Here is a 144,179-nt window from a genome sequence, read left to right as displayed (position 1 = left end):
AAAGACAGCCTCTTCAATAAATGGTGCTGGGAAAATTGGACAGCCACATGCAGAAAAATGAAATTGGACCATTTCCTTACACCACACACAAAAATAGACTCAAAATGGATGAAGGACCTCAATGTACGAAAGGAATCCATCAAAATCCTTGAGAACACAGGCAGCAACCTCTTCGACCTCTGCCGCAGCAACATCTTCCTAGGAACAACGCAAAAGGCAAGGGAAGCAAGGGAAAAAATGAACTATTGGGATTTTCATCAAGATCAAAAGCTTTTGCACAGCAAAGGAAACAGTTAACAAAATCAAAAGACAACTGACAGAATGGGAGAAGATATTTGCAAACGACATATCAGATAAAGGACTAGTGTCCAGAATCTATAAAGAACTTAGCAAACTCAACACCCAAAGAACAAATAATCCAATCAAGAAATGGGCAGAGGACATGAACAGACATTTCTGCAAAGAAGACATCCAGATGGCCAACAGACACATGAAAAAGTGCTCCATATCACTCGGCATCAGGGAAATACAAATCAAAACCACAATGAGATATCACCTCACACCAGTCAGAATGGCTAAAATCAACAAGTCAGGAAATGACAGATGCTGGCGAGGATGCGGAGAAAGGGGAACCCTCCTACACTGTTGGTGGGAATGCAAGCTGGTGCAGCCACTCTGGAAAACAGCATGGAGGTTCCTCAGAATGTTGAAAATAGAACTGCCCTATGACCCAGCAATTGCACTACTGGGTATTTACCCTAAAGATACAAATGTAGTGATCCAAAGGGGCACATGCACCCGAATGTTTATAGCAGCAATGTCCACAATAGCCAAACTATGGAAAGAACCTAGATGTCCATCCACAGATGAATGGATCAAGAAGATGTGGTATATATACACAATGGAATACTATGCAGCCATCAAAAGAAATGAAATCTTGCCATTTGCGACAACATGGATGGAACTAGAGCGTATCATGCTTAGCGAAATAAGTCAAGCAGAGAAAGACAACTATCATATGATCTCCCTGATATGAGGAAGTGGTGATGCAACATGGAGGCTTAAGTGGGTAGGAGAAGAATAAATGAAACAAGATGGGATTGGGAGGGAGACAAACCATAAGTGACTCTTAATCTCACAAAACAAACTGAGGGTTGCTGGGGGGAGGGGGTTTGGGAGAAGGGGGTGGGATTATGGACATTGGGGAGGGTATGTGCTTTGGTGAGTGCTGTGAAGTGTGTAAACCTGGTGATTCACAGACCTGTATCCCTGGGGAGAAAAATATATGTTTATAAAAAATAAAAAGTTAAAAGTTAAAAAAAAAAAAATACATACCCCTAGCTTTTTATAAGTTATCACAGAGGAGGAGAAGAAATTCCTTTCTGGAGAGCATCTGGTGGAGGAAGGGAAAAATAAAGACGAGTGAGAAAAATAAAGTATATTTTAGAATCTCTCCTAACATTTATAAATATAAATCTCTCTTGACAATTACTGAAGTTCTAGGACATGTATTTGAAAATAAAAGACAATTACACCCAAGAAGAGTTCTCAATAATAATCACATGACATTAATGAAAAACATTGCAAATACAGTTTTTTAAAGTTACTTCTCTTAGATTCATTTAGGTATCCTCTTTCATATATATAAATTCACTACTAATTAAAAACAGGTTTTTTTAATATAACTTTCTGTACATGTCATCTTTAAAATTTTTCACAGGTGTTTATATTTTTAACTCTCAAGATTAAGTAAACTATCCACTTTCTACGAATTAAAAGGAGACATGATATAATCTACGTTGTCTTCTTACCTCAATACAAAAAGAGACCACTTATTTTCTAATTATTTCTCTTTTTTTAAGATTTTATTTATTTCTTAGAGAGAGAGAGAGCAGAGAGAGCAAGCAGGGGGAGAGGCAGAGGGAGAGGGAGAAGCAGGCTCCCCACTGAACAGGGAGCCAGAAGAAGGACTCCTCCCAAGACCCTGAGATTGTGATTTGGGCCAAAGGCAGACGATTAACCAACTGAGCCACCCAGGTGCCCTAAGACAGCTTATTTTCTAAATGAGAAAAAAAAATCTGTCAAGTGAGAGATGTACTAGTGTTAAAGTTTTAAAACATGGGTTTAAAGTGAATGCCTATTAATTTCTTCTGTATTTAATCTGCCTAGATATCCAGTTGCTTTCCTATAAACAGTTAATGGGTACCTTTTCTGCAGCCTTGTTATAGATTTTTTTTTAATTTTTATTGTTTATAAACATATATTTTTATCCCCAGAGGTACAGGTCTGTGAATCACCAGGTTTACACACTTCACAGCACTCACCAAAGCACACACCCTCCCCAATGTCCATAATCCCACCCCCTTCTCCCAAACCCCCTCCCCTCAGCAACCCTCAGTTTGTTTTGTGAGATTAAGAGTCACTTATGGTTTGTCTCCCTCCCAATCCCATCTTGTTTCATTGATTCTTCTCCTACCCACTTAAGCCCCCATGTTGCATCACCACTTCCTCATATCAGGGAGATCATATGATAGTTGTCTTTCTCTGCTTGACTTATTTCGCTAAGCATGATACGCTCTAGTTCCATCCATGTTGTCGCAAAAGGCAAGATTTCATTTCTTTTGATGGCTGCATAGTATTCCATTGTGTATATATACCACTTCTTCTCGATCCATTCATCTGTTGATGGACATCTAGGTTCTTTCCATAGTTTGGCTATTGTGGACATTGCTGCTATAAACATTCGGGTGCACGTGCCCCTTTGGATCACTACGTTTTTATCTATAGGGTAAATACCCAATAGTGCAATTGCTGGGTCATAGGGCAGTTCTATTTTCAACATTTTGAGGAACCTCCATGCTGTTTTCCAGAGTGGCTGCACCAGCTTGCATTCCCACCAACAGTGTAGGAGGGTTCCCCTTTCTCCGCATCCTCGCCAGCATCTGCCATTTTCTGACTTGTTTATTTTAGCCATTCTGACTGGTGTGAGGTGATATCTCATTGTGGTTTTGATTTGTATTTCCCTGATGCCAAGTGATATGGAGCACTTTTTCATGTGTCTGTTGGCCATCTGGATGTCTTCTTTGCAGAAATGTCTGTTCATGTCCTCTGCCCATTTCTTGATTGGATTATTTGTTCTTTGGGTGTTGAGTTTGAGAAGTTCTTTATAGACTTTGGATACTAGCCCTTTATCTGATATGTCATTTGCAAATATCTTCTCCCATTCTGTCAGTTGTCTTTTGAATTTGTTAACTGTTTCCTTTGCTGTGCAAAAGCTTTTTGATCTTGATGAAATCCCAATAGTTCATTTTTGCCCTTGCTTCCCTTGCCTTTGGCATTGTTCCTAGAAAGATGTTGCTGCGGCTGAGGTCAAAGAGATTGCTGCCTGTGATCTCCTCAAGGATTTTGATGGATTCCTTTCGCACATTGAGGTCCTTCATCCATTTTGAGTCTATTTTTGTGTGTGGTGTAAGGAAATGGTCCAATTTCATTTTTCTGCATGTGGCTGTCCAATTTTCCCAGCACTATTTATTGAAGAAGCTGTCTTTTTTCCATTGGACATTCTTTCCTGCTTTGTCAAAGATTAGTTGACTGTAGAGTTGAGGGTCTATTTCTGGGGACTCTATTCTGTTCCATTGATCTATGTGTCTGTTTTTGTGCCAGTACCATGCTGTTTTGATGATGACAGCTTTGTAATAGAGCTTGAAGTCCGGAATTGTGATGCCACCAACTTTGGCTTTCTTTTTCAATATCCCTTTGGCTATTCGAGGTCTTTTCTGGTTCCATATAAATTTTAGAATTATTTGTTCCATTTCTTTGAAAAAGATGGGTGGTACTTTGATAGGAATTGCATTAAATGTGTAGATTGCTTTAGGTAGCATAGACATTTTCACAATATTTATTCTTCCAATACAGGAGCATGGAACATTTTTCCATTTCTTTGTGTCTTCCTCAATTTCTTTCATGAGTACTTTATAGTTTTCTGAGTATAGATTCTGTGCCTCTTTGGTTAGGTTTATTCCTAGGTATCTTATGGTCTTGGGTGCAATTGTAAATGGGATTGACTCTTTAATTTCTCTTTCTTCTGTCTTGCTGTTGGTGTAGAGAAATGCAACTGATTTCTGTGCATTGATTTTATATCCTGACACTTTACTGAATTCCTGTACAAGTTCTAGCAGTTTTGGAGTGGAGTCTTTTGGGTTTTCCACATATAGTATCATATCATCTGCGAAGAGTGATAATTTGACTTCTCCTTTGCCGATTTGGATGCCTTTAATTTCCTTTTGTTGTCTGATTGCTGAGGCTAGGACCTCTAGTACTATGTTGAATAGCAGTGGTGATAATGGACATCCCTGCCGTGTTCCTGACCTTAGCGGAAAAGCTTTCAGTTTTTCTCCATTGAGAATGATATTTGCGGTGGGTTTTTCATAGATGGCTTTGATGATATTGAGGTATGTGCCCTCTATCCCTACACTTTGAAGAGTTTTGATCAGGAAGGGATGCTGTACTTTGTCAAATGCTTTTTCAGCATCTATTGAGAGTATCATATGGTTCTTGTTCTTTCTTTTATTGATGTGTTGTATCACATTGACTGATTTGCGGATGTTGAACCAACCTTGCAGCCCTGGAATAAATCCCACTTGGTCGTGGTGAATAATCTTTTTAATGTACTGTTGAATCCTATTAGCTAGTATTTTGTTGAGTATTTTCGCATCTGTGTTCATCAAGGATATTGGTCTATAGCTCTCTTTTTTGATGGGATCCTTGTCTGGTTTTGGGATCAAGGTGATGCTGGCCTCATAAAATGAGTTTGGAAGTTTTCCTTCCATTTCTATTTTTTGGAACAGTTTCAGGAGAATAGGAATTAGTTCTTCTTTAAATGTTTGGTAGAATTCCCCTGGGAAGTCATCTGGCCCTGGGCTTTTGTTTGTTTGGAGATTTTTAATGACTGTTTCAATCTCCTTATTGGTTATGTGTCTGTTCAGGCTTTCTATTTCTTCCTGGTTCAGTTGTGGTAGTTTATATGTTTCTAGGAATGCATCCATTTCTTCCAGATTGTCAAATTTATTGGCGTAGAGTTGATCATAGTATGTTCTTATAATAGTTTGTATTTCTTTTGTGTTCGTTGTGATCTCTCCTCTTTCATTCATGATTTTATTTATTTGGGTCCTTTCTCTTTTCTTTTTGATAAGTCGGGCCAGGGGTTTATCAATTTTATTAATTCTTTCAAAGAACCAGCTCCTACTTTCATTGATTTGTTCTATTGTTTTTTTGGTTTCTATTTCATTGATTTCTGCTCTGATCTTTATGATTTCTCTTCTCCTGCTGGGCTTAGGGTTTCTTTCTTGTTCTTTCTCCAGCTCCTTTAGGTGTAGGGTTAGGTTGTGTACCTGAGACCTTTCTTGTTTCTTGAGAAAGGCTTGTACCACTATATATTTTCCTCTCAGGACTGCCTTTGTTGTGTCCCACAGATTATGAACTGTTGTATTTTCATTATCATTTGTTTCCATGATTTTTTTCAATTCTTTAATTTCCCGGTTGACCCATTCATTCTTTAGAAGGATGCTGTTTAGTCTCCATGTATTTGGGTTCTTTTCAAACTTCCTTTTGTGGTTGAGTTCTAGCTTTAGAGCATTGTGGTCTGAAAATATGCAGGGAATGATCCCAATCTTTTGATACCTGTTGAGTCCTGATTTAGGACCGAGGATGTGATCTATTCTGGAGAATGTTCCATGTGCACTAGAGAAGAACGTGTATTCTGTTGCTTTGGGATGAAATGTTCTGAATATATTTGTGATGTCCATCTGGTCCAGTGTGTCATTTAAGGCCTTTATTTCCTTGCTGATCTTTTGCTCGGATGATCTGTCCATTTCAGTGAGGGGAGTGTTAAAGTCCCCTACTATTATTGTATTATTGTTGATGTGTTTCTTTGATTTTGTTATTAATTGGTTTATATAGTTGGCTGCTCCCACGTTGGGGGCATAGATATTTAAAATTGTTAAATCTTCTTAGACCCTTTGAGTATGATATAGTGTCCTTCCTCATCTCTTATTATAGTCTTTGGCTTATAATCTAATTGATCTGATATAAGGATTGTCACTCCTGCTTTCTTCTGATGTCCATTAGCATGGTAAATTCTTTTCCACCCCCTCACTTTAAATCTGGAGGTGTCTTCGGGCTTAAAATGAGTTTCTTGGAGGCAACATATAGATGGGTTTTGTTTTTTTATCCATTCTGATACCCTGTGTCTTTTGACAGGGGCATTTAGCCCATTCACATTCAGGGTAACTATTGAGAGATATGAATTTAGTGCCATTGTATTGCCTGTAAGGTGATTGTTACTGTATATGGTCTCTGTTCCTTTCTGATCTACCACTTGTAGGCTCTCTCTTTGCTTAGAGGACCCCTTTCAAGATTTCCTGTAGGGCTGGTTTGGTGTTTGCAAATTCTTTCAGTTTTTGTTTGTCCTGGAAGCTTTTAATCTCTCCTTCTATTTTCAATGATAGCCTAGCTGGATATAGTATTCTTGGCTGCATGTTTTTCTTGTTTAGTGCTCTGAAAATATCATGCCAGCTCTTTCTGGCCTGCCAGGTCTCTGTGGATAAGTCAGCTGCCAATCTAATATTTTTACCATTGTATGTTACAGACTTCTTTTGCCGGGCTGCTTTCAGGATTTTCTCTTTGTCACTGAGACTTGTAAATTTTACTATTAGGTGACGGGATGTGGGCCTATTCTTATTGATGTTGAGGGGCGTTCTCTGAATCTCCTGAATTTTGATGCTCGTTCCCTTTGCCATATTGGGGAAATTCTCCCCAATAATTCTCTCCAGTATACCTTCTGCTCCCCTCTCTCTTTCTTCTTCTTCTGGAATCCCAATTATTCTAATGTTGTTTCGTCTTATGGTGTCACTTAATTCTCGAATTCTCCCCTCGTGGTCCAGTAGCTGTTTGTCCCTCTTTTGCTCAGCTTCTTTATTCTCTGTCATTTGGTCTTCTATATCACTAATTCTTTCTTCTGCCTCATTTATCCTAGCAGTGAGAGCCTCCATTTTTGATTGCACCTCATTAATAGCTTTTTTGATTTCAACTTGGTTAGATTTTAGTTCTTTTATTTCTCCAGAAAGGGCTTTTATATCTCTCGAGAGGGTTTCTCTAATATCTTCCATGCCTTTTTCGAGCCCGGCTAGAACCTTGAGAATTGTCATTCTGAACTCTAGATCTGACATATTACCGATGTCTGTATTGATTAGGTCCCTAGCCTTCGGTACTGCCTCTTGTTCTTTTTTTTCTGTTGAATTTTTCCGTCTTGTCATTTTGTCCAGATAAGAGTATATGAAGGAGCAAGTAAAATACTAAAAGGGTGGCAACAACCCCAGGAAAATATGCTTTAACCAAATTAGAAGAGATCCAAAATCGTGAGGGGGGAGAAAGGGGATAAAAAGAGGATCAAAAAGGAAGAAAGAAAAAAGAAAAAAGAAAAGAATTTAAGAAAAAGAAAACACATAAGAAAAATATAAGAAAGAAAAAATATATATATTAGATAAACTAGTTAAAAAACGTTAAAAAAGAAAAAGGTAAAAGTTAAAAAAAAATTTTACCCGAAGGCGAGAAAAAAAAAAACAAAAAATGAAAAAGAAAAAAATTAAATTAACTGCAAGACTAAAAAAAATCACAGGGAAAAAGCCATGAGTTCCGTGCTTGGCTTTCTCCTCCTCTGGAATTCTGCTGCTCTCCTTGGTATTGAGACCGCACTCCTTGGTAGGTGAACTTGGCCTTGGCTGGATTTCTTGTTGATCTTCTGGGGGAGGGGCCTGTTGTAGTGATTCTCAAGTGTCTTTGCTCCAGGCAGAATTACACCGCCCTTACATGGGCCGGGGTGAGTAATCCGCTCTGGTTTGCTTTCAGGAGCTTTTGTTCCCTGAGTGCTTTCTGTAGAGTTCCGGAGGACGGGAATACAAATGGCGGCCTCCTGGTCTCCGGCCCGGAGGAGCCCAGAGCCCAGGGCCCCACTCCTCAGTGCGCCCTCAGAGAACAGCGCCCAGTTACTCCCGTCTGCCTGACCTCCGGCCGCGCTCCGAGCTCACCGAGCCTGCGACCGGTTCAAGGTAACACCAAGCTGCGAGCTTACTGTCGGCTCTGTCTCTGTAGCCGGCTTTCCGGTTCCAATACCCGCAAGCTCTGTCACACTCAAACACCCCCGATCCTTCTATGACCCTGCGGGACCTGAGGCCACGCTGACCCCGCGTGGGCTTCGCCCTGGGTAGCCTCTGGAGCGATGTCCCTCAGCGGAGCAGACTTTTAGAAGTCCTGATTTTGTGCTCCGTTGCTCCGCCGCTTGCCAGGAGCCGGCCCCTCCCCCCGGGGTCTATCTTCCCGTCGCGTTGGATTCACTTCTCCGCCGGTCCTACCTTTCAGAAAGTGGTTGTTTTTCTGTTTCCAGAATTGCTGTTCTTCTTCTCTTCGATCTGCCGATGGATTTTCAGGTGTTTGCAATCTTTAGATAAGCTATCTAGCTGATCTCCGGCTAGCTGAAGTAGTCTCAGCCTGCTACTTCTCCACCATCTTGACTCCTCCCTCCTCCTGTTATAGATATTTTTAAAAAATTGTCTTGTAAAAAAATACTTTGAAGATAACATTATGAATATAGATAGTACAATTATAATACAGGTCATAAGGATCTAATTTATCAGAGTAAAGAAATTTCTTAGAGAATCAGAAGGTACATTTGGAATGCGGTAAAGAAAGCAGAAGGGGCATACGAAAGAAATTTTTTTGTTCAATCTATTCTCTTCATCTAGAGTTCTCTCTGTCTTCAATGGTTTATAGTAAAGCACATCTTCATACATTTCTCTACAGTTATTTTCTTGCTGTCTCTCCACTATACTTTTATAACTCCAAAACTGCAGTACATATGAAAGTAATATACTTGGGGTGCCTGGGTGGCTCAGTCATTAGGGTCTGTCTTTGGCCTAGGTCACAATCCCAGAGTCCTGGGATCAAGTCCCGCCTCAGGCTCCCTCCTCAGCAGGAAGCCTGCTTCTCCGTATTCCACTCCCCCCATTGGTGTTCCCTCACTCACTGTGTCTCTCCGAGTCAAATCAATCAATCAATCAATCAATCTTGAAAAAAAAAAAGAATATACTCAGTGCTATTAATCATCAGGAAAATGAAAATAAAAACCACAATAAGATATCACCTCACACTTATGAAGATGACTGTTATCAAAAGAAGAGACAACAAGTGTTTGGCAAGAACATGGAGAAATTGGAACCCTTGTACACTGCTGGTGGAAATGGAAAATGGTGAGCCTGCCATGGAGAACAGTATGAAGTCTCCTCAGAAATTAAAAACAGAACAACAAAATGATCCAGCATTTCCAGTTCTGAATATTTATGCAACAGAATTTAAATCAGGACCTCAAAGAGATATCAGCACTTCTATGTTTATTGCTGTACTATTCACAACACTTAGGATGTGAAAACAAATGTCCATCTATGGATGAATGTTAAAAGAAAACAAAAGGTGGTATATACATCAATTGAATACTATTTACCCTTAAAAAGGAGGAAATTCTGCCATATGTAACAACGTGGGATGAACTTGCAAGACATTATGCTAAGTGAAATAAACCAGTCACAGAACAAATACCGCATGATCTCATCTATATGGGATAGCTAAAACAGTCAACTCAGTGGAGAAAGGAACAGTGGTTACCAGCAGTGGAGATGGAGGGAAATGGGAAGTTCCTAATCAAAAGGTTTAAAGTTACAGTTATACAAGATGAACTAAGTTCTAGAAATCTGTGCTAAAACACTGTGCCTATAGTTAACAGCAGTGTATTATACACTTAAAAGTTTGTTAAGAGGGTAGGTCTCCTGTTAAGTGTTCTTACCACAATAAAACAAACATTTTTAAAAAGTCAGTTTATCTTATCTTGGAAGTATTTATGAAATGGACTATCTTTTCTCTTAGATTGTGAGTCTTGAGTAACTTGGGCCATAATTCTTCAACTTTCCCACAAGGTCTAGCACTGTGCTTTACATGTTAAGTAGTGAATGAGTATACATTTAATTAAAGAATAAACTTATACTGACTTTTTGCATTCTAGTGGGGAATGAAGGCACAGTTTACTGTGACCTTACAAAAGTTGGTAGGGAAGATATATATACCGTGTGTGTGTCTCTGTGTGTGTATACATACACACAATGGATATGGAAATATATATATATTTATATATATATATTCACCATGTTTGTTCAGCATATAGATGACATGTGAGGCCTGAGTTAGCCTAGAAAAATTGAGACATAGACTAAGTCTTGAAGAATGATCAAGATAAAGAGGAAGATACTACAGAGAGACAAGCAGACTATTTCTTGAATGAGAGAAAGAACAGGAGCACTAACATCTCCTGCCCCCATCCACACACACAACTGGTCTGGGGACAACTGAACTGTGCCTGTGTGACACTGCCTGTGTCCTGGCAGATGTCTGAGTAGTAAAGTCACTCTGGAGGGTAGTGTCATGTAGGTGGGGGGAGAAAAAAAAGCTACTTTTAGCCTTGGATTTTTTCACCCTACAGCTTCTCGAGCAGTCGGTGTTTTGCCAGTTCTTAATTCTGGGTACTTGGGTTGTGTATTTTGCCATCTCCTCATTCACCAACACTTGTTTTTCGTACTTAAAATATTAACTACCTCATGGTTCTCTCTACTTTGATCTACACCTTTTAAAAATAATTCTAGTTCTTGATGCCTATCCTTGTATCCACTGTAAGACCAAAAAGAAGATGAAAAGGCCAGAATCAGCCACCAGGAGGATCAATTAAGAACAATGAACTTTCATGTAAATGGTCTTTAATTCTAAGACATATACACTTTCGAAAGAACTCTAAAATCTGGTCTCTTTGGCAAAAGTAAAGCTGAGCATGGAGGCCATCATCTACAGTAATTTTTGCAACTGTTCTCTTTTGCATACATATTTGGTTATAGCATCTATCAGAAGTGTAGGGGAACCACACTGCAGGAAGAACAGCAGTAGCTCTTCTGAGAAGCTCCTTGCACAACTCCACAACTAAAACCTCTCCTGCTTTGGGGAAAGATTTTGGAGAGCCTTTTCAGAATCCTGCAATGTGCAGTGAAAAGTTAAAATTTGTTGAAAGAATCCTCCTCCGATGAGAGAAAAGAGAGAGGAGGAGACCAAGGAAAGGGAAAGAATGTGAATGCAGATCAGGAATGCTAGCTTCAGAATCCTTGTTCCCAGTCTGGAACGCCTCAGCTTTCACACTGTCAGCAGTAAGCAAAAAGAAAGGGCCATTGTATTAGGCAGCTCAGGCTACCATAACAGAGTATCATAGATTAGGTGACTTAAGTTACAGAAAGTTATTTGCACACAGTTCAGGAGGCTGGGACATCCATGATCAAGGTACATCCTGGTGTGGGCTGTCTTTGGACTTGCAGAGGGTCATTGTCTTGTGTTTTCAGATGATCAAGAGAGAAGTCAGAACAAGCTCCCAGGTGTCTTTTTTTTTTAACAAGAGAACTCATCCCATTATGAAGTTCCACCCTCATGACCTCTTCTAAACCCAATTAACTCTCAAAGACCTCAGCTCTAAATATCCTATCACCATGGTTATTGCTTCAACACAAACACTGTGTGTGTGTGTGTGTGTGTGTGTGTGTGTGTGTGTGTGTGATGGTACAACATTGATTTCATAGTAATTCTGAACTAAATAAAAGATGTGCATTTAGTTATGCTGCCACTAATAATTTGACTCCGAACAGATCCCTTTATCAATGTAATTCTGTTGACTCCTCTGTGAAATGACAATGAAAATGCATGATTGCCTGTAACTGCAGAATGTCAAAATAGCTTGACTTCATCAATCTATCTGCAGGGGACAATCAAAGTGGGCACTTAAACAATAATTAGAAACTGTAGAGATTATAAATTTCCTCTCAGAGACTGACAAATGACTGGCTTCTTTTAAGAGCTGTTTGATGTTTTGTTTTGTTTTTTTTTTTCCCAGTCATGACGGCTAATTTAATAGCAAGCTGGATTTAAAGTGGATTAAATATCTTATCTGACTATTAGCATCTACTACCTTCTCGTGCTACAGGTTGCTTTTCTACTTCTTCAGTAACACCAGCAGTTCTTACCTTCATGGCCTCCACAAAAGTGTTTCTGGGTTTCATTGGTGATGGACACAAGTTGGTACTTTGCAGCTGATTTCAAGCTATACTTTCCTCCTGGATTATGTCCAGATGTTCCTTTGAAGATATCAACATATGTGGATAAACTGTCAAATATCTGTATTGGGAAATGAGTTAGGAAGAGGTATGCGTGACAGAACTTCAAACTCTTTATGGAGGAGACAACGTCCTCATTCTTAAACCTTTCTTAGGATCTCACTCCCCTGACCCTAGAAGTCCAGCATCTCAGGGTTGGGCCTAAAATTTCAAAACAACTTATTTACTTCTGTGACACATCACCGAAATCACCTTGGTTCGTCAGCTCATTACCTGACCCATAAAATGTAGTAATAATACCTAAATTATCAATATAAAACATAATAGATGAATTTACTCAGTATAATTTCTGTGTTCAACAAACAGTAACTGGTATCATCATCATCATCATCATTATTACTATTGTGTCATCACTGTCATCACACATCCTCTCTGGAGGATTCATAAGCTCACAAATCACAAGGAAGCTCTATTAACACTCTGAGACATTATAACATAGGAACAAGTATTTGAATTTGTGTGCAAGTTAAAGCATGTTGACTAAAATGAATGAGACTGGCATTTTCACCTCAGAGAAGTAATTTAATTTTCTAGGTATAAACCTTTCTTTTACAAGAAAAAAAAAAAGGTTATCTAAATATGCAAACCCAATATCTCATTTTCTTTTTTAGGGGGGGGGGGCTGTTCTTAATTTTTTAGTAAGGGTTATCTTAAAGGTGAAGTTCAACTATTACAAATCCTCATTTATTAACAGTAGACCAGACCACAATATTGTCTCATACAGCTTATATTAATTTATCTTGCTAATATTAGGACCAGAGGCTGAGATTCTATAGATTTGCAAAAAAAGCCACACTTCAACTAGCATAAGATTAGGAATTGTCTCAGGGATTGAGAACAGGGAAATTTTAAGACCAGTTTACTACTCAATAAATATGAAAAAGTCAACCCTACTGTCTTAGAATAAAGTGAATGTTCTCAAATTTACTTGTTTATTTCCTTTACCCGTAACTCATGTTTCTTGATGCTTATCTAAAAGTTTAGTCTATAGCTCCTGTCTAGACCAGTATTGAGGTGGTTAAGCCCTTCTCAACTAATTCTAAAGAAGTGAACATTGCCACTTTTTATTCATCAGCTGCCTCTGACCTGTGAGTACACAAGTACTGATTATCACACCTTACCTCATTCTTGCAACTTGAGCTTCAACTCATGCTCTAGTTGTTTTAACAGCCTTTTTCCCCCCTCAAATGCTTGAGGTTCTGTCTTTATATAGCACCCAAATTTGTCTTTAGTATCCACTTTCTGATGGTTGTCTTTAGTATCCAGGTTCTGATGGTTCCTCAAGAACTGCTTAAAATTGCCAGAATACTAACTGCTTATCTCCATCCTGAAAGGTCAAGATTCTTCAATCTGATTAGATGTCTAGACAAACCACTCCCTTTTGTAGATCTCTCATATATGACCAAATCCTGTGATTCGTAAATCACTCCTTGTGCTGTCATTCTTCCTACACCTTCAGCCTTGTCTAGCTCCCTGTGCCATGTTCTCCTCCATGTATATGTGTGTTTCCACTTTCCAACCACTGCCAATCCACCCCATTCTCCTGCACTTAACAAAATCTTGCCTTAAATAGCCATGCTCTGAGGTATAAATGTACTTCATATACATTTTCTGCTGAGCTTATTTTGAAACAGAAACTTGGGATGTGTTTGTGATGGGGTAGAGAAATTTGTGTTAAATTTAGGGTGGACTAAGGAAGAGAAACTTATACTGTATCTTGGCTTATGGAGCTCCAGACTAGAATTATTCTTGTTTAACTCTAGGTACCAGAGTCTCTGCCATTCCCTACTTAGGGATGTATACGTAGCATGATATACTGCTGAGAACATGATTCTGTGTCCCTTTATGGCAGCCCATAATTATATTAATCACAAAGAATGTGTCTGAATATCGTCTGGGCCTTCAAAACTCATATTCTGATCCTGGTGAATGGGGTGAATAATTAATGAGTCAAGATGACTCATTACTTGTAAATTAAACCAAGAGGTAGTAGAGAACAGAGTGACCTACTGAGCAATTTTTTTTTTTTTAGATTAACTCTTAATCTTGTCCCTTTGATTCTCCCTCATTCTTCACTTTAAGACAAGAAAGTGATTGATAAGACCCCTTCTTTCTAATGCTGCCGAACTGAATTGAACCTTTTCTTGGACCTCTCCCTCCTCCAGGAAACTCTCAGACCCAACAACTACAAGCTTGTCAAAGGAAAGAAAACACACATGAAGAAAAGCATTTAAAGGGAAATGGAAGGTTATTTTTTCATTTATAAATACTGAATTCTAAAATTTTTACTTAGTGTGGTGTCGTCATTTCTTTTTCCTGATATCTCTACTCAGGCACTGATTATATATCAGAACTTCTCCTACATTAGGGTGGGTTTGTAGATCATCATGTACCAAATTAACATCATGTGACAACTATGTATAGAGTTACTGGGAAGAGAAAACAAATATTAAAAATTTTCTAACATCAAGTAGTTTACTTCCAGGGATTTACTTTACTTTCATGTCTCACGAACTGATCTTGCTGCACACACAATTGAGATTCAAGTGCCTTCTCATTTTCCTCCTCTGATATACAAAAAAGTGGTCAAAAACAAATATAGTGTCTGAGATAACTTTTTTCACTCTAAATATCTTTCTTCCTAATAATGGCTACTTATCACCTCCTTACTTCCCATGAATGCTAGCCTAAGTCCAACTGCCATGTAATCTTGATATCAGCCAGTACCTAATCTATACCTTCCTGACAAATAGTGGTTTTACATACCATCTTAGACCAGTGCAGAAACAATCTCACATCACATTTATATTTATATATATATTCACATTTGTATTACTATATTTTAATCACCTTTTAACTTGTCTCCCTAAAATGATTATAAACTGCAAGACAGCAGGACTGACTATAAGCCAGCATTGTATGTCTGCTCTGTTGTGACAGATGAAGTTATTGTTCTCAATTTACCAGTCTATTGTAGGAGTTAGGTACATGCTCACCTCATACTTTGCCATGGTCTTCCCATGACTTGGTGATTGATCATATCACTTGCTTTGACCAACATAATGTTAAAAGACAAGACATGGGTAGACTTTTGAAATGTGTATGTAGGTTGATCTTGTGCCCTTCTCTAACATTTTGCCATTTAGAAGAACTACCTTGTCTTTCCCCTAATCCAAGGATGATGAGTGATACTTGAAGTAGACCTAGAACAGAATCAGAGTAGGCCTAGAATAGAATAAATCTAGCCTAGATCAGCTGCACCTGAGATGATGTGCAGACATGTGACAGAGAAATAAATGCTTACTGTGTATCATTGAGATTTTCTAGTGGTTTATTTTATAGCATTATATTTACAATGTAAATTTGCGATTTATAATAATTCAATGTTTAAAACATAGTAGGTACTTAAATGTTTGCTGAGCATAAATTATGACTATTATTTAAATACTCTAATGACTACTGACTATTATTTAAAATGACCTATCAAATACACATATGCATACATATACTTTGGCTTCTGCATTCTGTTACCATGACCAGATGTGGGAGTTTTTCAGAAAACCAATAAATTCATCATTATTCTCCATCAGTTGGCAAGTATTAACTAAAATTATTAAATAGAGAAGATGGAGAAATGAAGAATTTGGAATGAAAGAAGCAAAATGCTGAAATAGCACTTTTAAAACTGGAGGCTGTAGGTCAGAGAAGTAGAGAAGGAGTCAATCTAGACAGAGAGAGGAACATAAAAGAAAGGTGTACATGCAGTAGAGAGTGGCCTATTGTGGTGGGGGGGGAGTTATAATGGAGAGTGGATCAAAACCAAAGGAAGATAAATTTATATAATTCTAGTACAATTAGACAGTGGGGGACACTAAAGGCCAACTAGGAGTCTGATAATGATCTATAAGGAAAAAGGGTTTGGAAATCTTGGGTCACAGAGTGAGCAATGTTGTGAAAGAAAACTTGTTCTAGCAGGAGTACTAGAGTTGTTTGAAAAGGAGAAAATTTAGTCATAGAACCAAAGTAGTAAGTGGTGACCCTCTGTAAAGCCTGGCCTCATAACCTTGGATTTCATTTTATACTGCTGAAGAAAATGTGTGTGTTTTCCAAAGTTATCACTTTCTGTATTATGCAAATTTTGAAGTGAGTTTAGAAAGTCAAGCAGCAGGACACCAAATTATTAAGAAAGAACAATCATTTGGTACATCTTGACTTTCAGCCAGATTCTTTTCTCTAAATTTATTCATTATTTGAGTCACTGATTTTAAAGACCACATTGCCCAATGGATGTGCAAAGGAAAGAGTTCATTTAAGCTATTTTTCAAGGAAATTGAAAAAGAGTTTTTTATTGGCATGCAGTAGGAGCTGGGAGTTGCTACTTTAGTGCTTTTTACTCATTTCTAAAGGATGACTGTCAGTTGAGATTCTGGAGGTTATAATTCAAATATAAATATTAAAACTTACACAGTTATCCATGCTGGTAACATGAAAGTGATACAGCTATTGTCAGCAAATTAGGGATCATCAAATTGCTGAAAAAAAAAAAAAACACATAAGAACTAGAGTTGATTCAATTATTTTCTATATGTGCATGCTTATAAATGCGATGTAAAAATGTTAGAACTTGACAGAGGGACATTCTCCAACCTATTACCAATGCCTATGTCTATGCATTCATTATATTTCTGGTAACTTGCCTCAGTTACTTTTAATTTCAAATCTATTTTTATAATATACAGAATTTTAAAGCTGGAAGGGACTCAGAGGAACCTCATCTCATCCTGTCATTTTCTGAAGTGGAAATAGTTGTCTCAGTAGTGACTGCCACAATGGGGGTGGTGTGGAGTGCTAATTTCAGTGTTTCTTATTCATGGTGCCACTGTGTCCACCTATCACTCAAAGACTCACAATCATCCCAGCTTTTCCCTCTCTCTCATTCTCACCTGCTATTGATTCTAAGACTGAAATACCCATTATTTCTGATTCTTTCTTTAAATTCCTTTTGAATTTAAACCTCCAATTAAATTCCTTTTGAATTTAAACCTCTAATTTAAACCTCCATTACTGGGGTGCCTGGGTGGCTCAGTCAGCTAAGCAGCTGCCTTTGGTGCAGGTACTGATCACCAAGCCCTGGGGTCCTGGGATCAAGCCCTGCATCAGGCTCCTTGCTCAGGGGGGAGCCTGCTTCTCCCTCTGCCCCTTCCCCCTGGTCATGCTCTTTCTTACTGGCACACTTGCTCTCTCTCTCACTCACTCTCTCTCTCTCAAGTAAATAAATAAAAATCACAAGAAAAAATAAATCCCCATTACCTCTTACCTGGACGATTTTAATAACCTCACAATATATTTCTCTGACTATTTTTCCCTTTTCTATCCATCTTACGTGCTGTACTTCCTGAAAGTCATCCCTTATTATATAACTCCTGATTAAAAATAAAAACTCTAAATGCCATTACATGTCAAATAAAATTCAAAATTCTTAATAGTCACAACAGCACTATTTGATATGACCTCAATCCACTTCTCCAATGTTATTTCTAATATATACAGAGAATTAACTATGAGCAAGATACTGCTTGTTATTGAAAAAATATGCCTATTTGCCAATTTATATAATATCTTATGGCACTGGAACAAATACTTATAATTCTAACTCTGAACAATAAAAATAGCCTCATTTATATTTAATACCATCTGGGATAGAAGAACTATACACACACACACACATACACACACTCACATACACAAATATGTGTGTATATGTGTAACCTGATAGAAAAGATTGCCATCATAAATCATTCTAATTTATAACATTTTGATATTTTGAAAATTAATTTGAATAGAATGCTTCAAAATTTTAAAATGGTAGTTACTATAATTACACCATTCCAAATGTTGCTTTCTTTACATTAAACATTTATCTGTTTTTAATACTAATTTTGATGGTGAGTTTCAAAATTTTCTCAAATTTCAATTAATATTTCATTGCCTACATTCTATCACAATGATGTATTTCCTTTGAGAAGCAAATTTCTTTCTATAAGCTAGTTAATATTTATCAAACAATCCCACAGAACTGCTGCTTCTTACTCATGAGCTTTTGCTCAAACATGACAAGTAGGCCACTGTCATGGTTAAGAGCTTTGACTCCACAGGTAGACTGTATATATAAATTGTAAACACTGCTCTCCCTCAGCAGTTTCATGAATTTAGCAAACTATGTAACTTCTCGATGCATCAGTTTTTCATATAAAATGGGAATGATATCCCATAAGGTTTTTGTGAAGATTAATTAAGACTATACAGGGATGCCTGGGTGGCTCAGTTGGTTAAGTGTCTGCCTTCGGCTCAGGTCATGATCCCAGGGTCCTGGGGTCAAGTCCTGCATTGCTGGGCTGAGAGCCTGCTTCTCCATTTGCCTGCTGCTCTCCCTGCTTGTGCTCTCTCTCTCTCTCTCTGAGAAATAAATAAAATCTTAAAAAAAAAAAAAAGACTATACATATATGGGTCTTCAAGAAGAATCTGATTTACAAAAATCATTCAATAAATACTACCTATTATTCACAACAACCTGGGCTAAAACTTTACATTAACTGTCAAATAGTCCCTTGAGCAAGCTCTATTTGAAAATCATAACGTTTACCAGAAACTTTACTAAAGACCTTCTGCATTACATTTTAGTTAAATGGAATGGGATTTACTAGAAACAAAATAATATCATGCTATTTTAATAATAGTAGGTCAAGTTAGTAACTGCTGTAAGAATAAAACAATTGCTTTGGATTCTTGAAAGTGAGAGTTAATGCCTCTAGGAGCAGATTTCTTAATATTAGAGTCTGTTGAAAAATTTTGACCTACTAATCTTAAAGATAGATCTCCTACCTAGCTAGGACTTTGAATGATTTTAAGAAATCAGAGGCTTTTGACAATTCATATAAAGATACTGATACTGATATTGGAGATTATATTTTTGTAGTGTACATACAGTCTACCCAAGCTGCTTGTCCTGGTTGATAGAAAAAGAAAGATGCCTTTGCCAGCTCTACTTCAGTGATTATTAAATGTTACTATACATCAGAATCACCAAGGGCTTATTAAAATAATAAATTACTCTGATTCAGTATTTTTTGAGTGAAGCTAAAGAATCTTCACTTCTAAGAAATGCCTACATGATGTTGATACTGCTATCCGGGAAGCACATTTTGAGAACAACCACTCTACTTCGTTCAAACTTGTCTTAAACTTTCATGTCGCTATCATTATTATTTTCTTTATGGCTACATTTTTGTTGCTCCCTCTGCTTAGGAAAGAGTCTGGGCTTCCACTGCACACATTCAACAAAAGGTACTAGAATTTATTGACAACTAGCATGCCTCAGACACAGAAAAATCAGATACAATTTAGAGTAATACTTTTCCCAGGCAGAGTTATTTTCCGACTACTAATCCTCTCCACTCCCTTGATTATGTATTCTCTGGCTAGTCGATGTTGTTTTGATTTTCTTCCCTCCTTAACTCACAGTCTAGTACTCACTAGCTCATTGTCATTATTCACTGTTACTTCCTCAGGGGTACTTTTTTCTGCATGATCTGATTACTAACCTTTTTGAGAGTAGAGGACTTTGTCTTCTATCTCTTCTATTTCAGCATTATCCTTAGCAAGTAGATTTACTTTTCTATATGCACTGGTTTGTTATCAAGATTCTTCTGATAGAGTTTTTCATGAGATCACGAATGCAGAGGCAAAATGTATGGCAACACATGAATGGGTAGGACTGCCAGATTTTGTAAATAAAAATACAGGATTCAAGTTAAGTTTGAAATTTACATAAACAAAAATAAGTTTTAGCCTAAGTATGTCTCATGCAATATTTGGGACCTATGTATAGTAAAAGATTATTCTGTTTTCTGAAATTTAAATTTAATTGAACAGGCTATATTTTTATTTTATTTTGTATTTTATTTTATTTTATATTTTATTTGGCAACCCTTTTCATAGACCTTCAGAATTTCATTTTTCAAAACCTTATTTATAGGGTCATCTGAACATATCTTGCTGCAAGAAAGAGCTCTACTATAGTTTTCACCATATCTTAGCAATGTGATTTTGTGCAAAATAGCTTATCTCTCCAAGCTTTACTCAACTCATCTAATGAATGGAGATCATGGTTATAACTGCTTAAGTAGGCAAATCATAATTTCTCCAGTATTTTAATGTAAATACTTAGTAGTATTATACACAAATGGTGACCATTAATACACTTATGAACTGGTCATCTAGAAAACTATTATAATTCAAATATGTACATATCATATAATATTGTAGGCCTATGGTGGATATTGTTAAGGCATATTTCTGCCCCCAGGAAGCTTAATTAAGTGGTAAGCTCTTAAATGCCTAAGAGATAGTCTAAGAAATATGTCATTAATAATCTCAGAGCTCCTGGACCTACTAGCCACAGAGTTTGGAGCCAAGTCAGCTGGTAAAGAGGAGCAGTAAAAAGCCAGACCTTGGGCATTTCCTTGGATTAGGCTCCTTCTGACCCAGACAGGTCCCAGTACTCTGTTTTTCATGCTCCCATCTCCATGACCACATAGCTGCAGCTAATCAAATTAGACTGGTGTCAATTGTCTAAGCTGGTCTCACTGGCAGAGAACAAGGAATGTGGGCAAGGTATAGTCTGAGAGTTTTAGTTTCCCCAAATCTTATATTAAAATAGCTAACTAATGTTCTGAGGCTAAAACTTACTCATTAGTTAACAAGTATCGGCCAGCAGAAGTCAGTCTTCATAAAAATTGCACTTTAAAAGATTTGTGGAGAGATTCTAGGGGAATCAATAAAATTAATGCATAAGCACCAAAGACAAAACTTGCTATCCATCACTGTTTTTTCAAGGCTCTCTGTCCCAGAAATATGGCCAATCATTTGTTAAATCTTAGGAGAAAAGATGGAAAGTTCAACAACTCTAACCCGTTGTTTTTGACTTGATGTCCACATACTGACTTAAATTTGCTTTCAGTTTCTGAATTTCATGTCTGTGTCTGAAAATATGAACTCTACCATTTTGGTATATTTGACCCTTCTTTAAAGGAGTAATGATTCTAGTTTGTCCTTTACTTGTCTTGCAAGGAGACCTGTAAATGTTTAAAGGTCTGAAAAGTATCCCAGGTTTATACTGTGATGCTTTAGTAAATAATGAGGATTTCTTACCTATTTGCAATTATTTTACAGTCTAGAGAAAGTTTTTGGTTAATTTCTTAGGGTTTGCAAGTTTCTTCATACTTCTTTAAATCACATATTTATTCTCTGTTAGTGAACTAGCCATTATTTTATTCATTTTTTTTTAAGATTTTATTTATTTGACAGACAGAGATCACAAGTAGGCAGAGAGGCAGGCAGAGAGAGGAGGAAGCAGGCTCTCTTCTGAGCAGAGAGCCCAATGCAGAGCTCAATCCCGGGACCCTGAGATCATAACCCAAGCCAAAGACAGAGGCTTAACCCACTGAGCCACTCAGGTGCCCCATATTTTATTCATTTTTTATTCCTGATGTCATATGTGCTTCTCAGTTGGGCTGTACTTGTTAACTACCTTTCATGTTATCTTTCCAAATGTGTGTACTTGTTAATGTAAAATTATTTGCTCTCCAAGTGTGTTCTGCCTTCTCTTCTCTCTCACCACATTTTTAAGACTTTTTGTGTTACAAAACTATACCAAGTCAAGCAATAGATATTCCCATGCCTTCTCATTTAAGAAATGGTTACCTGCAAGTATAACTACATTTGTTTACAGCAAAAACTTGGCTTTTTCCCACCCATTCCTTAAACTGAAAGTAGCTCCAAAGTTGGTGTTTTGAAAATGAAGGAAAAAAAAAAAAAAAAAAAAAAGATTCTTAACTCCTAGCAATTAAGAAAGTATGAAATAAAAGAGAATGCAAAAGAGTAAAGCGTGTGTTGCCAATAAAGGAGAAAGATTTAACTTGACACATACCAATAGCCCTAAATGACAAAGACCAAATAAACACCTATAGAATTTCAAAAAATAATTTTACAGGGGTGTAGTTTACATACAATAAAATCCACCCATTTTAACAAGTATGGAAGAGGATGTGGAGGAAAGAGAATCCTTGTGTACTATTGGTGGGAATGTAATTTGGTGCAACCAATGTGGAAAACAGTACAGAGGTTCCTCAAAAAGTTAAAAATGGAAATACCATACAATCCAGTAATGCCACTACTGGATATTTATCCAAAGAAAATGAAAATATCTATTTGAAAGGATACATGCACCCCAATATTTATTGCAGCATCATTTAAATAGCTAAGGTATGGAAACAACCTAAGTGTTCATTGATAGGTAAATGGATAAAGAAGATGTGTTATCTATACAATGGAATATTAGCCAAAAAAAGAAAGATCCTGCCAATTGCAACAACATGGATGGACCTTACGGGCATTATGCTAAGTGAAATAAATCAGACAGGGAATGAGAGATACCATATAATTTCATTTATATGTGGAACCAAAACCAAATGAGCAATATATATATATATATATATATATATATATATATATATATATACAATACGAAAATAGAATCATCAGTACAGAGAACAAAATGGTGGTTGCCAGAATGGTGGGGGTTTAGAGGGTAGCTAAAGGGTTTAGAAATAGCTAAAGGAGATTAAGAGATACAAACTTCCAATTATAAAATGAGTAATTCATGGGGATTAAAAGTACGGCATAGATTATATAGTCAATAATATTGTAATAACATTGTATAGTCACAGCTACAGTATTGTGAGCATTGCATAATGTATATAGAATTACTGAATCACTATATTGCACACCTGAAACTTATATAACATTATAGGTCACCTATACTTCAATAAAAATAAATCCACCCATTTTAAATGTAAAGTTAGATAAATTTTGAAAAAAAAATGTGTACAGTCAAGTAACTATACTCAATATATGGAATACTGCTATCATTCCCTAAATATCCCTTTTGACCCTTTGTGGTCATTCTCCTTGCACCATGATCCCAAGCAATAATTGATCTGCTTTCTTTCAATGTAGTTTTTTGACATTTATTTGATGGCAGATTATGTTAAGATTCTTTTCATGTATGACTTTGCAACTGGAATATTTTCACTGATAAATATCTTCTCAAATTGTTTGCCCATTTAAAAAAATGGTTTGTTTGCATAATTATTTTTCTTGTAAGAATTTTGCTCTTTTTCTTTAAAAGAAAGATTTTTTAAATTTATTTGAGAGACAGAGTGAGAGAACATGAGAAGGGGGGAGGGCCAGAGGGAGAAGCAGACTCTCCGCTGAGCAGGGAGTCTGATGCAGGACTTGATTCAAGGACCCTGGGATCATGACCGGAGCTGAAGGCAGCTGCTTAACCAACTGAGTCATGCAGGTGCCCAAGAACTTCTTTTCTAAAAAGTAGATTTTGGATATGAATTCTCTGAGTAATACATATTTTGCAAATATTTTCTCTTATGTCTTGACTTAACATTTTTGTAACAGTATCTTTCAGGGTGAAGTATTTTAACCTCAAGGAAAAGTCTAAGACTTTTCTTGTATATTTTCTGAGTGCTTTCTGTTCATTTTAATTTTTGTGTATCATGTGAAGTAACACTTGAGGTTCTTTTTCCTTCCAATATACATATCTCTTGTTCTGGCAACATTTGTTGAAAAGAATATTTTTTTCTCGAGTTTAGTTAAAATCAATTATTCACATAATGTGAGTGTATTTCTGTTTCATTGGTTCGTCTTCATGCCAATGCCATGCTGTGTTGATTATTGTAGTTTTATAGCAAATCTTGAAATCAGGGATACAAACTTCATTCTTTTTTCTCAAAACTGATGTGGCTCTTTTAGGTTTTGCATTTTCATACATATTTGATATTCAGCTTCTCAATTTCTTCAACATGCTGCTAGAAATTTGGATTACATCCTAATTTATACATCAATTTGAGAACTGCCATTTTAGCATGCAAGTCAGTCTTTAATGTTTCTTAGCAAAGTTTTCTGTTCTGTAGGTTTTGTATTTCTATGTATATTTCATGTTTTTGGTATAAATGTAAAAGATATTTTGAAAATTTAATTTACAATTTCCTTGCTAGTATATAGAAACACTATTACTACATATTGATTGTAAATCTTGTAAGTATACTAAGCTCCTATCAGTTCTGGTAGCATTGTTATAAACACTAGGATTTTCTATTTATATTTGCAAGTAAAGAAGGTTTTACTTGCTGTACTCTTTTCATTTTTCTTTTTTTGCATGTGTCTTATTGATTAAAACTCCCATACAATCTTGAATAGAAATGTTAAGAAGGCAACTTCCTGCTTTGTTCCAGTAAGCTCTGTAGTAAAGTCCTCTATTTCATTTCTGATATCAACTATTTGTTTCTTCTTCTTTTTTTTTTTTAAATCAGTCTATCTAAAGATTTTTCAGTTTTTACTGGTCTTTTCAAATGAGTCCCTGATTTCATAGATACCCTACATTACTCTGTTCTCTATTTAATTAATTTCTACTTTTAATCTTCAATATTTTCTTTCTGCTTCATTTGGGATGAAGTTATTCATCTTTTTCTTTGTTCTTTATTTCTTTCTTCTTTTTAAATTTATTCATTTTTTTTCTTGAGAGACAGAGAGAGAGCAAGAAGGTTTGAGCAGGGGCAGAGGGAGAGAGAGAGAGAGAGAATCTTGAGCAGACTCTACACCCAGTGTGGAGCCTGACATGAGGCTTTATCGCAAAATCCTAAGATCATGACCTTGAGCCTAAATCAAGACTCAGACACTTAACCAACTAAGCCATCAAGGTGCCCCTTTTTCTACGTTCTTAAGTTAAAATCTTAAATAATTGATTTTAGATCTTTATTTTTTTTCTAATATACTGTGGATATAAATTTCCCTCTAAGCACCACTTAAGTTGCATCATACATATTTTCCTATTTTGTGTTTTCATTTATTTTTTAATTTCAAATTATTTTATGATTTTCCTCATGAATTTGTCTTTTAATCATAGATTAGGTAGCTATGTGCTGTTTAATTTTGAAATTTTAGGAATTTTACAGATTTTTTCTATGATTAATTCTAGTTTAATCCCATTGTAGTAAAGGAAAATGTTTTTTAAAGAATATTTTTAAACTTAAGACATTTTTATGGCATAGGCTATGTCTTTCTTGATGAGTTTTTCATGTGAACTAAAAAAGAATGTGCCCTATGTTATTATCTTTAAATGGCAATTAAGTAAAATTGTTCAATAGTGTTGTTCCAGTCTTTTAGATACATACTGATTTTCTGTCCACTTGTTCAATCAATAACTACAAGAGTAGTGTTTAAATTTTAAACTATACTTGTGGTTTGGTCATTTTCCTCTGTTATATTAGTGTTTTTGTGCTGTGATGATAAATGCATAAACATTTAAGATTGGTATATATTTTAGATTAATTGCCCCTTTATCATTACAAAATATTCTTTGTCTTTCCTGAACCTTTCCTTATTGTCAAGTCTACTCTGACTCATAGTAATATAGTCACTCATATTTTCCTTAGGATACTGCTTTTAAGTTATAAATTTTCCAATTATTTTAATATTAAGAAAGCTATATTTTTATATTTTAGTGTATTCCTTGGTGAATACCGTATATTCTGGTCTTGCTATTTTTATGTTAAGTCTATATTTTTTAAATGTATTTAAGTAATTTACATTTAATAAAATTTTTTATATGGTTGGGTTTTTATTTTACATCTTGCTCCTAGATTCTTATTTGTCCCAAATACTCTTTGTTGCTTTTTTTCCTGAAAACTTTTGAATGACATATATTTTATATTTCCATCTTTACTATTGGCTAGTTGGTTAAAGTCTTATTTTTAGGGGATGTTATGGGGTTTCTGGCTACATTTTAAGCTTATAACTATCTTAATATTATACCACTTCCTATATTATATAAAAACCTGGAAACAATATATTTCTAGCTCTTCCTTCTAACACTTTTCTTAATATCTGAATCAAAAGGCTTAGTTACCAGGTAGTCTACTTTTTTTTCCAAAGTTTCCCACCTTACCTCTTCTTGATACCTTCTGGGGTTACCTACATTAATCCTGAGTCCCTTATTCTTGTTATTAAACAGGTACGCTGTTTGGAGTCCACGATAACTATTGGGACTTTGGGAGAAAAATCACTTATTTGCTGTTTTTTAACCTGTGATGGTACCTTAAGTTTTACAAGTCAGTGAAGTTCTGATAATGCAAACAGGTGTGTCATATCCTAGTATTTTCATTGCATCAGTCCTTTATCCTGTTGCTATTAGTTTAGTTTTTATTTAATAAGTAATTTTTAAATTTGAGAAATAACTCACACATTATAAAATTGACCATTTTCAAGTGCACAGTGGGTTTTAGTATATTTAAAATGTTGTTCGCTGATGGCCATTTGCTAATCCTTGAATATTTTGATTACTCTTCTCCCCCATAAGGCCTCATACCTATTAGCAGTAATTATCCTTACCCATCTCCATTCAGACTTTGACAACCACGAATCCACCTTCTGTCTCTATGGATTCTGTACAGTTTGTATAAATGAAATCATACCATGTGTGGCATTTTTTAACTAGCTCATATCATGTAGCATGATGTTTTCTAGGTTTGTTCATGTTGTAGCATGTAAGAGTACTGAATTCCTTTTTATGGCTGAAAAATATTCCATTATATAAGCAATCAGAGGATAGATTGTGGAAGAATCCATGGTCACCTGTTTGTCAGGTCATCACAACCTATACAATACAGAAGACATTAGGCTACATGAATTTTTCAGCTATATTATAAGTATGCTATTAAGTTTTGCCTTTGCTTAAAAATCAGCCACCATCCTTTGGAGAAGCCGAGAGTCCACAAGAGAAATATTCATTTCCAGTGTGGTAGCACTGAGAGGTCACGTATAGGAATTCTGGCCAACAACTCAGCTAAGACTTTAGCTGATGTCTAGCATCAACTGCCAGACAAGACAATAAAGATATATCCAGATAATTACAATAAAGGCTGAGTAATCACCAGCCTTTGAGTTTTCCCAAATGAGGTTCCAGACTTTGTGGAACAGAAGTAAGCCATTTCTACTGTTCTCTCTCTGATTTCTGATTTGGGAATGCAACAAAATGCAATAAATGTAATGTAATATAATAAAATAATTGTTTATATTTCTAAGCTTGCTGTAACAAAAAACCAGCTAGAAATAAGGAAGGTGGAAATTGAGCTTCCAGGGGATTCTACCTTCCTCAGCAACTTTTAAAACATTTTTAAACTCCTCAGTGTTCACTGGAATAGTATAGATAACAATACATTGCTTAATTTTATCTATTTATATCACAGTACAACTTCTGTCCAGCTGAACTTTTGTATTTCATATATACATGCACACACATCCCCTCTTTTTAAACTCCATTATTTTGACCATTACCTCTATTACATACACAATATCCCATTCAAAAGAGGCAAAGGCAATCTAAAAACTTCAGATATTTTTGAGTATGCCTCCAAAAGGCTAGCAATATTGTTGAGAATCTATGAATGGAAATATAACTTCATATTAAAAATGGGGTGGGAAAAAGACAGGAGACATTTTAACAAAAATTTACTTGATCTATTGAATCCAATTACTATAAAGACTAAAGAAGATATATCTTAGCAGATAAAATTCACTACAGATTTTTAGGAATAGTAAATACAGTGTAAATCAGCATGGTGATATGGCCACTCCAAAACCATTTTTGGTGTCCACGTCCCAATTGGACCAATTCTTAAGGATGCAGCAAAGGATAAAGGAATAAATAGGGCTTTGTAATAAAGTTGTGTAATGGTATTTACATAATAAATAGTATCTATGAAATGGAATTCCAAACAGCACTGAAAATTCATGAAAAAGCTACATGCAACAGAATTAATGAATCTCAAGAATATAGTATTTAGTGAAACATTTTCATATTATAGAAAAATAGAATATAATTCAATTTATATGACTCTTCAAAATTGTCAAAACTGTAATATACTGCTTAAGATAAATATATAGTTATTTATATTTTAAAAAGAATGATGATCACATACTAAAGACCAGGAGATGTTTCTGAGTGAGGATAGAGTGAATAATATTACAGAACCATAAACTAAATGTAAAAATATATTTTTAAAAACTGTCTGATAAATGAGTTTCACTGAAATGTTTTCCTTTATTTCTTACAAATATTAATGGTATAGTTTTGCCCCTTTTATATGGTAAAACAATTATAAAAAATAATTGGTAAAATCTTAGGACATCTAAAAAACTCTTATATGATTAATGATTAAACACTCTTTGGGGGTAAGAATTTTGTTAGGATTATTTCACCTCAGTTAATGGTAAATTATGTTAAGTAACTTATTTTTGTAAAACATGAGTTACCAAAAAACACTGTAAAATCTTCCAAAATCTTAGATAAACACAATATGACTCAAGATGTTGCACAGGTCTAGGGACCCAGGGAACTCAGTATCCTTGAAGCACTGAGGATATATTGTACCTGCTCAAGATTTCCTCCACTGCAGGCCCAGCTGATCTTTGGCTCTGCTTATTTACCTTACACTACTATATACCTGGCTCTGCATGTCCTCTCATCCCAAGATAGACACTCCCAGAGAAAAGCTTCTGATTGTTTGGAAGGACACTGTCCAATATGGATGGTCCCTGAAAAAAGGCTACTTCCTAGAATTTGGGTAATCAGCAGAACTTCTTTCAAGTCAAGCCTTGTCCTTATTCTACTTAGTAATACACAGTCATTTTTTTTTTCCACAAAAGGGGATTGCAAATTTACTGTCATTAAAGGTCATATGCTGACATAGAAATACATATATTAGTTATTAGAAAAAAATGGTCTATATTCAACTTAGGGCTTGGTAAATGTAAGAGTTAATAGATGAACATTTAATCAAATAAATAATTCATTTAATTAAAAAAGACTATTATAGCTGGAAGACATTAGTAATTAATACATCAGCCCTTTTTTTTGTTTTTGAAGAATGGTCCATTTCATAACCACAAGCAACTCTACATACAGCTGCCTGGACGAGCTCAGTTTTAGTACAGGGACACAGTATCAGCCAAAGTCCAAGATATATTGGAATCAAGGAAGGAAAAACCATATTCTGCAGGTCAGCCTGAAAACATCATGAGTTCTGTTTTCACAAGACATTTTTTCATCCTGAACCAAAAAATTATACTAATAGGAAAGCTCATCCCATCTGCAGGTCAAGTTCAGATAGCACAGCTAAAATACTAAGTAGTGGGGAGATGTCAAGATGGATGAAAAGTAGCAGGCTGAGACAACATCAGGTAGCAGGAGATCAGCTAGATAGCTTATCAAACCACTCCAAACACCTACAAATCCAACAGGGGATCAAAGAGAAGAAGAGCAACAATTCTAGAAACAGAAAATTGACCACTTTCTGAAAGGTAGGCCCGGCAGAGAAGTGAATCCAAAGTGACAGGAAGATAGACCACGGTGGGAGGGGTTGGCTCACGGTAAGCAGTGGAGCAATGGAGCACAAAATCAGGACTTTTAAAAGTCTGCTCCACTGGGGGACATCACTCCAGAGGCTAAACCGGGGTGAAGCCTGTGTGGGAACAGCATGGCCTCAGGTCCCATGGGGTCACAGAAGGATCGGGGGTGTCTGAGTGTCGCAGAGCTTGCAGGTATTAGAGCGGGGAAGCTGGCTACAGAGATAGAGCCGAGGAATGAGCTCTCAACTCGGGGTTACCTTGAACAGTAATCTGTGGCACAGGCTGGTGCTCTGTAAGTGGGGTCCCCACAAGATCCAGGGAGACCCTGACCCGGAAGAACTCAGGGATCTGTGGGGTTTGGAGACTCCAGGTGGAGCTAAGTGCCAGAGACAGAGATGCTTGGTCACAGGCTAAGTAGTTCGGAGCGCAACAGGAGGCCAGGGAGACGGGAGTGATTAAATGCTTTTCTCAAAGCACAGTTGGAGGCCAGGGAAACAGGAGTAATTGAGCAATTTTCTCTGAGGGTGCACTGAAGAGTGGGGCCCCAAGTTCTTGGCTCCACCAGGGCTGAGCTAGGAAGGCCGCCATTTTCATTCTCATCCTCCAGAACTCTATAGAAAGCATTCAGGGAACAAAAGCTCCCAAAAGCAAACCGGAGGGGATTACTTAGCCTCGCCCCTGGTAAGGGCGGTGCCTTGGGCAAAGACACTTGAGAATCACTACAACAGGCCCCACCCACAGAATATCAACAAGAAAACCAGCCAAGACCAAGGTCACTTACCAAGGAGAACAGCGGAATTCCAAGGGGGAGAAAGCAAAGCATGGAATTCATGCCTTTCTCCCCATGAATCTTTAGTCACGCAAAGTTAATTAATTTTTAATTTTTTTTTTCTGCTAATTTTTTTAAACTTTTACCCTTTCCTCTTTTAACATTTTTAAACTAGTTTATCTTAATACCTTTCAAAAAACTATTTTTTGAATTATTATTATTATAATCATATTTTATCCTTCATTGTATCTAACTTTATTTTTTGTAAACACATAGAGTTTTTTCTTCTAAAAAATTTGGGGTACAACTTCTTCTAATAGATCAAAATCTATTATAAATCTAGAACCAGGTTGGATCTAGACTCCAGCTTGAGAAAATTCTCTCCACTTTCTTTTTCTTTATTCTCCCAACCAACTTCCTTATCAACTCCTTTATTAGAAATTAAAGAAAAAAAATTTTTTTTCATCTTTATAATCATATTCCATCCCTTCATTGTGTATCCCCTTCTATTTTCATTCTTTAAAATTTTGGGAGGTAGTTTCTTCTAAGAGACCAAATACGTCCAAAATTAAGTGGGTGACCCTGTTCTAGTCACCAGTCTACATATATATATATATATGTATATATATATTCTTTTTTATATTTTTTAATATTTTTTATATTTATATATTCTTTTTTATATTTTTTTATATTTTCTATATTTTTTCTTAATTCATTTTCTTTTTTAAATTTTTTTTCTGAACTTCCTTTTACCCTCTTTCCCCCCATCACCACCACGATTTGGGGTCTCTTCTGATTTGGTTAAAGTATATTTTCCTGGGGTCTTTGCCACCCTTTTAGTATTTCATTTACTCCTTCATATATTCTTATCTGGACAAAATGACAAGGCCGAAAAACTCACCACAAAAAAAAAAAGAACAAAAGGCAGTAAAAAAGGCTAGGGACCTAATCAATACACATATTGGTAATATGTCAGATCTAGAGTTCAGAATGATGATTCTCAAGGTTCTAGCCGGGCTCGAAAGAGTCATGGAAGATATTAGAGAAACTCAGTCTGGAGAAATAAAAGCCCTTTCTAGAGAAATAAAAGAACTAAAATCTAACCAAGTTGAAATAAAAAAAGATATTAATGAGGTGCAATAAAAAATGGAGGCTCTTACTGCTAGGATAAATGAGGCAGAAGAAAGAATTAGGGATACAGAAGACCAGATGACAGAGAATGAAGAAGCTGAGCTAAAGAGAGACAAACAACTACTGGACCATGAGGGGAGAATTCGAGAGATAAGGGATACCATAAGACAAAACAACATTAGAATAATTGGGATTACAGAAGAAGAAGAAAAAGACAGGGGAGCGGAAGGTGTATTGGAGAGAATTATTGTAGAGAATTTCCCTAATATGGCAAAGGGAACAAGTATCAAACTCCAGGAGGTGCAAAGAACCCTCCTCAAAATCAAAAAGAATAGGTCCACATCCCATCTCCTAATAGTAAAATTTACAAGTTTTAGTGACAAAGAGAAAATCCTGAAAGCAGCCCGGGACAAGCCCGGTAACATACACTGGTAAAAATATTAGATTGGCAGCAGACTTAACCACAGAGACCTGGAAGGCCTGAAAGAACTGGCATGATATATTCAGAGCACTAAACGAGAAAAACATGCAGCCAAGAATGCTATATTCAGCTAGGTTATCACTGAAAATAGAAGGAGATATAAAAAGCTTCCAGGACAAACAAAAACTGAAAGAATTTCCAACACCAAACCAGCTTTACGGGAAATATTGAAAAGGGTCCTCTAAGCAAAGAGAGACCCTAAAAGTAGTTGATCAGAAAGGAATAGAGGCAATATATAGTCTCCTTACAGACAATATATCTCCTTACTCCTAACAGTCACCTTACAGGCAATACAATGGCACTAAATTCATATCATTCAATAGTTACCCTGAAGGTAAATGGGCTAAATACACCAATCAAGAGACACAGGGTATCAGGATGGATAAAAAAAAAAAAAAACAAAACACATCAACATGCTGCTTACAAGAAACTCATTTTAGATCCGAACACACCTCCAGATTTAACGTGAGGGGGTGGAAAACAATTTACCGTGCCAATGAACATCAGAAGAAAGCTGGGGTGGCAATCCATCTATCAGATCAATTAGATTTTAAGCCAAAGACTATAAAAAGAGATGAGGAAGGACACTATATCATACTCAAAGGGTCTGTCCAACAAGAAGATCTAACAATTTTAAATATCTATGCCCCTAACATGGGAACAGCCAACTATATAAACCAATGAATAACAAAATCAAAGAAACACATAGACAATGATACAATAATTATTGGGTACTTTAACACTCCCCTCTATGAAATGGACAGTCATCCAAGCAAAAGATCAACAAGGAAATAAAGGCCTTAAATGACACACTGGATATATTCAGAACATTCCAGCCCAAAGCAACAGAATACACATGCTTCTCTAGTGCACATGGAATATTCTCCAGAATAGATCACATCCTCGGTCATAAATCAGGTCTCATCCGGTGTCAAAAGATTGGGATCATTCCCTGCATATTTTCAGACTACAATGCTCTGAAGCTAGAACTCAATCACAAGAGGAAAGGAGAAGGGAGTTGAGGGAAATTGGAAGGGGAAGTGAACCATGAGAGACTGTGGACTCTGAAAAACAATCTGAGGGTTTTGAAGGGGTGGGGGTGGGAGGTTGGGGGAACCAGGTGGTGGGTATTGGAAAGGGCACGGATTGCATGGAGCACTGGGTGTGGTGCAAAAACAATGAATACTATTACACTGAAAATGAATTTTAAAAATTAAAAAAAAAAGAAAAAAAGAGAACGATATGTGTATACTTGCCTAATAAAGTAGAAAATAACTGTAATAAAATACTGTGGTGTTGAGAGAGAAAACCTAAGTAATGGAACAAAAATAAAGAGTCTAACATTAGAAAAAAAATACATAAATAAACTCAATAATGTTAAAAAAAAAAAGAGGAAAGTTTAAAAGAACCCAAATACATGGAGACTAAACAGCATCCTTCTAAAGAATGAATGGGTCAACCAGGAAATTAAAGAAGAATTGAAGAACTGAAAAAATTCATGGAAACAAATGATAATGAAAACACGATGGTTCAAAATCTGTGGGACACAGCAAAGGCAGTCCTGAGAGGAAAATATATAGTGATACAACCCTTTCTCAAAAAACAAGAAAGGTCTCAAATATACAACCTAACCCTACACCTAAAGGAGCTGGAGAAAGAACAACAAAGAAAGCCTAAACCCAGCGGGAGAAGAGAAATCATAAAGATCAGAGCAGAAATCAATGAAATAGAAACAAACAAACAAAAACAAAAAACAAAACAAAAACCAATAGAACAAATCAACAAAACTAGGAGCTGGTTCTTTGAAAGAATTAATAAGATTGATAACCCCCCAGCAAGACTTATCAAAAGAAAAGAGAAAGGACCCAAATCAATACAATTATGAATGAAAGAGGAGAGATCACAACCAACACCAAAGAAATACAAACAATTATAAGAACATACTATGAGCAACTCTACGCCAACACATTTGACAATCTGGAAGAAATGGATGTATTCCTAGAGACATATAAACTACCACAACTGAATCAGGAAGAAATAGAAAACCTGAACAGACCCATAACCAGTAAGGAGATTGAAAGTCATCAAAAATCTACCAACAAACAAAAGCCCAGGGCCAGATGGCTTCCCAGGGGAATTCTACCAAACTTTTAAAGAAGAATTAATTACTATTCTCCTAAAACTGTTCCAAAAAATAGAAATGGAAGGAAATTTTCCAAACTCATTTTATGAGGCCACATACCTCAATATTATCAAAGCCATCTATGAAAACCCACCACAAATATCATTCTCAATGGGGAAAAAATGAAAAAAAAAAAAAAAAAAAGAAAAGCTTTTCCTCTAAGGTCAGGAACACGGCAGGGATGTCCATTATCACCACTGCTATTCAACATAGCAACTAGGAGACCTAGTCTCAGCAAACAGACAACAAAAGGAAATTAAAGGCATCCAAATCGGCAAAAAAGAAGTCAAACTATCACTCTTTGCAGATGATATGGTACTATATGTGGAAAACCCAAAAGACTCCACTCCGGATCTGCTAGAACTTGTACAGGAATTCAGTAAAGTGTCAGGATATAAAATCAATGCACAGAAATCAGTTGCATTTCTCTACACCAACAGCAAGACAGAAGAAAGAGAAATTAAGGAGTCAATCCCATTTACAATTGCACCCAAAACTGTAAGATACCTAGGAATAAACCTAACCAATGAGACAAAGAATCTGTACTCAGAAAACTATAAAGTACTCATGAAAGAAATTGAGGAAGACACAAAGAAATGGAAAAATGTTCCATGCTCATGGATTGGAAGAAAAAATATTGGGAAAATGTCTATACTACCTAAAGCTATCTACACATTTAATGCAATCCCTATCAAAATCCCATCCATTTTTTCAAAGAAATGGAACAAGTAATCCTAAAATTTATATGGAACCAGAAAAGACCTTGAATAGCCAAAAGAATGTTGAAAAAGAAACCCAAAGTTGGTGGCATCACAAGTCCAGATTTGAAGCTCTATTACAAAATGTAATCATCAAGATAGTATGGTACAGGCACAAAAACAGACACATTTGTCAATGGAACGGAATAGAGTGCCCAGAACCACATGATACTCTCAATAGTTGCTTAAAAGCATTTGACAAAGTACAGCATCCTTTCTTGACCAAAAATCTTCAAAGTGTAGGGATAGAGGGCACATACCTCAATATCATCAATGTCATGTATGAAAAACCCACATTGAATAACATTTGCAATGGAGAAAAACTGAGAGCTTTTCTGCTGAGGTCAGGTACACAGCAGGGATGTCCATTATCACCACTGCTATTCAACATAGTAACTAGGAGTCCTAGCCTCAGCAATTAGGCAATGAAAAGAAATTAAAGGCATCCAAATCGACAAAGAAGAAGTCAAACTATCCCTCTTTGCAGATGTTATGATACTTTATGTGGAAAACCAAGAAGGCCCCACTCCAAAACTGCTAGAACTTGTACAGGAATTCAGTAAAGTGTCAGGATATAAAATCAATGCACAGAAGTCAGTTGCATTTCTATACACCAACAACAAGACAGAAGAAAGAGAAATTAAGGAGTCAATCCCATTTACAATTGCACCCAAAACCATAAGATACCTAGGAATAAACCTAACTAAAGAGGGAAAGAATCTGTACTCATAAAACTATAAAGTACTCATGAAAGAAACTGAGGAAGAAACAAAGAAATGGAAAAATGTTCCATGCTCATTGACTGGAAGAACAAATGTTGTGAAACTGTCTAAGTCAACTAAAGCAATCTACACGTTTTATGCCATCCTTATCAAAATACCATCCATTTTTTTCAAAGAAATGGAACAAGTAATCCTAAAATTTATATGGAACAAGAAAAGACCTCGAATAGCCAGGAGAGTGTTGAAAAAGAAAGCCAAAGTTGGTGGCATCACAATTCCAGACTACAAGCTCTATTACAAAGCTGTTATCATCAAGATAGTATGGTACTGGCACAAAAACAGACACATTGATCAGTGGAACAAAATAGAAAGCAGAGAAATAGACCCTTAACTCTATGCTCAACTAATCTTCGACAAAGCAGGAAAGAATATCCAATGGAAAAAAGACAGCCTCTTCAACAAATGGTGTTGGGAAAAATGGACAGCCACATGCAGAAAAATGAAATTCGACCATTTCCTTACACCATACACAAAAATAGACTCAAAATGGATGAAGGACCTCAATGTGAGAAAGGAATCCATCAAAATCCTTGAGGAGAACACAGGCAGCAACCTCTTCGACCTCTGCCGCAGCAACTTATTCCTAGGAACTTCGCCAAAAGCAAGGGAAGCAAGGGCAAAAATGAACTATTGGGACTTCATCAAGATCAAAAGCTTTTGCACAGCAAAGGAAACAGTTAACAATACAAAAACACAACTGACAGAATGGGAGAAGATATTTGCAAATGACATATCAGATAAAGGGCTAGTATCCAAAATTGATAAATAGCTTAGCAAACTCAACACCCAAAGAACAAATAATCCAATCAAGAAATGGGCAGAAGACATGAACAGACATTTCTGCAAAGACATCCAGATGGCTAACAGACACATAAAAAAGTGCTCCATATCACTTGGCATCAGGGAAATACAAATCAAAACCACAATGAGATACCACCTCACACCAATCAGAATGGCTAAAATTACCAAGTCAGGAAATGACAGATGCTGGCGAGGATTCAGAAAAAGGGGAACCCTCCTACACTGTTGGTGGGAATGCAAGCAACCACTCTGGAAAACAGCATGGAGGTTCCTCAAAAAGTTGAAAATAGATCTACCTTATGACCCAGCAATTGCACTACTGGGTATTTACCCTAAAGATACAAACATAGTGATCCGAAGGGACACGTGCACCCGAATGTTTATAGCAGCAATGTCCACAATAGCCAAACTATGGAAAGAACCTAGATGTCCATCAACAGATGAATGGATCAAGAAGATGTGGTATATATACACAATGGAATACTATGCAGCCATCAGAAGAAATGAAGTCTTGCCATTTGCGACGACGTGGATGGAGCTAGAGGGTACTATGCTTAGCAAAATAAGTCAATAAGAGAAAGACAACTGTCATATGATCTCCCTGATATGAGGAAGTGGAGATGCAATGGTGGAAGGTGGATTAGGGAAGTAGGAAAGGAATCAATGAAACAAGATAGGATTGGGAGGGAGACAAACCAAAAGAGACTCGTAATGTCACAAAACAAACTGAGGATTGCTGGGGGCAGGAGTGTAGGGAATAGGGCTATGGACATTGGTGAGGGTTGTGTTTTGGTGAGTGCTGTGAAGTGTGTAAACCTGGTGGCTCACAGACCTGTACCCCTGGGGCTAATAAAACATTTTAGGTTTATTAAAAAATTTAAAAAATTAAAAAAATAAAATAATGTGTAGTTTGGTGATAACAATACAAAAGTATGTTTATGTTCCTATCTTATTTTAAATTTTAATTCTCATAAATTTTATTGTGTTACATGTTTAATTATGTATGTGTTTTCAGGGTCCTAGGATTTTAAGTAATCTTGCATCATAAGAAATTGGACCAAATTTCTCTTCTTTTTGGTCTTTCTTCAGTTCATACTTTTAAAAAATATCAGAATGAATATTTTCCAATGGACTATAACTAGTGAACAGAACTCCTGTCAGTTAGTTTCTAAGCCATGACTGTCAGAGAAATACCTCAAATTTTACATTGTCAAAATTGATTTTGTTTTGCCTGTCACAACCTCCTCTACTGAAATACCATTCAATTTAACAACTTCAGGGTTCAGATGTAGTAATGGAAGACTATTATCACATTGCTCTAATTCCTCAGTAAAAGATCAATCTTAAATACGCATACTGGTTTCAATGAGATGGCACAGTGTCTAGTACAGAGTAAGGGATTAACTTCATGGAAACTATTCAGAAATGCAGATCCTGATACTTGGTATTAGTGAGATATATATTAGTGTAATGGGTGAAATTAATTTTTAATTTTTCTGTACTGTGGATGGATCTTATTGCCTGGAAGGGAGCTGAATCTACAGGCAGAAGTCATGATATTTCAGTTCTGGGGACAAGAGATGAACAGGTAGGAGCTCAAAAATAAGCAATGCTTTAGTAACAGTTTCTCAAAAATTTGAGTATCAAATAAAGCTATCTAAAGAAAAAAACTCATTTCATGAACCTAGTTTATATATAATAATTTTCAGGTTATTACTGTTACAATTATAGGAAAATTTTTTTGCATGGTGTTAAGTACCACCCCTTTTTCCATTTGATATCTATGTATCACTATGATAAACTGAAAGTCAGTAGAGGAAGATTTAAATATCTTATAGATGTTGACAGACAGATAAGCAAACACATGGTAGACAGAGATTTGAATAATGTGGTAATGTGGCATGTTGATGAGACCAAAATGGACCCTACTGCTCAAAAATTATAGGTACATATTGAAGATATAAAGAGCCAGTTTGAATGGACTCCCACTGACCAGATTTATATCATATATATGATATTTATCAGTGTCATTTAAGTATAGTTATATATCAATCTATATATCAATATATATCTAAGAATATCTAAGAATATATATCTATATATACAAATATGTATCTAAGAATATATGTGTGTTTATGTGTGTGTGTGTGTGTGTGTGTGTGTGTGAAGACAGAGAGAGAGAAGAAAAATATACAAGAAAAGATGCTCAACATCATTCATTATCAGGGAATTGCACATCAAAACTACAATGAAATATCACCCCACACCTGTCAGAATATCTAAAATCAAAAACTCAGGAAACAGGTATTGTTATGTATTGGATCTGTATGAAATAGCTGAGGATGGTAGATATAAGATCTTCATTTTGAGGAAGTAAAAAAATATTTACTATGTTTGTATGATACACAATTTTATACGGTTTGTATGTTTGGGCTCTCTGGCCCATTTCAAATGTACTTCACAACATATTACAATAACCCAATTTAAAATAATATGTGGAGATTATGGGGCTTTTCCATTTTGTTTGCAGAGAAATCCATATAGTAATTCTCTATGGGGTGAGGGAGTAATTCAAGTGGAATAATTTAATCAAGAAATACCATGTCTAGTACTAGCTAAGTAGTAATTAAGTACTCTAATCCTCATCTTCTTCACCTATGAAATGGAGATAATATCTACTTGCCTTCATCAAGTGAACATTCCATAAGCAAAGAAGAAAGATGGACTGAATTGTAATATCATGACAATGAGAAGCCTAGTGTATTTGACAGGAAGTGAACATACCAAGTATTACTCATTATCCTTTTGATCATTCAGCAAATAATTACTAAGTTGAACTTGTCCCCCATAATATGCTAGAGTCTGGTGTTACAAAAAACAGATACAATCATTGCTGTCATTGAGCTTACTATCTTCCTGGCCAGCGAGAGAAAATAGTAACACTAAAAACAAGGGAAATTTAAGGTAAATGAGTATGTTGTCAAAAATTATGAATGTGATAAATGTCATGAAAATAAAAGAACTTTCTGGGAATAAAGACAATATTGTCAGGGAGATACGGTGTAACTACAGAGTGTTTTGCATGCAAGCTAGAGAACTTCAGATTTAATGGACACGTAATTAGGGTCCTCTTAGATTCCTAAGTAGGATACCAAGTTTCATGGGTTTAAATGTCTTCTCTAAATTAAGAGATTTGAGGTAATTTCTGAAAGTATATTGAGCTCTGGCATCCTATGGTTTTAACACAGATAACCATGCATGAAAGACTTTGGAAGCAGAGGTGGATCAGGTGCGTGTTTTGCTGACAGGTGGTAGTGGCAAGGACAGCGCAGCATATGCCAAAATGCTGGAGAATTAGTTGTCTGTGAAGAGGATGCCGGGAGACTGAATGAGGAGCTATGAGAGGATCAAATGAGATCATGTATGTAAAAGTTCTTTGAAAAAGAAAACATAACGGCCTGTACAAGTGTATCATCATTTGCAAACCTGACCCTCTTGCAGTACATAGGTACACATGACCATCTTAGAGTTTTCTGACTATAAAGGCCCTTATAAAATGAAGGAGTTATTTTTAGAGAGAACAAAAATAGTACCTGTCCGTGCTTTGGAATCTGCAAGCTAAGTGGGATAGAAGTAGGCTTGATCTTCCCGACTAAAATTCTCAAGGACCAGAGGTGGAACAGACTCTCCAGCAAAGTAGAAAGACACGGTTTGCAAAAACATATTCTATTCTATTATGTTTATATTATTTATAATGACTATATTATTACGCATTGTTTTAGAATAATTCTAATATCAGTAAACATAATTATCTTTTTTACGAGTTTTATATGCCTTTAAAAAATAGCATCAGGGTAAAACAGCACATATTTAAAGTATAAAATTTCATACATTTAAGTTCTGACATATACAGGTACTTATAAAACCATCACCACAAAAAAATAATGAACATATTCATGACTTCCTAAAGTTTACTGGTGCCTCCTTGTAATGTCTCTTGGTTGCTTTCCCTCCCCTCAACCCCAGACAATCACTAGCATGCTTTCCCTCAATACACATTCGTTTGGATTTTTCAGACGTTTTAACAGATGAAGTCATACAGTATGACTTCTTATATTATCTGGCTTATTTCTGCATAACTATTTTGAGATTTATCTGTGTTGTTTTAGATATTAATAATTCATTACTTTTATATTGCTGAGTAGTTTTCCATTGTATGGATATACTACAATTTGTTTATCCATTTATCTGTTGATGGAGAATTTGAGTTGTTCTACAGTTTAGCTATTACAAATAATGCTGCTCTATGTGTACAAGTTTTTGTTCGGACATATGTTTTCACTTAGGCAACTATACAGGTGTGGAAAGTCTGGATCATATAGTAGGTGTATGTTTAATTTTTTATGCCACTGACAAATTGTTTGTCAAACAGTTGTACCATTTTACATTCCCCTCTAGAAGTATACAAGAGCAGTGCCTCCTCACCAGCACGTGGTTATGGTATTTAAAACTTTAGTCATTCTAATAGGTATGTTGTTCTATCTTTGTGGTTTTAGTTTTTGAATTTTATTTCCCCAGTAACTAATTATGTTGATCACCTTTTCATATCTGCATTTTCTATCCAAACATCTTATTTGGTGAAGTATCTACTCAAGTCTTTTGTCTATTTTCTTATTGGGCTATTTATTATTACTGTATTCTGAGACTTCTTTATATATTCAGGATATAAGTTATCTTCTGTATGACTTTCAAGTCCTTTCTCCCAATCTATTGGTTCTATTTTCATTCTCTCTGCAGCATCTTTCAGAGAATAAATGTCTTAAATTTTGATTAAGTCCAATTTACCAACATATTCTTTTAGGGTTCATGTGTTCCATATCTAGAAATCATTGTCTAAGTTTATAGAGTTTTTCTCCAAATTTTCTTCTAGAAATGTATACTTCTAAGTGTTACATTTACAACTATAATCCATTTTGAGATAATTTTTTGAACATGGGGCAAAGTAAGAATCAGCAATATAGATATCTAATTTTCCCAGTTCCATTTGCTGATAATAATCTAATTTGAAATTTTAAGTAATAGTAAAGAAGGTCATTGATTTTTTTTAATCAAAGTGAGGACAGAGTAGAAAGTGCTGAAATACACTAGTCTAGTTTATGGAAGAAATGTTTAGTGGCATGTAAATATTTAATAACATTCACGTCTAAATGAAAAAGTAGCCACTATTTTAATTATTTTTAATATTCCTTCTTTCTCAGTCTGTAGCTTAGATAGTCTATTTGTTTAAAATGGACTTTTTTATAATTGCCCATATCTAACACACTATTAATTATATAAATTTTATATATTTTTTTTAAATTTGGTAACCTTCATAGCAAAAGTAATCACTTCATTTATTAGTTCTTTTTGCTAATTCATTCATTCAACTAAAAAACAAAAACATCATTATACATTTACTAAGTACTGGGATTTAAAAAAGGATATTGTTTCAAATAGCACAACTGCCAGGAGTACAGGTAGGAGTGACAGATGTGACTCAAATCATTCAACCTTTCTAGAAAGTGGAGATGATACTGCCATCATTGTACAGATATGAGATTTAAACTAGACAGTATGTATAGGGCTTAATGCATTACCTGACACAGTCAGGACTCAACCAGGAGGAGCTATATTTATTTCCATTAATGATAATAGCAAAGCTTCTTATAATTTTTAATAGATTTCAAAGACATTGGATATCTTAGCAGAGTCCCTGAGACCTTTAATGTGTTCACGCGGTCAGTAGGTACCCATTCATACATCACTGATGTTCTAGAAGCAGTCTTTTAGATACATCATAGATTGATACTTGAATATGAAGAACTGAATAGAAGACTACAGGAGTCTCAATACTGGATAGTAAAGAAGAACAAATCTTTGTTTTAATAATTCCGTTCTCCAAATAGCCTTTAAGAAGTGGGAGTAGAGGGCCTTCTTAGTTCCCTTTAACTCTAAGACACTTTGGAAAAATTCAAAACTCAGTAGTGTATTCAATTCAAAGAATTTCTACATTTTCTTAAGTTTCATAAGAAATAATTTATATATGGATTATAATAATACCTCTTTTTGAACCGGTATATATATATATATTTTTGTCTTTTCCCCAAAACATTTATATATATATATATATATATATATATATATATATATATATATATATATATAATCAGTCTTACCACTGTAAAGAACAGTAGAAATATCTACCCCTTGGACTCTTTGGTCTATTTTTAACATTTCTAATGTCAAAAGAAATAATTTGGGAGTAAAAATATTCCAAGTACAGAAATTTCCCTTCATAAAGTATTTCTGGAGTCACCAGACTCATCATCATCATCATCATCATCATCAACTTTAAATGCGTTTGTATTTAAACATCACAAGAACGCTGATCTATAGGTACTATTTTTATCATTTTCCATGAGAATAAATTCAAAAATCAGAGTTTCATTTACTTATTCAAGATTACAAAGTAACAAAACCAGTAATCAGACTTAAGAAATGTGATTACAGAATATTTATGTTCAACCATCCTGCTAGGCAACAGATATTAGTTAAGAACTGCTTGAAGTTTGAATAAAGGTTAAATGGAGAAAAATCAAAGCAGAACTGGGGAGATGTTTATATTAAACATATTATGCTATGGTATCTGATTGAAAATCCATAATTTTTCATATATTCCTATAAGAAGCATGGTTGATCTCCATGATATAAATTGAATACTATTTTTTAAAAATTATTATCATTCTGAGGCCTTGGAGTCAAAATAGTAACTGCGACTATTGCCCTTTTCTCAGCATTGACATTTTAAAACATTGATGGAGAGGAAAGGGAGTTAAGTCCTAATCCCAGTAAGTCCCCAGGAGTTTTTGTCTTTTCCCCAAAACATATCATCTGATATTGTGGAGGCATCTGCTGGCACATTCTTGGGTTAGCCAGAAACACACCTTTCTACCAAGAGGCTGGTAATTCTCTAGGTTCTAGAAGTAAAGCCAGTGTCCTCACCTGAAAGTTAGTAGAAGCTTTTAGGCACATTTCAAAATCAGTTCTTCACATGGTCTTCAGGTTTCTGTTAGCCTTGGTTCTACGGCATTATGCAAAATTTGCCTTTCAAGCTTCATTCTTGGCAATTTTTCTGGGTCAGTTTCAAAGGTAATATCCTCTACAACTTACATGATTCCATGGCCTCAAACATCTCATTACTGACATCTATGTTGATTTTGTAACTTTGGCCTTTAGCAATAGATGGGAAGAAGACTCACTTCTAGTCTTTGTGAATCACATTATATAAGAGGCTGATGCTGCCAAACACAATACATAGTACCTTAGTGTGATGGGGCAATAGGGACTACTTCTTCCCAAAGCTAGATAATAAACAAAAATTCAACCTTAGTGTTTGCAATTCAAATAGCCCATTCACCACCATCTGGACAACACTCTATAATGTTCTCTGAGGTAAAATATTCTTACAAAATTATTTGTGCAAAATAGCACAACCCACCTTTTCTGTTAAGAAAAGACTGTCTTAGCAATGTGCTGCTCTAGATAAAAACTAAGTATAACTAGATAAAGGCATTTTTTGTCCTTTCCTTTCTCAATTCATCTTCCCCCATCCCTTTCTATTTTTTTCATCTTTAGAAAGCATACATACAGCCTGAAGCCTAAATCTCCCTGTGTCGTGGGTACATGCAAAACTAGACTCATTGCCCTATATGACTGACTGTGGATGGAAATGACATGTGTCACTTCCAGACTGAGGCACTGAAAAACCCTTTTTTTCAGGGTTCCTCTTTTTTCCTTTGCATTGGGGGCTATGGAAAGAAACACTGTGCTGAGATGGATGAACCTACAGACCAAGGTGGCTTGGAGTGTTTTGTTATTGCCTGGAGGAGAGCAGCCACAGAGATTGACTTGGTTGCAAACTGGACTCTGCATGAGAAAAACAGACATGGTTGTGTTGAGCCCCTGAGGTACAGCTGTATGTAAATACTACAGAATCTTCCAACCTATCCTAAGTAATAAAAGTGGTAAGCATAAGGGTAAAGGTTTATGTGCTAAAGATAGCATAGCAAAACTATAAAAATAACCCTGCTCCCAAAACATTACAAATTTTGGTAGCAGCCATGAACGTGGAGTGCCTACTTGCAGACTTCTTACTGAGTGAAAACAAAACAGTCTTATTAGTTAAGTGACTTAGTTGTTTTTGTTTTAATTTGTTTTGTCTTGTATTTTGTAATTGAAAGCACTGCAAACTAACATAGATAGATAATAGATAGATAGATGGATGGATGGATGGATGGATGGATGAATGGTAGGTAGGTAGATAGATCTCCTACTTCTTCATGTTACTACATACCGGGATGTAACACATAAACGTTTACCTCATTACTCACTTGCTCTTTCACGCTTGACAGTGTGTTAACCCCAACAATGACCCAGACAATTAACCCCAGTCTGTATTACCATTAGAGGATACACTAAGCTACATGATGGTGACACATCACTAAAATTCACGAAATCTCTGCTTATGGCATAGTGTAATCTTTCCTGCTTTAAAACAGCCTCGCTGGAACGCCTGGGTGGCTCAGTTGGTTGGACGACCGCCTTCGGCTCAGGTCATGATCCCGGAGTCCTGGGATCAAGTCCCACATCGGGCTCTCAGCTCCATGGGGAGTCTGCTTCTCCCTCTTTCCTTCTCCTTGCTCATGCTCTCTCTCACTGTCTCTCTCTCAAATAAATAAATAAAATCTTTTAAAAATAAATAAATAAATAAAACGGCCTCGCTTATTTTTTTTTTCACTATGCTGAAAGCATTGAGAACAACTGCTCAACATCTGAAAACTATGCATACTTGAGTAATAATATTCTGTAATGTGGGAGAAAAATCCACATCTACTTTCTTTTATGCCAGACTGATGTGTGCTTTGTTATTTTCACTGGATAAATGTAAGAACTATCAAAGGACAAACTTGCAAAACAAAATAGACTGCTTGTTCCTTTCTTTTTCTGCCTCAGATCTAACAGCTTTTCAGACTTAGTTTCCATTTATCAGAACAGATTGAAATTACTTATTGGAATTTCTTAGCATTCTTTTATGAGCCCAATGAACAGGTGTAATTGTATTAGGTAGATCAATTCATCCATTGCACCATGCCCTGAAAATATACTAGTTACCAAAACACAGCAAATAGCCTGGTTATTTAATTATATCAAGTAAATCTATGCCTTTGATGGAAGTAATCAATTCAAAATGAAATAATAAATCTCACAAGTTGGACAATCTATCCAATTAGTTAGATTTTCCCCCCAAACTCACATCTCAAATTAATGGGCATAAATTCACCACCTATACAGCCTACTGATAGAATCTTATCAACATAATGCATGTCAGTGTCTGCATTATTAAAATTCTACCAAAGTCTAAAATGGAGAGAACAGGCATGAAAAATCATTCAACATTAATTTGAATGACAAACTTTTCCATTGCAATAGGGAAGTTTTCCTAGTATTTTATTTTCACTTCTACAGACAAGAAGTACTTTGAAATATTCTAATCAATCATATGTACATCAGTGTAATACTTCAAAATGTCTTCATTACTGAGATGCAAGCATGTACACTTATCTTTCTCTTGACTATTAATCTCTTATAGTAAAAAAGTATTGCACAAAATGCAAAACACACGACTCAATTCAACAAGTATATGTTAAGAACTGATTAGTGACCACTACTGGAATTTTTAATGTTCCCAGGTAATCCTGATACTGTCATCACACATCGAGGTCCATTAAACCCTTCAACCTAATCAAATCAATCAGATCAGTTTTATGAGAGTATATTCTACTTCTTTACTACTGCTACTCTGTGGACTTTCCATGAACAGATATGCTTGCTTCACAGACATGATATCTTATGTCCTTTTACTGTAGTAGGCATCTCAAAAATGTTTGCTGAAAAAATGAATTGATGTCTTTTTATGTTAATACCTGAACAATTAGAAAGAATTTTTAAAAGAGAAATGGGGTTATGAATAAAAATCCCAACTTTCAGGGACAGCTGTTTAGACTGAAGAAGTAAATTGAGGAGATAAAGCTAGAAGAAAAGTATTCTTAACATGATTCTTTAAGATTAGCACCCACATTATTTTATGTGTTAAGCAAAACTTCTAGCCAGGAATTATTTAATATTCTTCTACCCAAATAAGCTCTAAAACATGAGCTAATGTTCATTCATTTACATTAAGTACAGATGAAAAAATCATCAGATATAAGATTATATGTTCATTTTGTTTATAAGAGTTAACTTTTGGTAGAATAAATCAAAGAAGAAACATAAATGTCCCATAGATGGGTGAATGGATAAAGAAAATGTGGTATGTGTGGTGTGTGTGTGTGTGTGTGTGTGTGTGTGCGCGCAAGAGAGAGAGAGAGAGAGAGAGAGAGAGAGATGGAATATTACCTAGCTATAAAGAAAAGGAAATTGTCATTTTCAATTTATGGATGGAACTTGAAAACATGCTAAGTGACATAAGTCAGAGAAAGACAAATCTGTATGAGCTCATATATATGAAATTATAAAAATGTCAAACTCATGAAAACAGATAATAGAATGGTGGTTGCCAGGGATTGAGAAATGAGAGAACTAGGGAAAATGTTGATACAAATTTTCAATTTTAAGATGAATAAATGCTGGACATATAATGTACAGCATGGTGACTATAGTTAACAGTACTGTATCAAATACTTGAAAGTGGCTAAGAAAGTAGATGTCAAATGTTCTTATCAGAAAAAAACAAAACAAAAACCCAAATGGTAATTATGTGAGGTGATGGATTTGTAAACTAACCTAATTGTGGGTATCATTTCACAATACATATGTGTATCATATCAGCATATTGTACACCATATGCAACATTATATGCAATTATATCTCAATAAAACTGGAGAAAATGAACACAAAAGAGGGAAAGAAAAGAAAAAACCTAAAATCATGATAATGATTACCTCTGGAGAAAAAGTAGACATAAATAAAGGTTTCTATTGTCCTCAGAGTGTTTTATTTCTTGACCTAGGTGGCACTTAATGGGTTGTTCAATTCCTTATAATTTCTCTGTGCAATCATTATTTGCATATTTTTCTCTATGAATGAACAATTTAATATCAAATTTTATTTTTAAAAAGAATATAGAGAAGTAAATATTTTTAAGATGAAAAACAATGAGTTCATTTTAGATATGTTTAATTTGAAATACTAGTCATGGAGATGTCCAGTAAATAATTAGATATATATCTTTGGAGCTCAGGGAAACACACTGGGCAGGAGATGGATATTATTACAGTTATCATGATATAGTTCCACTGTAACTGATAAAAGTTGAGGAATTTATGATTAGAAAATGACCAGAACAAAGCCTTTGGAATGCAGTCAGACAACAATTAGTAAAAAGGGCCTTTTTGTTTGGCATTCTCTTCTGTGCATCTCTCCCGGAATCACCAGAAGGCAGTTGAGGAGCCAGCCAGTTGAGAATAATTCAACATAATTTTTAATAATTAACTCTTCTTGACAAGTCTTGTAGGTGTAGTTGTAAACCATATGGAAAGAGAAATTTATTAACAAGCCGGATTGGTAAACATTGCTGATCTGGATGTAATGATGCGCTACTTAGATCCCCTTCATTAGTAAAGAATGTATTTCTCTAATAGCTGGCAATGCTATGGGCAGAAAGCCTTGAGCTTTTAAACCCTTAAAAGGATTTCCCTAGTTGAAGAGAACGGTCTCACCCAAGTCCACATCTCCTTCTCAACATCCACAAACAACTGTTCATTATAAAGCTCCACTCTTTACATTCTCACTCGGGAAAATTCCGAAGTCATCTCAATGTCACAACTGCCCATAGGGTTGGCTTAGGCCTTTAATGAGACTGGGTCATATTTCAACTTTTCCTTCTGACCAATCCTGCCTCCTTCTCTCAATAGGTGTTGATCCCAAAGAACTTTTGCATGTTAATTTACATATCAGAGACCTCTTCTTAAGGAAGCTAAACTGTGGCAATTGCCTGATGGCTTCAGAAATAAGAAATATAAATATATATTTTAACTTAGCTACAACATGGTCTTTAATGACGATTTTGATATGGCTTCAGTGGTACAATGATGCAAAAACAAGTCTTATCCTACCAAACAGTAAGTGGGATTTCAAGAAACTCATTCTTCAAGTATAGGCAGTTTTTAGAAGAATATTTTTTCTGTAAATACAATGAAATAACAATAATGTTCCATTGGATCTAAGATAAATGCTTTTTTTGTTTATTTGGTGATGGTTTGAATGTATTTATGTTTGAAGTACAGAGGCTAAGAAAACCTAAGTGGAAAAAGTTGAGAAACAGGATAAATAAAAGGATAATGCAATTTTATCCTTAAAAAGGCACAATGTTATGGAATCTAGAGAACAGTGTAAGGTTATAAATTAGGAGAGAATGAAGTAACTGTTATATTACATAAAGAAGAAATGGAGATAAAGATAGATATAGTTACAGTTAAGTTTACATAAGAGGTAGGTAGTTTAGAAAGTTCTTATCAAACTATTTTCTCTGTCGTGGAAAAAATAATAATAAAGGCAAAAGCTCCCTGAGGGAAGTTGGGAGTTAGGGAAGAGGTTATGGTAGGCTTACTTTTTTTTAGCCACCCAAATAAAGAATAGAATAAGGCAAATATTTATATTGATCCAAGGGTGCAGTTTAGTGCAGGGTTAGCAATGGAATTGCAAGTGGGCAAAAGGGTTGAAATTGTTTGTAAATATGAGTTTAAAACTATGGAAAAAGAATTATATACTGAATAAACGAAGATACCAAGAAAGAAGGGGTCGCTAAGCTGAGGCAAAAGGGAGGGAGTTAGGCACTATAAATAAAAGCATTAATAAAGCAGAATAAAGGCAGTAAGAGTCCCTGAAAATAGGATACAGTCAGAAAATGAGTTATTGTAGGAAGCAAAGAACAAGAGAACTTGGGCTTAAAAAGCTATCATCGGAATGCGGTATAGTAATTAGGTATTACAGAAGCACAGTGATTCCCAGTAATAACAAGATCCAGGGTATTATATGTTTATTGAATGAAGGTCACAAAAAACGTGTATGTTAAACAACTGAAAGACTTGGATAGGTCACCTTCAAAAATACTGAAACTATTGCAGGATGGGATAAGATGTCTGTTAAAGTTCCTGAGTTTAATGTCAATATTTTTAACAAAAATATGGGAGAGAGCAGAAGGTTAATAGATGATAGTGATGAAATGAGGAGTAGCCATAGTCTGTGGTACAGCAGGATGGAAACATTAACTTTCAGGATATATTCATTTCTAGCATGAATTCGAAACACACTGATTTGTGTTCTGATCCAGGGGTAGTGGAAGAATGGGTAGTATTCTACCATTCCAATTTTAGTATATGTGCTGCCGAAGCAAGCACAAATGGGCAGTATTCTTTTTTTTTCTTTTTTTGAGATTTTATTTATTTATTTGACAGACAGAGATCACAAGTAGGCAGAGAGGCAGGCAGTGAGAGAGAGGAGGAAGCAGGCTCCCTGCTGAGCAGACAGCCCGATGTGGGGCTCGATCCCAGGACCCTGGGATCATGACCAGAGCTGAAGGCAGAGGCTTTAACCCACTGAGCCACCCAGGCGCCCCACAAATGAGCAGTATTCTATTAAAATTAACTGAAGTTAAAACAAAACGATAAAATAAGAACAATCAATAAACAATTCAAAAATATACAGAAATTTGTGTGTTGTGGAATAGAGGTCCAGAGCTCAAGGAGAGCAGCAGAGAGTTGGGACATGGGGGATGGAAGCACTGAACAATTTGGGAATGAGAGTCCAGAGAAGATATATAACCATAATAATTGGAACTTGAGCAATAAAAAAGATGACAGATCTGTAACAGGCAACTGGGTTAACTGGCTTCACGGACTCTGAACAGACACCTGGTATATTTATTCAGTGTTGGCATAAGTCCTATCAGGATTATGGTAAGACCAGCAGCCACTAAGTATCCACATATTTATTGAATTAGGTTTGCTGTATTTGTAAAATGATTGTACCATCTTAATCTAATCATCACAGGGCTCTACATTAGGATAAAAAGAGGTAACACAAATCAATCACTTTAGCTGTTTTGATACATTTCTCTATGATTTATCTATGTATCTATCTAGCTATCTAACGACTTAAGGTACTCTGTTTTAATAGACCATCTTTATAGCTTAAATCAGTTAATTCGCCTTTAATATAATTGCTGACACATTCAAGCTTAAATCTACTACCTTCTACCATTTTTTTATTTGTCTCATGTTCTATATTCACATATCTCTTTCTTAATTTGTCTTAGGTAAATTAATCATTAATGTACTCTTCCATTTTCTCCCTCAATTATTATTTACACATTCTCATTTTTCTTTTAGGATTTACCTTAACTATAACAAAATATATATTTTATTCAAGATTAATATGAATTGGTCCTTTACCTACTATTCAAAAATATGAGTTCTAAGAATACTTAAGTTGTTTATTCCCTTTCTGCCTTATTTCCATTATCACCATGCATCTTAATTCTCTAGATGTTTAGGACCCCATACTAAAAAATAACTAACTTATAGTGTAAATGTTCTATCAGATGTACCCACACACATACCTCTTTATCCACTTGATTCTACCCTCTCTAGTTTTAATGTCATGAGTCATCTTCCCTCTGCTTGAAGTACATTTTATTAGGGTGTGTGTGTATGAGTGAGAGAGGAAACAGACTCACTAAAATTTCATAGTTATTGCTTATCTAAAAAGCTCTTTAATTTAAATTCAATTAGCTGACATATAGTACTTCATTAGTTTTTTGATGTAGTGTTCAATGATTTCTAAAAAGCTCTACCTGTAATCTTCATTTTGTAATTTTTAAGAATTAAAAAATTCTTTTGGTTTCTGTATTTGTGTTGAAAATTTGGCAGTACATCCTTGTATTGGTCTTTTAAAGATGCATTTGTCCTTACTTTGGCTGCTTTTAAGATTTTATGGTTTTCTTTATATTTTTCTTGAATATATTGCACGTCTTGGATCTGTAGCTTGATGCATATTTTTTGTTTTGAAAAATTCTCTTCCACTTTTATTCTATTATCTATCTTGTTCTCATTCTCCTACTACTCTGGGATTATATATGTATATATATTTTTTTTACTTAATTTTTTTAACGTAAAGACGTTTTAGTTTCTCCCTATTTTTTTACATTCTTTTCTGTATTTTCCATTATTTTTTATTCTCATTCTTCAGCTAGCAGACTTTCTTCTGTCACATCATTCAATCCACTAATTCTCTTCAACTGTTTTTAATCTGCTGTGAAATTCACATATTGAGTTAATTTCATTTTACTTTTTTTAGTACTAGAATTTTTCAATTTATTTATTTTTTAGAGATGTTGTTTATTTATTTGAGAGAGACAAAGACAGAGATATTGAGAGAGAGAGCAAGGGTGAGGAGGAGAGGGAGAAGCAGGCTTCCCTCCGAGAAAGAATCCTGCCACAGGGCCCAATCCTGGGACCCTGGGATCGTGACCTGTGCCAAAGGCAGATGCTCAACAGACTGAGCCACCCAGGAGCCCATCAATTTATTTTTATTGTATCCAGTTCTTTGCAATATTTTTGCATTGTTTCTCTCATTTATATAATATTTCATTCAGCTGTTTTGAAATTTCATGTCAGATACTTGGCACGTCTCCTTTCTTTCTCCTTTGGTTCAGTGCTTATCCAGTCTTTTATCTTGGTTATTACGAAATAATAGCTGAATATTAGAGAAAAATTGTACAGATTATCTAAGGCTCAAGATGACTTTGAGGAGGATATATTTTTGTTGTTAGTCTCTCAGGTTAAGGACAGATCTCCTTTAGGTAATTAGGGTTGAAACAATTCAAAACTGGGATTCACTCCTAGTGTGGTTTATTTTCAGTTCATATTTACTCCTAGGCAGCAGCTGTTTTAGATGCTTGGTGAATGAATGCCTGAGGTTTTCATCAGAGAACTTCCCTGGTAGGTCCTGAAATCATTTTTTATTCCCCCAGATCTGTAAGTCCACTAGAGTTCAGCTTTATTTCTGTGGTTCTCAGATCTAGATTTTCTCCCCCTCATCTCCTTATTTCAACCATGGCTCTCTAATAGATCAAGAACAAATCAACATCAACAACTAGGCTACTTTCTCTTTCCTTCTTCATGTCTTGATTCTGCAAATCCCAGCTTCCTTGATGACCATGTGATGCCTTCAGATACTAGATTTTCTAGTTGTTCTCAGCAAGTGGGTTGGTGCAAATTGCTAGCTATTTTCACAGAAAGCAGTTTTCTTATTTCTCTCAACAAATGTCACTGCATTGAACTTACTTCCCCAAATCAGAAATATCAGTAAACATGTACATATTGCTTTGTCCTGCTCTTTATTTTTACAATAAATAAATGAATTCTATCAAGTTCATTTCCTTGAAATCTTTCAGTTCCATTTCTTACCTCCATTTGTCAGCATTCCCATGACCACTGGTTAGCACACTTAATTTTTCAACTGGACTAAGAATTCAGCCTTCTAAATGTTCTCCCTGTCTTGATTCTTATTGCTTGATTTATTGTTTGATTTTTATTCTACTTTCATTCTGCCATTCAGAATGTTTGTCTTAAAAGTCAATTCTTATTAATTAACTCCCCTGCTTAAATTCCTTCAAACTATCCTTATATTTAAAATGAAAATCCTTTGGCATGATATTATAGTATTCATCACATATGTGTTTCTCCCAACTATGCAGCTCTCATGCTTCTATGCTTACTCTATATGCTTTTGCCACGTTTGACAAGTTTAAGTTCCTGAAAACACAATATACTCTCTCCCACTCTTTTCGGAGGAGAAATTTTCATACTGGCTTCTCAAGAATGGTTCCTCTGGTCAAGAGCCTCACTTATTCTGACTCCCATGTATATCTGGGAGTCCTGTCTGGGTTCTTTTTCAAGCTACTTAAACATATGAGAGACTAACATGTGCAAAAATCTATTTGTTCATAAACAGATATATGATACATGTAGCTGAGGTACAGTGAGCAAGGGAAAGACAAGTATAACAAGGGCCCAACTGGTAGAAATAAATAAATATATATATATATATATATATATATATATATATATAAGATGTCTGAAGAACTTTCAAAGTGCCATGGGACTATTTGGAAGGTTTATGTGTGGCATATTAATGTGGCATATCAACCCCCAAATTAGGCCTATATCTAACATATAGTATAATTTGAATTATTTGAATTAAATAATTTGACCAATTATTCCGGGGTTGAATATATGTCATATTCAAATACTCTATCAGATACTGATAAAGGCATAAAAATGAGTGAAGTACTGACTTTGCCCTTAAGGCCCTTGCATTCTACTAGTTAGACTGTAAATAAACACAAATATATGTTATACAAATCAAATGCAAAGGTGAAATAAATGAAAAAGTCCATGGCTTCTATTTTTTTAGGTTTTTAATCCCAGTTAGTTGATGTACAATGCTATATTAGTTTCAGGTGTACAATATAGTGATTCAATACTTCCATACATCCCCAATGCTCATCACAAGTGCCCTCTTTCAACACCATCACCTCCTTCACCCACCACCCCCCCACCTACCTCCCCTCTGGTAACCATCAATTTGTTCTCTATGGTTAAGAGTATGTTTCTTGGTTTCCCTCTCTGTCCCTCTTTTTGCCCTTTGCTCATTTGTTTTGTTTCTTAAATTCGACAGATGAGCAAATCATATGGTATTTTTCTTTCTCTGATTTATTTCACTAGCATTATACTCTCTAGCTCCATCCATGCTGCAAATAGCAAGATTTCATTCTTTTTATGGCTGAATAATATTCCAATGTGCGTGTCTGTGTGTGTGTGTGTGTTTGTGTGCACACGTGCACGCACATGTGTGTGCATACACACCATATCTTCTTTATCCATTCATCAGTCAACAAATACTTGGGCTGTTTCCCTATCTTGGCTATTGTAAATAATGCTGCAATAAACATAGGGGATGCATGTATCCCTTTGAATTAGTGTTTCTGTATTTAGGGGGAAATACTCTGCAGTGTGATTACTGGATTGTATGGTAGTTCTAGTTTTAACTTTTGGAGGAGGCTTCATTCTGTTTCCCACATTGGCTACACTAGTTTGCATTCCCACCAACAGTGCAAGAGGGTTCCTTTATCTCCACGGACTCAAAAAGGCCATGGTTTAAAAAAAAAAACAAACAAACAAATAAAAAACACTCATATTCTAATGAAAGAGATTTAAAAAGTGGTTAAACAGGTGCATTTTTAAAATATTTTATTTTGGAAAAAAAGTCTCATATCTACAAATTTGTTTTGAAAAAAAATATGATCTTCTGAAAAAACTTCACCTAAATTCAACAATTGTTAATATTCTGGCATATTTTTGTTCTTTTTATAATTCTTATTATTTTACTGAACTTTTGAGAGTAAGCTGCACTCATTGAACCACTTGATCCTACGTACCTAAGCAAGTATATACTAAAAACAGGACATATTTCTACATGAATATAGCACAAGCATTACAGTTAGAAAATTTAGCATTAATATAATACTACTATCTAATACATAGTCCATTTTCATCTTTCAAATATTATTCCAGTTTTGTCTTTAATAGGATTTTTTTTCTGTACAGAAACCAATCAGGAACCAGACATTTCATTTAGTTTTCACCTTTTTTTAAAATCATCTCTTTTAATTTGGGCCAGTTCTCAGCATTTCTCTTATCTTTAGTCATTTTTTTTTAAGAGTATAAGCTTGTGTATGTTCATGACCATATATGTGTGTATGTGAGTAGTATGCTGCATCATGATTATACTCAAGTTATACATTATTGGCAAAATTATCACACTCTGACAGGTGACATTTAATACAAGTTTTGAGATATAGAAAACATTTTATATAGAGAGATGAAATGAGGCAAAGAAAACAGAACTAGAAACTGAATTGAAGATTCTTAGCCCTAATGCAAGGCTTTAACCACTAACTATAGATGCTATGGATGACTGAAAGCCTGAGAATTTTTTTTGGTCAACATGAAATTATCAAAAATTAGATATATTGAATAGAAGGTTTGAATCATGCTTTCAAAAGATATATTGTGGTACAATATAACCAGAACTGGTTGTCTAAAGAAAACTGCAACACTAGTCCTTAGTTAACTGCAGATGTTAGGAATCTCTAATTAGAAATTCAATTCTAGGGGCACATGGGTGGCTCGGTCAGTTAAGCCTCTGCCTTCAGCTCAGGTCATGATCCCAGGGTCCTGGGATCGAGCCCTGGATCAGGATCAGGATCAGGATCAGGATCTCAGTTTAGTGAGGAATCTGCTTCTCCCTCTGCCTTTGCTCCTCCCCTCCTCTGCTCATGCTTTCTCTCTGACTCTCTCTCTCTCAAATAAATAAAATCTTAAAAAAAAAAAAAAAAAGAAATTCAATTTTAGTCTTTAAGTGTTTATGCTTTTTGATAGGAAAGAATGGAGAACTTTTGTTTTGGGGACAAAAAGCCCACATCCAGCATTAAAGTAGGCCTCAATAATCTGTTAACATCTGCAAATTCAGAACATTTTAAATGAGGAGAATATAGTATCTTTACTGGATATTATAGAATCACAGAGGCATAAAACAGTCACATTCCTGCAGACTGTCCCATTATGTGGTAGATACAGAAAACCCAGAGAGAAGATTTGCCCAAATTTACAAAGCTACAAAGTGGTGTAGACTAATCACTTTCCTGGGAGTCTCAATTCATTGTCCTACTGACAGACTCCTAGAATATGCTTACAGAAAAGGCAGAATTTCAACTTCATGGAGAGCCTCTTGCTGTTGACTATCTCCTTTGTAGGTGAGGCCTTTCACAGTTGGGCCCCAGTCTCCCAGTGGTATTTTCATAGTAGAATGGGGGTATGCCAGAAAACATTCTCAACCACTTAATCAGACTTACTTTTAGTCTCATTTATTTTGACCTTCAAGCATTTACTTACAAAAGTGCATGAGGTTTCTTTTCAGATTAATGCCAACTTTCAATTGCCACAGACCACAAGAAAAATCATTTTTTATGTGATTCTCCAAAAATGAATTCAACAATACTTTTATCAGCCATGTTTTTAATCCATTAGCAATATTGACTTTGCCATGAAATGAGAGTAATTCAATTTTAGATTATATTATAAAGCTGAAATTATTATAGCTTTGCCTGCTAGTTTTACAGTAGTTAAGGCTATGTCAGGGTTTCATGCTGAAGCTTTATATTTCAAAGTTTTATAATCAGACATTAAAGAGGAAAAAAAATGCCAAATGGCTTTTGAGACTACATTGGTGCCTGTGAGAAATCCATGTAAGGCTTTTTATTCAAAGAGATTCACATCGATGGGCAAGTCCCTCTGCTTAATAACTTTCATTATTAGATTGGTTATGGGTGCCACCAACACATTTTCCTAATGCTACAGTGGGGCTCATTTCTGGTTTGTTCAGCCTCAGTATCAGGTATGGAGCTCCATGTGATACTATAAACAGAAGACAGAAGATACAATACAAGTCACCCAGTCTCTTACTACCTGTCTTACTATGTGCAGGTTACTTAATATTGTTGAGACTCAAGTTATTTAAAATCAAGAATGAAGAAAAACCTAACCTATGTTTCTAAAAGCAAGGGACTGAACCTTTTATAATCCTTTCCAATACTCATATCTGAATTTATGTTAAAATGAGGAAGCAACTAACATAACAGATCCTTCCTTAGGAATAGGAAAGTACTTGCTACCTCTATCTTAAACTTGCAAAATACTAGAAAAATATCATTCTCCAAAGTAACCAATAAAAGAGAAAAGAAAATACTTACTTAAAATAATTAATGTTTGATTATATTATTTTATTTTCATTAATTTTATTATTTACACTTAACTAATTAATTCTTAATAATAAAAGACTTAAAATATATTTATTTAAGTCATCTCCCCAACAAATTGCAAATGAACATTGCTAGCTATTAATAACTTGACATGAATATTCTAAGACAGATCTATATTCAACACACTTGATGGTCCATATATAGGAAATGGCCATAAATGAAGTTACTGTTCACTGATGGAAAGCACCCTGAAGTCAGAAAGAATAGTGAATTAAGAAGAAAATGGACAGCAGTGTTGATTAAGTTGAAACTTCCTGCATAACTCTACTCAGGATCACTAGTCCTCATTTATATTTAGTTTGACTCCCCACAAATTTAAGAGCCTCTTACAGCATGGTAATGTTTAGAAATCTGGCTTTGCTTAAATAAATAAGATGGCCTTCATGTCTCCTGGAAATGCATGACTTTTAAGCTGAGGAAGCTATGTAAATTCTTAGTAACAGTAGCATGAAGTTACATAATTCATATACATCATCTAAGTTAATAATAACAACAATCTCATGAGGGAGTTATCTTCATTTAACCAAGAAATGGAGGCTTAGATATGAGAAATAACTTCATCAAGATCATCTGTGAGTTGCAAATTCCGTATTAGTATCTGTCTTTCATGAAGCCTGCATTCTTTCTTTCTTTCTTTCTTTTTTTCCTTTTTTGGTTATAATGCTTTGTCTTTTTTTTAACATAAGGGAACTTGGTGGTGAATATATAGCCATTTGATATTTCTCTAAGAGTTCAAGTTCAGGCTTTCTTATAAAATGTGAACAAAGACCTACACATGTACATGTAACTGTTACCAAAACTAAATTTAGTCACTAAAATAAGATACACTATCTAAACTTTCTCTTTTTTTTTTTTTTTAAGATTTTATTTATTTATTTGACAGACAGAGATCACAAGCAGGTAGAGAGGCAGGCAGAGAGAATGAGAGGAGGAAGCAGGGTCCCTGCTGAGCAGAGAGCCCAATGCGGGACTCGATCCCAGGACCCTGAGATCATGACCTGAGCCGAAGGCAGCGGCTTAACCCACTGAGCCACCCAGGTGCCCTAAACTTTCTCTTGTATTTTTTTCACCTTTGCTATAAAGCACTGTATCATCTGTATCATCCTCAAGAAGGTGTGGGTCCTTCCAATATCATTTTTTGTAATTTTATTGCCATCACTGAATACCCACGTGAGCCATTTTGAGATATCTGGCATATCTTGGGTCCCTGGCTACACTAAAGCTATTTTCTGATGTTACTTCACTTTCCTGTGGTCCAGAGTTTTATATAGTGTTCTGCTGTGATTGTTCTGAGGTGGTTTCAGAATGTGATTGATTCATTTGTGATATGAGTGTCACTTACAGGAGATACTTCAAATGTGACATCATAGGTCTGGAATAGATGACAATTTTGCAACTCAAATACTGAGGGTTGTTTCAATTTGTTAGATATGAACAGAAAGTCCTGCCAGGTTCTCATTAAAAAACACAGAAAAGTGGTTGAGGAACTGTACAGTGTGCACCACAAACTGGGTTAGAAAATGCTACTGGTCTTTTCTGTTGAACAAGTTGACACTTTGGTCAGGTCTCTGCCTGACCTCATGAGAAGCAGCCCATCCTCATCCATCTCCTTGGGCGGGAGACCCAGGGCTCACCTATAAACCCCTCACGGATGGGACCACCCAAAGCCTACATTCTTAAATTCTACTTTATATAATGTCTCATAAATTCCTAGGAGGACAGAACAACAGATGAACCTCCCAGCGAAGATGAGGGAAAAACTATGGAAGTGGAATCTCTAACACTCAACATTCCCTAAGTGAGACCAACTGGTACCATCTAATCAGTCTAAGAACCTTACAGTTTCTACTTCCAAGTATCTATAATCTTTCTGTTCCCAGAAATCCTATATTTGTCCAGACCATTCTTGTGTTTTATAGAAATCACTGAATAGTCTCAGAGAAACTATTCATGCTCCACCTGCCCCCTATAGGCAACCCAGGTTCAGAGACCAGGATATCTGCACTGAGTTGTTTAAGTAACAAAAAACTAACTGAAAGTTCCCACAACACCATGGTTGGCTGATTCTTAGTTTCTTTTAATGGAGAATGCTAAATAAAAGCACCTGCTCAGAATAGGAGAATCCTTTGGGAACTACTCAGCTAAATTTTCAGTGACATCGCAGCTACTCTGTGCTCTATTAGCACCCACAATTTTGCCTTCCCTTAAATTCCTCAAACAGGTTATGCTTCTTCCTGCCTTAGGATCATGAAACATGCTTTTCTCGTTCTCATTGTTTTTATATACAAGGCTCCCATGTGTAGCTAATTTCCTACTCCTCTTTCAGACTTCCGCTCAAATACTATTTTCGTTAGTATGCCTCTCCTGTCATGACAGACTTAGCAAGGTTTTCCTATTGATAATCCCAGAGCATTTTATACTTGGCAACAATCACCATATAATCATAATTGCAATTCATTCTTTCACTCACTCATAAAATATTTTTGAACACTAATTATGTGCCAGGAACTATTCCAAATGTTTTCTTTAATGTATGGGAGGGGAAAGATAATAAAATTATGTGTGTATATGCACACATATTTATACATATATGTTACATGTATATGTTTTTACATATTTCTATAAAATACATTTAATGAGAAAAAATACAGCTGGGTTTGTATCAGTAATTCTTAATTACATAAGAGACATGGACACAGTCTGCAGAATAAAGTGGCAAGGGGTGATAAAGGTAGACTTCATTTAAAGACTAAGAATTTAGCTTGAAGAAGGTTGAAGATATGAGATGGAATTGGAAAGAGCAGCCCATATGAAGGAAAATACTTGAGGACTTTCTGTTGGGTATGAACATGATTACCATGTTTGAAGGACAGTATGGAACCCTGTTGAGGGAACAGAGTGAATAATCCACAGGAGAAATCAAAGTAGTAATGGAGGACAAGAACAAGTAGGGCCTTAAGGTAGTTCTGTTTTTATTGAATAAAAAGAGGGCCCATTAGCAAAGTTTAAAAAGAACATCTATGCAATCTTGTGTTTAAATAAATCCTTTTTGTAGCTGTTGTAAAAGACTATAGGAAGTCAAGGATGGGAACAGGGCAATATGATATGAGGCTATTGTAATAATCCAGATGAGAGATTATAATGGCTAGTGGTTGCAGTAGAGGTAGACGGAAATGAACAGATATGAAACTATATTGAAAACACAATCAACTCGATTTTTATATATTTTTTTGAATATCAGATATAAGATATAAAAAAAAAGCAGAATACTGAAGGATGATCCCAGGTGTTATTTCCTAGTGGTCAAGAGCACAGGTCAAATTTACATGCAAGTTATAGCTCTACCAATTTATAGTTGTGTGAGCTGGGGATTTACTTTATTTTCTGGTCCCAAAGCACCCAAACTGAAAACTGAAGAAAATAATAATATTTTATTATTGACCTGAGCAACTGATGAGTTTCCTAAAAAATTTACGAAAAACTGTGGGTACGAGTCAGGACTCTGTTCAGGAGATCACTGAAAAGCATATTGCTAAGTAACATTTACACTGGGGAATTTTTTGGTTTTCAAAAAACACACAAATGTATTATATATAGCTAAAATATAGATGAAATTATACTTCTCGTGTAAAGCTACTAAACATGTCCCCTGACAGTGGCATGGTTGTGGTTCAACTAATGAACCATGTAAAAGGTAGAATGAAAAGTGGTTGGAACTGAAAATATTTGATCAACAAATGAATCGATAAAACATGTAAGGATGGGAATCGTATATTCCAGTATGTGTATTTGCCATTGTAAGCATTATAAAGAGCAATGCAGGCATAATCCATGGGGATACATTTTTAATGGTGGAATTTGTGATGTCAGAATAGATACAATACAGATACATATCTTCTCCACCTATAATTAAGATCATCAGTAAACTTCTAGAACAAAAGTAGTAGAATAACAGGTCCACTACAAAAAGGCAAAATGCAAGTCTTTTGTTTCCTTTTATATTTGTTGTTTTGTTTTTGTTGGATACTCTATTTATTTTTAGCTTTCCATGTAATAAATATTATTATTTTCTTCAATTTTCAGTATGGGTGCTTTGGGACCAGAAAATAGAGTAAATCCCCAGCTCACACAACTATAAATTGGTAGAGCTATAACTTGCATGTAAATTTGACCTGTGCTCTTGACCACTAGGAAATAATACCTTTGATCAGAGACCTCAAAACATAATGGAGCTTTGCAACCTCAGATTTTGGTAAATTCTCTGGTTGTAATCAAATCCCATTTTATTCTGTTGAGAAACAGCTCTCCTAGCTGAAGTATCTTTTTTTCCCTTTCAGAACACCTAAACTGTGGCCAATTACAACCCTACCTCCTGAATCCTTTCTAGCTTTTAGTATTTCCCCTCTCTGATTTCCTCTAACATTTACAGTGAGAAGTAAGCCACTTAACTCTAAATTATTGACTATTCTACACTGCATATTACTAGTTTTAGATTATTTCTTTCACACACTGGCACTAACTCAGAGCATAATATATTGACTATTGATTGAATAACTCTGAAGTAGGCTAAAATTAAGAAAAATTTAAAACAGTAAATAATTATAGCATTTTTCAATGTAAGATTCCTCTCTACCTACCACTCAGTCCAAAGGCAAGCCATCTCCTAATGTAAATCAAAAAGAATCATACTAATGTGGGCCTGGGGTTAATATCCCATGGGAGAAGCAGCCACATACAACTTTTATGAGATTATTTCATGGGTCTTTTTCTAATTTGAGCTTTCATTATGACAAACCCAGAAATTATGGGATACCAGAAATCTCAACAGATTTCAATATCCACTTGAATTCAGATTTTCAGATGACATTATTCACTAGATTTTAAGCCAAAGACTATAATAAGAGATGAGGAAGGACACTATATCATACTCAAAGGGTCTGTCCAACAAGAAGATTTAACAATTTTAAATATCTATGCCCCCAACGTGGGAGCAGCCAACTATATAAACCAATTAATAACAAAATCAAAGAAACACATCAACAATAATACAATAATAGTAGGGGACTTTAACACTCCCCTCAGTGAAATGGACAGGTCATCCAAGCAAAAGATCAGCAAGGAAATAAAGGCCTTAAACGACACACTGGACCAGATGGACATCACAGATATATTCAGAATATTTCATCCCAAAGCAACAGAATACACATTCTTCTCTAGTGCACATGGAACATTCTCCAGAATAGATCACATCCTCGGTCCTAAATCAGGACTCAACCGGTATCAAAAGATTGGGATCATTCCCTGCATATTTTCAGACCACAATGCTCTAAAGCTAGAACTCAACCACAAAAGGAAGTTTGGAAAGAACCCAAATACATGGAGACTAAACAGTATCCTTCTAAAGAATGAATGGGTCAACCGGGAAATTAAAGAAGAATTGAAAAAAATCATGGAAACAAATGATAATGAAAATACAACGGTTCAAAATCTGTGGGACACAACAAAGGCAGTCCTGAGAGGAAAATATATAGCGGTACAAGCCTTTCTCAAGAAACAAGAAAGGTCTCAGGTACACAACCTAACCCTACACCTAAAGGAGCTGGAGAAAGAACAAGAAAGAAACCCTAAGCCCAGCAGGAGAAGAGAAATCATAAAGATCAGAGCAGAAATCAATGAAATAGAAACCAAAAAAACAATAGAACCTTTCCAAATTTAACAGACAGATAAGCAATCTTTGTCAGGAAGAAACCTTGGAATGATTAATTAGGAATTATGCAGAGTATTACTCTGCATGTGTATTACTGTCAGACTCAGGTATGAAGACTTGTGCCCAACTATGAAGACAGAAAAATAAAACTTTTTTTTTTTTTTTAAATATCACTCTAAGGCTTCAGTCTCTATCTCCTAATCAGATCCTCTCCCATGGATAAATGGTGATCTCTAAATATGTAGTTCCATTTAGGGCTGAATATGATATACAAGTACATTTTCTATTTCATTGTTTTCTTAAGTAACAAAATGTTTACATTTTAATAATTTTTATGCAGCATATATTTCTGTGTAAAATTAAATGAACATAATTAAGCAGACTTAGTTTCCAATCAAGAGAAATGCTATAACTTTATGTACAAACTGTAGTTGGTCAATATAAATAGATGAATACTCAGTTGTAGTGTTCATGGTGAGTAAATGTGGCAGCTTCTTTGAACCATACAACCCTTTCTTGATATTCTTTGATTTAATGTTCAGAGTAAAAATAATAATAAAAATAATGCAAGAGTTTAATGGAAAGGAGCCTCATTATCTAAAAAACACTGAAGCTTCTCAGTTATCTAGTTACTTAGCACATGCTAAAATTTCAAGTTCATAGAATGCATGAGAAAAAAAATTGATATTAGGGTGGGAGAAGGTCCAAAGAAACTGTGTCTAGAGTTGGAAGTCCATGGGTCTGCAGAGCTGAATGGCTCCTGGAAGTCACTGTGAGAATAAGGATTGGGAAGACTGATAAAAGATGTATAAAGGACATCATATTCAAACATTCTTAGTTTTCAGTTATTCAGAGTGTTGGTCCTGTGCTTCGGGCTCTTGTGTGTTCAAGTTTAGCCTCTACACTATGTTTACCATTATGTCATGGCTCCAGAAATAGTGGTCCTGCCCAAAACACAGAATGGCAGCTCCAATTACTGCTGCAACCTACAGATGCCTGTACCATATGCTACCATTCTGTAGATCCTCCAGATATAAGTAGGGATGCCATTTTTCAAGGAAGAAAGGGGGTAAATTATTAGGTAAATTGATCAGAAATAATATTAGCCTGATTAAGTCTGAACTTAATCTACTTTTGACATTCTCATTTTAGTTCTTTTCAAAATCCAATTAACTTATACAGCTGATTAGCATTTGCTAGTTCTGATTTTACAGCCTGCAAATTTCTCTTACCATTGCCTTCTTTTTCATTTTCATGACTTTAATCCAAATATTACTAAGAGATTTGACAAAGTGTTTGAACATTAGCCAGTTTAGAGGCTGAAAATTGCATGTAGAGATATCATTAGTTATGTTTTCAGAAGCCAAAATGACATCCCTAAAACAGACAAGCAGGAGGAGTGGTAGATGCAAAAAGAGGTGCCAAACCTGTAGAAATAGCATACTTATCACATCTGAATGCTTCCTTCTTTATTTTCTGATAATAAGCAACGAAACAACCAATAGTACAGGATAATTGTGCACCTCTCTGGAGAGAACCATGATAATAGACCGTTCCATGTATTAGGAAATTGACCTTATTTTTTGAAGGCCCTTAAAAGACTAAGTGATCTTTTTATCTCACACCCCAAACCAGTGTGAAGCTCGTAGTATCTATAAGAACAAATGAAAGAATAAATGACATTTCCATGTACTTCCTATGAAGCTACCTATTATGAGAGCATGACATTCTTTTTAAAAATTACATAAAATGGTTTCCAGTTTCAGGTTAAATCCATAGCCTAAAATTCTTTTTCTAGTAGGATGACAGATGGAAGACCCTGAACCAAATTCCAAACTGAAACAACTAGACAACTAAGGAAACTGCACAGCTCCCAAATTTAGTGAAATTAGTAACTCTTGGAGGTAAGTGAAAGACAGCTCTCAGCCTAGGAGTTTATTTGGAGACCCTGAGTTTATACTTTCTGAAGTGCATGAGGCATGAGGAACAAGAGATACATCCTAGAATTTGTCAAAGTGGAAACACAAAGGAAGACTCAGGAAGAAAAAAATAAAAACCTAAGGATCCAAAGAATATATTCCTCTTCCAAGAAAGCATGCTTTTCTCGACCCATACACTCAGTGGAAGGGAAAAGTAATTTCCGCTGAGAATTCCTACTCACAAGACGATCTACATCTTTCCTATTTTGTTGCCTAAGAAAACTAGTCATTTCAGAATTTTTCCTTGACACAAAGTACAAATTAGTATAAATAGAAAAGAAAGAAGAAAAATAGTTTATACATACTGTCACAAGGCCATAAGATCTGTGGTGAACCAGGTATTCAATTGGTTTCTTCTGTTCTATTTGTATCAGCTCACATGACCCCGAACACTAGAGGACTGACCAAGTCACAGTTGACTGGATTGATGCCAGGCATCTGACTCCACTGAGTTTGTAATTAGAATACAAAGACTCTAGGTATCTTTATAGACACTTCCAACTGTAAGATCATATAAAACTGGAATCAGAGATGGTGAATAGAAGCACAGAAAAAATGTGAAGTACATATGGAAAAAAATGCCTACATGAGGAAAAAGAAGAAGAGCTACAAGTGAATTTTCATCTCTTACTTTTGTTTTTTCAGGTTTATTGAGGTTCAATTCACTTCCTACATTTAGTTCCTCAAGAGAAACTCCCATTACTAATTAAATCAAGTTTGACTGGTTTTCTGACCCTTGAAACTAAATGATCCCAATTATAATAGGACCTTAATGTTAAGTAAGGTCAGGCCTCTTACTTTACAGATGGAGAAACTGAGATCTAACAAAGTAAAGGAAATCTTTAAGGCTAACACAATGAACTACCCGTGACTGAGTTCTAGGACTGTCACACCCAAAATGTTTTATCATACTCTCTGACACTGCCTCGTCGCTTTGGTTATTTAACAAATTGAAAGAACTTGTTCTTCCATTCTTATTCTACCATTAGTAAATATAAAAAAAGTTCACTTTCTAATCAATATTGAATAAACTACTCATTTATGCAATCAGCAGAGGCTGCTTGAGGAATGCATCTTCCATTGCAGATGTGTAAAGAATGCACAAGGCAAAATATTAAACACTTTAGAAAGTACTACTCATAATATGGGGACTAAGAGTACATTCTTGGTCAATGAACAATAACTTCGTTATAGCCCATCTGTGGTTATGTGAATGTATCTCAGTTAATCCATTCATTGTACCCATTGTCACAATGGTTAGTGTAATGGCGTGCAACAACTGGCAAGAAAATATGAATGTTATCTGCTGAAAAAAAAAAAAAAAAAAAAGTAAAAACAGTGTTTATCAGCTGTAGCCCATTCATTTTCCATGAGAGGATGAGAACAAAGAATCACTGACTTCAGCGAACCCAGTGGCATGGGAAATGAAATGATTACTACTTCACACAAAGAATTACCTACCCTCAGCTTCATTAATTGGATGCACTTATTTAATTCATCAGTTTAATGAATTTAAATGAAATATATTGTGTAACAGGTAACTCTTTTCTGAACTAAATATTACTGCAGTAGAAATAAAATCTAGAGAATAAAAACATTAAGACTTAACTTTTCTTCTACCTAAATCTGACAGAAAGATCCTTACATGTGTTTTCAGTTTAATACCACATCAATTGACCCCATATTCTATACGACACAATGTTTGAGAGGCTTGGGAAATACCAATAAACAAAACGGACAAAAATTCTACTCTCATGGAGCTTAAAATAAGCAGTTTATGTCTTCCGTTCGCTCATCACCTACCTTGGCTTCCCATCACATCTAAAATAATGTCCAAACTCCTTACTATGATTTATAAAGTCTGAAATGATCTGATTCTTGTCTATAGTTTGTTCACTCAACACACTCAATAGCACTGCCCTTGGTATTCCTGAGATGATCTGAGCCTTCCTCATTTCCTTTGTATTTAACTTCCTGTGCCAGAAGGTTCCTTGCTCTTATCAATGAAGGACTAACTCTTCCTGGTTTTAAAGGTCTCAAGATAAGTGTCACTGCTTTAAAGACAACTTTTCTAGGAGTATCTGGGTGACTCAATTGGGTAAGCGGACAACTCTTGCTTTGGCTCAGGTCAGAATCTCAGGGTTGTAAGATCAAGCCCCACATTCAGCCCTATGTCAAGCCCTGAAGCAAGCTCTGCACTCATCATGGAGTCTGCTTGAGAGTCTCTTCCTCTGTCTCTCCCCTGCTCTCACTCTCTCTATAAAATAAAATGAATAAATCTTTAAAGAACTTTTCTAATCAGACCATTAGAACAAGAAAAACAACAAAAACCCATCTACTCCAAATCTTTCTATCATGGCATGAATTTTTGCCTCAATACAACCAAAATTATTTTATTTGCTGAATTATTTGCTTGTTTATCCTATCTCTTCTCTCTTCATAGATTGTAAATTTTGTAAGAGTTCTTCTGTTCTTATTCAGTCTTATTTCTGAATTTGGAATTTATTAAGCTGTCAAAAAATACATTGTAGAAGGTATAAATAAGTAAATCAGTGAATTCATATTTATTTATGCTTTTCTTCATGTAAAAAATTAAACCAATTTTGTGAGGGAATTTAATTACTCATAAAACAGTAATACATTGTGAAAGTATTCCAAGACAGGAATATACTTAATTTCTCTGATTGAGAGACTGATGAAGAGGTGAAAAGTAAGAAAAAGGCTCATTTCTGAATGCCTTGAAGTCACCTGATCTTTTCCCTTTTTTAAAGCTTATAAACTGTATGATTATTAGAATTATGGCCACACATATAATAGACTTTCTTTGTATGTGGGTATTTTGAGATATATTTAAATCAGGATTATAAATCACACAGGGAAATGATTTATGTAAATTGAGAATTCATTAGCATGTATTGAATTATTTTCCCTACAATTCAAGCAAATGGAATAAGTCAAAGGGATCAAGTTGGTAAAAGAAAGAAAAGAAAAGAAAGAAAAGAAAAGAGCAATTTGCTAATAATCTCATTACTCTGTTGACACTGACCAGAAATGGTAAGTCCCAGGCTGCAGAAATCTGTTACCTTCATTGTAATTCAAATTGCACATAAGAGACCAGTCTTTCTTTGTTTATAATAAATAGATGACTTTACAGCTGAGCTTATTGGTGTTTTGCTGGTGACACTGGGCAAAATGCATTTGATCAACATAAAAACAATTTCCATTAACTACTTTAAAAGTCCTATTGTCATTTAATTATTCTAGTTATTGGAAATGACAAGTAACTTGATGGAAATGAGAGGCAAGTACTATAGTAAAGAATGAAACTAGCTTCAATCCGGATTCTGCCACTTAGTGACCTTAAGAGATCTTTTAATTTACCTAAACCCTTAGATGCTTGGTCTTTTTTCACATATGAAAAGAAATAAATAATTCCCATGTGACATGGCTATAATGAAACTCAAGGTAATGCACAGAGTATGTCTAATACATTATAACACTGAGTAAATATTACTTTCATTCCTCCTCCAAATGTATCCACCTTTGAGGAGCATGGTAGACCTTTAAACTTTTTCTCTCACATACATTCCAACTTCCTTACTTGCTTTGAAATGTTTGTCATACACATGAAAAAATGCTCCATTATCACTTGGCATCAGGGAAATACAAATCAAAACATAAAGAATAGTGTTGAAAACCATAGGAGAAGGGCAGGAAAAGTAAATGGGAAGAAATAAGAGAGGGAGACAAAGAGACAAACCATGTGAGACTCCGGACTCCAGGAAACAAACTCAGGGTTACAGAAGGGAGGTGGGTGGGAGAATGGGGTAGCCAAGTGATGGGTATTAAGGAGGACACATGTGGTGATGAGCACAAGGTGTTAGACACAGCTAATGAATTGTTGGACACAACATCAAAAACTAATGATGTACTACTATATGTTGCCTAACTGAACATCATCATAATAAACACACACACACAATGAGATACCACCTCACACTGGCCAGAATAGTTAAAATTAATAAGACAGAAAAAAACAAATGTTAGCAAGGATGCAGAGAAAAGGGAACCCTCTTACAGTGTTGGTGGAAATGCAAGCTGGTACAGCCACTCTGGAAAACTACATAGGTTTCTCAGGAAGTTAAAGTAGAGGGGTGCTTGGGTGGCTCAGTGGGTTAAAGCCTCTGCCTTCGGCTCGGGTCATGATCCCAGGGTCCTGGGATGGAGCCCCACATCAGGCTCTCTGCTCTGTAGGGAGCAGAGTATCATATGATTTCACTCATATATGGAATATAAGGAACAGGGCAGAGGACTGTAAGGGAAGGAGGGAAAACTGAATGGGAAGTCATCAGAGAGGGAGAAAAACCATGAGACTCTAAACTATAGGACACAAACTGAGGGTTGCTGGAAGGGGAGGAATTGCATGCTGGGCATTAAGGAGGGCCTGTGATGTGATGAGCACTGGGTGTTATACAAATCATACAAATAGTTATAAATTATTGAGCACTACACTACATCTGAAATTAATGATGTACTATAAGTTGGCTAATTGAATTTACCAGATATTTGTCATAAATTCATTTTTAACCAGTTAATTCTGCTGGTCAAAGAGGATCTAGATTCTCTCCTTTGCATATAACATTAGTTCACATTCTTTATAATATTTGAGCCTTTCATGCTGTGACCCTACCATTTATTTTCAGGCTCACATCATTCTCAGCTTCACATCATTATCAGTCTTCAAGGTTTATGGTTTCCCTTTTTCGAATCTGACCTTCACAGGCACATCTCCTATTTTCTTTTAGTCACCCATTTCATTGTTCACCTTCTACATGTTAGTTTCCAATAATGAATCAGAAATAAAAATTTTAAAGTTAGAGTTCAAATCTCTCTGGCCTACAGTCGTAGGGACAATGAAAACCACTGTTTGATGCAACACTCTTTAGCTTCTAATATCTCTGTGGTATAAAAAGAAGAAATTTTTCTCTCTGTTACTGTTATTTGCCTCATTAACACATTTACAGATGTTTTCCGAAAGGTGGGTTTATTCTCAATTTCTTTTCTCTGATCAATATTTTTAAAATTTTTTATGGTAAAATAGAATAGCTTTGGAAGTGGAGTTAATAAATCTGAATTTGGAAATAGTATCTGTAATTTATAGTTTATGTTGAGTTGGGCATGTTGACTTTTTTATACCAGTTTCATAATTTATAAACTAAAACTAGTGAAACAAATAAAATGGAGTGCATAAGTGGATAAAAAACACCTGTGTCAGTATCTTTTCCAATTAAGTAACTGATATATCATTCTTCAATTTTTGCATATCAGAGATTACATTTATTCTAGATGTATTATCATTCTTCTATTTTTATACCTGGCTTTATTTAAGTCTACATTACATATACACATATAACAAATAATCTCTTTTCCTCTTTTATAAACTTGACATTAGCATGATACTTTTCTCTTTAAGTCACCCATTACTTTTTCTTCATTGGGCAAGTCTTTCCTGTGAGTCAGCAAGTTTTCAAGTGGGCTATGGATTGACTGGAAAAATCTTCCTCCATCAGCATATGAACTACATAATTATATTAGATTCTCAATGTATTTTGCCAAAATAAGCATATATTATGCTAATGTTGTCACTGTAAATAATATGACATCAAGGGGCAGTGGAATGCACAGTGCATTGCAGGATAGTTAGAAGAAGTTCCTAAATGAATAGCTAGTGTGCATTTCTCAAAGGGCTTTTCTAGATCTGAGAAAATTATTATTGCACAGCAGCCACTGATACTGCCTTGCTCTTTATAAAGACTTTATGTGTTTTTAGTACCTCCATTTAGGTAAATATTCAAAAGTGTCAGGATCTTCTGTTTCTTTAAGCATTATCAATGAGGTCAAAATCTTGGTCATTACCTGAGTATCTCTTCTGCCTCCCACCTTTCAAAATCCTGAAAACTAGCTTCCTGAAAGTCAGAATTAAGTCTCAGCAATTCTCCTCTCACATTTCTTCCTTTATTCATGAATAAATGAATTTATTTATTCTTTAGGTTAAGCCAGAAATGAAATAAAAGCAGTGCTTTTCAATTTCTTGATCATAAGCGACACACAGCCAAAAAATTTTTCCCTCTATAACATGGAAAAAGATTATACACATATCCTAAAATTAAAATTTAATAAAATTATACTTACTCGTGTATGCTATCATCTTTACTCTATTTATAAATTTAATTTTTTAAACAATGATTGCAATCCACTAAGTTGGTTTTATAATGTACTAATGAGTGACAACAAGTACTCTGAAAAATACCAAAGTAAAGCAGATCAAAATAGTGAGGTCCTGGTTTTGCTGGTGAGTTGCAGTCTGCTGGTATTACAAAGTGACCATTTACAATGTTTGCCATGTAATCATGTCAAAAAGTTAGGGGGAAAAAGAGAGGTACTGGATGGATGTCGATGAGGAAGCTCAAAGCTAAGATTCAGAAGAGCCCTTTTTTTTTTGGCCAAGCAGGCACTCACCTTAAGGTAGTGAGCAGCATAGGGTCAAGAAGATTTTTAGGTTTCTAAGTTCTAGGCATACTTTTAAGATAAACACTTTCTATTGTGTGGGAAAAAAAAAAGAATGGAATTAATTATTCATAAGCTATTTATTACTAATCTCTAATACCAACACCTAGGTAACAGCAATTACTGATTGTGAGGTGCTCTACAAAATATTCAGATGTATTTAATTCATTTAACTCTCATAAATATCTTATGAGATAGGTACAACTATTATCCCTAGTTTACAGATCAGGGAAATTAAGCCCAAAGCAGTTAAGTAACTTGCCCAAGTTACAGAGCTAATAAATGTCAGGAATTTTAGTCATTATGTGGAACATAACCCGAAGTATCTTGTAGGCAAAACTACATTAATGATTAATAAAAAGAATAATACATTGTTCATCGTCAGTGGATCATATCCTTCTAAGATGCTTCTTTTTCACAGAACATGATATGTTTGTATGGAAAAGTTTCACCAATTTGTTATGGTACTTAATTCTGCAAGCCCTCTACAATGGGTATCAGTCAGGAGTACTAATGATTAATTCAAGGAAATATCAACACAGAAATATATTCAGGTAATGATTTTGAAGTAAAAGGGAGGAGCATACAACACTTTTCTTCAATATGGAATAACCAATGGAATAACTGACATTATCAGTAAGAAATAGCCATTCAGTAGTAGAAAAGACAAAACTGATAGAAGGTATTTCTGTGCTGAAGTCTTATAAATAAAACAATATTATATATGTACATATTTTTATATGGGTTTCTCCCTAACTGTTCATCATGGTATTTTTTTCAGGTTGTAGTCTTCCAAGAATACATCAATTTTGCTTTTAGGTGATGGAAAGAAGTTCAAAATCTTTCAGCCCCTTCATTGTTCAGCATCTTAAGAGAGTTCTTTAACAATAGCAATTGACTGACCACTTGCAAGTGATGAGGTAGTTTCTGACAACAGCATAGACCAAAGCTCCTACCTCACTCTCAGGATTGCCTCCGGTATAGGAACTGCAGCCATTAGAACTCTGTCATCCATAAATGCATAATGGACAATAAGAACATACCCAAAGGGACTTTAAGCCAGAAAAAAAAAAAAAAAGTGAACACTTAGATCACATGCTCCCAGAAAACTAAAACTTCTGGAGGAGAGAGATGATGATAAGAATAAAATGGTTATAATGATAGTGGTAATGGTGACAGTAATCAATCCTTTATGAGTGTGACTAAAGAAAAAGAGTAGAAGAGAGTAGGCTGAAGGCAGGGCATTCCAAGATGACAGTGTAGGAAGACCCTGAACTCACTACCTACCACAGACACATCAAACATATAACTATATATGGAACAATTCCTTGTGAAAAAGAACTGAAAACTAGCTGAATTGTTCCTCTACAACAAAGAGTGAAAGGACAGGATGGACAAGAGAGCTGGAGATACTGTCTAGGGGAAAAATTAAAATCCTGGGATGGTCATCAAAATAAGGAAGGATCTTACAAGTCTGTATATCCTCCCAGAGAAGAGAGGGGTTTGTGCCCCATATAAGGCACCCCAAACTTTGGGACCCACACCAGAGAAATGAGTTTCCAATGCTTTAGAAAACCAACAGGACTGGCCAAGATACCAAAGGGCTATAGGGAACTGAGTTCTTTCAAAGGACTTGTGAATAGTCTCACCCATCCCAGGACCCAGTGCAAAAGCAGCAGTTTGGAAAGCACTAAACTATATGTGAAAAAGATGAATCTTAAAGCATCTCCTGAGGGGACAGGGATAGTTGAAACAATTGTCTGGAGATGGAGGCATCAAGAAGCATCATTTTTGTACTCTCTCTCTATCTTGTCAGGGTATATTGAAACATATGTACATGGTACTCTTCTACTCTCTTGCTAAGGCTGGCAGAGGCAAGTAGTCATGGCATTTTCCTGCTGCTTTGCTGAAGCTGGTGGCCTGTGGCATTGCACCACACCTGCACTGCCTTATAAGGGCAAAAGAGTACAAAAAGTCACAGCATTCCCTTGCTGCCTAAATGCACCTGATGGATGCATTACAAAGTAGGTACTTATCTGCTGCCTCACTGAAGGCTGAGGGCACGCATGGGCAAGCTATTCTTCTGTTCCCTTGATAAAGCTGGCAGTGCTTCCTGCACTCCACAGCATCATCACTAAATTCAGCAGACACACACAATCAAGGCACATTCTTGCTGCCTTGCTAAAGACAGCAGGTATGACTTGCCACCTTTGCTCTGCAGCTACATTGCTAATGCTGACAGTTATGTGCAGTTCATGGAAGTGATGCCCCTTGATCACCTGGCCCAGGAAGCCATGGGGGCTTGAGTTCCTGGGCTCCACAGGAGAAAGTTCCTAGTAGGTTACTACCTAGAGGACACTGTACAATCGATTGAAACACACCTCTAGTCTTCCTGTGAAAAAGACCTAGTTACTAGTCCTGCACCTTCACCAGAGGGACAGGCTTCAGATTTTCCACATATCTAGAGACTATGGAGCAGTTCCCAAGGAACAAAAGCAGAGAACACTATCCTTGTGCTCTCCCCTGGCCTCAACATAGCTCAACAGTACCCCCCAGAACCCCTTGAAACTCCTACCCATGGGATACCAGCAGATCTGATCTGGAGGAAAGAGGGGTTTATGACTGCAGCTCCACAGGACTATACAGACTTGCATAGTTTAAAAGCTGCTGCCTGAGGACTTGGCTTCCAATTAGCTTGAAACTAGGTGCTAAATGAAATCCCCTCACCTTAGACCACTGACAGAACTTGTCATATCTCCAACAGGAACCTATCAACAACAAATTGAGCTGCTTGGATAACCATAAAGATTGAGAGACAACTAAGAACTAGGGCAAAGTTAAAAATAAGGTTCATCACCTACACAAAACCACTCCATCAAGACTGACAGAGGTAGCTCTTTAGCCTAATACACAGAAAAACAAACACAGAGTTAGTCAAAATGAGGAAACAGAGGAATATGTTCCAAACAAAGGAACAAGATAAAACTTCAGAAAAAGATCTCAATAAAATGGAGATAAGTAATCTACCTGATAAATAATTCAAAGGACTGGTCATAAGGATTCTCACCAAAGCAGGGAGAAGACTGGATGAACACAGTGAGAACTTAAATAGAAAGGGGAAATATAAGGAAGTACCAAGCAGAAATCAGAGAACTAAAGAATAAAGTAACTGAACTAAAAAATACACAAGAGGGATTCGACAGTAGACTGGTGAAACAGAGGAACAGATCAATGATGTAAAAGACAGGGCAGTGGAACTCACCCAAACACCATAAAAAGAAAAAAAAATAGTGAAGATAACAAAGGACCCATTGGAAAACCTTAAGTAAAATAATGTTTACATCATATGGATTCCAAAAGAGAAAAGACAGAGAATAGGGCACAAAACTTACTTGAAGAAATAATAGCTGAAAACTTCCTTAACTTGAAGAAGGAAATAGACAAACAGATCCAGGAAACCCAAAAAGTTCTGAATAAGATGAACCCAAATAGATCCAAACCACAAATCATAATTAAAATGTGAAAAGTTAAAGCAAGAAGCTTAAAAGCAGCAAAAGAAAAACAATTTGTTACATATGAAGGAAACTTTCATAAGACTCTCAGTACATTTTTTCAGCAAAAACTTTGAAGGCCAGGAGGGAGTAGAAGGATACATTCAAAATGCTAAAAGTATGGGGCACCTGGGTGGCTCAGTTGGTTAAACAGCTGCCTTTGGCTCACCAGGGTGCTAGGATCAAGCCCTAAAGCAGGCTTCTGGAGGGAACCAGAACCTGAGGGAACCTGCATCTCCCTCTCCCTCTGCCACTACTCTGTTTCTGCTCTCTCTCAAATAAGTAAATAAATAAAATCTTTTTTTAAAATGCTAAAAGGAAACAACAACAACAAGAACCAACTCCCAACCAAGAACACTCTAACCAGCAAGGTTATTATTTAGATTGAAGGAGAGATAAAAGAGGTTTGTAGACAATCAAAAGCTAAAGGAGTCCATCAGCACTAAACTAGCTTTACAAGAAATGTCTCAGAGCCTTTTTAAGCTAAAAATAAAATGCACTAATTCGTAATAATATATGAAAGTAAAAGTCTCTATGATAAAGTTAAATATATAGCAAAGATAGTGGATCACTTATAAAGTTACTATAAAGGTTAAAGACACAAGTAGTAAGATTAACTGTAAATACACTATTTGGTTAACAAATACACAAAATAAAAAGATGTGAAATAAGACAACAATAACAAAATGTGATGGAGGGAGATAAAAATGTAGTTTTAAAATGCATTCAAATATAAGTTGCTATCAACTTTAAATAGACTGTTATAAATATAGGGTGTTATATGTGAACCTCATGGTAATCACAAAGCAAAACTTATACCAGATACACAAAAGATAATGAAAAAGGAATATAAGCATAATACTATAAAAAGTTATCAAAAACAAGAAAACAAAGCAAGAGAAGAAAGGGAAAGAGAAATTACAAAAATAGCCACAAAATAATGAATAAAATGCCAAATAAGTACAGATCTATCAATAATCACTTTAAACGTGAGTGGACTAGATTCTCCAATCAAAAGATAGAGAGTAACTTAATGGATTAAAAAACAAACAAACAAACAAAAAACATGACTCATTTATATGCTACCTACAAGACATTTCAAATGTAAGGACACAGCCTGAAACTGGTGTTATGGAAAAACGTATTCTACGCAAATGGAAATTTTTTAAAAAGTTGAGGTAGTTATTATATGCATATCAGACAAAAGAGACTTTAAAATAAAGGCTGTAATAAAGGCAAGGAAGGACATTATATAATGATAAAGGAATCAGTACAAAAAGAAGATATAACATTTGTAAATATATGTGCACTTAACATAGGAGCACCAAAATATATAAAGCAAATATTAACAGACCCAAAGGAGAAACTGACAGCAATACAATGACAGTAGGGACTTTAATACCCCATTTTTATCAATGAATAGATCATCCAAAGAGAAAATCAATAAGGAAACATTAACCTTAAAGAAAACACAAGACAATATGGACTTACTACATATCTACAGAACATCCCATCCAAAATTAGCAGAATACATACTCTTCCCAAGGGCACATAAAACATTCTCCAGGACAAATCACATGTTAGGCCACAGAACCAGTTTTAATAAATTTAAAAATACTGAAATCGTATCAAGCATCTTTTTTGACCAAAATGGTATGAAACAAGAAATTAATTATAAGGAAAAATCTGAAAAAAAATGTGAAGATAAAACAACATGTTACTGAATACTAGGTTAAAGAAATCAATGGAGAAATTAAATCTTAGTGGTTCTAAGAGAGAAGTTTATAGGAACACAGGCAGACCTTAAGAAACAAGAAAACTCTTGAATAAATGAACTAACTTTATATCTAATGGAACTACAGAAAAGAATACAAAGCCCAAAGTTAGTAGAAGGAAAGAAATAATAACTATTGGAAATGAAATAGAGACTAAAAAGACAACAGGAAAGATTAATAAAACTAAGACCTCATTCTTTGAAAAGATAAACAAAACTGACAAAGTTTTAGCTAGATTCATCAAGAAAAAGAAAAAGAGAAAGGGTTGATATAAATAAAATCATGTGATGTTATGAGAACTGGGTGTTACATGAAACTGATGAATAAATGAACTCTACATCTGAAACTAAAGATGCATCATATGTTGGCTAATTGAATTTAAATAAAAAATTAGAAATGAAAGAGAAGTTACAACTGATATTACAGAAATACAAAGTATCATAAGAAACGATGATGAACAGGTCACAAACTGGACAATCTAGAAGAAATGCATAAATTCCTAGCAACAGACAAAAAATCTTCCAAAAATAAATGCTGACAAATTATAAAAGTTGAATAGACTAGGGGGTGCCTGGGTGTCTCAATCATTAAGTGTCTGTCTTCAGCTCAGGTCATGATCCCAGGGTCCTGGGACTGAGTCCTGCATCAGGCTCCCTGCTTGGCAGGACGACTGCTTCTCCCTCTCCCACTCCGCCTGCTTGTGTTCCCTCTCTCACTGTGTCTCTCTCTGCCTCTGTGTCAAATAAATAAATAGAATCTTTAAAAATAAAAAGTTGAGTAGACTAATTACTAGTAAGGAGACTGAATCAGTAGTCAAAAACTTCCTAATAAACGAATCCAGGATGAGAAAACTTCACTGGTGAATTCTAACAAATATTCAAAGAAGATTTAAATCCTGTCTTTCTTAAACTCTGAAAACAAACAAACAAACAAACAAAAAACAAAAAACAAAACTGAAGAGAAAGAAACACTTCTAAACTTCTAAATGAGGCCAACATTACCCTGATACCAAAACCAGACAAAGACAAGACACAAAAAAAATTTACAAGCTGATATCCCTGATCAACATAGATGCAAAAATCCTCAACAAATACTAACAAACTGAATTCAGTAATACCTTGAAAGGATCATTAACCATGACCAAATAGAATTTATTCCATGGATACAAGGATGGTTCAACACCAATATATTAATCAGTTTGATGAAGGATATCAACAAAATGAAGGATAAAAATCATCTGCATTATCTTGATAGATGCAGAAACAACATTTAACAAAATTCAGTAAGCATTCATGATAATAACTCTCAAAAAGTATGGGTACAAAGGAAACATACTTCAACAGAAAATATATAACAAGCCCACAGTTAACATCATACTCACTGGTGAAAAGCTGAAAACTTTCCCTGTAAGATCCAGCAAGACAAGGGTGCCCACTCTCACCACTTTTATTCATCATATTACAGGAAGACCTAGACAGAGCAATTATGCAAGAAAAAGAAATAAAAGGCCTCAAAATTGAAAAGGAAAATGAAACTTCCAGTAGTTTCAGATAATATTATTTAATATACAGAAAGCCCTAAAAACTCCTCCAAAAACTGTTAGAACAAATTCAATGAAGTCATAAGATACAAGATCAATATACAAAAATCAATTGTGTTTCTATATACTAATAAGAAACTGTTAGAAAGAAAGATTAAGAAAATAATCCCATTTATAGCTGCATCGGAAATAATACCTAGGAATACATTTAATCAAGGAGGTAAAAGACCTGTACTTTGAAAACTATAAGACAATGATGAAAGAAACTGAAGAAAACATAAATAAATGGGAAGATATCCCATGTTCATGCATTGGAAGAATTATTATTGTTAAAATGTCCATATTACCCTAAGCAATATATAAATTCAAGGCAATCCCCCTCAAAATTCCCACAGCATTTTTCACAGTAATAGGACAAGCAATCCTAAAATTTATGTGAAACTACAGAAGACTCCAAGTAGCCAAAGCAATCTTGAGAAAGAATATAAATCTGGAGACATCATGTTCCCTGATTTCAACCTATATTACACAGATATAGTTATTAAAATAATATGGTATCCACAAAAAAACAGATACATAAATTGATGAAACAGAATAAAGAGCCCAGAAATAAACCCACACATAAGGACAATTAATTTATAACAAAAGAGGCAACAGATAACAATGGTGGAAGGACGGTCTCTTCAATAAATAGTGCTGGGTAAACTGGACAGTAAGATGCAAAAGAAAGACACTAGACTATAATTTTATACCATAAACAAAAATTAACTCAAAATGGATTGAAGACTTGAATGTAAGATCTAAAACCATAAAACTCATAGAATCAAACACAAGCATTAAGCTACCTGACATCAGTCTTGATGATAAATTTTCTTGGATATGACTCCAAAAGAAAAGATAATAAAAGTAAAAATACACAAGTGGGACATCAACAAACTAAAAAGCTTTTCACAAGAAAGGAAACCATTAATACCTACTGAATGGGAATGTTTGCAAATCACATAAAGGGTTATTATCCAAAATATATAAAGAACTCATATCACTCAATAGCAAAAAAAAAAAAAAAAAAGCAATTAAAAAAAGGGCAAAGGAGCTGAGCTGACATTTTCCCAAAGAAATACAGATGGCCAAAAGGCACATGAAAAAATACTCAATATCACTATTCATCAGGGAAATGCAAATCAAAACCAGAATGGGCGAACTCCTCACACCTGTTAGAATGACTATTATCAAAAAGAAAAGAAATATTGATAAGGTTGTAGAGAAAAACAAAATAGAGTGTACCACTGGTGGGAATGTAAACGGATGCAGCCACTATGGACAACAGCAGGGTGTAGCTTCTTCAAAAAATTAAAAATAAAACTACCACATAATCCAGTAATTCCACTTCTATATATTTAACTGAAGAAAATATATTCAAAAAGTAAATTAAAAAATATATGAATTCTTATGTTCACTACAACTTAACAATAACCAAGATATGGAAACAACCTAATTGTCCTTCGATGGATGAATAAAGAAAATGTGAAATGTACACGTACACACACACACACACACACACACACACACAGGAATATTATTCAGCCATAAAAAGAACGCAAACTTGCTGCCTGCAAGAAGATGGATGAATCTAAGTGAACTAAGTTAGACAAATACTTTATGCTCTCCCTTTTACGAGGAATGTAAGAAAAAAAAAGAAAAGAAAGAAAGAAAAACAACACAAATCCTACATACAAGACAGAAAGGTGGTTGCCAGAGTGCAGGGGTGAGTTAGGAGATGGCTGAAATGCATACAGGGGTCAAGAGGTACATACTTCCAGTTACAAAATAAATAACTCATGGGGATGTTATGTACAGCATGGTGACTACAGTTAATAATACTGTAGTGCATACTTCAAAGTTGTCAAGAGAGTAAATCCTGAAAGTTAACTTTGTTTATGGATAGTAACTAGATTTATTGTGGTGATAACTTCACAATGTATACAATTATTGAATCATTATGTTGTACACTTAAAATCAATATAATTTCATATGTCAATTATACCTCAATAAAAACTCTTTAAAAGAAATGAAATATGAGACATAATTATCAGTAAAGAAGACATCAAAAATTGTAAAACAATACTAAGTACAACATGACTTCAATAAATTTAAAAAAATTCTACAGGAAATGTTTGAATTCCTTTAAAAATAAAAACTTGGGACACCTGGGTGGCTCAGTTGGTTAACTGCCTTCAGCTCAGATCATGATCCCAAGGTCCTGGGACTGAGTCCCATATCAGGCTCCTTGATCAGGAGGGAGCCTGCTTCTCCCTCTACCTGCTGTTCCCCATGTTTGTGCTCTCTCTCTCTCTCTCTCTCTGACAAATAAACAAAATGCATATATGCATATTTATTTATTTATTTAACATTCTCAACCCTGAATACTCATTATGATCACTGCATAGAATTTGGAACAAAAATTACCAATGCTTAGGCCCTACTACCACAGATCAATTAAATCACGGTATCAGATAATGGAGCCCGACTTTTTTTTTTTTTTTTAAGATTTTATTTATTTATTTGACAGAGAGGGAGATCACAAGTAGGCAGAGCAGCAGGCAGAGACAGAGGGGAAGCAGGCTCCCTGCTGAGCAGAGAGCCTGATGCGGGGCTAGATCCCAGGACCCTGAGATCATGACCTGAGCCAAAGGCAGAGGCTTTAACCCACTGAGCCACCCAGGCGCCCCTGAGCCTGACTTTTTAAAATCTCTTCAGTTGGTATTGATGGATGCTAAAAATTGAAAGCTTATACTTTCATCAGAAGATTCATTTCCGGGGGGTGGGGTTATGGACATTGGGGAGGGTATGTGCTATGGTGAGTGCTGTGAAGTGTGTAAACCTGGCGATTCACAGACCTGAACCCCTGGGGATAAAAATACATTATATGTTTATAAAAAAAAAAAAGAAAAGAAAAGAAGAAGATTCATTTCCTCTGTTCTCATATCCCTTGTCATTAATTTACTTAATATTCTCTTGCTGTAGAATATATTGAAAAGGAAGTTAAAATACACCAATTAAAAGATACCAGAATCACATGAAATCACAGGTGAACTCCATTTAACTTCTAGAAAGAGAGGTGGAAAGCAATTTTTAGTATTTCATTTCATAGTAAAAGATGAAAAGCCGCCCAATTCATTCCATAATAACAGTGGAAACGAAAAACCAACATTGATTAAAATAATAATAACATCAAAATATACAGTTCCAGTATTCAAACATGAGACCCAAGACCTATGCAGACAAATTAAAAGAATTAAGCAGGAAGAAGGCATCTAACCTAATTGTAACTGCCCTATTCAGGATAAATTCCATCATGGCCTTTCTTTCATTAAAAGAGAAAGCAGCTGGGGAAAGCTGCACTTTGGAAATAACCTCATGTAAAGAAATCTAAAATACTCTCTCTCCTGGTAACATTGGAAGCTAGCCTGTGTAAAAGGCCTTAAAGTCATTTTTATCTAAACCTACTTTTTTACATTTTGCCATTAAAATTACTTCTTGGTAACCTTAGTTCCTCTATTCATAATTATCCTGTGTTTCATTAAGATGGAATATTAATCATATGTCAATGAATAGAAGTTTGCATTATGAGACTCTACCAGATACCCAGATAGCTGGAGTCTCCTTATAAATTGTGTACAAAAGAACAAACAAAAACATGTACTTTTTCTTGTGTAAATAACTATTATTATTTTAAATCTATGCTCGTTAATCATTACTCTGATTTTCTACCTGGTATTTCTTTTGTAAATCTACCAAAGTCAGTTTTGTTTCTTTCTCCTTTGATCTTCACCCAAATGGTTTCCATGAAAGGACCCTCAGATTGTGAATTTCTACATAATACACATATGTGTACAACATATTCTGGGCATAAGAAGATAAGATAGAAACAGTGCCAAAAAAAGATACTTTAGAAAGGTACCAAAGAAAGAACTTAATGCAAATTTGTCTTATTTAACAAATTACTCTAACCAGGCCTTGAATATAAACACACAACACTTATCTTTTCAGTGGGCTTCTATGATTTCTCAACATTTAGAAAATTCACAATTACTTAATTGATACCATCACTGAAACTTTTCAGTTTTTACTATTTTTAGTATTATGAACCCTATTAGTAGGAAGGTCCTTTTGGTTAGAATCAGCAAAGTGAGCAGATTTATGAATACAGTTAACCAAGTTTTTTGTGTGTATTGTGTGTATGTCCAATCTCAATTCAATGATAAATATATGATTCTCAAAATATTCTCCACCATATTCAGTGTGTCAACATTTTATCTAACTAATAAATCAATTTCCTCTTCTCTTTTAGTAATAATTCTACAGGTAACCTTTTCACATGCCAAAACTGTGGTGGTATTCAAAGCAACCAGAAAGCAAAAACTGTAGCTAGGCCATGACATTCTCAATCCTCATTCCTATCAATGAGTATAAAGAGGGGAAAAGCTAACAAGTGTCATTATAGTAGAAGGTCGCATAAGTATGAAATTGAATGTCTAGAGGGTCACAGACCTAAACAGATTCCTAACTACAGATGAAAGGGAGACCAGGAAAAAAAGAAAATCTATTGAGGCAAATAATACTATGCAAACCTTTTTCTATGGCTTATCTCCTAACACTCCAGCATATTTTAAAATATATGAAAGCTGTGTTTTAGGAATGAAATTGAGTGAGTCAAAAACCAGTAAGTTCAACAAGGTATGTTTGTATTATTCTTCGTTGTGTAGCCACAGATTGTGGTAAGCTAGAGAACAAATATGCATGGGTTCACAAATATCTTCTTGATTTGAAGAGGGATAACACAGCATTGAGTTATTGAGCAGTGATAAAGGAGCAGATTAGGATAAACTAGTCTAGAGTATTTGCATTTATGGATATTATTCTATTTGATCCAGGCTTGTAAGGATTCATGCATTTCCCATTAGGTGCAAAGGGAAATAAAGAACCGAAGCACTTGTTTACCTTATGATTAAACATCACGTCAACAGTATCTTTTAATCTCTGAGTGCATTTAGTGCCATTAGGTATGCTATCAAACATCCTGTCTTGATTATGCCCTGGGCCCTCACAGGTGGCAGTGGCACTGTTGTCATAAGGTGGAACACAGGAAAAAGAGAGGACTGATACTGGAGGCTCATAAATGGAGAAATGAAGAGGCTGTGCTTGCTGGAGTTGTAAAGAAATTGAGGAGTCGAGAAACTAGAATATCGGGAGGGAAGATCCACAAAGACAGAACTGGAAAAAACATGTGAAGTCACACAGATCAGTTCATCAACAAGTTTTTGAAGACAGATATAACAGGGGAATGGATCAGTAATGTCAATATCTCAGTAACAAGGCCCCAAACCATGAAAAATCACGGCATAGATATATTGATTGAATGATTACAACTTATCAATAAGGAAAAAGAAAGACCCCAACGTTATAAGAGAAAGGAAAGATGAATTAGAAACACATTTAGTGTGTTTACACCCAGGAAGTGATATATACTATTACTTCAGAGTGGACTTAGCATAGTTGTAATATATATTACAAATAAACATTTAATTTGCACAAATTGTAAAGTATATTATATAATATTCATTATATAATATTTAATATATATACCACATATTATATAAATGTGTATTGTAAAAATATACATTTTATAATTATATATGATTACATAGGTACACATTAATGTAAATATACATTTAATTTATAGATGTTATAAATGATTATTATATGGTTGTAAAATGTATACTACAAAATCTAGGGTAACCACTAAAATTTTTTTAGAAGTATAATCAATATGCTAACAAAGAGGAGAAAATTGAATCACATAAAATACACAATTAAAACTGGAGAAGGAATAATAAGGGGGCAAAAGATATTACTAGTACAATGAATAGAAAACAATTAGAAAAATGGTAAATATTAAACCAACTCTTATCAAAATCACTTAAATGTGAATGGTCTAAACATACCAATTAAAATGCATAGACTATCAGAGCTGATTTTAAAAAAGATCCAAGTATATGTTATCTATAAGAAATGCATTTTGAAATAAAGACATAAAGGGGCACCTGGGTAACTCAGTCAGTTAAGCAGCCACCTCTGGATTTCAGCTCAGGTCATGATCTCGGGGTTGTGGGATAGAGCCCCCAACTGGACTCTACACTCAGCACAAAGTCTGCTTGTCCCTCTTCCTCTGCTCCTCCCCCCAGCCATGAGCTCTTTGTCTAGACTGCATGAATGAAATCTTTAAAAATAGATACATACATGTATACATACATACATAAAGACATAGTTATGTTAACAATAAACAGATGGGGAAATATGTACCATGATATCATTCATCAAGAGGAAACTGAACTGCCTATTAATTATAGACAAAGGAGGTTTTAAAATAAGGAATATACTCAGGGATAAACAGAGGTATTACATAATGATAGTCAATTCTATAAAAATACGTAATAATCCTTAACATATATGCTCCTAAAATAAGAGCATCCAAATATGTGAGGCAAAATCTCATACAAATTCAAAGAGAAATAGATAAATCTATTCCTATAGTTGGATATTTTAACAGTTCTATTTATTATTGGCAGATGAAGCAAGCAGAAAATCATTAAGGATATAGTTGCCTTGTACAGTATCATTAATCAACTTGATTTATTTGACATTTATAGGATATCTAATCCAATGACATTACAATACACATTATTCTCAAGTTCAAACAGAACATTCAGCTAGACAGACCACATTCTGGGTCATAAAACACACCTAAATTAATTCAAAAGAATAGAAATCATATAAAATATATGAGAGACCATAGTGGTATTACACTAGAAATCAATAAAAAGAAAGACAGGAGGTAAATCCAAAATATTTGGAGATTAAACCACATACTACTAAATCAAACATGGGTCAAAGGAGAAGTCTCAGGAGGAATTTTAAAATACTTTGATATAAATGAAAATAAAATTTGTTAATGCTTGGAAGGAATTTTATAGCACTACATGCATTAGTAAAAAAAAAAAAAAAAGTCCTAAAATCAATAATCTAAGCCTCCAAAAAACTAGAAAAAGTATCTTCAACTTAAAGTTAGCAGAAGAATAAATAAAAATTAGAGCATAAGTCAATAAAGTTGAAAATAACACAGAAATCAATGCAGAAAATCAACAAAACAAAAAGTGGTTTTTTGAAAAGTTGGATATAATTGACAAGGTTGTATCTGGCCTAAACGAGGGGAAAAAAGAGAAAATAAAAATTACTACTATTAGAAATGAGAGATCATCACTACTGATTCCATAGTCCTCAAAAATGTAATAAAGTTATAGTATGAACAACTCTATGTTTACAAATCTGATAATTGAGTTGAAATGGACCAATTTCTTGAAAGACACAAATTCCTAAAACTTAGACAAGGAGAAACAGATCATCTGAGCATAACTACTGTCTATTAAAGATACTGAATCAGTAATTAATAACCTTACAAAAAAAAAGATACTATTAAACTCCAGTGATTTCACTGGTGAATTCTATCCAGAGTCTAAGGAAGAATATATGATACCATGCACTTGTTAAAACCCAGGAAATTTTACAGCACAATGAGTGAACTTTCGTGTATGCATATTAAAAAAATGTATTTAGGAGTTTGGAAATCCCAGGAAGAAATGCAGACTGTGATAAGAGCAACTAACTGTATTACAAATGTATGAAACAATCTCACTGAACGGAATGGGAGGGAAAGGTGCTGACCTAAATAATATTGGAATGAGTGAACTCTGAAAGATGAAATGCAAAAGAACTGTACTTTAGCTGATAAAATGTTTTCCCAGGGGGTTATGGGTTAACAATGCTGCTGCTGCTATTCAAGTATTCTGAAATACAACAATTAAATGGATGGAAGAAGGTGGCAGCCAGACTTCACATTTCTGGAGTTTAAATTTAAAGATAAGCATGGGGAGGAAATAAGAATCATCCTTGGAAATAAATTAAAGTTGGACACATCAGTATGGACCTATGTTTAGTTTACCATATATAGACTGTTACCTATAGGAATATTTATAGATATGTCTACATACACATAAAATCTTTGGTTACCTGGGAAATAAATGACACCGTTGTAGCAATGAGCATTCCTGGTACCTAGCTAGATATTGGTTTCTTTTTTTTTTTCTTTTCTTTTCTTTTAAGATTTTATTTATTTATTTGACACAGAGGTAGGTCATAAGCAGGCAGAGAGGCAGGCATAGAGAGAGGGGGAAGCAGGCTTCCTGCTGAATAGAGAGCCTGATGCGATGTGGGGCTAGATCCCAGGACCCTGAGATCATGACCTGAGCCCAAGACAGAGGCTTAACCCACTGAGCCACCCAGGCGCCCCTAGATATTGGTTTCTGATGCCATTCTCCAATAAAGGAAACAAATATTCCTTGGAGAAATGGCTAATTCCAGGACTGGGGCCAGAAATATATAAGATGAGCCTGGAGTATCTTACAGTGCCAGCATGTAAGGAAGTGTTCAAAAAACCAAAAACCCCACTTTGATGAGGGCATGTCAAAGGTACACAGGAGCCAAGTGAAAGAGCTCCCATTCAACCCATTCAACAATATAAAAATCTGACAAATAAAAGAATTCTATAAATAAATTCTATTTATTCTATACTTTCTATATTCTAGGGTGCCTGGGTGGCTCAGTGAGTTAAGCCGCTGCCTTCGGCTCAGGTCATGATCTCAGGGTCCTGGGATCGAGTCCTGCATTGGGCTCACTGCTCAGCAGGGAGCCTGCTTCCTCCTCTCTCTCTCTGCCTGCCTCTCTGCCTACTTGTGATCTCTGTCAAATAAATAAAAAAAATCTTTAAAAAAATTCTATATTCTATAAATATTCTATATTCTATAACTCTATAAATAACTTCTATATTATTTATAATATTCTATATTATTCTATAAATATTTGAAAAATTCTATAAATTTATTTCTATATTCTATAAATATTCTGTAATTCTATATTCTATATTCTATAATTAATTTATTCTATATTCTATATTCTATAAATATAGACATTCTATAAATAAATTACTGAATAGATTAATAAGTGAAGGAGAGATAAATTTCCCACGTAGGAAAGTTCCAAATGATCTACACAGATACTCTACCCTCAAGGAGGAGGAATATAATCCCCCACTTTAGGTATGGGCTACACATAGAAATTCCCTTACAAAGAGTACAATATGGAAGGGGGGAAAATAAACTGGAGAGGTCTCAGCCATGGTGATCAAGGCCAATATCAACGGTCATAAATCACACTGATAGTACATATACTTGGTAAAGTTACACTTTGTTTCTGTGGTCCTCCTCCCAATAACCCATAATACCAGTTTTACCATAAAAAAAATGTCAAACAAATTCTAATAATGGGCAATCTATAAAACACCAGAAACACTGTCCTCCAATCTGTCATGGCCATCAAAATCAAGGAAAGCCTGGGAAACAAAGAAGACATGTCCTAAGAAAGTATGACAACTAAATGTCACATGGTATTCTAGATGGGATGCTATAACAGAAAAGGGACATTGGATAAAAACAAAGAAAATCTAAGTGAACTAGAGATATTATTTAACAATAATGTATCAATATTGTTTCATTAGTTGTTCATAAATATCCTAATCTAAGATGTTAATGATAATAATAGGGGAGAATGGAGTAGGATACAGAACTCTCCTCACAAGTTTTCCATAAATCTAAAACTGCTCTAAAAAATAAAAATTTATTAAAAAGCAAAAAGAAAGTAAAAAATAAAAAAGGAAAAAGATAGTGGAAACAAAAGGAATGAAGTACTGATACATGCTACAACCTGTATGAACCTTGAAAATATGAAATAAACCAGTCACAGAAAGCCACGTAAGATATGATTCCTTTTATTTATTTACTTTTATTTTTATTTTTTAAAAGATTTTATTTATTCATTTGATAGACAGAGATTACAAGTAGTCAGAGAGGCAGGCAGAGAGAGGATGAAGCAGGTTCCCCGCTGAGCAGAGAGCCCCATGTGGGGATCCATCCCAGGACCCTGAAACCATGACCTGAGCCGAAGGCAGAGGCTTTAACCCACTGAGCCACCCAGGCACCCCTATTTATTTATTTTTAAAGATTTTATCTATTTGAGAGAGAGAGTAAGCCAGAGAGATAGCACAAGCTGGGGAAGGGCAGAAGGAGAGGGAGGAGACGCCCAGATGAGCAGTGAGCTGGGGAAGGGGCAGAAGAAGAAGCAGGCTCCCTGCTGAGCAGGGAGCCCAATGCCAGGGCTCAATCCCAGGACCCTGGGATCATGACCTGAGCTAAAGGCATACCCTTAACCCACTGGGACACCCAGGCACTGCTGGTATGATTCCATTTATATGAAATGTCAAGAATAGGCACATCCAAAGAGACAGAAAACAGACTAGTGATCACCAAAGTCTGGGTTTGGGGAGAATGTTAGCTACCTGTACGAGTCACTGGTAAAGATTATAGGTCTTTTGTGGGAGATTTAAATGTTCCAGAATTACATAATGATGATCAGCATAAAATTTTGTAAATATATCAAAAACCATTGGATTTGCACTTTAAAAAGATAAACCTTACTGTATGTGAATTATACCTTGAGAAAGCTGTTGATTTTAAAGAATCATTGCAAGCGGGTGCCTGGGTGGCTCAGTTGGTTAAGCATTTGCCTTCATTTCAGGTCACGATCCAAAGACCTTGGACCTTATGGATCCAAGCCCCGCTTCAGTCTCCTTGCTTCAGCTGGGAGCCTGCTTCTCTCTCTCCTCCCTGCCTGTGCTTTCGCTATCTTGGTCTCTCTCTCAAACTAAAAAAAAAAAAAAGCAAAAACAACAATAAAAATTACTGCAATGATTTGTGTTTCCAAAATAGGTTTGATGCTGGGTCCAGACTGTACTCTTGATACTGTCAAAAATCTTATGACCAATAAAACTACCTGAAAGCTATCAGCCAGTAAAAAAAATTTATGTCACTAAACCTTATCAGATAATTAAATATATGAAAGTGTGTGTATACATAAAATAGTATAATTATATACTATATTTTATTAATAAGAAAACTAAGGCCTAGAGAAGTGAAAGTACCTGTTTAAGATCATGAAACTAATAATAATAACTAAGACCATCCATTCCAGACCACATGACTTTCTAGTAACCATAATTTCTCCTTGACCATAGTACTGAACTCTCCTGATTTTGCTTCTTATCCTTTCCTTGAAATAATAATTTGGCAAAACTTTTCCCTTGTTTGTATGTGCAGTCTATAATGTGGCACAAGGTTGTCATTGCTAGTTCGCCTCTTTTAACTATATTTGCCTGTATTTGTGTAGCCTGATCCAAGTCTCTAAAGTGAATGTGTGTCCTTTGGATATTATCTATATTATCAACTCATTTGCTTTGCATAACACTGTTAAATAAAATAGTGCTAATAAAAATAGGAATTTGATTTTATGTGAAACAAGAAAATGAGATCTGACAATGACTTATCATCATAGTGTATTTGGCAAAGATACAGAGAGGGTCAACAACTAAACTTAACTACTTTACAGCTTTGTATGGTAGTATATATCCTGATATGTTTTAACATGATAAAGAACACAAATCATTCTACATTCTGGGTTTTTCATTTAAAAAAATTCCTGTTCATCTCTTACAAAATTAATAATAATCATCATTACTTCAGTAATCTATCTTAAAATGTGAAAGCATACTGATGGATTAATCTATACAGACACTATAGTATAGCATGTGCTAAGGAGGTGGTGTATAAAATTAAAAAATTACTTTCTAATATTTAAAAAGTGAATAAATTACTGAAGTGTACAGATATTTTACTAGGAACTGAGGACAATATATTTGGTTAAGTGACTCTTCAATTTAAAATGAGTGAAAAAATATTCAGAACAAAGAAAGCAAATTATCTTAATGTAATGCCTTTAAACCATTAAAGTAGATTATATTGTATAAACCAGGTTAAAATTTAAATCCAGCATAAAACAACCAAAAAAATGAAGTCTTAAAAGGAGATATAGTAAAATCAATATTGTTCTTTTGGGGTGAAAGCATTCTCTTGGAAATGGTCAGTAAACCATTAAGGCATCAGAACAAAAAAATTCAAGTAAAACTCCTGTAGATTTCAAGATTTTAATTACTGATGAATTACTAGAATGCTACTCTTAATTCTGGAATCTTCCCAACCAATTTGGAAAGTAGTTTAATGGAGAAAAATATGTCTACATCAATGACTATTCAAAATGTATATGTGTAAATCATGTCATGAAGACAAAAAATGCATATTATAAGCTATCTCCACCTAGAAACAACTGCACTGTTCAGGCCTCATAGCTCACCATTACTCCTGTGGAGGCTTGGCTCTTCCTCACTATTCAGGCTAGTAGGACCCCCAACTGTCCTTTTAGCCTTGTGTTAGCACAAGCAAATTATTTCAATTAAAAGAAGAGAAATAATTGGTTCAACTTGAAGAGATAGTTTTTAAAAACAGTTTTGAGGTTTCTGAATCTGAAAAGTGAGAGTCAGAAGATATGAGACTTACAAACATGAGAGGTCACAGAAACTATCTTCTGAGTGCATCGTATCATATATCATGGGTAAGACCTAACTTCATATTTTTTATTTTCTTTGTGTCCTTCTCTAACTAAACTTACAAATAGCTTTTGTAGCCAGACCAAATTATGTGGTTAATTAGAGGTGCATGATCATTATTTATTCTTCATTTATTGAAAGAATAAATGCAGTAGTGAAAGTTTGGATAGATGACTGTCATGAGTTAAAACTAAGCATGGTTATAATAATGGTTATGGGTATTGTGTTTAAATATTTGTACAAATGGATAAGGAAGATATGGTCCATATAAACAATGGAGTATTATGCCTCCATCGGAAAGGATGAATACCCAACTTTTGTAGCAACATGGACAGGACTGGAGGGGATTATGCTGAGTGAACTAAATCAAGCAGAGAGAGTCAATTACCATATGGTTTCACTTACTTGTGGAGCATGAGGAATAACACGGAGGACATTGGAAGAAGGAGAGGAGAAGTGAGTTGGGGGATATCAGAAGGGGAGATGAATCATGAGAGACTGTGGACTCTGAGAAACAAACTGAGGGAGGGAGGTGGAGGTTGGGTGAGCCTGGTGGTGGGTATTAAGGAGGGCATATTGCATGGAGCACAGGGTGTTAATGCATAAAGAATGAATCTTGGAACACTGAAAAAAATAAAATTCAAAAAAAATGTATAGCAAAAAAAAAAAATAAATATTATTTTCACAAAATCAGCAGGTAGAAGTCTATCAGTTAGTCAACTTCCATATGCTTCACCAGCCTTACCTGGCAAGTGGTGACGATGGTGACGATGACACATACAACAGTCATAATAACTCTATTATTAAGCTTGTTATGAAGATTAAATAATACTTACAAGCTGCTTGTCACAGTGACAAATTGAATAGGATAAATTAAGCCTCTTCACCAGACTTATAGCAAGTATTTTAATAATTTAATAACGTATACATTGTCGCAGGTTGCATTAGTTAGTTAATAAGAATTTACCCACAGAATGAAGCACATCAGCAATTCACTTACTAGGATAGGTAGATACATGACAATAAGTCTATAAACATTTTATAAACTTTATTTGAAAAAACTGAAATGATTTGTGATGGCATGATAGGAGACTATTCAATTTATTTCTAGGCAGTGATAAATGAAAAAACAGTTGCAAAGGATAAGAGGCCTAGAGTGACAGGGACATTTGTATGAGTCCCTCTATCGATTCAAAATTCAAGAAGGATCTTTGGCTTGAGCATTACACCCACACCTCCAAGTCTCTGAGACCAGCTCAGTTACTATCTATCATGAGGGATCTCAGATTCATTTAATTCGGGCTCATGACTAATTCTTATAAAATAATTAGCTTTTGACCTCTGGCCAATATTACAATGATGTTTTGTCCAATTTCACAGGGAAAAGAAATCTGCCTCTGCATTCTCACCTCCAGAATCATAAAATTGCATCAGAAGAAGAAAGAATCAGAGTCTCAAAGTCTGAGACAGAACTTTTGCATAGATAACCAGGAAAACAATACAACATTTTGGAAGATTTCTTCTCAAATACTCCTGGGATTGAGTTTTTAAAAAGAAAAAGGCTGGTGTAAGGGAAGAAAGGACAAAGAGTTTGGCTCTGTTACAACCTGACCAATATCTTTTGTAGAATTTTTACATACCAACAGTGAAAGTGGAGTTATTCCAATTAAGACATTTAGGGTCTTGGCCACTTAGCCTCAAGACCATACACAGTGGGAACTAAGTAACTGCCACAGAATACTGTTTCCCTGATAAACTTATTTGTAAACCACTGGATAAAGAGTCTAGGATCTGCTTTAATTCTAACATTTTGTGATTATAAAATTTGATTTGAAAAGAATCTTAGAGATCCTCTAGATCCACTGTAAGACATGTATTTTAAATAGTAAGACTGGAATTATTAATGTTTTATAGATTAATGGGTCATCGCATTCATTTAGGAGAGTATTAAATAAACAAATTAAACAAACAACACTCTCCAAGTTGTGATGCAGTGAGGGTGGTTTAAGCAACCAGAACCCAAATGTTCTTAAACATATCAAGGGAGTCTAAAAATCACCAAAATGTGGAACAAAAAACAACAACAATAACAAAAGAAAACCTTCTGCCATTTTCAGTACTAAAAGACACTAAAGCATAAATAAAAGACTATCTACTTGACTTTCAAAGAAAAAGCTACAGAAAAAACAACTGTGTATGAAAAAAATGGAATTTTGTTGGCTGAAGGAAAAAGAAAATAATAAAATAAAAAATGCACAGAGAACATCAGATGGACTATACCCTTCTGTAGTTTTTACTCAATTATTGCCATGGTATAATATGGTAAAGCCTAGAATCCAATGATCATCTTTATAAATTATGGGATTTAGAGTCAGAACATCCACTGCAAAATGTTGGCTCCACTATTTGTTTATAAGTAAACAAATAATAATAAACAATTCGTCTCTTGAACTTTATCTCTAAGATAGGAATAGTAATAGACTCATGAAAATGCTTTGTAAAATGTTAAACTAAAAAATGAACATTTCTAAATAATTAAAAGAAGGACCTGGAATAAAGTACTTATGCTGAGTAGTATTTCAGATTTAATTTCATTCTTAGTACTATATACTGAGCTTCACACATCAGAAAACTGAAGCTTAGCAAAGTTCAATGAGTGTCAAGGTTAAACGGTAGAGTTAGAATTTGAACACAGGTTTCTAAATTTTCAGAGTCCAGGCTTTTATAATCTGTGTTGCTTTATAATTTAGCAGTGTTTTCAAGAATATACAAAAAATAGATTTCCCCCAGCTTCATATAATTTGCATTTACTATGATGTATCAATAACAGAATATTGATAAGCGCTAAAAACACTCTGAAAGCCTTCACAGTATATATGTACCTGGACAAAAAACTATCCACAGAAAACTTACTAAACACAGGGAAAAGTTAAGATTCATGCCATAATACATATACATGATCTATACCTTGATTTTATGTTGTTATGATTGTTACTGTAACAATAATGACTGAAAACTCTACTTACATTATAGATTGACAAGCTTTATAAAAGTAAAAATTGATCACAATTTTTAAGAGTATTTATATTCATGTACTTTAATACTTTGTCTTTGGTACTCATTAGCCCCTAAAAGATGCCATTAATTAGTAACCCCTATGTTCAATATAAGACCATGCCCTTCAAACTCCTTTTTTCCTCTATTATCAGGCCTGCAGTTCAGCTGTCACGAAACCCCTGACCACCATGCATGTTATCTGCATATGAAATTGGTGTGTTCTGTTACCTGATGCTCACATTATATATTATATAGGCTTTCAGGGTCTTTCTCTCATTCTTCACTACAGGTATATGATTGATTTGCTTAAACTGTTTGTGCAAACAAAACGGTTGATACCAAAAACCTGCTTTCCTTCTGGACTTTAGGAACTTTGGCAACACGAAGAGCCCCTATATGACCAGCCCTTATCAAAATTTTAGGCGGTGAGCCTCTAGTGAGTTTCTCTAGTAAATACGCATTTCACTAAAAACTTATAACACTTGCATCTTTTCTAATTTAGTAAGCCTACTGTTTCAAAGTTCAAACATGTTGTAAATGAAGGTCTAGCTTTTTCACATTAATTGCTCCACAGAATTTTATTATTTGTGTCAATTTTTTCATTTTCTATCAATGGACATTTAGGCATCTACATGTTTGGGTTTTTTCATTTTATATTTTTCACCTGTATGGTCACAACATGTTGCTAGAGAAAGTAAGCATGGAGTTTGTGACTAACCTGTGAAACATTCCCCCAGTTTTCTCCAATCTTCACGCCATGCAATAGTTTGCTTTTGCTGATTTTGATTTGTACCCTTTCACTGTAATAATTCATAGCCATAAATACGACTATATGCTGAGTCCTGTGCATATTCTTAGAAAATTATCAAACTTGCTGGTGGTCTTAAGGATGCAGAAATATAAAATGGTTTAAGATATATCAAGAAATAAATATTAATGAGTAATCAGAATGTGTAGTAAGAAAGTATCTTCCTCATAGATAAGGAAGGTTTGAAAAGAAAGAATAAGGAAGATTTGAAATAGGACTTTAAGAAATGGAATTCATAATCACTGAATAGACCAAATCAGACATTTCTAAAAGGCTTTATATACAGCAGAAGAAAAAAACTAGTGTAATGGAAGATAAATTTAAAGAAATTAACGGAAAGGCATCAGATGAAGCAGAGATGGAGAAGAGAACAAAAATGAAAGATTTAGAATACATCATAACAATAATGATATGAATCTTCATTGTCTTCACTGCTAATAACCATAGAGAATTACCATTCTACAAAAGGGCAGAAATCATCAGAGGCAAAAAGAATATCCTAACAGTGTCTAGTAAGACACGGACTTAGATCAAGTAAGGATAATTAAGAGAAAAAAAGCCTTCTTGACAACAAAAAAGCAGAAAGATTATGAATTGATAGTTTTGAATTGATGAGATAAAATAATAGTCAATCTAGATTGCATACTTAGCTAAACTTCTATTGAAACACAAAGCTGAAATGTTTTCTTTTCAGAAAAAAAATGTAATGAAGGACCTTACCAACAATACACCCTCACTAAGGAAATTTTGGAAAACATATTACTGCAAGACAAAAATCTTATGAAAGAATTCTAGGATATATGAAGAAATGTGAGCAAAGGCACTGCTAAATTTGAAGATATGTCTAAACAAAAGCCAATTGCATAATATTCCAGCAATTAATTTATATTTGGGGAAGTTAAAAAGTAGGAATAACATACTACAGAAGAATAAATGTAAGAATTAACGAAGCATTTTAGCATTTTATAAACACAAAAATCAATATATAAAAATCTACCGCATTCATTTCTAACCAACAAAAACAAAAATGAAATAAAAATTTAAAAAGGTGACTTATAATACCTAATACCTATAAAATAATTGAGGTTAAGTCTTCTAAACAAATGGTGTTAGTCTTCATTATTATTTATGCAATGTTGTAAAAATATATCAAAAGTGCATGAATCAGTAGAGAAATACATATATTCATTGATAAGAAATCCCAATATGTCAATAACCTAGTTATATATTTTCTTTATATATACGTATATGTAATATATGTATATGTGTATACATAATGTATGTGTACATTTGTCTTTTAATAAAACATTTAGGATGATTCACTTTCATCTAAGTACCATTTCAGCATCATCCTATTTTAAATGTTAAAGTTTAAACATTTTGTAATATCTATCTATTTATTTAAAATATTTTATTTATTTGAGAGAGAGTGAGAGGAAAGAGTGGCAAGTACACAAACAGGGAGAGGGAGAAGCAGGATCTCCACTGAGCAGGGAGACTGACACAGGGCTTGATCCCAGGATCTGACCTGAGCTGAAGGCAGATGCTTAACCAAATGAGCCACTTAGGTGCCCCATGATGTGTCCTTTCTGCATTAAATTATATACTGCTGTCTTACTATTTCTTATAATAACTTTTTCGTTCACTTATTTCAAATTTTCTGTCAATTTTATTTGACATAAATGTGGCACTGCATTTTTAAAATGACAAAAGTGTACTTAAATCTAATTCTAGTTTCTACTGTGGGCTTCGTAAATTTAGTTATTTAATGTATCATTACTACTAATACATTTTTAAGTGATCTTACTTTGTTTTACATTAAGCAAGTGCCTTTTTTCCTATAGTTTCATATGCTTTGTAAAGTTAAAAACATTTTTCAAAACTTTCAGCTTTATTGAGATATAATTGACATGTAACACTGTGTAAGATGTACAATGTGACAGAATATTACTCAACCATAAAAAGAAGGGAATCCTGCTATTTCTGTCACTATTTCTTTTTTTAATCTTTTTTTGTCTGAAAATTATAAATTATTTTATATGCTTTTTACTATATTGAGTTGAGAACATATGTAACTTTCTAATGCAGTGGAAGTTCTTAGTAGGTTTAAGTTCTGAATTGTACAATACTTTCAGCCCTTCATCTCTGTAATTGCTCTCTGGAATATAACATAACTATTTCTAAAACACTACTTACTTGTGATTATGTATGTATGCATATACATACACATATGTGATTAACTATGTATGCATATATTTCAAAAAATACTGTGAAGGCACTTATCTTCTAACCATACAGTTTCCTAATCCCTCTGCTCACCTCTTACTCATCTTCATTTACTTTTCTTTATCCTGAAATATTTATTGCAGTTCTTGTAGGAAAAAGATTGAACCTCAAGAGGAATTCTGTCCCCTAATGTTTCTTACTCAGGCTATTTTACTCATTTATATTACTTTCTGGGCTTCTCTAGTAGTATATTTCATTTATTCTAGGTTATACTTTTTTTTTTTTCCATCTTAACTTTTCTTAGATTGAGATGAGTTTTACAATTGATGCAACCTTACCAATGCGTCATAACTTAATAGGCAGTGTCTTGGTAGTAAGTTAGGAAAGTTGTGTATCTGGTTTAGGTTCTACAAAATACGTTATAACCACTTATCGAGGGCTTTTCTCTATTCCAGGCATTACTTTCAGCTTTAAGTAAAATAATCTTTTAAAATTACTCCCCAGTTCAAATAACTGGTAAATGAGCAATGTTGGGATTCAAAACCAATCTGATTCCAGAGCCCTCTTTTTTAAACAACTATAAAACATCTGTCCTTTGTGAGTCTGTTTCCCAACTTGATAGACTCCCTTACTCCTTAGTTTTCCAAACTCCCTGATGATAAACATCACCTAGAAAAAATAATGTCAATTCAAATTCTTGCCTTTAAGGGTTACTGAAATAGAACCTTCAGAGGAAGGGCATGTATGCTATGCTTTATCAATGTTCCCAGGTGATTTGTATCTTCAGGCAAGTAAAGAAAGCATTGCCATGACCCAGGTATTCTGGGCTAGCTCCTTTTTAAGATTTAACTCCTCACCAGCAAGCAAAGTCCCAACATACATGCTATTGGGAACCACTGCTATTTGCCTTGGGAGGAGATGAGTTCTTAATACCTGTTAACTGCCTCCCCTGAAATCTAAACCAAAGCCTATTTTGGGAGCTCATCCTTCACCATTAGGGAGGGGTATTCCCATTTCTGCATCTTTGGAAACATCAGAACATCTCATAACTTATGTGATACTTGGATCCCTGATGAGAACTACTGGCTTACTAAAATGTATGATACAATGATGCCTTTAAGCCACTTGGAACTTTTTCAAGGTATGTGAACTTGAAGGTCATCTGTTTATAAAAGTGTCATATACTTCTAAAAACTATTTAATAAGCATTGATCTCCTTCAAATATTTTTTCTCCTTCATTTTTCCTACCCCTCATCTCTCTCTTCTTTCCTGTGTGTGAGTGTGTGTGTGTGTGTGTGTGTGTATGTGTGTGTGTGTATCCTGTGGTTCAAAGAGATAAAGTGTATTTTATATTTTATAAGCTAGTGTCAGACCTGACAATAATACTCATGGAAGGACTCTCAATCAGGTCACTGCATTTTATCTTGCACAATGGAATCTCTGCTATTTTACGATATTACTTAAATGAATACATGATAGTTTCCACATTCAATTCCAAGTAGTATATTGGGATAAGTGTCATTAATATTAAAGTCTGTATCAGGTGGAACTTAGCTGAACTTTTAGATTCAAATCAAATCAATTTGAATGAAATCAAGTTTAGACTTTGATCTGACCTTGATGTCAAGCAAGAGTCTGTCAATTTGGCTGGGAAATTGTGCTTTCAAGAATCAAATTCATTTTCAAGCATTATTTCTTTTCCCTCTTTCAACTCTATTTCCCTGAAGTCAAAACGAATCAAACCTAGTGGTGTCTTTATTATTTTAATTGGATAATATCAGTTGACAGACCTTGTTTCAAAATTCTAGTTCTAATCTATTATATCTGAGAAACTAGAAAACTCCTTGGAGAAAATCATCTAACAGAAAAGATCATTATTTGTTAAAAAGAGTGCAAGAGAATATAGGTTTTGGTAGGTTTAGAAAAAAAATAAATAAAATTTAAAAATTTGTAATTAAAGGGCGTTCGGCTGGCTCAGTCAGTAGAACATGTGACTCTTGATCTCATGGTTGTGAGTTTGAGCCCCATGTTGTGTGTAGATCTTCCTAAAAAAATAATACAGAAAAAGGAGTATTTAAAAATTAGTAATTAAGAGTCAAGGGCAAAAATCTGTCCTGATATCTCAAAAGATCTCAGCTAACCTATATGCAAAATTAACTTGGTAGTCAACATGATCTTCCTTTTAATATTCTTTACAAAGATTAGGGAAATAGGCCTTCAAATATAAAAGTGAATTAAAACATGCACCTATTCTTCTACATAATGAACAAACCAAATAAAATACTAATTACATCCTAAGTATATGAGGAAATTTGAGGTTATGATTTCCAGTTCTTTATCAGAAGAGCTGGTGATCTGAATGATGGTAAGGGTAAAAGACCCAACACTGTTATAGCCTTAATCTGTATACAATGTTTCTCTCACTTTAAAATCTCAAATTATATTTTTATAAATCATTCTCTAGTAAAAACTTTAATATTCAATTTTCTCATATTTTTTTATAACTTTTCTTAAATATGCAAAATCTGGCTGAACCTACCAAGTAAATTTTTAATAAACTTTGTACATACCTCTCTAATTCTTTTTTGTTTTTTTTCCTTTTGATTCAATATTCTTTACCTACCTAACTGTTTATCCACATTTCACTTACTAATCCTAGAAAACGACAGCTTCAAAACATCCAAAGATAAATTTGCATCTTTATATAGTATACTGACACAACTCCTAGCCAAGACAGTAAAACTGGTATCTTCAGTATAATGCCTTCATTTTTTATTGTTTTTAAGATTTTGACTACTTTGTATTTGAATACATTACCTTTATCTATTTTAATTTTTCCTATATCTATTTGATTTTTCAAACAGATCCTTGGCTATGGTCCATTACTTTTCCTGAATTTGATACTGTTAACTGTTATTTCACAGAATATCAAGCCTCATTATTTGATAGCCATCATCTCTATATTTACTGTCAGATCATGTCTGGATATTATTTCCATGGATCTACTGATCTGCACTAATGTCCTTTTCAATAATAGTGGCAATGATTTTGTGGGCACAATGTAGCAATTTTTTATGTGCTTTTTTACCAGGCTTGATAGCAGGGCTATATTTGCATTTTCCTGGAATCATAGATTGTTCTTCATCTTTTAGAAATTTCTCAACTAACTCTGAAGTATTCTTTGAAGGCACATTTAGATGAGGTTAGGCAAACTACAAAGTTAGAGGGCACAGTAACCAAAACCACACTCACTTTGGACACCAACTGCAAGTTTTAGGTTAGGGAGAACTGGACCAAACCACCCTCAGGTATGATAAATTGCTAGAATGACTCACAGAAGTCATTGAAGACTATTATATTCATAGTTGTGATTTATTACAAGAGGATACAGATTAAAATCAGCCAAAAGAAGAAGAGCCCTGACAGTGTCCAGGAGAATTACCAGAATTTCTATTGTCCACTTATGTATGACAATATGCAAAGAATATCATCAACCTGTGGAGTTTACCTGACCCTTGGTATTCAGAGTTTTTATGGAAACCTATTATATACGTACGATTGACTGTTCATATAGTTGATTTCAGGCTCCAGGATCACTAATTCTAGGTTGATTCAAAGCACTGACCCTAAATCTGTTTTAATCTTTCTGATAGACAGCTCCCACCCAAAATCACAATGTTACTCTTTGGCTAGGCTAAAGACCCAAGACAAATGAAGATTACCTCCCAGAAGATGAGAATAAAGGCTAAACCTTTTTGTGCATGGTTAAATTCTATACTGAACAGTCTACCCTCTGGACTTAGACCAAGTCTGTTTTCTAGCAAAACAATTATATTTGCCTAGGCATCTACATTTAGTTTGTAATGAATATAACAGACACAGCCATAGTATGATGAATATGCCTATCATTTGGATGAGCCAGTGTTGGGTAGGAATAGATTTAAAGAAACAATAAATCTATACTATAAGCCACTAACACATTTTCATATTTTTGTTTCCTGATCCACCATTATGCATATACTATGTTTAACTCTTACAGTACTATTGAGCATGAAAATTATTAGCCAAATCCTATTCTTCTTTAGGCCAGTCATTTTCCATCAGTACTGTATCATCAGGAATCTTTATTCGATTTCCCTATACATCTGATCATCCGTACCATTATTGTAATTTTACCAACAATGTCAGTGTTAGATTTGTAAAGTATGTAAACCAGCCCTTCATATGTTCATCTCCCCAGGTTTTGGACAATGAATATTTTAATTGCTCATTCCAGTTCTCTCCACTCATTACTCTAAGTATAAAAACGTGTCCCTTGCTCTGAGAAAATGTAAAAATGTGATTCAGCTGTCCAAATTGGTCCAGAACTATCTTTTGTTCCAGTCCTTTTAAAGCATACTAAGCTTCCATCCCTGGGTTACTAAAGCCCCATCCTGAGTGTCTATTCCTGTCAGATCTCATTTATAGTCTCCCAGGGCTACCAGCGTGAGTTCAACTAGCCAGCTATGTGTGGGATCTTGCCCTTTCCTCAGCATTATCGGTCTCATAGTTATCTGTGGTCTCTTCTCCCTTGCTGATTGACAGAACAGACCCTACTGGCATTTTGTGCCTCAGAAGATGCAAGAGGAATATATCTTAATTCAGGCAATCTCTTCATTGTTGTATCCTAATGAACCAAGTGCCCACCTCAAGTGAACACATCAGGATATCCACTCACCAGTTCTAATTCATCCTCCAGTCCTGGAAGGGATTCTTCATGGTATGTCCTACTTTAAAGTTCTATTTTAATGCAATCGTAAATTTTCATAAGGATGTCCCCCATATGAGTACCCCTTGGGTAGGCCTGTTTTCTACTGCCCTTCTGCCTGACCACATGGCCAGACCAGTCAACCACTGTCCATGAGTCAACTTAAAAAAGTTATCCTTCAGAAAAAAAAAAAAGAAAAGAAAAGAAAGAAACTAAGACATACATAAAATCAGTGAAAGGTTTTTATTACCAGGCCTGTATTACAGGAAGTGTGAAAGGAACACTTTATTTCAGGGTGAAATAAAATAATGATGTAATATGAAAAAAAAACAAACAAACAAACAAAAAAAACCCTAATTATAGAGGCAAATCACATGTATTTCAGCTCACTCTACTGATTTGTCTTTACCTTCCCAGTAACAAAAGCAACTCACAGGAGAGTTTATTGTCATTCATATGCGAAGTATCAACATCAGTCACTAAATCTACCTCCCAGGTGACTTTTACATTTATGCAAATATCTAATTTCTCTATGAAATAATATAACTTTAATTTCTGGAGAAGTAATTAACATATTTAACGGACCTGATATATACATAAAAGATGACATTATTAGCAGTCTTAAAAGCACACTTCCCAGGCATATGCTTTCTTTTTTTTCCCCTCTGAGCAAAAAGTACACTCTTTTATTTGTACTCATGTTTTACTTTTCATAGTATTTAAATATCTTAATGTGTCATCCTCACATTAAGCCTGTAAGGGTACCAGAGAATGTATCATCATCTATACTTTATAAAAAGGAAAATAATACTCAAAGAAGATAGTTGATATGCTCAAATTAAGTCAGCCAACAAATGGCATATAAATCAATAAAACTTGAGTTCACTGTTTTAATTTATAATATAGCTATTTCCAAACCACTCCCTGCTTTGAAAAAAATTGTAGAGTTTTCCTGAGCCTTCACTCTGTCTGTATTTTCACAATGGCATGTTTCCTGTGGATTAACAATGTGTTAATATCTGGAAACCAGGGAAGAGAGTTAAAATCTCAATACGGATTCTTCTAAAGCTTGGTACAGGCAAGTAGTTGAGGTAAACCCTCATATTATTTAAGAGGAAACCTATCTCTACCTTTAGAGCTGAAGTATAAGAATAATATAATAGTAAATAGTAAATAACGCAATATACTAATAATATAATAATACTGATATATATAATAATTGCCCTCTTATCATAAATAACAGGCTGTAAAAAACAATGCATGTATGAATTAAAATATACTAGATAGATAATGAAACTAGAAAAATAACTCATTAGCAGGAAAATAAGCAGTCCATAGAAACTGACACTGAGATAAGAGAATGTTGGTAATACCATAAAGTAACTCTATTATAGCTATTATCACACTATCAAGGACTCAGAAAAGATATGATATTTCAGTATTTTCTGATGGGTATTTGGAGGAAGGATATGTTTATAAGGTTGTCAATTGAAGAGTATCTGTTGTCTGTTCCATATTAAAAATAATGGCAGAATGAGTTGCAAAAATAGTGTAAAAAAACTCCAACATTTAAAGAATGTTCTAACCCCAATATATTTTAAGAACTGACAAATCGGAATAGACAACGGAACAAAAACAATTTATCAACATTGTTATAAGAAAATATTAAACATTTTTCTTATTGGCATAGTATTTGATGTTTGAGTGCCATAAATAAATTCAAGTACCATCTAAAAGGAATTATTAATGAATTTTGTTATTTGTTTATATAAAAATGATTTTAAAATCTGTGATGAAGTGTCAGTATTACACAGTACTTTATATTTTCATGTTTAAATAAAAACGTTCCAGATACTTGGATTTTTAAGTAAATTCTTTTGCTAGTTAACTGCTGGCAGCCAGTTTTTAAATATTAAACACTACACATAACAACCTTGTGCAGCTAAATGAAATGTGCCTGTGAGCCACATCTGGTGAGCTTTAATATGTGACCTCTATTCTGAATATAGCTTATTTAACCATGAAATGCAAAGTACTAGACTTGTCCTCTTATCATAAATAATTATAACAGGCTATAAAAAACAATGCATGTATGAATTAAAATATACTAGATAGATAATGAAACTAGAAAAATAACTCATTAGCAGGAAAATAAGCAGTCCATCGAAACTGACCCTGAGATAAGAGAATGTTGGAAATACCATAAAGTAACTCTATTATAGCTATTATCACACTATCAAGGACTCAGAAAAGATACGATATTAACAAATGAAGAAATGAAGAATTTAAGTAGAGAAATGGAAAATATAAAAGCAATTGAAATAGAAATTCTGAAGGAAAAAGTAAATGTAATTAAATATTACTGGATAAGTTAAACAGAAGTTTAGGAATAAGAAGATGAAAAATAATAAAAAAAATTTGGGAAAAATGAACAGAATCTCAGTGAACCATGGGAAATACAAAATTCTCCATCATACATGTTATTACTCCTAACAAGAAAAAAAAAAGAGAGAGAGAGAGAGAGAGAGAGAGAGAACTGGGCTACCTAAAAGGTTTGATAAAATGTTTAAAAATTCCTTAAAATTGTTAAAGAAAAAAAGTTAAAAAAAAAAACTAAACTAATGGCTAGAATCAATGACATACCAATAAACATTTAACTGTCAGTTTGTTGAGTATAGAAAACTATATTGTAGCATTTCCAATGTCTATGATGTAAATATTCCAACCAATTTCAAGCTACTGATGTGATTTAACAAGAGGACAACATTCTATAACTAACATTTTTAATAGTAAAATATTGGATACTTTTTCCCCCTAAGAGTGTGTGTGTGTGTGTATGTATTTGGAAAACCTAATGATATAAGGCATCAGAATCATCAATAAATGATAAATCTAGTGGCTTAAGTACACACGTTATCACTCAGTAATCTTCCTGCCATAAACTATCAAACAAACACAAGTTGAGGTTCATTCTTGAAAACAAGAAGCATACATTCTTGAAGTCAGTCAGGATCCAGAAAAAGACAAGAAATGCTACTGAATATTCCTAGATTAATAAATTAATTTCTAGATTCATGTAACTAAATGTTATGCCTGACACTGAATTGGACCTCAGACCTCAGAAAAAAAATTAACAAAATAATTATAAAGGACACATTTGTCATGACTGATGATACTGGAATATGGATTTAGGATTTGATAATAATATTGAATTAATGTTAAATACCTTCATTTTGATAGCTGTTCTGTGTTTGTGCAATATAACAATAGTGTTCTTGGGAAATAACAGTGAAAACTGAGGAGTAAAGAGAAGTGAAAGATTTAGGGATAAAGGGAAGGAGTGTTTCCACTTACTTTTAAATGGATCAGAAAAAAAATTATTTGTCCTTCTACCAATATACTGAAATACACAGAATACATATACAAACATACATAACAGATTTATAAAGAAAGTAAACCAAATATATACAATTGATAAATTTGGTTCAGAAGTAATGGGATTTTTCTGTCCTACTTTTGCACTTTTTTTTTAATATTTGAAACTATATCAATATATAATGTTATAAATTTTAAACATATGATCCAAAATGTGGATATACATGGCCAGCATTTCCATGAAGCAGTAATTACCTGGATTCCAGTAGTATCGAGTCTCTTCATATGAACAGAAATTCTAACACCATCATCCATCATGTTTTCTGAACCATAAACTTGGTGTTAGTTTTAACTACACCTGACTTATTCTACTCATTTTACACCTAAAGACAGAAGAGTTTGCAACACTTTTTCTAAAAGTAAAGATTGCTATAAACTAGAATCAATCATATGCTAGATATAATATTTAACAATCAGTTCTCTGTTGTGAAAAAAAAAAGCTTATATTTGTAATATCTGCCAATATCCATCCTGTAAATGCTCCCACTTTGGCCAATTTTAAGCTACCAACCTGAAATCATAAAACAATGCTGGGAAGAGTTGCTGGTAGAAGCTTTTATGAGCTGGTAGAAGCCAGTTTCAGCACATCTCTAGCTGGAACTGCCAAACTATCCCAGATTTCCATAGCTTAGATGGAATTTAAAGATTATGCAGACTTGAAGAAAGAATAGGGAAAGAAATTACATTGCCAGCAATGGGCAGAACAATACTTAGGACCTTGCTATGGGAATTATAAGACATGCTAATAGTGTATACAAATACAGTCTTGAGGAAGAGAGTTTAGAACAGTAATTTAGAAAGTGTAGACTTTCTGCAGTCTTTCCAGTTTGAAGTATATTTAGCCTTCCTGAATATTTAATTGATTGAACGGTGGAATCATTTTTTTCTCAAGTTGCCATTTCAACATACTATTTTCTAAGATGTATTTTCCCTTTTGCTTTCTCATTTACAAAACTGATCTAATTGCTTTCAAATAGTTAAGTGGAGCTATGGTGTTATCTGTTTTGTTTTTATTAAGTCTCTCCCATCTATTAAAAATAAACAAATTACAGACTAACCACTACCTATTTGAGTGACAGCTTTTGAAGGCACTTGAAGCAATCCATAGACTTGAACTAATTTTCTCACTCAATGGGACTATAAGATTTTCTACTCCCTTCTGTGATTAATGAGATACTATCTTAAAAAAAAAAAAAAAAAAAAAAGTCTGTCAGAAAATAAGGTGGGTTTCAGCAAAGGCCCTGAGACAAACTGATATACTTATGCAAATTTATAACTGTAATTACATTTTTTTATTATGCTGAGCTTCTTTGGCTTCATTTCCTCAACCAGATTCATTGTCTCACTGTTACATATTACGGCATTGTAGTCCTGGTGGTTGGTAAATTAGTCTCCTTTCTTGGCCTAAATTACATCATTTTGTTTTCTAAGTCCTTGCTATATTCTGTCTTAAAGTTTCTCAACCTTTGTAATTTCGAGTGAAGCAGGTCAATAATTCTGTGAAGCATTATAAATAAATGGTTTAAAATTTACCCTGTTTGCTGCAAACTAGCTAGCCTTCCACAATTTCATGGATACTGGCAGAAGACATGAGACTTGTGAGACAGAGAGAAGGAGGCTTTATTACACCCAACACACCAGCCAACATGGGTTTCATGTTTACAAAGATACCTTCTGGCGTTGGCGGTATAGTGGTGAGCACAGCTGCCTTCCAAAGATACCTTCTGCTCCCAAGTCTCATGAGGGTGATCGCTGATGCAGGTAGAAATTTCAAATGCTGTGGCTTTGCCTTACAGCTGAAGAACCCAGAGATTGGAAGGCCCTGATCTTTTATATTTGGCTTTAAGCAAACTTCCACAAACTTTTCCCCAGGGGGACACATTATATTTATTACATTACTTAGCAAAACTCCTCATCCTTTATTCTGGAAGGATATACTGTACCTCTCCAAGGGGCTCACTATATAAGCATTCCTGAAAAGACAGCCTGGAGCAAAAGTTGCCAATGTCTCTGCTAACAAGATGTATAGAAATTAGATATTCAAAGAATATTTTCTCTTAACACCATAGAGTACAAAACTTCTTACCAGATAGACTGTTTTGAGGGTTTAAAAGGCATGATTAATAATTTGAGTTTTAAGGCATATTACTCTAGCAAATGTAAAATCGTCCCAATGAATTTAATGCATTTTCCAGTGATTGGTCATTAACCCTTTGATGTGCAAACATTTATTGGATATATTCCAAAGCTAAAATAGTGTAAGCGATGGCTTTGATGTGCAGGAGAATCTACACCCAGAGTCAACATCTCTACTAGATGGGTAAGAGCCCACTGAAAAGCAAGGATAAACAGTCTTTGTGGAAATGGGAGGAAAGCCCTGATTTAAAAATTAGAGTTCCAGACATTTTAAGCCATATTCTTAGTATTTTCACTTCAATCAATATAAATTTCTACTTGTACATAAAATTGTGCAGAGTAATAACCTTTGTTCTCTTCATAATGGATGTACACCATTTTTTTTTTTTCTGATTGAACTTTCACCTGATTTTCACTCAGATTTTCTCTCAATGACTTTCCATGGTCAAACCCATATTGCTATTTTTTTCTTTAATATGCATTTTCACATTCCATCTCTCCCTCCCCCTTTTTTCTATTTTATCCTCCACTGATTAAGGCCATTCTCTTGTTAACATGTATGGAAATATGCATCTCTTCAATTGCCCCCCACCCAACTCCGTACTGCTGTGTAACAAATTACCAGAAAATTAGCAGCTGAAAACAAAACTCACTATTTCAAAGTTCGGTGGGGCCCAAGTCTGGGCACAGCGTAGCTGGGGTGCAGGATCGCTGTCCTAGAAAGCGGAAATAAAAAGTCGTTAGCTGGGGGTTCTCCCCTAAAGGCTCTGAGGAAAAATCTGCTTATAAGGTCATTCAAGTTGTTGGCAGAATTTAGTTCTCTGCTGCTTTTAAGGGTGAAGTCCCCATTTCCTTTCTGGCTGTCACTAGAGGTGACACTCCTGAAAGTCTCCATTGCAGTGCACGCGCGACTGCTCCCCCCAAACCGACTAGAGTCAGTCCACACCGGCCACCGCCCTAGAGGACACGGGCACCCTGCCCTCAGCTTGCCGCTGCTCCACCGCGACACCATCCACTTTTGCCTAACTCTGGACTGCACCTGCTTGAAAGGGAGGTTGAGCCAAAACCGCCATGCCCTTTCTGGGTGTAGGGAACATGGGGCTTCAGCAGGCAGGACATCCGAGCGTAGCTTATCTGAGGACTCCTAGGGCCCTTCCTGCAAGTTCTGTGAGTTCCCGCAAGACTGGGCTAACGCGTTGGGAAGCAGTCAAAACCCTTGAGGTAAACCCCACCCCCATCCCCTTGCTGCCCTCCTGCCAAGCTACCTTTTGGAATTCTGCCTATCACAGGGATCAGTTGATTAGGCCACCTAGGATAATCTCCCCTTAAAAAAAAAAAAAAAAAAGCCAATTTTGGCAAATAAAGTAACCTAATCACAGATCTGGTATCCCTTTGTATACTCATATCGCTCCCACACTCCCGGGAAGAGTTAGACAAGGTCCTTGAGTTTCATTTTAGAATTCTGCAACCACACCTGTGTGTAACGAAGTTGTAACTCTGCGTTACAAAGTTTCCCATAAAACATCTGGAATTTTACTTTTAAACTAAGAATCAAAAAAAGTAGGATTTTCTTTTTATGATCAAGTTGTTTCGTTTCTTTAGGAGGCAAAAGGACCTGCTACTATACAAGAGACATTGATTCACAGCAGAAACATGCAAAACCTCATTATAATATAAAACTCTAGCATTCTAGAGTTTGTCACTAATTAGTAGAAGATATAAACCTTGGGGGCACCTGGGTGGCTCAGTGGGTTAAGGCCTCTGCCTTCGGCTCAGGTCATGGTTCCAGGGTCCTGGGATCAAGCCCCACATTGGGCTCTCTGCTCGGCAGGGAACCTGCTTCCTTCTCTCTCTCTCTTTCTGCCTACCTGTGATCTCTATCTGTCAAACAAATAAATAAAAAAATCTTAAAAAAAAAAAAAAGATATAAACCTTGTTCTTGAAAATTTACATTGTTGGGGGTCCTGGGTGGCTCAGTCATTAAGCAGCTGCCTTCTGCTCAGGTCATGATCCCAGGATCCTGGGATGGAGCCCCATATCGGGCTCCCTGCTGTGCGGGGTGGGGGAGCCTCTTTCTCCCTCTCCCACTCCCCCTGCTCGTGTTCCCTCTCTTGCTGATCCTCTCTCTGTTTAAAAAAAAAAAAAAGTTAAGAAAATTTACACTGTTTTCTAGAAGAGAGATGAATAGATAAGAATTTAAAACTGGTGTAAGAAAGGTTAGTGTATCAATAAATGTCATTAAGTGTATTAACTGAAAATTTTGTTGAGATGACTTTTTTATGGGAAGTACATTATATATTACTGGGTAACAACATTAAAACAAACTTACAGGCTTAAAACCGTGCACTTTTATCTCATAGTTTCTGCAGGTCAGACGTAGGTCCTCTGCTTAGATTCTCAAAATAATGCAGAGCTACATTCTCAAGGAGGCTCAATTTTGGAAGTCTACTTCTGAGCTCACTTGTTCACAGGATTCATTTCCTTGCAACTGTACGACTGAAGTCCTCATCTTCCTTCTGGATGTTGGCTAGAGGCTGTCCTCAGCAATTAGAGGCTGCTAAAATTCTATATCACATGGACTTTTCCAACATGACCTTTTACTTCAATTACCCAGAAAGGAAACTATAACATGAGTCTGATGGCAAAACAGAACCTTATGTAAACTAATGTAATTAGAAGAATGTTACCTAATCACCTTTGATACATTCTATTAGTTAGAAGTAAGTCATAGGTCCCACCCAGTTAAGGGCTATAGGTTATATAAAGAAATTAACAGCAGATGTGAGAATCATGGAGGGGGGCATTTTAAAGTCTGTCCATCACTGTAAAACAAAGCTGGAGAAGTCACCCTTGGATGAAGATGGGTGAGAATGAAAGAAGGTAATGATTTAGAGAGATTTGGAGGATGGAGGGATGAGTATCATTTTGAGCCCTGATATACCAAGCAACACCAATGGTCTTTGCTGTAGAAAATAGTACTGTGGCAGCTACATCAGATGAATGATAGTGCTGATAAAGAAAACCTGTAAAAAGTCGAGATAAGAATAGTTACGTTCACGGGCAGGTGCACTGAAGTCTGCCTCACAAATGATCTGAACTTCCTCTTTTTGCTCAATGAATCAGGCCAGTCTCAGAGATTGTAGAAATCAAATCCAAATCAACTTAAACACAAAAGTTTATTGACATAACCCACAAAGCTGATAGATGGTTTAAGGAGTTCACCAGATTTCAGGGGTAAAACTGAATATATATATATATATATATTTTCTTTTTTTAAAGAGAGAGAGTGGAGAGGGGCAGAGGGGGAGGGAGAGGGAGAAAGAGAACCTTAAGAAGGGTCCACACCCAGTGTGGAGCCGATCTCAGGACCCCGGGATCATGACCTGAGCTGAAATCAAGAGCTGGACATTTAAACGAGTAAGCCACCCAGGCATCCACAAACTTACACTATTTAGCAATGTCTTGTCTACCATTTAATAATTGGCTTTGTTTTTTGGACTTCATTCTTCAATAATTTCTTTACATAGGGTAGCAAGAGAGCTTGCATATTCCTCAGCTCTCATCGCATCAAAATCAAAAGAACCTCTCTCCCAGAGACCAGTCTTTCCTGAAAAAAAAAAAAAAAAAAAAAATCACTGTGATCCTTCATAGACTAAGTAAACCCTTCTATACTAATGACCTTACCTTGGGGGATGGAGAATTATAATTGGCCAGATAGCCTGTATGCTGTACTCTTTTTGTGATTGGAAGTTCCCATCATCTGAGTAGCAACTTCAAAAGCAGAGAAAATAAGTAAACTACACTGTTAAAAAAAAAAATGACAAACTATTTCCTAAAAATGTAATAGGTATTAAGTTATGATAAAGTCAGTGTAGTATTTATACATATTTGCACTTATAAATTTAAGCATCCAACTGAACAATAATAATCAGGAACACTCAGCAGCATGTGAAAGTACCTTGCAAAGTATAAATTAGCTTAAATTTTTTAGTTATTTTTATTAAATTTTTTGAATTGTAAATTTAAGGGGTTTTATTCAACATAAGGATAGTGATATAGAGTTCTGTATGTGACTTTCAGATATAATTCAATATAATAAGTTCAGTGTGACTTTTAGATCTAATTCAGTGTAATAACATGGATAACAGCAGTGGATAGATTTTTACACAAAGCATCCCCAATCTTGACCTTCTTATCATAACTAACCATCCTTTTCTCTAAAGAGTTGAACTAGTAACCCTCAGTATAATGTTTGCTGGAGTGCATCTCCTGAGCAATATTATTTGCTTTGTAAAGAACTCTCCAGATGAAATCCTGCAGGATTTCTTATTCCAGGATGATTAAATAACAATGTTAAAAATATGAGGAAGCTACCACAGGGGAAAACATGTTAAATATACTAATAAGTATATGTTATTGCTGTCTCCTGGACAGCAATAACAGCTGTCCAGGAGAATGAAAGAGTAATTAATTTGGTAGTCATGGAGTACATTTTTATTTCTAAACAGTACTGAATATACTGAGTGATCAAATAATCAGTATAAATTAGTATTTCATTTTTTTCTCTCTTAATCTTTTGGTTTCTGTAAAGCAGTCACCAGAATTTTCAAATAGTCCCTGTCATAAATATTCTATTTAAATCTAGACCAATCAATATGAATTTATTCATTTATATACAAGGTGTTCAACTTAAATCTATCCACGTGGATATACAGTGGATAGAGTCACCATACCTTCTGTTTTGCCAGAGACATACTAGGTTTATGCACCTTGTTCCAGAAAAATTCCTAAAAATTTCTTTCACTTTTACTGTGTTGTATGATAAGTTATATAGTCTCCCTAGCTCTGTGAACCTACCATATGCTCTGAGATTGCTACAGGATTACTATTTTTTAAATCTTAAATGTCATATAATTTTATCTGTAACTATTTTATAAGGACATTTGAAAATGTCAACCATACCAGTAGCACAACAACAAAAAATAGTAATTCTTTAAAACCAATATATAACCAACCAGTGTTCAAAATATCTGAAATATTTAATATGTTTATAGCTTGTTTGATTTAAGATCCAAATAAATTCTTGATATTTCGATTGGCTTTTATGTCCCTTTGCAGTAGCTTATCTCTAAGGATGTCTGGGGTCATAATAACGACTATCGGTCAAGATAAGAAGGAAATGCCCTAGCTGGTTGAATGCCCTCACTGTCTAAATAGTTGAACTATTTAATGCCCTAACACTCACCTGGAAGGGCTCTGTAATAGTGTATCCACAGTGATAATTGAAAGTGTATAGATTGATGATCTCTGACTGATTTATCTGGTTACACAGCCTGTTTTTGGTCCTGGGGCCTATAAGGTATGAAAGATTCCTCGGTAAACATGTGACTCACCTTCCCTGAGTGAGTCCAAGATATCTCACATATATCTTGATGGTTCATAATCTAAAGAAGTGAATCTGGTACTCCTGAGAAAGGACATGGAAGCCTGTACCTAAAAATATGCCTGGGCTTTCTTTCTCCTGGTATATTGAATTCCCTGTCTTCATCAAAGCCTTAATTAGGTACACCATGGCAGACCATTGTGAGTCTTTACAATTATTTGTGGTGATGCATTATTACTATAGTAATAATAGCTGCCACTGATGATTACTGCTTAACTCTATAACCTTGTTAAAAGTTAAAGGGAATTATTAAAGTTTTTACATACCTTATTTATTTACTCGATAGTAATTATAATTCCCTTGATATAATATTTAATTATCACAAAGTACAGTTGGTAATACAAGATAAATGTTTGATATTTTCTGTTTAATTTTTTAATTTTTTAAGATTTCATTTATTTATTTGAGAGAGAGCACGAGCAGTGGGGAGGGGCAACGGGAGAAGAGGGCAAGCAGACTCTGCACTGAGCAGGGAGCCTAATGCAGGACTCAATCACAGGACTCTGAGATCATGACCTGAGCCACAGGCAGACACTTAACTGACTGAGCCACCCGGGAACCCTGATATTTTCCCTTTTTTAAACAGTTTTCAAATTTGTGAATTATTTCCCTTGTGATTACTTGTTGGCAGGACTATAGGTTGTTAGATTGAGAGCCTCAATTCCTCACTGGCTATTGGTCAGAGTCTTCTTTTAATTTCCATCCCTTTGAGCCTCTCCAATAAGGCAGCTTGCTTCATCAAAACGTGCATCTAAGAAAACCATAGGAACTGTCAGCTAACAATATGAAACTCAAAATCTTTTGAAACTGCATCACAGAAGTGATGTGCCTTTGTCTTAACTGTTTTCTACTGGTTAGAAGCATGTAATTAGAATCAGCCCATACTTAATGAGGGGTATTAAACAAGGCTTAAAAAACAGCAAATGGGTACTATCTTAGAAGTCTGCTTATCACATATGCATACACATATGGTCAGAGATTCAGAGAATATAATGAGAATGAGAATGAGGGGAATTAATATGCTAAGAGTTTATGAATGAATAATTTTTAGAAGAAATGAATTGTATAAACCCATACAATCAGAAAAACACAATATAAAACAAGATAAATGCACTGAAAATCACAAGCCACAAAAAGACACAATGTAATCAAAACAGTAAAATACCAAAAACAAAGAGATTTTTGCTTTTAAGATTTTATTTATTTGAGAAAGAGAGAGCATGAGCAAGGGGAGGGGCAGAGGAAGAGGGACAAACAGACTCCCCACTGACTGGGAAGCCAGAAGTGAGATTTAAGGACCTGGGGCTCATCTTGAGGCTCATTGTGGGGCTCAACCTGGGGCTAGATCCCAAGAACCTGGGATCGCAAGACCCTGGGCTGAAGTTGGACACTTAAACAACTGAGCCACCCAGACACTCCAAAAATCAAAAATATTTTTAAAAAGCTTAAAGATGGACCACCAACTAAAGATCAATATTTATGTTGACAGCAGATTTCACATCAGCAACAAAGGAATTTAGAAAAAAAGTAAAATAATATCTTCAAAGATATGAGCGAAATTTCAACTTGAGATTCTATGTCAAATAATACTATATTTCATAACAAATGGTGATTTGTTTCTTTTATTTACTAAAGAAATTTCTGATGTACATATTTCAGGAAAAAGGAAAATTATTCCCAATAAAGGGTGCAATAAAAAGGTATAAGGTGCGATAAGAAATACTAACAAATTAGCTAGTAAATGTTGACATAAATCTAACCTAATTTTTGTGCAAAATAATAATGTCAATAAAGTTTAAGTTATAACACTAAAAAATAAGACTTGCTTGACAAGAGCAAACAACTCTGGAGTAAGTTAAAAAAAATCCTGCTGAGATCCATATATCAGATGTGAGAGGAGTAAAATAACGATTAACTTTAGACTTCGCTAAAAAATATGGTGATAAATTTGAGTAGCCATTATAGTAATGGAAATACAGATAAAATTAGTATGAGAGGAAACAAAAGAAGATATTACAAAAAGAAAAAAATGGAGAAAAATAAAATGCATGACATCAAATCATCATTATTTGCAAGGCATTAAAATGCACTTAATCTCTCATCTAAAGAGAAAGAGCTTTGCAGATTTCATATAAGAAAATTCATCTAAGCTTTTACAGATGGAATATATAAAAACTAATAATGGAAATGATAAAAGTAAATAATAGGAAAGAAAAGATTTTTCAGGAATATATGATCAGAATGAAACTAGTATAGATATAGTACTTTTAGTCAAATTGGACTTTAATATGAGACAGTTTATTAGGATTTAAAGTTGTTATTCTATAATTAAGTCATTCAAATCCTAGTCATCAGTAAGGTATTATGAAGTTGTAAGTTCCTAATAAAAATATTAATAAATCAGAAATAAATACAAATTAATGGATAAAATGACAAAGGTATTACGATGAGAGAATAGGTTTTGATGATAAATAAGAAATACTAGACATTAGTAAAATCTATATGAAAAACAAAAGAAATAAACTTGATATATTAGGCATACAGAAAATTCTGAACTGAACAACTGAAAAATGTAGTCTTTCCAAGCTTGATTGCTAACCATTGATTGCTAATCATTGATTCTGTACATTATTATAAAACAAGTACCTCATTTCATTAAAAATATTTATTTTTTAACCCACATCTCAGATGACAGGACTGTATATTACATTATATAGGAATATCATCATGATCCTGAAAACCCACCACCATGACAAACACTGGTAATTTTCCACCAGTATCCATTTTCCCTTTCTATCTTAAATAATGAATTATCATATAAATTTAGAAAAGGAGTGGTGATGCAACATGGAGGCTTAAGTGGGTAGGAAAAGAATAAATGAAACAAGATGGGATTGGGAGGGAGACAAACCATAAGTGACTCTTAATCTCACAAAACAAACTGAGGGTTGCTGGGGGGAGGGGGTTTGGGAGAAGGGGGTGGGATTATGGACATTGGGGAGGGTATGTGCTTTGGTGAGTGCTGTGAAGTGTGTAAACCTGGTGATTCACAGACCTGTACCCCTGGGGATAAAAATATATGTTTATAAAAAAAGAAAAAAAAAAAAAAAAGAAAAGAAAAGGTGATAGATGCACTGTGGAAGAATTGAGTGTGGCCATGTGGTTAAGTTCCTGCCAGAGAATTTTTAAATGGAAATGATGTGTGCAACCTCTACATTATTTGCATAAAAAAAGAATTGCTTATTTTTCTGTTTTCTGTCTCCTACTTTCCTTGTGTGCTGGTAAGCCAGGAAGTACTGACCATTCAATGTAAGAAAATATGCAAGGTACTGAGATTGCAACAGTAGCACAAACAAAAGACATGGGTGCTTGAATGATGAATGCATCAGAACTCACTCCTGGCCCTGAACTTACTATTCATCCCGAAATATTAGGTGATAAGAAGTCAACTTCTGCTTTATTTAAGCCACTGATTTGCAGATTATCTTTATATATTTGTGATATTAGTTAATTCCTTTCCCTTGTATAATGGATAAATTTCTCTTAGTTTATAATTTTATATTTAATTTGATGAACAGAAATCTGTAAAACTATATGGATATATCAATATTGTCTTAATTTAGTGTTTTTTTGTGTCTTATTAATAAACTCGTTGATCTCCCAACATTATAAAAACATTACCTAATGTTTACATTACATTATATTAGGTACCTAATGTACCTCACTACCTTCTGAAAATTTTAAGTTGGGACTGACATTGTGTTCCATCCACATGACAGTTACCTTTGTATACTAGGAAAGATAAGGATGCAACTTCATTTATTTTCAAATGGATAATTAGTTACTTAGAAATATTTATTGAATATCTTGCCATTTCCCACTAATTTTTAATTGCATCTGGGGCGTCTGGGTGGCTCAGTCTTTGGGTGTCTGCCTTCAGCGCCAGACGTGATCCCAGGGTGCTGGGATGGAGCTCTGCATCTGGCCTCCTGCTCAGCGGGAAGCCTGCTTCTCCCTCTCCCACTTCCCTTGTTTGTATTCCCTCTTTTAATGTCCCTCTCTCTATGTCAAATAAATACATAATATATTTTAAAAAACAAAACAAAATAAAATTGCATTTTGTTACTTCTGTTTGTGGGAGTCTAAAGGAATCACAACTTTAGGAATTAATGTTTCATTATTTTGTAAACCTGACAAAGTATCATACTCTAGGATTCACAAACATTCTTCTAAGGCATATTATGTACAGAATTCCTGTAAAGTGCAGGATGAAATATTTTTAAAAGTTCATAGCAGTGTTGCTTATAAGTATCAAAGAATTACCAAAGAATGGAGAACTCAAATGTCAATTAACAGGAGAAGAGTAAATATGAATTCTTTTCCCACTCAAATATGAGGAAAATAAGGTGGGAAGTCAACATTAACAGGAACATAATGCTAGGTGACAAAAGTACAATATAAAACCACTTTTATTAAGTTATAGAAATAATCAAAACTAATTTACTGGTTTTATTGTTTGATATTCTTTATACTTGATATTCTTTATACTAATCTTATAAATGTGTGTAAACAATAAACAATTGTTTATTGTTTGTTTATTGTTTACAATTGTTTATTGTTTACACACACATTATAAAATTAGCATAATTTTATATTTTATATATTATATATAATTTTATAATATATATAATATAATTGTAATTTTATAATATGTGTGTAAACAATATTGTTTACACACATATTATAAAATTACTATAAAGAATATCATCAAGTAAATCTTAAAAAATTTTGGAGACTGTGTGTGTTGAAAGGAGCTTGACTTAGAGAATTTATTTTTTTCTTCTAGTAATTTTCTGTTTTGGTATAATTTTAAAGTCAGAGAAAAGTGGCAAAAATAACACAAAAAAGAGCCTTCACCTAGATTCAACAATTTTAATACTTTTTGCAATTTTCTTTCCCATTTTTTCTTTGCTTTGTACAAATACACACATACACTGTTATTTTTTATTTCTTCTTTGCATTTCCATATACATTCACAATCAGTTTGTCAGATTGAGTAGCTTATTGGCATGAAGACTGGGAAGGCCTTGAATCTATAGATCAATTAGTGGAGAACTGACTTCTTATACATTCATATTTTCAACATATTGTATCTTTTTTTTTAATTTTTCTCAAGTTTTATAGTTCTTAGTGTAAAAGTTTTGCAAGTTTTAATTTTATCCATATATTTTGATTTTTTTTAACTTTTAAAGGTAGTTTGGTTTTTATATTATTTGTCAATATTTGTTGCTACTATATGGAAAATTTTTTTTATTATTGACCATGTAAATTAATTAGTAAATTGATTTCTTTGTTCCTGTTGTTTGTTAATTTCTTAAGGATTTATACATCCTTAATCATGTTTTCTGAGAATGGAAATAGTTTTACCTTTTCCTTTTCAAACTTCATGCATTTTATTTATATTTCTTGCCTTATTGTTAGTATATTCATTGCAAGGTTATATAGAAATGCTGAGAATGGACACCAGGGCCTTGTTCCTGAATTTAGGGAAGCATTTAATATTCCACCTTTAAAAATGGGTATAAGTGGTTTAGCTCTAGGTGCTTTGTGGATGTCTTAACATATTCAGAAGTTTCCTTCAATTCACAGTTTTCACAGTTTACTGAGATATTTAAATAATAGATGGAAGCAGAATTTGCCAAATGATCTTTCTGCATATAGTGAGATGATCCTATTTCCTTTGTATGCAATTGGTAAATTATTCTAAGTGATTTAAAAATTTTTAAACTAATCTTGCATAGTTGGAACAAATGCCACTTAGTGATAAGTTATTTTACATTGTATATACTACTGGATGTATTTTGATTTTTTTTTCCAGTTTTAAATCTATTGTCATGATATATTATTTTTATTATAGTGTATTGATTTGAAATTTTTTTAATTAATTTTTTATTTTTTATAAACATATATTTTTATCCCCAGGGGTACAGGTCTGTGAATCACCAGATTTACACACTTCACAGCACTCACCAAAATCAAGAAGATGTGGTATATATACACAATGGAATACTATGCAGCCATCAAAAGAAATGAAATCTTGCCATTTGCGACAACATGGAACTAGAGCGTATCATGCTTAGCGAAATAAGTCAAGCGGAGAAGACAACTATCATATGATCTCCCTGATATGAGGAAGTGGTGATGCAACATGGGGGCTTAAGTGGGAAGAATCAATGAAACAAGATGGGATTGGGAGGGAGACAAACCATAAGTGACTCTTAATCTCACAAAACAAACTGAGGGTTGCTGGGGGGAGGGGGTTTGGGATTTGAATTTTATATCAGGTTGCTGGCTTTATAAAAAGAATTGGGGTTTCTTTTCTATTTTCTGAAAAATATGTGATATTTTATCTTCCACGAATGAGAGAACTCAATGGTGAAGCCATATGAGCCTCAGTTTTCTTTGTGATGTTTCTGATAAAAAATATAATTTCTTTAAGTGATATAAGACTACTTTTATATCAGGTGTGGTAGGTTATTTTTAAGGAGTTGTCACAGTTTGGTATAGAGTTGTTATGCTATTATTTTCTATATTTCTTTTCTTTTTTGGTCTGAGCAATATTGATTTTTTTTATATCTGAAATTGGTAGTTTTGTTCTCTTTGTTTCTGTTATTCTGTCTCTCTCAATGTATTTTGCTAATATATCTTTTCAAAAAATAAAGCTTTTGTTATTTTTTAGATTGCTGTTCTGTTTTCTCTTTTCTCTGTTCTTTCCCATTCTTTTGTTCTAATTATGTGGTATTTAAATTACTTAGCTTCTTTTTGTTTCTTATAGTAGAAGATCTTCACTTTTCTTATTAGGAATTAATATCTATAAATTTCCATCTAGTCACTGCTTTAGATGGATTCTACAAATAGATTATATTGTCATTTTATTATCACTTGATTCAAAATATTTCATAATGACCCATGTGATTTTTGACACAAACTATTTTCTTTTGCACTTTAAACTTTCCAAATATATGATGCTTTTTAAAAACCTTATTATAATTATTAATTTAAAACTACTATTTTCAGAGAATATGCTTTGTTAATATTTCTATCTCTGATGTTATTGAGATTTTATTCCCAACTATGTGGTCTTAGTTAATTCTCTGTGTGCACTTGAACATAATATAAATTCTGGAATTATTGGGTGCAGTGTTTAATAAAAGTCAGTTGAGTCAGGGTGCTTAATAGTGTTGTTTAGTTCTTCTATATCCTAGCTGCCTTTTTGTCTATTTATTAATCTCAGCAAAGCGTTTGTTATAATACAACTATGATTTGGGATTTATTCCCTTTGGTTATATGAGGTTGTTTTTGTTGTTGCTATTGTTGTTTGGGGGGTTTTTGGTATTTGTTCATTCTTATTTCTTAAGTTGTGGTAGTAAGAGAATTTACTAGGAATTTTTAACTTCCTGATATTTGAAAGTTTTATCATTTGTGGTAATATTCCCTATTTTGATACCTAATATTTTCCTCTATTTTTATAAACATGCAGTTCTCTAATATTGCAGGATATGTTTCATTTTCCATTACTTTAATCCTCTCAGTTTGTAAATCCAAAGTATGACTTTGAAGATAGCATAGCATTTACTTCCCTAGCTTTTATATCCATCCTAATTCTGCCTTTTATATTAAGTCTTCATACGTATAAAAGTTTAAAAAATTAACATAAATTGTTGGATTGAGGTCTTTCATTTTACTACTTCTATTTGTCCAAGTCCCCCCCTCCACCTAATCCTTCTTTTTTGCCTTTCTTAGGGTTAATACAGTGGTTTGCTTTGTTTTTACTATTCTAGTTTATTTCTTCTATTGACTCTGTAGCTTTTCATCCTTACATTTTTTAGTCATTTCTCTAGTGGTTAAAAAAAAATGCACTCCTAGCTTATTACATAAAATCTAAGAACCTTGCCACATATACAATCCCTATACAATAGATATAATCCCCATATTTTGTGCTATTGTTTTCACGTATAATACATGCATGTATATTACAAACCACAGAACACAGTGTTGTATATGCCATTTTGAGAGCTCCTCATTTCTTCCTATATCCACATTACCATTTGGTTTCATTTCTTTTTAAATAATTATTTACTGTTATTTGGAGTGCAGTTCCACACTAGCTGCATATTTATCATATTTTATCAGTAGAAGCCTTTATTTTGCATTTATATGAAGGATAGTTTTTCTGGATTCGGAATTTTGAGCTAACAAGTTTTTTCTTGTTTACCCCAACTATGAATATCTGGTGGGTTTTTTTTTTTTTTAAGATTTTATTTATTTATTTGACCGAAAGAGAGAACATACAAGCAAGAGGAGTGGCAGGCAGAGGGAGAAGCAGACTCTTTGCAGAGCAGGGAACCCGATGTGGGACTTTACCCCGGGACCCTGGGATCATGACCTGAGCTGAAAGCAGACACTTCACCAATTAAGCCATCCAGGTGCCCCTGAAGATTTGTTTTATTTTCATCTTTACATTGTTTCTGGAAAAAAAAAATGCAGCTGTCTTTCTTATTATAGCTTCCCTATATATAATATATTACTTCCTTTTGGATGCTTTAATGATATTTTCTTTATTTTGGGATTTTGAAAATTTGGTGTTATTTAGGAAAATTTAGGTGTTATTTTCTTTGTTTTTACACTGGTTGGGGTTTATTGAACTTCTTGGATATAAACATCTACATCAATCAACAAATTGGGGAGTTTGGGGACATTATTTCTTCAAATGTTTTTTTCTATCATGCTTTCTTCTTCTTTCTCTGACTTCTTTTCAATATATATTAGATGGTATATATAATCACACAACTCACTGAGACTCTTTTAATTTAAAAAATACCTATTTCTCTATTTTTCAATAATTTCTATTGGTCTATGTTCAATTTAACGGACCTTTCTTCTGATGTTTAATCTATAGTTAAATCACCCAGTAAAATTTTAATTCTAGATTAATTTTATTTTAAATTATACTTGCCTCTTTTTTGCAGAAATTTTCTATTTGTTTATTCATTATTACACAAATTTTCTGTAAGTTCCTCAACATATTTGCAAAAGAGACATTGTAGTATTTGTCTACTAATTCTAACATCTGTGTCGTTTCCTTGTCAGTTTCAATTGTTTGCCTTGTCTCTAGAATATTGTCAATGTGTTTGTTTCTATTTGTGTCTAATAATTTTTATTGTGTACATGACATTGCAAATTGATAAATTGTAGACATTTTGAAGAGTGTTGATTTTGTTCTACTAAACAATGAATCTGCCTGAAATTAACCCAGACATATTTCTCCCATAACCACATAGCAGCTGTTTGGTAGCTCTAGCCTTTCAGATTTTGCATTCCTCAAGTTCTGGAAACTTCCCCATATGTTTATAGTTTAGAACTCAGTCAAAATTTTTCTATGAAGGTTATACAAAGATTTGGAGCTTCATTTTAGCATTTTCCTCCCTTCTGAGATCCTCTTCTTTACTTTTCATTTCTTTTGGAAGTTCCAGCTCTGTTCAGTTCCTGAGCAGGTGGGCAGCAAATTTCTATATGACTTCTTGCCAACTTCAACCAAACCATTTGGGGACTTCCTTCTGGACAAAAGTCACAAAACAGAGTTCCTAGTTATTACAGTGCCCCTCATTCAGTCATCAACTGCCTTCCAGTTTCTGTCTGGTTTTGGAAAATTTCCAGTGCCTTCATGTGGTTTACTTTAACATTTTGTTCAAATATATAACTTTTATTTGTAAGAGGATTAGTCTGATATGAGCTAGCCATTATCTGAAGCAGAGCTCTGCTAAGGTAATTTTTCTTTAAATATGGGTATTGTTTTCAATTTATAATTCTTTTTAAGATTTATTTATTTTAGAGAGAGAAAGAGAGAGAGCATGAGTGGGAGGGGTCTAAGGAGAGGGAGAGAGAGAATCTCAAGCAGACTCTGCACTGAGCATGGAGTCCAATGTGGGACTCGATCTCATGACCATGAGATCATGACCTGACCTGAAACCAAGAGTGGAACATTTAACTGACTGGCCACCCATGGGCCCCTCCATTTATTATTATAATTACTAACATATATATTTTCTGTATTTCGCAATAAAACATAGATGTTTTGACCACAATGATATTTTCTGATCACAAAGAGACTTTTGAAATGGCATTGATTTTATTTATTTATTTTTAATAATAACTCCTTATATGTACCTGTACAATTCTGCCCATGGAATTGTGTGTTTTCCTCTTGACAGTACCATAAATGGGAAATTTTGTTGAATCTTCTTGGAATTTTTGTCCGGTTTGAAGCTGGAGATTTTTATTTCAAAGTCCAAAACAGAGACTTTATTTGTAGACTGGGTGGAATTCTCACATAGATGTACCTTTCTGTAGAGGTCCAAGGTCTACTCTAGCAATCCTAATTCCTCTGTAGGATTTTGTTTGCTTGTTTGTTTGTTTGTTTGTTTGTTTGAAGTAATAGCCAGTATTTGATAATGGTGGGAAGATGTTATGACTTTTTTTTATTCCACTTGGATAATGAGTGAGGAAATGGTGGTGGTGGTGAGATAAGAATGTAGGCCTTAAATGGATAAAGAAGATGTGGTATATATACACATTGGAATACTATGCAGCCATCAAAAGAAATGAAATCTTGCCATTTGCGACCACGTTGATGGAACCAGAGGGTACCATGCTTAGTGAAATAAGTCAATCAAAGAAAGACAACTATCATATGATCTCCCTGATATGAGGAAGTGGAAATGCAACTTGGAGGGTTAAGGGGGTAGGAGAAGAATAAATGAAACAAGATGGGATTGGGAGGGAGACAAACCATAAGTGACTCTTAATCTCACAAAACAAACTGAGGGTTGCTGGGGGGAGGGGGGTTGGGAGAAGGGGGGTGGGGTTATGGACATTGGGAAGGGTATGTGCTATGGTGAGTGCTGTGAAGTGTGTAAACCTGGTGATTCACAGACCTGTACCCCTGGGGATAAAAATATATTATATGTTTATAAAATATTAAAAAAATTAAAAAATTAAAAATTAAAAAAAAAGTAGGCCTTAGACTGACAGAGTAATTCAATATTCAGCATTTCAACCAAACCCCTGTTTCAGCTACCATTCTCACTTCTTCCCTTTGTGCTTATGTGTTTGTGATTCTATTGTTTATCCAGAGAAGCTCTTCCATCCACTGCACTTGTCACCTATGAGTACTGGTCTCTAGCTGTCTGAATTGACTTATTCATGTAAAGGTACAAACTTCTCAGGGGCGCCTGGGTGGCTCAGTGGGTTAAAGCCTCTGCCTTCGACCTCTGCCTTGAGGTCATGATCTCAGGGTCCTGGGATTGAGCCCCACATCGGGCTCTCTGCTCATCAGGGAGCCTGCTTCCTCCTCTCTCTCTGCTGCCTGCCACTCTGCCTGCTTGTGATCTCTGTCAAATAAATAAAAATAAAATCTTTTAAAAAAAAAGGCACAAACTTCTCATTTATAGACAGTCTATCTCCTGTCTTGTTTTTATGTGTTTGGTTTTACTGTCATTTTATAGGATCTTGAGAGCAGAGAGAAACAAACATTTAGCCACCTTTGATCAGCCACCTTAAACTCACCACCTTCATATGCACCATTTTGTTGGTTTAAACTGATATCATTGTCAATACCAAAGGCTGGTCTTTGAATCAAAACTTTTCAAATGAATTCCTCCTTTTTCAATCCTATGTGGTTGTTTTTTAAAATCCAAATGAAAATGTTTTATATATAATCCTGTTCAATTTCATTTCAAGAATTTTAGACCCTCTTGTTAACCTTTTAAACTGCCTTTGACTCTATTTTGTCATTTGAAATATCACAGCTCCCTCCTGCCAATACACCATCTGTGATGACATATGGTGGTTTAACTTCTACAGCATGATTTGAAAAGGGTCATTGCATCACTGTCAGCCTGAATCCTACCTTAGATAACTAACCCGAGGCCTCCTTTCCTGGTGCAGAAGCAATTTTCTTGCTCTTTTTGAATTGTTCCTTGATACAATGGAAGATATTTGTTCAATAGGAAAGAAAGTAAATTTTAATGAATTAATGCCAAGTATCTTAAGTGCATTATGTCTATAAATCTCAAAACTGTAAGGATGTAATATTTTTCTTATGTTATAGATGAAAACACTGAAGCATAAGCAGTTTATGTAATTTTCTTAGGACACAGACAGCAACTGAGAAGAATGAGATTTGAACTCATAGTTTGTCTTTAAAACTCATGATTTCCACTGTCAAACTTTAATTTTGGTGTAATGAAATAGCAGAGCTCAGTAATTCCAGTTCTTCCTATATGCTGATCCTGGATAGCCTTTAAGAGAAGTAGCTCAATCTGCCCTAGTTTGTTGTAGTTACAGAAAGGATTATGTTTGCTACAATTAACAGCTATAAGATTTTTGGAGGTTGACAAGTGTTTATTTTAGTTCAGTTTCACAAAGATATCAAATGTCTCTACAATTATTTTTATCATTCTCTCATGAACAAAAAAAATTTTAAAAATCACTCTAAAACTCTAGACATTTCATCTGCACTCCAAACAGTGACAAGAATGTCAAAACAACAGAAAATACATAATAGTTTACTATGTTTCCTTTTAAGTCCCACGTTTGGGCACCATAATGATAAAGTTCTAGAACCTAGGTGAGGTTCTGTGGGCTGAGGTCCGGAGCCGATAACCAAGAAAGAATTCTTGAGACATCTTTGGTGCAAAATGGTGGTTTATTAAAGCACGGGGACAGGACCTGTGGGCAGAGAGAGATGCAGCTGCCCCTAGTTGTGAGGGATGGCAGGTTATGTACCCTGAGGTTGGGGGAAGGTGAGGGTAAGGGAGGTTTAAACGGAGCTTTCATATGCTAAAGAGGGCCTACAAGGTGACAGGATGTTGTGTTTTGGCAAGCCATTAACATCAAGATAGTTGGGAGATTCCTGTCTTGCAGGATTGTGATCTCTGCAAGTTAACTATTTGTTTCTCATTTCAGGGGTGCCTGAGGAATGCTACACATATTACAGAGAGGAGTGGTTGAGAAGGGGTGCAAGGTGCCAGCTTTTGCTTTGTCCTCAGCCAGCCTCCTTCTCCTTCATCACCAGTACCTTTCACCATTGGTTAGAACTATGCCACATGGTCATATTTAAATACAAGGGAGATGGTGAAGTGTTTTTCTAATACTATTTGATTCACATTCCCAACTTACCTACAACATCTCAAAGACAATTTTATTCTAATAATTAGTATCTTTTCATTTTTGTATACATCACACTAAACATATATTGTTACTAGATATGAATGTATTTTAATTTAAATAAGTATTGTGTCTTATTCTGTGTCTTACTTTAAGACAACAGCTTATGTTTGTAAGATTTATCTATTCTTCAGCATGTGCATTTTGTCCAGTATTCTAATCATTGACGATTCCATGATGTGTGTCCAACATAGGTTGCATTCAAAATCCTCCATCCACACAGAAGAACCAAATTGTATACATATTGTTGTACATACATGCTTATGGACCCTTGTGAGAAATTCTTTGGCATGCATATGCAGACACAGAATACTTAATTTGACTAATTAGTTCCAGACTGCTCTTCAGAACAGCAACACCAATATATGATCCTAAACTGCAGAAATTTCCCTATCATCCACACCACCTGTTGATTATACTGAGTTTCTAAGTTTTATGAGCTTAATAGACATAATATTTTTTGCTATTTTAAGTGTTGGATCCACCAAAATTGGGTACCCCAATAATGGGTCTGTGATTAGAGGAGCAAGACTGATACAAAGTGAAGGTCAAGCAAAGCTTAATTTCACACCAAGCATCAGGAATCAGACCGACCATCAAACAGACCAATCAGGGCCACCCCTACAGAGAAGACGACCCCTCCTTGCTTTCCAGACTAACTTTTTTAGAGCAAAGGCCATGTGGTTGGACCTGGCCACACACAGGTAGCCAATGAGATTGTAACACACACAGGAAACTCCACAGTGATGCTAGGCGACCAACTGAATTAAAATTTACCCTAGTAGACATCTGAACCAGCCTATCACACCTTGGTTAGGATTGGCGCCCAAAGGCTCCCAAAGGGTGGGGCCCATACTCTTTAGTAGCTAGGAGACAGTATGTGCCCCCACTGATTGACTGCCTCCACCTGACCTGACCCATCCTTGTATTTAGACTTTGTTACCTGGGACTGGTTTCCCAGACTTGCTTTTAAGTAAGTTGCCTTGGCGGGGGTTGGGGAGGGTGTCAAATTAAGTTTTACAACAAAATGGCAGTTCAACCAGGGGTGGAGCTGCTCTGGCTGAATAGGCCCTTACATAAGTTTAACGCCTCTGGTAATTAATTATGATTTCCTCTTCATATGCTATTTGTATTAGTCAGTGTTTTCTAGAGAAGGAAAATCAGTAATTTGTTTGATATATATTTATTATGAAAACTTGTCTCACATGATTATGCTAAGTCCCACATGATCCAAAAGCCCTTTGCAAAGTGGAGACCAGGAAAACCAGTAGTGTAATTCAGTCCAGGTCTGAAGTCCTGAGAACGAGGGGAGCCAATGGTGTAAATCCTAGTCTGAGGACAACAAAGATAAGATGTCCCAACACAAGCAGGCAGGCAGGATGCAAAAGTGATGAGTTTCTCCCCCTCCACCTTTTGTACTGTTCAGAAAGGCAATCTACTTTACTGAGTCCACCAGTTAAATGCTAATCTCATTGAGATCCTCACAGACACACCCAGAAAAAAAGCTGTAATCTAGGCATCTCAATGCCAATGAAGTTGATACATAAACTTAACCATCACTGTTTTAACCTTTCATTTTTTCTCTAGCTTCAGTTTTCAACCTCTGTTGATTTTGTTTTTCACTGATGGTCCTGCCTTTTTTTTTTAATTTGTAGGAGATCTTTATATTTTCAGATGCTATTTCCTTGTCAGATTTAGAAATGTTAATTGCTCTCTAAAATTGTTTTTAACAGGTTAATTTTACTGGATGAAAGTGTTTAATTTTAACAACACCAAACTATTGAATAAAAATACTAAATACCACCAAACTCTTCTATTTATTTTGCTTTGCAAATTTTATTTTGAGTAATTACTTAAGAAATGTTTTTCTACCTTTACCTTTCCCAGCTTCTAGAATCTACCTGAATGTCTTGTTCATTTGCTCATTCTTTGTACAAAGCACATTACTCCAATATCTGGTTTCATCTTCAAATCTCTTTTTCTGAAATTGATGCCCTGTGCCCCTCTTATAAAAAGTCTTGTAATTACACTGGATTGATGTGAATAACCCAGGATAATCTCTGAAATTCAGAACCCTTAATTAATCAAATCTAGATAATTGTAATGTAAGGTGTCATACTCACAGTTTCCAGATAATAGAACATGGACATCTACTCAGGACAATTATATAACCTACCATACATTTAAATTAAAAGATTGCAAAAAGTTATACTATAAAATAGCTAATCATAAGAAAGCTTAAGTCAATATTTTAATAATATAAATGAGACTTCAGGAGAATAAATATTACCAGGGAGAAAAAGAATTTTAAATGATAGAACAAGCAAATTTATGAAAAACATATAGTCCAAATGTATATGCACCCAATTATAGACCATTTCCAAACACATGGAATATGTGCAGACCAAACAAAAATTGGAAAGAAGAAAATTATCAATTATATTTGGGGATTTCAATATTTACTTCTAAGTAATTGGTATTACAGTTAAACAAATTTAAATTAATAAGGTAATTTAAGATATGGTTAATTTATATTTACAATTACTTAAAATTTTCCTAACTTTAATTACGATAAAAATTAATTAGGAAAAGTAGACTTAAAATTCAATATCTACCAACTCAACCTAATTGACATTTATAGAACACTCCCCTACCAAAAATCAAGATCAGGTAGAAAATTCCTTAAGAAATTTTATGCTTGGCAACATTAGAAATAAATTTAAAAGTATATGTAACTAAAACAAATTAAAATATAAAATTTTTATGTAATAATCTAAAGTAGTGATTAGAGGGAAATTTATAGCTTTACAGATTTTTTTTTCTTTTTAGGAAAAATGTACAGATTATGAAGTGATCTATATTTCTACCTGAAGAGCTAGAAAAAATGAAGTGAAATTAAAACCAAAGGAACTTTATCTAAGGGGATTATAAGGATAAAATTAGAGATCAAGTAAAGCAGAAACAATAAAGTGAATCAATGGCTCAAAAATTGATTCTTCAAAAATATCAGTGTAATTTATAAACCATGGCCAAACTGACCAAGAAAAAAAAAGAGAAGACACAGATCACCAATGCTAGGAAAGAAAGAGGAGACATCAATATCAGCAGTTGTTTTTTTTTTTTTAAGATTTTATTTTTTTTTAAAGATTTTATTTATTTATTTGACAGACAGAGATCACATGCAGGCAGAAAGGCAGACAGAGATTGAGGGGAAGCAGGCTCCCTGCCAAGCAAAGAGTGCGATGCGGGACTCGATCCCAGGACCCTGAGATCATAACCTGAGCCGAAGGCAGAGGCTTTAACCCACTGAGCCACCCAGGCATCCCATTAAATCAGTCTTACAAATACTACATGATAATAAAGACATATTAATGACTTTATGTTGAAATATTTAACAAACATATATCAAATGGAGAATTTCTATAAAAAAATCTAACTTCAAAGCTTTCTCAAGAAAAAATAGATCACCTGAATAGACTTATATACATTGAAGCAATTATATTTGAAGTTGTTGTTTTTTTAAAGACCCAAAGAAAAATTCAGAATTGAAGTAATTTCAGTTGTGAATTCTATCAGTGTTTAAAAAAATAATTAGAAAAATAATTTTATTCTAAAATGGAAGACAAAGAAAAATTCCAATGATTTTATGAGGCCAGCATTTCTCTGAATCCAAAATCAAAGAAAAGAAAAAATCAGGCAGACACATGACAACAAAGATAATAAACCAATAAAACTTCATGACAGTATCCTTCATGAATGTGTATTTTAAAATAAATTTTTTAAAGTTAGGAAATAAAATCCAGCAACACAAGAAGTAATAATATCCCATGACCAAATGTAGTTTATTCCAGGAATAGAAAATAGTCTGTGATATGTTACTGCTACAATTCACCAGAATGGCTAAAATGAAAGATTTACATTTCCAAGTATGTTAAGGATGGAACAGTCACTTTGGAAAATACTTTCACACTCTATCATAAAGTGATACATCACTTGTATGAGATAATATCTCATTGCAGTTTTGATTTACTGATGATGAATGATTTTGAGCATCTTTTCATGTGTCTGTTGGCTATTCATATGTCTTCCTTGGAAAAGGGTTTATTCTAGTCCTCTGCCTGATTTTAATTAGATTGTTTGTGGTTTTTTTTTTTTTAATATATAAACTGTGTAAATACTCCATATTTTTTGGCTATTAATCCCTAACCAAATTTATGACTTGCAAATATCTTCTCATACCTGTCAGACTGGCTATTATTAAAAAGACAAAAAATGACAAGTGTTGGTGAGTATGTAAAGAAAAGAGAACTCTTATATACTGTTGGTCAGAATGTAAATTGATGCATTCACTGTGGAAATAGTGTATACAGTATACAGTATCCTGAAAAAATTAAAAATAGAACTACCACATGATTCAGTAACTCTATTTCTAGGTATTTACCTGAAGAGAACAAAAGTACCAATTTGAAGACATAAGAGATAAATGTACCCCTATGCTCAATGCATATTTACAAAACCAATATAGGGATGCAATCTAAATGTCACTGGTAGATGAATGTATGAAGAAGATATACATATCTATCTATGTATATAGATATATAATCTATATCTTTTTATGATCTAGATCTTCTTATGACTAATATTCCATTATCTATCTATCTCTGTAGATTTGAGAATCCATTTCCTTGCCATTTCTAGATTCTAGAAGCTGCCTTTATCTATGTAGATAGATAGATAGATAGATAGATAGATAGATAGATAGATAAGGGAATATTACTCAGCCATAAAAAGAAAAAAGTCTTGCCATTTCTCACAATATGAATGACCACAGAGTGTATCCCTAAGTGAAATAAATCAGGCAAAGAGAGACAGATACTGTATGATTTCATTTGTATGTGGAATCTGAAAAGCACAACAAATGAACAAACAAAACAGATACATACTCATAGATACAGGAAAATAACAAACTGTTGATTACCAGAATAGGGAGCAGTTGGGACCTGGGCAAAATAGAGATTAAGTAGTGTGAAGTTCCAATTAAAAAGTAAATAAGCCATGGGGATATAATGTACAGCACAGAGAACACAATCAATAATGTTTTAATAGCTGCTCAGTGACAGAAGGTAACTAGACTCACCATGGGATCATTCTGCAATGTATAAAAATATTCAACCACTCTGATATGTACCTGAAACTAACAGGATATTTTATGTCAATTATAATTCAGTTAAAAAGCAAAGCAAAAGATTATCATTTATATGAGCTAGCAATTTCATTCTTAAATATTTAAACAAGATAAGTAAAAGAGCAATGTGTTCACACAAAGATTTGGACATTAAAGTCAATAGAAAATTTATTTTAAATTACCATAAACTAAAAAAAAAAAAACACCCCAAAAACATAGGTGAAAGGATAAAAAAAATTTTAGTATATCTGTAAAATAGAATACCATTCAGCAATAAAAATGAATGATATCCAGATACTTGAAAGCACATGGATGACTCTCAAAACCATTATTCTGAGGAAACAAAGGTAGATATTAAAAAGTAAAGACTATATATTTTCATTTATGTGAAACTCTAGAAATGAGAAGCCTAATCCACAGTGGAAGAAAACATGTCAGTGTTGTTTTGGGCCATGAGTACAGTATTGACTGGAAGCAGCACAAGGGAGATATTTTTGGGGTAACAAAAATATTCAACACAACTTTAGTAATATTGGTAATCACACAGGTATATACATTTGCTAAAACTCACCAGTGTAAAGAGTACATTTTATGTATAGTTTATCTCAAAAAAGTTTGTATTTAAAAGATAATATTTTGAGGGTGCCTGGGTAAGGTGGCTCAGTCAGTTAAGAGTGTACCTTCAGCTCATGCCACAATCCCAGGATCCTGGAATCAAGCCCCACATCAGGCTCATTGCTCAACGGTGAATCTGCTTCTCTCTCTCCCACTCTCCCTACGTGTTCCATCTCTCACTGTGTCTCTCTCTGTCAAATAAATAAGTAAAATCTTAAAAAAAAAAGAAAAAAGATAACATTTTTTCCACTTACTTTATAGTGTTCATTTTCTCATTTAGGTTTTATAGGTTTTGTTTAGGTGCATGTGTTTTGTTTAGTTCAGATTCAATTTTATTTTCTCCTTTATAGGTCTTTTATATGCTACATTGAGATTTTCCCTAGATACTTTATTGATTTGTAATTATTTGAAAAATATCTAACTTTTTCTATAGTGCCTACTTGCTTTCATACTAAAATGAGTTATCTAAGTAAATCTTGTTCAACAATCTTGAATTTGGAAAAATGTGATGCTTATTTGTATTAAAACATGTTTTAGTTTTCTGCTGATATAAAAATCATTACAGTCTTATTGGTCTAAAACAACATGTAGTTCTAACTACAGGTTAGAAGCCAAAACTTAGTTTAACTGGACTAAAATAAAGGGCTTAGTGGCCTGCATCCCTTTTGAAGAGTCCATTTCCTTACCATTCATTCCTAGGTTCTAGAAGCTGCCTGCATTCCTTGGCTTAAGGCCCTTTCTTCCATCCTCAAAGACAGCAACACAGCATCTTCTCTCCCTCTGAGCTATACTTTCTTCTTTACATCATCTCTCTCATGCTCTGAATTAAATCATCCTCCCTCCCTTTAATAAGGACCCCTATGATTGAATTGAACATACTCAGATGATTCAGGGTATTCTCCCCATCTCAATATTATTAGCTTAATTCCGTCTTCTAAGTTCCTTAGACCGTGTACAAGAACCTATTAATAGGTTTTCAGGGATTTGGAGTTGGATGTTTTGTGGGGGCATTAGTAATCTTAACCACATTTAGATTGTACTTCTCAGTAAAAACGAAATTCTCTTAAATAGTAAGGGTCTAACAGACAGTGACTGAGCAACTAACAATCATTGTGACTGGATGTGATCCTGTGTTTGCTAAAATCATTATTTCCCCACCACCCCATGGTGACACATTTGAGTTTTAGTAAACCCGTGTAGAACATAAATGAGGTGTTCTGAGAGTCATGAAAGTAGTTACTTCTCTTTCCCACCAATTCAAAACATATTCTGAATTCAGAAGTGATATGTAACTACGGGGAAAGCTTTGTATCTATTTAATTCTTTTTTAAAGTGAATATCTGGAAACCTCAGTACTTTGTAATCAGTGACCACCTTGTCTAAAATATAGCCATCACTTCACGTGTTTTAGTTCCATGACTTGAGGTTGTTAAATGCATCATCCTTTCTGAGCCAGTTCTCCATTTGCATCCTCTACGTGCTTGAGACATCTAGAACTTGTGTGCCATAAGAAACAAAAATTTTTCAGAAAAATTTAAACTGAACTTTGGAAGGTTTTGACTACTAAATTGCTAACCTAGAGTTTGTATTTGTACAAATCATACAGTAGATATGATTTTCACTTTCTTCATTGCAAAATTAGGATAATTTTTATGCCTGACTCGTAGCATATATAAAAGATCAATACATGATGATAGTTTATAAAGTTCTCCACAAAAACAAATTACCACGGATATAAAAATGAGCTTCTAGGCACAATTAAATTTAAACAAGGGTAGTAGTCCACTTAACGGGGAAAGGATAGTCTCTTCACCAAATGTGCTGGGGCAAATGGATTTTCACATGCAAAAGAATGAAATTTAACCCTTACTTCACACCATTTCAAAAGTTAACTCAAAATGGATCAATAACCTGAATAGGTGACCTAAACCATAAAACTCTAAGACAAAATTTAGGGGTAATCTTCATGATTTTAGATTTTGCAATGTATTTTAAATATGATCCAAAAGTACACATGAGGAAAGAAACAATGCAGCTGGTAGTTGTAATTGGGTTGATATAATCTTACCCAATTTATCAATAGATTATGCAAATCTCAAGTGGCTTTTTCACCTGTTGCATGGCAAACTCAAGGCTTTCAGTATAAAAATGGAAAAATAGCTGAACCATATTCGGTGATTGGAAAGGTTAATTTTGGCTGATGTCTGCCTTAGTGATTTGGAACATCTGTGAAATTTATGCTATTAATGCTTTTGATGTGTTTGATTCCCAGGAGCACTCATAAATTAAGCAGAAGCATAACATTATTTTTGATCTTGGAGTCTAAGTTTTCTAAGAATAAGGTAATTAAGAGTGCAGACTGGAGTCAATCTGTTTTATAATACTTTCTGATTTCACCAGCTATAGTGTGATCAGCTATTGTGTATTAGGCAGTTACTAAAACACTGGGCTTCAGTGTCCTTGGAGATAACACCCCTCTTAACAGATTTGTTGTGAGGGATAAGCATTATAAAAGACAGGCTTAGTCACTGGCACAGAGCAAGCTTGAGATTCAGTTCTCTTAGGAATCTCTACCTCTAGCTACAAAATCAGAAAATAATAGACTCTTTAACTGTTGTGATGGTAAAGATGACAAAATCTACATGAAAGCATCTTATAAGGTCTTAACAGATTCATAAATGGCAGCTCTCACTTTTCAGTGCCTACCATATTCAAGTAATTTAATGAATGAATCAATAATGTAACAATTTGTGAGTGGGCATCTAAAAAGGCAAATATCAATAGATTTCAGTGTTTGAGGAAAAATATAAGACATAAACAAAACCTGAGCACATGTGCTGATATTTGTGACTTAAGGTGATTTTTATGCTTTTATCCCATGCACACATGGGTGATTTTCAAGATAAATGTTGGAATTTGTGTGGGGATCAGTGGAGAAAGAACTGTGTCTTGTTATTTATGTACCCTTCGTTCTTGATGAACTCCCTCAGAGATGCCTCAATCTTCTGCCACAATTCCTTGTGTATTATTCTTCAGCTCAACAGTGTTCTTGCTTTCCATTTTTAGTAGTCATAGCCTAACTGCCATTAATGATAGCTAAATCACTTCAGTCATTCTCTTAAGTACACATGCCATCTCCTTAGAGCAATACGTACTTCTCTCTTTTTTGATGCCAATCCACCAGCTCCAGCCAATCAAGAGCTCCACAGGCCCCCTTATTTTATATGAATGAATGTTATAAAGTCAAATCAAGTTCTACTAGGTTTTTCCAAAAAATTAGCTGGATAGGATAGGGGAAGTATTTTTGGTCTTCAATTATTCACTGATTTTGTGTTTCCTAAACCCTTCAGTTTATGACTGAAAAGTCAGAAATACTGTATGACGTTGAGAAAGTTATTTAACTTGTGTTTCAATTTCCTCCTATATAAAGTGGAAATAATAATAGCATTCACTGTGCTTAGGGTTGTTTTAAGTAATAAATGAATTTATACTTAAGAACATTTAAAATAATGTTTAGAATCTAGTAAGCACAATGGAAGTGTAACTAATTATTACAATGGCCCACCTTAGCATACTTCCTAAGAGGTTCTCTTACCTACAAGTAAGAGTCACCTGTCTCTATATGGTGTGTGTGTGTGTGTGTGCATGTATGTGTGTTAAAATTACTAGATACAAATAGAAAAGACCCTCTCTTAATTACTTATTTATCTTAGCATGGGCTCATCAACCCTACCCAAATGAAGACAGACATTGAAGGCTATTCAAAATCAATGTGAATGTCAACACAGTTAGACAAATAGCCAACCTGCCTTGTGATAAGTACAATGAACAAATCAATGAAACCCATTAGAAGGTACTTAAGAATAATAAATTACAAAGAGATAAATAACACGTCAGCAATGGTTTGGTTTTTGAATTGAAGGTGTCAGAATTGGAAACCACTCAGATATTATCTCTATAACTTAAGCTTTGGCAAAATATATGAATCATTTTTAAAAGATCAAAACTTCTCCATGCGGCAAAGTGTATTGGTCAGTTTGCACATAAGTGTTCCTGTCTGTAAACTTGCCTAATCATGCAGCAAGAGCACTGTCCTGTCTGCAGATGTGGTCTCCCTCCATCCCACCTGCTGTTTATAGTCCTAAATGAGAAAATTTCAAGTCAGAAGACCTAAGCCATTATTACTACAAGTATATAAGCAACACAGAAGGTTGTCCTGATCTAGTGGTTGAGAAAAAACTAACATTTCCTTTTAGAATGTGTGTTTACTCCTAGTTACTTTCCCATACCCATCTTTGTTAGTGTGCTTATAGTAAAAGGTCTATTAGAATCTGGGGTCAGTGGAGGACTGGATACAACTTTGGGTATTTGGAAAGGACTTAAATAGTTATTCATATTTGTCTTGTTAAAATCTCCAGAGGAAGTTGCATTTCAACTAGGGATAAGAAGTGAATCTATCATGTTACAAGTTGAGGTGTCCGTGAGCAAGTCAAGGAGGAATTGGGGCTAGAGAAGATCTGACCACTTTCCTTGAAATCACATAATTTATTCAGGTAGCAGTTTTCTTTCAGTAAGGCTAAAGTAACTCCAGTTTTTGGATAAAAATGTTGTCAATCTGCACATAGCCTTCTGGAATTTTGTACCCAATTAAACCATCTGTTGGTGCCCTGGAGCACACCCACCTACAAATTTCTGAGCTAATGAGTTGCTCAGTGGTTTCATAAGAGTTCTTCCTCAAGGACAATGCCTTATGCAGTTAAAAAGCCTAAAAGAAACAGAGTAGAGAGAAGTATAAAAATATGTACTTTTTATACTGTAAAATGGTCAGTGTCAAAACAAGTGTGAGAAAAGTAGATTGGTTTGGTTCAGCAAGTGGGTGTTCTCTTCATGGCATTTCCACATTTACCAATTTAAGAAAGAAATCAACAGTCTTGAGACAGGATCCTCCATTGCATTGTAGAAGCTGCCCTCTCTGACAGTCATGAAAAATAGGTCATGCAAAGGTATTTTCAAAAGTGGTCAGGGTCTGCTTACTGATATAAATTAATTTATGATGCACAGGAAGCAGGTGTATGATGGAGAAATTGTTCTTTAGGTTTTGTGTGTATGAACATCCTGCAAAGAGTTGATATATCACTGAGAGAAATGCTGAGAGAGAAAGCAGGAGAGAGAGACAGGGAAGGGTATGGAAAGAAAAAGAACAAAGGAGGAAGAAGGGAGGATAGAAATAAAAAGAGGAAGTAGATGATATAGGGAAAAGACTAGGATAAAAGAATTGCCCCTTTATTAAATTACTAATTCAAGCTTTTCTTAACCTAGAGAGTTTAATGTATTTGTTCAGATAACATTCATCTTATATTTAACCTTAAGTAAGAATATCTTTTAAAAAAAATTTTAGTACATTTTATATGGAACCAGAAAAGACCTCGAATGGCCAAAGGGATATTGAAAAAGAAAGCCAACGTTGGTGGCATCACAATTCCGGACTTCAAGCTCTATTACAAAGCTGTCATCATCAAGACAGCATGGTACTGGCACAAAAACAGACACATAGATCAATGGAACAGAATAGAGAGCCCAGAAATAGACCCTCAACTCTATGGTCAACTAATCTTCGACAAAGCAGGAAAGAATGTCCAATGGAAAAAAGACAGCCTCTTCAATAAATGGTGCTGGGAAAATTGGACAGCCACATGCAGAAAAATGAAATTGGACCATTTCCTTACACCACACACAAAAATAGACTCAAAATGGATGAAGGACCTCAATGTGTGAAAGGAATCCATCAAAATCCTTGAGGAGAACACGGGCAGCAACCTCTTCGACCTCTGCCGCAGCAACATCTTCCTAGGAACAACACAAAAGGCAAGGGAAGCAAGGGCAAAAATGAACTATTGGGATTTCATCAAGATCAAAAGCTTTTGCACAGCAAAGGAAACAGTTAACAAAATCAAAAGACAACTGACAGAATGGGAGAAGATATTTGCAAACGACATATCAGATAAAGGACTAGTGTCCAGAATCTATAAAGAACTTAGCAAACTCAACACCCAAAGAACAAATAATCCAATCAAGAAATGGGCAGAGGACATGAGCAGACATTTCTGCAAAGAAGACATCCAGATGGCGAACAGACACATGAAAAAGTGCTCCATATCACTCGGCATCAGGGAAATACAAATCAAAACCACAGTGAGATATCACCTCACACCAGTCAGAATGGCTAAAATCAACAAGTCAGGAAATGACAGATGCTGGCGAGGATGCGGAGAAAGGGGAACCCTCCTACACTGTTGGTGGGAATGCAAGCTGGTGCAGCCACTCTGGAAAACAGCATGGAGGTTCCTCAAAATGTTGAAAATAGAACTGCCCTATGACCCAGCAATTGCACTACTGGGTATTTACCCTAAAGATACAAACGTAGTGATCCAAAGGGGCATGTGCACCCGAATGTTTATAGCAGCAATGTCCACAATAGCCAAACTATGGAAAGAACCTAGATGTCCATCCACAGATGAATGGATCAAGAAGATGTGGTATATATACACAATGGAATACTATGCAGCCATCAAAAGAAATGAAATCTGGCCATTTGCAACAACATGGATGGAACTAGAGCGTATCATGCTTAGCGAAATAAGTCAAGCAGAGAAAGACAACTATCATATGATCTCCCTGATATGAGGAAGTGGTGATGCAACATGGAGTCTTAAGTGGGTAGGAGAAGAATAAATGAAACAAGATGGGATTGGGAGGGAGACAAACCATAAGTGACTCTTAATCTCACAAAACAAACTGAGGGTTGCTGGGGGGAGGGGGTTTGGGAGAAGGGGGTGGGATTATGGACATTGGGGAGGGTATGTGCTTTGGTGAGTGCTGTGAAGTGTGTAAACCTGGTGATTCACAGACCTGTACCCCTGGGGATAAAAATATATGTTTATAAAAAAAAAAAATGGAAAAAAAACAATAGAAGAAACTTAAAGACATGTGAAACAAAAAAAAAATTGTAGTACATTTGACATACAATGGGATATTAGTATCAGGTTTACAACATCATACTTTGATAAGTTTATATGTTATGCTATGTTCACCACAATCATCTGTCCTCATAAAACACTATTATAATACAATTGACTATATTTCCTATGCTGTACCTTTCATTCCCATGACTTATTCATTCCAAAACTGGAACCTGCCCCACCCATTTCCCTTCACCCATTTTGCCCATCCCCTCTGGCAACTGTCCAATAATATATTTTCATAAATGTTTACAAGTATACCATTCCAACACTCAACTAATTGTAGGAAATTACTTCTTTAAAAGACAGCTTTTCTATAAACCAACTATTTTGCCGTTCTATTCTTTTTCCCAAGACTAATGCTATCTGAGAATCAGCTCACAGATTAATGATTCACTATTGCCATAATCAGAAGACAGTTTTGTGACCAAAGAAAAGTTTTTGGCATCAGGTTAGAAACTTATATAGACAACTATATAGACTCAAGTTTACAAATAAGTTTCATAGCACATGCTAACTCTCAATAATAGGTAGGAAGGAGCTGCCTGAGTGTTGAGTTGAGAGGGAGACTGAGGTCAAGGACAGGCACAGCAGAAATGAATGACTACTCTTCCATGGACATATGAAGGGGAATTGTATCATATGTTCCAGGTAATTGGTCTGTTCTAACACTGTACTTTCCAAAAGAGTAGTCACAAGCCACATGTAGTTATTTGGTACTTGACATATGGTTATCCAAACTGAGACAAGTTATATGAGTAAAATACTACTGGATTTCAGACCTCATATTCAAACCATGTAAAATATCTCTTTAACAATTTTTATACTGATTACAAGTTAAATGCTTTTTAAAAATGTGACTACTAGAAAATTTAAAACTACATATATGGCTCACACTATATTTCTATTGGTCAGGACTGGTCTAGAAAATCAACTCAAATGGTAATCTTACTGCATATCAAATACATCTAAAACAAATAACCTTTCTTTTTTTTTTTACACAGATCCCATAAAATAACATAAACACTTTGTTAGTTTTTTGTGTGCTAAGAAGATCTGAGTATAGCATATTAAATAAAGATAGTTAATATTTGCTCAGCACTTATGATGTCCCACAAAGCATACACTACAATCTCATTGACAAATGAGGAAAAAGGCTTACTGTGCTTAAGTCAATACCAAAGATGGCAGTCTAATAAACAGTGGACATGTCATCTAAATCCTGGTAGTCTGTCCTAACTGTTGGGCTAGTCTCCCTATCTTAGGCTTATAAAATGTGTAAATGTATTCAATATTATAGCTGACTCTACAGAATTCTTAATCAAGAATTTCAAAATGGCAAAACTCAAGTAAATCTGATTCCCATCATGTAGTATCTGGTTTGCAAAGGACTTTAGAATGTCATATAAATGACTTGTTTTCAATGAACTGTGAGAAATAAATTTCTGTTTATAATTCACTCAGTCTATGTGGTACCTTGTTGGAGCAGCTCAAACTGACTAAGGCAATCACTAATTATTCTGAATGAGTATGGGTCTCTGTAACTCTTGTTGAGGGTTAATATAACATATAATTTATGCCATAGCCTAAAGAATTGAAACTTTTTTATTTTAACCTTTTCTCCCTAAAAACTTACCTCTAACTTTTCCTCTTAAAGCATATCTCACTGATCATAATCTCTTCATAAGTAAGTTAAAATTTATAAGCATTAATTATTTAACTGCATTTGCATATGGGTGAAATTTTCAGGATCATAAAAACATGTTAATGTTAGCATATTTGAGTGAAATTGACAAAAGGCAATGGATGGGTGTTAAGCCAACAGAACAGGCTAGCACTCTGTCTTCTCTTAGAGTGACAGATCTCCAAATTTCTCTTCTCACTTCTCCCTGCCCAACCCCCCACAGATAGTACTTCAGTTTGGATATCCTTCTTTTTCTTGCCTTGGACTTATTTCAAGTTGGTGGACATGGCCAGTGGAGCTTATGATTCAATACTTTTTAAAAAATAGTATGTGTCTGTCAAAACTACAGTGGTTTAAAGCCTAAAATAAGTTGTGTCACATTCACTCACTCCCTTTGTGGTAACTGTATGGAAATTAAGAGGTGGTTTTTTTTAAATTGCTTATTTACTGCAGATTTATTAACTACAAAAAAACTACCAAAAAAATTGTCCAATATAAAATGTTTCTCTCTCAAATATGCTTCTTTTAACTATCACACTAATTTGAGGTAAGGGAGAAAGGCCACAGTATGTTTATGAACTCCTATGTGGGTCTTCGTAAAAGTTATAGAGATGTGAATGCCCACTGTATCACAGGAAATGGCCTAGGCTAACACTACAGAGTAGACACTATTCAGCAGGATCAGACGCTTCCTCCAGAACATTTAGAGAATTGGTGGAGTATCACTGCAGTATGAGTCAATATCACAGAGCTATGAAAGTTTGGGGATTTTATACTTGGAAAACTTGAATATGTTGGTCTTAGATTGGTATTATTTGGTGTTGATAGAGGTGCTATGGCTGAAGCTGGGCATCAGGCTCAAAATTCATACACACAAACACTCTAAAATGCCTAGAAAATATTTACCTCCCTCCTACAAAAAATGTCTTATTTTGGTTGATTCTCTTTTCTTTTTTACATTTGCCATCTCTTCTTTCTCAGCTTATTCAATAGATCTCACATTCTTTGAACATCTTGCCCTCTTTAAAATCTCTAATTATTCTTATTCCAGTCTCCTTTATTCTATATAATTGTTACTTAGGTTAGACCTGAAATATTAAAAAAAAAAAAAAAAAAAGTAAGGCCTACTAAGTCTGTAATCCCAATAACCTGTACAAAACTAAATTACTCAAATCCATTATGTGTCTGAAAATGTGGAGATGGCTCTATTACTTATTGATATTTTCCCCTCAATCTTCATTGCTAAAGACATTTTAATTTATTTCTGATGTTATAAATTTATTTATATATGACCACTTAAACTTCAGTGTTCTCAGTAACTAGATTTCTAGATTTCTACTATAGAAAAACTACTCTCACTTCTCAAGGCACTAAACTGTATTTGGCTCCAGTTTGACTCTTTCTTTAAAAGATTTTATTTATTTATTTATGTGTGAGAGAGAGAGAGAGAATGTATGTGCAAGTCAGGGGAAGGGCAGTGGGAGAGGAAAAGAAAGAGAAACTCAAGCAGACTCTGTGGAGCCACTGGTGTCTGGGGCTCCATCTCATGACCCCAAGAGCTAAAATCAAGAGCTGGAGGCTCAACCGACTGAGCCACCCAGATCCCCCCAGTTTGACTCTTAATGCAGTTTGCAAAAGGAGTTTATTTATCTGACATCGATGGTTGTCCATATTGTGTGGTTTGAGAAATACAAGGAAAAAATTCCCCTCCAAAAATTAAAAGTACGATTTTTATGCCATAATCTGAGGATTTACACTATAAGTGATTTCTTTTTTTAAGATTTATTTACTTATCTTAGAAAAAGAGAGGGATGGTGCAAGCAAGGGGGAGGCAGAGGGCAAGGGAGAAAATCCCAAGCAGAATCCCCATGGAGCATGGAGCCCTATGCAGAGCTGGATGTCACAACCCTGAGGTCATGACCTGAGCCAAAATCAAGAGTCAGACACTTACCCGAATGAACCGGCGAGGGGCCCCAGAAAGTCATTTCTACACTTTGTGTTAAATATCACCTTCTACACACTCTAAGTTTGAACAGAAAAAAATAATCCTTTATTAATTTATGGGAGTTTGTTTTCTGTAGAGCAAGAGGATTCTAAAATGGATGCATACCAGGAGTGGGAAGAAATAGATACAATTTGGGGACTCAAAGGAGGTTATAGATCATGAAACACAATCTTCTCCATTTTGCAGAGGGAAAGTAAGGATGAGTAAGGACAAGGTTTGTTCCACCTCATATATTTGCCCTACAACATGCCCAGCATATTCTGTTCTCTTAGGCTAGTCTGGTCTTTTGCCACCTTAAGTCTTAAAAAGACTGTCCAAAGTAAGAATTTTAGTTTATGGACATGGTTGCCAATTTCATCTCTAGGCACCAGGGTCAGTATTTTTAAAGATCTTTCTAAAATTTCAAACTGCAACTAACTGAGAAAAACACATCACTTTATTTTTTCTCCAGTAAATTTTGTTGATAGGTTGTTTCCACTCCCCACTCCCCTTTAAGTATTCTGATTTATGCCTAACTGACTGTCTTCATCTGCTATCTTTCCTTTCCTATGACCAGTTTTATCTTTAAAGCACCCTTATCTTATGCTTAACTCTTTAGTAAACTTAAAACAGCCCTGGCCAGTTGGCTATAACCCTGCTACCTTATTCCCTAGCATCTAAGAATTCTGCTTCCTTCAACTTTCATCTCTACTAGAGATGAGACAATAGTTTTATCCATACTCCACTTCAAAAAATCCCTGATTACAAAAGAAGGTGGAAACTTTGTGAGTTGACTTTCTCTTCTTGCATACTGTTAGTTTAAAATTAAGTAATTTACTCTGTAATTACTATAAAACTAGATGGCCTCTAAAACCAGGAACACTCTTAACATGAATGAATTCCATTCAAAATTTCTTTTGCAAAGTCTATGTTAAATTCGTACCAGAGATCAGATACTGTGATAGGAACCAAGGCT

At 34.8% G+C, this 144,179-nt stretch overlaps 1 pseudogene across 1 annotated transcript; it reads right to left on the bottom strand.

Moving 5' to 3' along the window:
* Window positions 1-58,895: 58,895 nt before the first annotated feature.
* LOC309870621 (WASH complex subunit 3 pseudogene) lies at window positions 58,896-59,396 on the bottom strand (annotated as a pseudogene). Its single transcript has one exon. The product of its transcript is annotated as a WASH complex subunit 3 pseudogene (transcript).
* Window positions 59,397-144,179: the final 84,783 nt, after the last annotated feature.

The sequence above is a fragment of the Mustela nivalis genome, assembly GCF_964662115.1.
Source record: "Mustela nivalis genome assembly, chromosome: 8".
NCBI classification, from domain to species: Eukaryota; Metazoa; Chordata; class Mammalia; order Carnivora; family Mustelidae; genus Mustela; species Mustela nivalis.
Note: the sequence above shows the minus strand (reverse complement) of the source record. Positions and strands in the feature narration are given on the sequence as shown.